The sequence below is a fragment of the Lonchura striata genome, chromosome 5 (genome assembly GCF_046129695.1).
Source record: "Lonchura striata isolate bLonStr1 chromosome 5, bLonStr1.mat, whole genome shotgun sequence".
Taxonomy (NCBI): Eukaryota; Metazoa; Chordata; class Aves; order Passeriformes; family Estrildidae; genus Lonchura; species Lonchura striata.
This window is the reverse complement of record NC_134607.1, coordinates 24802783-24927029: the sequence shown is the minus strand read 5'-3', so window position 1 is coordinate 24927029 and position 124247 is coordinate 24802783. Positions and strand designations below refer to the sequence as shown.

At 41.0% G+C, this 124247-nt stretch overlaps 4 protein-coding genes across 6 annotated transcripts; 2 read left to right on the top strand and 2 right to left on the bottom strand.

Moving 5' to 3' along the window:
• Positions 1 to 15181: 15181 nt before the first annotated feature.
• RBX1 (ring-box 1) lies at positions 15182 to 26052 on the bottom strand. The gene is made up of 5 exons (XM_021552738.3): positions 25919 to 26052; positions 23574 to 23652; positions 17943 to 18013; positions 16659 to 16744; positions 15182 to 15361 (listed from the first exon to the last, which is right to left on the bottom strand). Exons 1-5 carry the CDS (start codon positions 25994 to 25996, stop codon positions 15349 to 15351), a joined length of 327 nt encoding a protein of 108 aa, XP_021408413.1. The 5' UTR covers positions 25997 to 26052; the 3' UTR covers positions 15182 to 15348.
• Positions 26053 to 44272: 18220 nt separating this feature from the next.
• Positions 44273 to 61147, bottom strand: XPNPEP3 (X-prolyl aminopeptidase 3). The gene is made up of 10 exons (XM_021552891.2): positions 61054 to 61147; positions 59444 to 59560; positions 56637 to 57044; positions 54833 to 55035; positions 53941 to 54003; positions 52476 to 52589; positions 50089 to 50174; positions 49416 to 49599; positions 47836 to 47956; positions 44273 to 47017 (listed from the first exon to the last, which is right to left on the bottom strand). Exons 1-10 carry the CDS (start codon positions 61112 to 61114, stop codon positions 46851 to 46853), a joined length of 1524 nt encoding a protein of 507 aa, XP_021408566.2. The 5' UTR covers positions 61115 to 61147; the 3' UTR covers positions 44273 to 46850.
• A 324-nt stretch (positions 61148 to 61471) lies between these two features.
• Positions 61472 to 86325, top strand: ST13 (ST13 Hsp70 interacting protein). The gene is made up of 12 exons (XM_021552894.3): positions 61472 to 61642; positions 66216 to 66273; positions 67475 to 67544; positions 67649 to 67719; positions 68211 to 68277; positions 68847 to 68931; positions 71372 to 71482; positions 72763 to 72865; positions 76119 to 76235; positions 76910 to 76973; positions 78095 to 78189; positions 82007 to 86325. Exons 1-12 carry the CDS (start codon positions 61533 to 61535, stop codon positions 82133 to 82135), a joined length of 1080 nt encoding a protein of 359 aa, XP_021408569.1. The 5' UTR covers positions 61472 to 61532; the 3' UTR covers positions 82136 to 86325.
• Positions 86326 to 91980: 5655 nt separating this feature from the next.
• SLC25A17 (solute carrier family 25 member 17) lies at positions 91981 to 108286 on the top strand. Of its 3 annotated transcripts, none has more exons than XM_021552797.2 (9): positions 91981 to 92117; positions 95884 to 95944; positions 96933 to 96999; positions 99409 to 99560; positions 100575 to 100691; positions 101375 to 101520; positions 103369 to 103464; positions 107126 to 107208; positions 107671 to 108286. In XM_021552797.2, the coding sequence occupies exons 1-9, from the start codon at positions 92064 to 92066 to the stop codon at positions 107816 to 107818; spliced, it is 924 nt and encodes a 307-aa protein (XP_021408472.2). In that variant the 5' UTR covers positions 91981 to 92063; the 3' UTR covers positions 107819 to 108286. The 3 variants fall into 3 exon arrangements, with proteins under 3 accessions (XP_021408472.2, XP_021408474.2, XP_021408475.2); XM_021552799.2 differs by lacking the exon at positions 91981 to 92117 and adding an exon at positions 92200 to 92446; XM_021552800.2 differs by lacking the exon at positions 91981 to 92117 and adding an exon at positions 94251 to 94293.
• The last annotated feature ends 15961 nt before the right edge of the window (positions 108287 to 124247 follow it).

The following is a 124247-nucleotide window of genomic DNA, read 5'->3' as shown; positions in this document are numbered from 1 at the left end:
ATCCCACCTGTCTCTCTGAAGGGACATCCTCCCTTTGAAGGACAACTTCCAACATCCCTTTTGGGATTCTCCTGCTTCTCCTGGTGTGCTGGAGATTGGTGCTGCTCCTGAAGGCTGAGGCTCCCCTGCACCCTTTTGGAAGCCCCGTCGCTATGGCAACTGTGTGCAGCTTTATGATCTGTTTGTTGTCCACCTCTTTCAATCAGAAAAGCTTTTGGAGCTTTTATATTTTCAGTGATTTTCATTCAAATTCACTAGCGGGTGGTTTTGAATTCAAGAGAGAAATTATACATTGTGACGAAAAACTTCCAGGAACTTATGTGGTCCACTGTTGTATTCTTTTATTTTTCTTTTTTTTTAATTATTAAAAAAATACTTTTTCTTTATTTTGTATTCATTTTGTGTCATTGTCATGACTGCTCTGAGAACATCAGAGAGAAAAAGAGAATTTTTTACTTCAGCCCCTGATTTGGGGGCAAACCAAATTGATTGCCATGATCCAGCTGGGGTGGCTGTGGCACCAAGAGGAGTAGCAGAGCTGCCCATGTGCTCCCCTGCCCCAATTCTCAGGGGACCAGCAGGAGCCAGGCAGGATGGACAAGAACCCTTAGGGCCTAAAGGCAATTTTGCCCTGGAGCAGACCTGTGTGTAGCCCAGGGAGATTTCCTTCTTGGTGCTCCCAACTCAACCAGGGGATGAATGAAACAGATGAGCATTGATGGTGAAGCCTCAGAGTATGCACATGGTAAATGTACCCACCTTTTCTCGCCTGCTTATTCATCACCAAAGGACATTTCAAACTCTAGTGGTCACTCTTCCCAGCTTATAAGCTAAAGCTTTTACCTACCAGGTCATAGCACTTCTGATTTGATGATTATTTTAATGAAGCATCAGTACTTGCATTTGTATCCTTCTTGGCCCATTCCCTCTCCAGGGCTTCTGTCTCTGTGTGTCATAGAGAGTTTTCATTCCTTACCTTCTGCATATTCTTCCACCTGCTCTGACCCCTCTGCCATAGCAGTCCTAGGAGGTGAAGATCTGTTCAGCTTTGACAAATGTTAGCACTTCTGCCTTTGCTAGTAATATTTTAGGGAGTTATTTTCTTTCAAAGGAATTTAAATACCTCTTCTTACTTTTGCTGCATTTCAAAGTTTCGCTTCTTGTGCTGACATGGGAAGAGCTCTTTGGTTGGGAACTCATGGTTTGCTCTGAAGGTTTGAGATTATCAATGAGGAAACCTTATTTTTCAAAATGTAGTTTAAAAAGAGCTGCCAGGTGACTAATAATAAAAATGCATAGACATGAAACCAAGGTATTATTGGGGAGAAAAACTGAATGCTTTCAAATACAGAAAATAAGGACTATGGTTTTAGTTGTGTTTTCATGTAGTTTGGTTGCTAGTGTTCATGCATTCTGGATAGTCAAAATAAACCACTTTCCCTTCAGATATCCTGATGTTTTTACTTATAGAGCATGACAGTATGCTCTTAGATTTGTTTTTTTTAAATTTATTAATGTGCATAAATGGCACAGGATAGCTCAACAGCAGGTTTTAATAAAACTTCTGATTTTATGTACAGAACCAAAACATTGGGAATCTGTTTGTTTGAGTTCCTTTAGAAAGGACCTTTCTTTTTCATCTAGCCCTTGGTGTGGCAATGGGTAGAGGCTTGAGACAAGGAATGGAAGGCTGGGTTTGCACCCAGGATCTCACGGCAGAGCTCAGAACCTTGGTTTGATATCAATCTTATATTTTGCTATAAAGAAAAGGAACCTGGAAAAGTCCTATTTTACTGTATTTTCATCTTAGGGAATTGAAAGAACAGCAATTGAATTCAGGAAAAAACAATCAAATATCACATTATTGATGGGTTTTAATTTCTTTTTCTAAATAACCTGTCTCCAACTATAAAACCAACCATGTTCTGATCACCTAACTTTGCTGATGGACCCAGTTTCAAACAGTTTCCAGCTCAGTCACAAACCACCATTTTACTGGACTGAGTCACAATCTTACCCTGTAGCAGGCCCTCAAATGTCTGTTTTCTGGAGCTACAAGTAGGTCTCAGAGTGGTGTGAGCAGGATACCCAGAAGTGGATGGTGATGCCTCTGGGTGAGACAGGCTCTGCAGCTGATACTAATCCCAGTTTTCATAGCAGAGTGGGACAAGGAAGAGCCCTGGGGATCCAGAAGGCGCTGTGCAAAGAAGAGGAGGACACATCTCTCAGCCACACTGTTTGGCAGCACCTATGCTAAACAGGGAAGTTGTCTTCAGAATACTGCCAATGGGAGACCTTACAATGAGCATGTTCAGCCCCTTACTACCACAAGAGGTGTGTTGTTTTGGGGTCCTTTTTGTAATCAGGACAAAGCAGGGATGAGGTGGGATTCTGAGTTCCTCAGGAACACTCCATGGACATCTTAAACCCCAGGACTGGACAGCAGCCATCAATGTGGGCAGCATATGAACAGATTGCAGAACTCACTGGGATTATCAGCTCCCTCTCAAGCTCACCCCTAGCCTGTGATTGTGTTTTCTGTGCTTCTCTGAATGAGGCTGACCCTACAGCCCTTTTTACTTCAGCTGGGATTCATTGCTGCCAGGGTTGCTGAATCCCTCTGCCTCTCATGTGGTATAACCAACAGCAGCAGATTCTACTCTCAGGGAAACCCAGAGATGGCTGAGAGACCCTAAAGCTTCCTAGCTAGAGGTTCCCACTCCTGTTTTGCTGGTGCTGTTTAGTAAGTCCATGGTGATGTCCCACCATGCCAGACAGGCTCCAGCCATTGTGCTGGAACTGAAGGGAGAGAAGAGTGTTGAGTGAGAAGAGTGCCTATGTGGCTACTGCTGCTGCTGCTGCTGCTGCTGCTGCTGCTGCTGCTGCTGTTGCTGCTGTTGCTGCTGCTGGATAAAACATTGCAAGGAGATGGGAAGGGCCATGGAGAAGGTGGTGGGAGGGCTCTGGAGGCAGCACCTGCCTGAGGTTGCAGCAGCTTCAGGGTGATTCATCCTGGACTGAATGCTGAAACGCTGAGCCCTGAAACTGTTTAATCATGTTTAGCATTTCCCGCTATATAACACACAACTTTGCAAAGGGCTGTCTGCTCAGTGTTCGGCTGCAGCAAAGGCCTGAGTCACCTCCAGGTTGGTTCCAGCAGCCATGTGTCAGTCCTGGGGAAGGGAATGGGCAAATCAGATCTTGCAAGAACAGGCAAATTACTTTCACTTTCTCAAGAGAAAAACCCCAAACAAACAAACAAAAAAAGAAGATAGTAAGAGGAAGTGAATACTTGAAATCAGCAGGATCCAATGTGAGCTCCTCTATTACAGAAAAGCCAGAACAATCTGCTGGTGTGGAATGGGGGTTGAAAAGTGTTTGAATGATGGCTGAAAAATCTTTCTGTTCAAGAAGATGCACACACTGATGGCAAAGCAAGTGATCAGAATTTTGCTAACTGCTTGCTGCAGTTTTCTCTGACAAAACTCCTCACTCAGAGCTGAGAAAATAAGTGTCCCCTCAGCAAAGTTCCATGAGCTAGGAGCCTGACACATCCAGGCTCCAACATGCTCTGAGAAGAACATAATCCTGTAGAGAAGATCTAATGAAAACATTCATCATCATGTGTTTTAAGATGTTTGGTTGCATAAAATATTGGTGGATTAATTTTCCAAGATAGGCATTCTGTTCATGAGCACCTGGAGAGCTTTATCAGAGCTTTTTGCTTCCTTCTCCTCCACCTCAGTCACTGAACTGGAAAAATTCACCCCCAGAAACAAACAGGTAGAGATCACAGTGATCACAGCACTCCTGATGGGAGGCATGAGGCAGGTGCTCTTAAAGATTGTGAGGTCCTCCTGTCCTGTGACCAGCCCTGCAAAAGAGGCTGCAGCAGGAGTCCCCAGGGACAATATGGCACATTTGTGGGGCTCACTACTCTGTGCCGGCAGCCAGATGCACTCTGCAGTCTTCTTGCCTTCAGATCACCTCTAAAGGTGATCCAAAATACCTTCTGCTGGCAATTCAGTGGTGGGGAATCTCTCATCCTCAGTATGATGCCAAATGTCCCCTATCTTTTGTATAATGTCATTGGGCTGTGAGACTCCCACACCTCTGTGAGTAAGAAAGACCCCTGCCAAATCTTCTACCCAACAACCACATTTATAGGCCAGGGAAAGACCACCCCAGCCATAATCCAAGAAGAAGCCCTTGTAGAAATAACCCTTCTCATTAAGTCCTGGTTGAGATGCATGGTGCAGTGCATCTTTTGTTTGATCTACAGCTCCAGCATGTCCACAGACTTCAGCCAACATCTTGTAGGTGATGTTTTCAAAATTCCTCTCAGTATGATGAAAGACTGAAAGTTTAATTTATAAGAAGAAATTATCTCAGCTCCTGAAGCTGAAATTTCAATTTCATCACCTTGCCCAGGAGCTGGGACATTGGCACAGATGGATAGTGTCTATCTGTTAATCCAGACACAGAGAGAAGAAGAAAAGAAAAAGCTTGTCATCAGAGGACTAAAGAGAGAAATAATTTTGGGGACCTGCTCATATCCAAGACTCAAAAAAGCACTAATGCATTGAGATCTTAAAGTGTATTTTCACAGAGGTTAAGTGCATGTCCCCAGCATGGAATGAGCAGAATAAAAATTGGCATTAGATTCTGTGTCACTGAAACCTTGATTCAGAGTCACTGCAAGTGAAAACCCCAGAGAACATGAAATGCTGTTAGAGTTGTACAACAAGGCTTTGATTTTTTTTTCTCTACCCCTCTGGTGCATGATGTTCCTGCAATTAATTTAGTCTATGTTTCTAACAATGTGTGTGCAGAAGGAGGAGGAGTAAATTGATTTTTGGTTTTCCTTATATCAAAGCAGTATGGCTTACTAAAGGAAGAGCTTACATTTCAGTCCCAGCATGTATCCCTGTTACATTCTGGATAATCCTTGAAAGATACCCCAAAGAGTAGATTTTGGGGAGGAAAAAAGATGTTCACAGAGGCATGCAGGAGGACCTGCGCTGCTCACAGAAGACAGGTGAGGACAGGGACCATGCACAGGGATGTTGGATGCTGGCATCAGCAGCACACGACTGCCTGGAGGCCACCCAACAGGATGGGAAATGGCTTGGACAAACAAGGAGGAGAATGGGAACTCACTGACAAATTACTTGTGATCTTGCCATGACTCACTGCAGAAACTTCCCTACCTCAGCTCGTCTTCTTTACACATCTTTACTGGTGACTGATTTGTGGCAGTCTGGTTTTTTTCAAACTTAGAAAGCCACTCAAACACACAAGCACTGAGTAATTACCATACATGTCTAGCGCCTAAATAAATAAAAGTGCTTACCCTGCACTTTTCTGATCCAAAGTGTTGTAGACTCTGAGTAATCACTTCTAAACCTGTGTTACAGATGTTTGTGTTGCTTTCCTGGGCCTGCCAACAAGAAATCTGAGGTGGAGGATGAGCCTGATGCCCTGGAAAAGCTGCAGAGTCAGACTGAGCGAGCACGGGTGTGGCAGAGCTTTTCAGCTCCTCTTGCTGCACACAGCCTTTTCACAAAGGCAGAGCCGGGACTCGTCGGTATTTCTCTCCCTGCTGTCCTTCTGAACACCATTCTGCATGCAAATGTGCCCATGGACTAAATATCTTGAAGCTCATACTTTCCAGGAGATGCACGTTACCGTGTTTCTTCAAGCCTCTGTATGGCTTATACTGCAGCTGGTCCCAAAATATGAGTGAGAGGGAAAACGGTGGAAATTGAAGGAAAAAAGGAAGCCAGGGCAGCTCTGATAGCTTTTCTGTCTCCTCCTAAAATTGCCATGGACATACACAGAAGCGGGGAAGCACGTGCATCCACGTCTGTCACTCACAACAGTTTGGAATGGGGGTAAGAGGACCTATCACCCCAAACCCAAGCCATTCTTGAATGAGCTGTTGGAGATCTTTGGTGCTGCCTCCCATAGCCACCTCCTGGCTCAGTAGAGCTGGTGGCACTGGTCTTCCCAGCAGTGCCTGCAAGTGTATGGGAAGCAGGCAGAGGCAAGGCTGGGAAATGGGGAGATGAAGAGCAGGATGGATGGACCAAGTGTCCAGAACAGAGAGAGAAAAATGAAATCCCATAGAGGGAACTCTTCCTTCTTTTGGAAGGCACTTTGAAGGGCAGTTTTAAAAGATTCCTCCAGTGGACTAAAGAAGAAGACACGCTCGAGGTACAAGCACATACTGCTTTCAGGTATGTTCATGGGGCATTTAGGGACAGCTTGATGTACTTAAGATGCAAAAGATAGTCCAAGAGAGACTGAAAATTTGGAGCAAAACTGAAGGATATTATGCTGTTACGACCAGATAAACAGTCTGTTCCTCTTTCAAAGTTAAGCAGATTTTACTATAGTTATTTCTATGCTATATCCTCCTGTTTTGTACTTCAGATGAGTAATGTTCCCAGAGAATGAAACTCCTCTGTATCCACATAGCTGGGGGAAGCTGCTGAGGTCCAGCTGGGGAATGAAACCTGTCCTTGGGAAGAAGATATCCACAAACAGTGAAAATACTTGTCAAAATTGTACAGAGAGCCTTTTAATTAAAAGAAAAGTAAAGAAAAGCAAAACAAACCCCAACCTAATTATGTTAGTCTCATGATGAGGGATTCAGCCTACTCTTACTTTACCTGTAGCTTTCTTTTTTCAATGGCTGGGAATGGATATACATATTCAATGCTCACCCTGGTTCCAGAACTTTATTCAGTCCAAAATGTAAAATAGCTTTGTTTAAATGTTCTGTCATTCCTAAGTCTCCAGCCTTGAAGCTTTCATTCATTAGTGTAGTGCCAGTGTTCAGACCCTGTCTTTCATCTGGAGATAGGAGTGTCAATGTTTCATCCTTAGGGTGTCAGAGGTTTCCAGTCAGATGTTGGACAAAACTCCACTTTTCAAGCAGACTCTCACAAGCTGTTGGAGATTTCTGAACCTATTTTGTCCAAGAAAAAATATCTTAGATCCATAATAAGGAGTTTATTCCAGATCTTTTTCTATTTAGTATGCAATATTTTAGTTATGGCTCTACTCATGCCAACATCATGGGCTGCTATTTTGTTGTTCCTATGAATGAAGTAAATAGCTCTGTGTTCCAGCTCACAATAACACAGCTATATTTCTAGTTGGCCTTGGCCAAGACAAGCTATTAAAATTAGTTTTGTTTTGTCACGTTTCATGTTCTGAATCATCTTCAGGAAGTGTGGATCTGGTGGAGAGACACTGCACAGGCAGGAAAAACACTAAGATGATCCTAAGATGCCAGAACCCAGTGGGACAAAAGCAATAATGTTCCTTGTCTCCTAATGCTGTGCAAAGGTGTGTGTAGAAAAAGGATAATTTATTAATGTGTCCAAAATACAGCCTCCTTTTTTTGCCAGTTGTAACTCATGGTGAAATGCCTGTGCTGACTATCCTCTGTCTTCTGCTGCAGGGAGGTGGGCAGTGGAAAATGCAGCACCGGGCTTTGTCAATTACTTCCCTTTTAGTGGAGTAATTTTGTTCTGATAGGGTGAAAAGAAGGTTATTTTATATGAGTTGAACTGTGCAGCCTGATACAAGCACTAGGAAGCTTTGACTGTGTTATAAATAACTTGTGATACTAACACAGCTTTGTGCAGGTGCCTCTCTGAAGCTCCTACCTTGGCAGCCACTGTCAGCAGCTTCCCCTAACATGGAGGCAGCCCATGGTGACGGTCACTGGTGGGGCTGGTGGGCTGGAGAGACCATCCTCGTGTTCACTGTGTGACACTGCTGCCTTCTGCTTTGCTGTGGACGAGGAAGGCTCAAGCCCTTTCTGCTCCTCACGCTTGCCACCCCGTGTTCTCCTTGGCACAGGCTCACTGCTTTATTTGTCTAGGGTTGCATCTCTGCCTGGATCCCATAGGACCTTGGTAAGGATTCAACATCACTCATCGCCTAGGAACACCTTTTTTTTGAAAGGGACCAGAAAATTTCAGGGCAGTCAGAAGAGAAGTCTTCTCCTCAGCAAAACAAGCATCTGAGCAGCTGCCAATTATCTGCTGTAACGGCTCATGATGTCAGGTAGTGTTTGAAAGCCAGAGATTTATAATCCAGAGTCACATAAACTCTATGGCAAATCAAATCTGTGATGGAAAAAAGATACTGTAATAAAAAGATTCAGCACAGGAAGTCCTATGAACTGTTAATTTTACTTAGGATAATTACAGTATTTACATCTAGGTAGCGCTGACAGTTCAAGGCTTTGATATACTCTAATGTGATTTATGGGCAGCAGAAGAGAGTTGGGTTGAGCTCATCGTCCCCACCTCAGGCACATCTGCTCTATGTGCAAAGCTCTGATGAGCACGTGCTGCCACAATAGATAGGACTGACCACAGGTGCCTCCTGTCAGAAGCATGACATTTTCATGGGCTGCTGCTCAGAGATGACCTGGGATTATTAAACACTAATGAAGATTCTACACTTACAGACAGCTCAAAGAGCTTGGCAACACACTCAAGGGAGTGAGCCCAAACTGGAATTCTGATTCCAGAAGGGAAGTGGGAAAGGAGAAAGTAAATGAGGCTGCCTCATCTTCCAGGAGCTCCTTTTAGTGCTTCAGTAGATGGCTGATCAACAGTGGCCTCAAATCCAGGCCCACTGTCATCACCTGGAGCTCCATTCTGCCAATGCAGTCTACAACACAGGTGAGGAAATAGCCACAAAACAAGTAATGGCTGAGGTTCTAACACTGATTTGTGGCACAAATGCTGCAGCTGCTTGTGATTTTGAGGATTTGTTGTTTTCCTCTCCCATGGATGCCATCCTGCCCCTTGGAGGTCTCCAGCTGTATGCATGTCAGTGAGGTGGTGGAGAGAGTCACAACCCAGGACGGAAATATTACATGAGCACATTGGTTGCAGAAACACTAAAAACCATTTTTGAGAGAGATGTCATATGTAATTTGAGAGCGGAAGGAGCATCTCTGGGTGCCATTCTCAGGTTTTAAAGGTGGGTGGTGCCAATAAGATACTGTGGTTTGGGTTTATCATCAGCTGACTATTGTCTGAAATGAAACATGGGTGACATCAGGGGGCATGGGAACAAGGTCTGGGAAATAGGTAAAAATCCCCTGAAGCAAACCCAGCATGAGCCTTTCTGCTTTCTGAATTTAACTGCCCTAGAAATTGTGTCCAGTAGACTCATTGGGATTCATGTTTACCTGAAATATCTCAAGAAGATTCCACATGGATAAAATTATATCTATCCTAAAATGGCTCAAAAAAGGAGGGGTATCTCATTTTGCCTCCTACCTGGGAGCAACACTTCTTTGCCATCTTACCACCCCACTGGAAAGGCACACAGTGGCACCAAGAGACACCCAAAATACCCACTATGAGGATAACTTTGTGTTGCTTCTCACAAAAGTCCCTTTAGGGAGTCTTGGAAAGTTTCTGTAGAAACCAGGGGCTCAGGACAATCCTCGCAGAGCTGTTGTCCTTTGTAGACTTTCATCTCTCAAAATGGCACAGATCAGTGATGTAAGAGTATTTAAATGTTTGGTCTCCACTTAGTTAAGCAGGGAGATGGATGGTGACTCTGCATGGAGCAGCGGGACATGAGAGCCTTGGCACCTGGAGCCATCTCTCATCCCCAGAACCAAATGTGAGTAAAAGGGTTTTGTGACAAGCATAATGACTTGTACACTGAAACCATGCAAAACTGAACTCATCTTTTACAAAAAAGGCTGCAGCTCCGTGATGGATTTTGGCAAGCACATGCTTCCAAAAATCCACAATACTGACATTTGGTGAAGGGTGGGAGGGGGAGGAGCACACAAAACATCCAAGCCCAGGTCTTTCATTAAAAAATCATCATGTTTCATGTCTAAAATATCAAAATTATTAATTTCAATGCATCCAATACAACTGTGATGAAGAGACTGCTCCAACAGCATACTACTTCTCTCTGTAAGTAGACAGGAGATGAATGCCCTTTCTGAACTGCATTGAAAATGGTGTCTTCTAGGACATGGGAAAGGAAGGAGGATGAAAAGGATATTAGGCAGACTGCATCTCAAGAGAAGAAAACTCCCTTTAATCCCCTTCCCAGCAAATAAATATCCATTTGAGATCCAGCACAGGAAGATGAAGAGGATATGAGAGTAAGAACCACACAATCAGAAGAAAAGGACACATTCTCAAGAACACCAAGAGAGCACTGGCCCTCTGCATTCCCATCCTGAGTTTTGATACCAACCATGCTGGTACACCTGATTCCTTTCCAAAGGAAACTGCTCTGCTGTGTTCCTGGTTTATATGTTGGAGCAGTGAGGTCAGGACCTACCTTTCATGCAAGGACCAAGGAATCAGGTGATGGAGCCATATTCACAGTCATATATAAAGAAAAGGCAGCAAACAGACAAATTCCAGGGTGCTCCAGTGGAGTGGGTAAATTCTTCAAGGCAACAGGCAGTAGTGCAACTGCACACTCAGATTTGGCCTCTCCAAAATCAGTTGGTGCTCATTTCCAATGGATTTTTAAATCAAACCTTAAATGCCTTTTTTTTTTTTTTTTTTTTCTTTTAGAACCAAGACCATTGCTGGGGATGCAAAGACCTGGTGAGCTACCCCTTCTGTGTCCAATGGAGAGAGGCTGGAAAGCTGCTAAAAAGGGGAAAGAACAGGCCAATGCCCTGTTGTTGTGAAGGAGTCAAGTAGCAGAGACACAAAACAGAACTTGCAGCACCTTGAGTTCTGGGACTGAACACGATGTCAGCTCAGGTGAGCCCAAAATCACTCCAATAACCCCCTTCCTCAGGCTGCAGAGGAAGGCCACCACTGGTACCTTGGATTTCCATGGGAACCATATCAGAGAGAGGGGAAATAAAAGAGGAGAGCAGAGAACAGACCAGAACGAGCAGCAGGGAATGAGGAGAGGGTGGTGGTGGGGTGAGGGGCATGTGGAAACCATCCATGCACCAAGGTGTCCTGCAGCGAGCAATAATAGGCTTACTGCAAAGCCTGCTGTACTGGGGAGGAAAACTGAGCAATGTATGGAGCCTGTGGTGGGGGAATGGTGTGTTTCCTCACAGCAGATTAACCCGGCAGCAATACTGGCAGAGGGAGCTTGTGAGGAAAAGCAAAAGCAGGCAAGAAAACTCGCTCTTCCCATACATTTTGTGGGGAGATGGTGGTGAGCAAAGCAGGGAGACAAAGGATGCTTCTCTACACCCATCCTCCTCTTCCCCTCCAGTCCCCAGAGGAACCTAGATTAGGAAAATACTTTCCACAGTGTCACCTCCTCCTCTTTTTCTCCAGCCATGGCTTGGGGATCTTCAGGCAGTGATGGCTGTCACCCAGGCTAGTGTGAGAAACCTGGGGTGCCAGTGCCTCCTCTTACAGTATCAAGGAGCTCATCCCCTTGTTGGATAGCAAAGACGCTGCCATAGGGCAGAAAGATGGGAGCTCATGGTGGTCCAGGAAAGGGCTGGCAGTGTGCTGGCCATGCAATGCTTCACAGGCAAGTGCCTTTCTCCTGTTTCATGACAGCACCACATTCTTGCTGCCCAAATACAATGTGGGATCACCTCCACATTGACAAAGGGATGAGCTTGTGTTCTCCATCAAGGGTAGGCCCCATCTTCCAGAACACCTCCCTGCCTACCTGACAATGGGAGTAACATAGAGATTTAGTCTCGGTCTCTGCCTCTGCCCATCTCTGAGTTATCTTCCTCCCCCCATTCCTGGCTGCTCCTTTTTAGCTCAAGGAATGAAATTCAAGGTGGAATTAGACAGAGAAGTGGTGGTACTGCCATTCTCTGCCCTGATGCCTTTGGAGGAGGCATTTTTTCAGAAACAGTGCAATCTTCCCAAGTGGGTGCTCCCCTCCTGGAAGCTCAGCTCTCTGCCTGCACAGGCTTTGCTGCAGTTCACACACCAATAGTGCTGCTTAGCTCATCTTGGGGATACCATTAGCTTCTTTATTGGAGATGGTGGGAGAGGGCTGACAGCTGCAGGCCCCTTTCTTACCTGCACACAGACAACTCCACACTCAAAGGTGTTTCTCATGTGTGGCTGGGGCTTCACCATCACACCTGACCACAGAAAAGTGGGAGTAGTTCCTGGGGCTCCCCTGCAAGGGGTATTTGCACAAGACCACACAAAGCAATTGCACAGCTTCCTCATCCCAGCCCAAACAGCTGCATCTCCACAGATATTCCCTCCCTATCTGACTGCGGCAGGAGGATATAATGACGAAGTTGACTTCATAGAGTGTCACTACAAACCTGGCAAACTGGTTGAGGTTTCAGCCATTTTTCTCAGACATCAGACATTTTTCAACCAGCAGATTCCTGACAGCCTGGCATTTTTTTAATGTACGGTCTGTAGTGATTTTGACAGGAAAATTCCCATCCATACCCTCCTACTTTCACACAGCCCAATGTGCTGTGTCATCCTGGTGTCACATTGTCCTGATTCTGGCATTTTAAAGCAAGACCACTGAGGGATTTAGCATATGAGGCACAACTGATGCCACGCAGGACCTGGAGCTCGTTGTCTCCTTTGCAAAAGGCAGAGAAGGAAGTCACTGTCCGGTCATTTTAGCTGCTCTCTGCCATGGCCTGCTCAGCAATGCAGCCCACTTCAGCTGACAGACTTGTAGAAAGAATCAGAAAACTCAAAATTACCTTCTGCTCCACAGCAGGTCTACCAGTGATTTGTTTTTCTCTAAGCGAGGCAGCTGCAGGATACACTGTTCTCTGCAGTTTTAACTGTCATTCTCTCCTGATTTTATTTTCAAATCCACAGTTCAAATGCATTCTCCATTTATAGGAAGGGCAAATGGCACTGATATGGTCTTTTCTCCCCTGTGCACCTATCTTCCCCACAGGATACTTAGAAATGTGCCCTATTCCTTCTTCCTCCCCAAGAAGCTTTCTGTATTTTGCAAAAAGGAGAAGCTGTACTCAAAAATGATTGTTGCTTCAGGAAAAAAGGCAATGGGAATAAATGCGCTTTCTCCTACATCTAGCAGAGGTGGAGAGGCTGAACAGCAAAAGCTAGGACAGAGTGAGACCAGCCCGAGCAAGCAAACATTCCCTGGGGAAATGGGGCACTTTGTGCCCTTGGATAAAAGAGATCTCTTGTACCTTCACCTGGTGCTGCCTGTGCCACACAGCTTCTCTCTGAGCTCAGTCGCTGAAGCTTTTCCTTGTCTCTCCAAACACAAGCCTTAATGCACTACAGAAAACAGAGCTGCTGGCAGCCCTGTGCTGCAGCAGCCATGGCCCGTCACCTTTGCAGCAGGGAAAGTGGCAGCAGGGCCACTGCAACAAGCAGCAGCTGAAAAAGGATTTTCTTTCCTGGGCATGTAAGCAATTGGTGCTTTACACTCTGTATTTTTCCACTTGGGAAAACCAGGTTTGGGACAGACAATACAAAAGGAATCTGAAATCAAATTTAACAGAGTTTTACGCACTGCAGCAGAGCAGAGTTTCAAAGGGTGTTTAGGGGAGAGGGCCTGTAGCCAGCCATTTGGAGGGTATATTAAAAAAAAAAAGGCAATAAAAAATACCAAACCCCCTTGTGTTTCTGCAGGCACAGCCTCAAGCAAATGCACACAAAGCCACAGAGGAGAGGAAAACGTTTCTGTCCCCAGCTAAAACAAATATGCTCAGGGCAATATGCAGAGATGAAAGAGGGATGAATCAGAATGATATAGCTGGGCCCAAAACAAAGTTCTCAAGGATATAAATTGGTGAGCATCTGGGTACCAGGTCCTGAAAAACCAAACACTGCAAACAAAATGGACAATCAAAAACAGGGACATCTGACATTTCACTCATCTCAACGGGACATTAAATAGGAGTTCAAATTTCAGGGAATGGCATTTAATCTGGACACCCTGTTGCCTAGGTAAATACTTTGACCACTGTTGAGATTATCTTCCCCCTCCTCTTCTGTTCTCTTCCTGCCCTCCTTCCTCTTTCTCACTAAAACTACCTGACAAATCCAGGATAAGCTTTCTACCAAAAAACACGGTAAATAAACTGTCTAGCTATAAACTCTTCTAGTCCTACTTGTTCCTGTTTTCTTCTTAAGGTTGGAATACGGTGAGCCATATAATTTCAGAGCAATGACACCAACAGATAAAATAATCCTGACATTTGCTTGCTGCAGATTGCAGAAAGCCCCAGCAATTAAAGAAAACGTGCAAGTTTTGGTTCTGTCGATGGCCATCTTTATCCCCTATCGCTACAGTACACTAATGTCTAACATCAGCTATCACATTTCCTATCCTCGGTAACTAGCAAAAAAATGGCATCCAAAGATGGCATCATGAATAGCCAAGGACAGAAATCTACCATGTCTACCACTGCTGACATAAAGAGAAAGCCTTTTGTAGCGGGAAGAATTTCTTGGATACTGTTTCAGTTCCCAGCATCTGCTACAGCTGTTGACATAGAGGGCAAAATTTGATGCAGTGAGCAGGATACCAGACCATTTGGCAGAGGAGACACCAAACAGAGCATTATGTAGTTTTCAAAGGAATGATTTTTGGCCAGTTGGATTTGAACTGGGAAAAATACCACTAGAGAGCAAATAAAGAATTGGTTTGCTTATACACTGCTAATTTTTAGCTTTCCAGCCAATCTAGCACATGAATTTCCTGAGTTTACTTTCACTCAACACATGAAAGTGCTTTATGAACACTGACAAAAAGAGACATCCCGTTTCTGTTCCCCAAAGCTAAACAGCTGGAACGGGGAAGTAAGTGAAAATTTCCTCTGCAGGGGAGGTGGCACAGTCAAACTCAAGAGCAGAAGTCAGAGAATAGTTTCTAATGATGACACAACCCCTAATTGTATAGATCATAATTTCAACTCTGCTGTAATAAAGCATGTCCTCACAAAAATCGATTTGCATAAACTTCTCATAGCCAGGCCACGTCCTGCACCCACTGCACTACACAATGAAGCTTCACACCAACCTCAGTGAGCCAAAGGTGTGGCTCTCATTTGTGTGGGAGTAGAACCAAACTCGCAGTCAAAAGCCTGGCACAGCAAAAAAGAAACACTCCCCAGCTCAAGAGTTAAGCTTAGTTTAAGTCCCTGGTCTGCAGATAATTCTCCTCCCTCATGCTCTGACTGCCTGCTCCTGAACACAAGACAAAAAACTTTGACAGGAAGCTCCAGCAAGACTTTATTCAATGGTATACAATAGGAAGAAATTAGCATGAAAGAAGAATTGTATACATTACTGACTTTCCATGTCACTAAAACAAACCCATAGTGACAAGAACAACTGAGTTCGATGACATAACAAGAAGCGTGTGACCATCTCTCTAGTGTCCATACCTGCAAGTAGACAATATGTTAATGCTCTTTTAAAAATTACAATTCATAGGAGTGCTGGTCTGGGTGGATTTATTTTCATTCTACCACAGCATAATTAACATGTAAATGGGTGAAATACTGTTAAGGAAATCTTAGGAAGTTCTCCACATTTCACTTTCCCCAAAAGTCTACCCAGACAACAGTTAGAAGAGAGCCTGAGCAATCCACAACACCATGTGCAAGAGATCTCAGTACCAGTTATCTTTTTCCCTGAATCCCGCTTCAAATATAGCAGGCATGAAGCAAGGCCAAAACTTGTCACAGCCCCAGACTGAGCACACATCAGAAAATATTAATTCATGTCTCTGTTTCTCATCATGCTGCCCGTGCAACATGAAGTGATTAGCCAGGCAACATGGACTCAGTTTTCATTGTGTGTTCAGGAAAACATCTTAATATCAAAGCTATGGTACTTCAGTTGTCACATCAATGATGATTTGCACAACTGACTGTATACCAGAGCTCAAACACAATCCTCAACAGTTACAATACCTGTTTTGCTTTGTTTTAGTCTGGACTGTGACTAGAATTATATATTTTTTTTAAAGTAGGTGGGGAGAGGGACAATCTACATTTAAGAAAAGATTACTAGATCAGTGGTGCAGAATGAAGCAAGTGATAGGCAAACTTCCTAACCATTCTCAATGGATAATTACCTCTAAAAATGTGACTATCCCTCAAAAACCCATTCTTGGATCTCCTACTACTATTCTTGACAAGAGACCTTTAAAAAACATTAAATAAAACAAACAATACAGCAATTATAAATAAATGGGACAAAGCTGCAGGAAAGGCTACATGGACACTTGATTTCCAGATGCTAGGAAATCAGCTGTATTAATCTCTGAGGCTATCAGAGTTATAAAACAAATCATCAAGATAACAGAGGGACCCAAGAAGATCTCTGGCACCTTAGCAGAAACACTTTTTACCACAAGCAGCTTAATTCAGGTCATCCTCTAAACCCAAATTGCTCATGCAGCAGCACAGTTCACCTGAGACTCCACTTCTAGCCAATTCCATTTCTCTCCTGCTCTCCATTCTTTAGAGAGAATGTCAGTAGAAATCACTACTTTTTAACAGTTCCTACATACCCCACAGCTGTTTGGACTTCCCTCAGAGCTCACTTAGAACCAGGTGACCAAGGAAAGAACCTCTGAACAGCAACTATGCCCTCAGACACACCAGTCTGACACTGATCATTTATATTTACAGGACAAGTGGAATTTTCATCTTGAAATCTTTGCAGGATACGTACTTTTGGAACTCCCATTCCCTGTTGTCCAGTGGACATACTTGGCGTGTTTTGAGCCAGCGAGAGATGCAGTGGAAGTGGAAAGCATGCTGGAAGACAAAGTTCAGATCACATAATTTCAGAATGTATGAATGCAAATCAATGTAAAAACTGCCACTGAAAGCATCACAGTAAGAAAAGAGTAGCAAGAGCTTGCAGGCAAAGGTGGGGACAACTGATCATTTAATTAGCTGATAAACACCAAGGAATTGATCCACATTTTCAAAGAGGAGGAAACATTAGTGAAATGCAGCAGAGATGCTGTTCCACAGTGCATACAGTGCCAACTGACTGATTTCTGATGAAGGAGGGAGTGCAGAGTTTAACAGCTGCTAAAATTGGCAGAGCAGACGCTGATAAAAAGCATAATCAGAAAGAAAAGAGCGGATTTCAGAGTAGCAGGGATGATATCAATGTATACATGCTGAAGGAAGCTTTCTGTCAGTTTGCAGGAGATACCAGAGCCTGAATAAAAAGGAATTTGAAAATTAGGAAAAAAAAATCTCATTTATGTATTTAATAAGGGCATCTGTTCTCTTACCCCATAGAGCTACTGAAAATCAAGATTCCACTTGTAGTGACTCTCACACACGACAACATAATTTTGACATTAGAATATCCTGACATAGTTTAAAAATTTGCCCTTGTCTTCTACAGACAGAATGGCAACATTTATGGTCCTGTTCCAGCATTACACGTTGTAACTCAATCCCACAGCAGAGTAAAGATGGGATCCAATATGGAATAATTTATTTATTTTCAACTCAGGCCCAGGCTAGCTAAGAGGCATTCAAGTTTGGAGTTAACATGCTAGTGGGACCAATTGATTTGATCTTCCCCAAAAACTCGAAGCAAATCACCTGGTTACCCCAGACTGTCTCTGAATTAATCTGCACATAGACACATCAAGCAGGCTGGCATCAAAGTAATCCTAATAGCAGGGGAAAGGAAAAGGTGTAACTCCTAGGCAAACCATGACCAAGAAAATCATGCTCAGAATGAGAGATTTATTATTCCTTAAAAAAAAAACAAGGCTTATCTTCCCCTCTTTGCTTCTTTGTCTTATTAGATCTCTCCATCTTTCACTTTCTTCTCTCTCTCCTTTCTACATTCTAGTAAACATAAGGACATAAAAATCCTTATTTGGTGGATTATGTGAAACATGCTACAGAACTCATTCTGTCCCACATCTTCAAAAAGGAGGATAGCATCACCCCACACAAACTCCACAATAGAAGTTTTCCTTACATTGCAGACGCCCCATGCAACTGTGCATTCTTCAGAGGTAGCCGATGCTTGGTTGGCTTGACATTCTATGCCTGTGAAAATAAAGATTGAACAAATATACACAGCAGTTGAAAATGTACATGCACATGTACTAACTGGTAGATTCCTTCATAATAGCAAATGTAGACAGGAGGAGCTTTTTGTGGTATTTAACACACCAGAAAGCATCAAGAGCTACAGTTTAATGCGTACTGTTTTTCCAAAAGTATCATATCAAAACATACTTAATCCTTATTTCCTCCTTCCTCTACTTTTTTAGTATTCCAAAGTTCCAGAGGGCAAGAGTACATAGCTCATCTGCTGGCAACATGTGTCTGTTCCCCAAATTTCAAGGAAAAAGCTTTTCATTTTTTCCTCTTTCGTTCACAGAGATGTCTTTTGATTATGAGTTGACAGTATGTTTACTTAAACTTCTTACCCAGGTTTCTCTCAAAACAAATTCTTATATGTTCCTGTCAGACATTATGTACTTTATTTGCAAATGTAATGCTGGAGTTTGCCCATCTTTATTTAAAAGTCTTGTGATAGGTAAGTACATCCCAAAAATCCACAATAGCAAATACAGTTTGGACAGGAAATACAGGTTTGGACTTTTTATACCTTGGAGCTGAGTACCCAAGAGGATCCCTAACCCTAACTTTTTATGAGTTTGGGTTATGTTTTGGGCTTTTGTGTCAAATGGTGTAGATAAAGGAGATGAAAAAGAGTGAGGAAAGAAGAAGAACAACACTGAGAAAATAAATCCTACAAGCCAGTTCTATGTTCTAAGGCTGGACAATTCACTTCTGCTCCAGTTCAAGAAGAAACTTCAGAAGAAAAAGATTTTTCCAACTCGTCCACCATCAGCAGCACAAACCTATAAGATTAACATTTTACTTCTTGCTAAAGGATGCCTTCTGCAGGAGTCAAGACCAAGTGATTTAAAAAGATCTGCTGATAGATGATAAGCTTAGAACTCAATACATGCCCTTGCTGCTTTCTTGTTTTGCTTTTTTTTTTTCCTGGCAAAGAAGACATTTGATTGAGTTCCACTTCTCCGTTCACTCTTCATGTGCTTGAATATGCTTAGAGGAAAAGGAATTTGATTCACCAATTAAAGATTCAAAAACTTTCAAATCCCACAGGTTTGGCTGAAAAATGTGATCTCTATTTGTTCTGTCCCATTCTTTCCTTTCTCCATTTTTCATGCTTTTCAGGTGTGGAGGTGCACAAAATAAAAGCAAGGCCCATTTTTTTCTGAGATGCAAAAGATGCCAATTAACGTTGGTCACAAAGAATTACTCAAAACAAGACTGACGTCTAAAGAAAATCAGTAGCAACAGCTGTTCTGCAAGATTTTAGTGAACCTGTATTTATCATATGGTTTACATCAAAGATATGATACACCACAGCAGGAAGTCCAAAGCTCAATCCCTTGCCTCCCTATAGAAGAAAACAAAACCCAGTACTTCAGTCTTAATTCCCAAATCTCTCAATACATACAGCAATAAAACTAAATCTTATTAATAATATGGAAGATGCTCAATACCCTTGAAGAACTTCAATTACTTTGGATACTTGTATAAAATTCTACACCTGAGATCTTTGCAACCATTTTACTGTTACTGCAGTATGGACTCATGGTCATGGGACATAGTATGTTAACTTTTAAATATCTGGCCAGTGTCTGTACAGTAACAGATAATGGTGAGAAGATGAGTAGTAGGAAAAGATGAGGAAACTCATCTGAAGGGAAAATAGTCAAAGAGTAAGCAAAGTTTAACTCAGAAAGACTCTGCTGAAAGCAAGGAAAATACTCCAGCACACAATATGTTTATCTCGTTTCTTCTCTTTTCCTGCTGGAAACAAAATATTGGGCATGTTAGACATGAAGTCCATCTAGCCCATTTTTTATGCCATTTTGGCTTTCATTTTTTTTCCTAACAGACCCTAACATTAGAGCTACATTAACAGAATTTTTAATTTTCAGGATTTAAAGAACTCTATATTTTGCCTGGGAGTGAGAGGGAAGAAAGATGATTTAGGTAAGGAAAAGAAGTACCACTGACATTTATTTCAGTGTTACTCAAAACTTGCACTTTCAAACTAAACGTTCACTGACAGTCTAAAGCATGAGAGTCTCAAAAGTTTAAGAGGACAGATGAACTTTTGTGGAAGTGACTGAGGAGGAGTTCCCTGGTAGTGATGGAAAGCCCTTCCAACAAGACACTCAGGTTTAGCTCCCTTATCAAATGCACTGGAGACTACTGCTAGCAAAGTAGTAGGCCTTTTTTGACTGCCAAAAAAGGGCCTCCCAAAAGCTGAAGCACTTTTTGGTCTCCTACTTGCTTTATTTCAGAAAAGGACAATATATCAACAAATAAAAAATAAATAATACATAAAACAGATGGACAATCTCCATCCTAGAATGAAAGCTGATGATCCTGGCTCTTGAAAGAAAGAGAAGCTATTTACCATCTCCTGACCCAAAAGAAGTTATAAGAGTGAGATAGTAACACGTACTGAAGGAATACTGAATGATGCTTCTGTTGCCTTGCTTTTGACAGAGGATCTGTAGGTGAGGACAGAAAGAGTCAGCTAAAACCTGAAATACCTGTAAAAAATTGTGAAAGATGCAATGGAAGCGTTTCAACTCAGGGAGTTGTGGAAATACATCTTATATAATGGCAGTTTCTGAATCTTGACATTGGAAGAACCAGCCCACTTCCTATACATTTTCTACTGCAGAAATCACCTGTATAGTTACACATCAAAGAAGTAAATCCAAACCCATTCCATCTCATAAACATCCTGAGATTCTTCTCCGGATTCTATGCAACATATTTATCTTTCTGAAGCTGGATTCAGGCAAGAGGACAGTATTTTGATGGCACATTTTACACAGTTCAAAGCTATATTGGTCATCTTACTACAATACGACATTACACATTTAAGATAATCCAATATACTAAACACACAGTTAACACTCCCCAACTTACCATGTTGCAGTGACAGCACCAGAGAGCAAGCCTTTGAAGAAAGACTCAAGTAAAATCTAAACAGAACCTGTGTCATTCCAGAGCAGAATGAAACCAAGACTGAAAATCTACTCATTCCTTCTGTACACTGAATACAAACCAAACTGAGGGCAGCAGGGATCCTCTGAATCATGTTATAACCGAGTCATAAGGCACATGCATGGGGAGAACTGCATGACACCTTAGCATTGATGCCTGACTTTACACCATTAACAAACTTTCATTACCATTATTGACATTAGTTATTACTCTTCTAGTGTTTTCCCATTTTAGGTTTCTTTTCATCACTAGGAATGGGAGACATTTATATCCTGCATTTTATCAAATCAAATCTTGTGCTGTTCTTCCCTGCACATTCTATTAATTTTTTCTTAATTTGCCATCACTTCACATCTTATGTCTGAAAATCTAATTAAAGGTTTTTTTAACAACATTAATGATCTGTAACAAGGAAGTAAGCAAATCCAGAGCCAACACGGATCTCGGAATACCAATTTAGATATGCCTTCTACTCTGTATGCTGTCAATTTTAATCTGTCATTTGCAGTCCAGGCTCCTCATAACATTGCTCATACCAATTAATAACATGTTATGCTTGAGCAACTCAAAAAGGAAAAAAAACTTACCTATGCCTTTTTCCTTTACTGTTTTTCCTAATCTACCTATTTACTCTCAACTCCCTCACACATATTGGTAGGGCTTTTAAAAATATTTTTAAAGAACTGATAAACAAAATTTATTACTGAAAAATAGCATTTGTCCATTCTCCTTCCAACCCCTCTATACTTCTCCTTCATCCCATATGTCCTATTTGCTATTTATAAAACAAAAGAAAATATATGAGACTGTATTTGGTCTGTCATGGAAAGTACAATTAATTTTGAGGCAGATTGACAGAATGAAACACACCAGCATCTCCTATCTTAAAATACATCCCTCTTGTCATGAATAATTATCTTGAATTACAGGATTTTATATATTTATTCTATACATTTGTAAATTCTATAAATGCAACTTATGTTCTAATAAGTCTTTGAAATTCCATTTTCCTGTCAGCAAAATTATTTCCTCTCCAATACATTATAAACCTGAGAGACTAAGTAATAGTCCAATGTCCACCTTCTTTTGAAACTTCTTTCTAAGATGGTACAGGTAAGAGACACTTAAAAAGGAAATATTTACATTAAAGAACCTCAACTTATTTCATAATCCCTGTTCGTTTTAGTGATATCATTCCCTGTCAAATAACAAAGAACAAACTGAGGCATGGATAGGCAATAGCTGGCTCAAAATACAAACATATCTATTCCCAAGAAGAGAAGTGAACCTGCTTAACCCATGTTCAGACCCATGCTCAGTGTGTTAGAGTGTGTTTTCACTTTATTAAAAAAACACAAAAACAAAACAAAACAAAAAAAAAAACCAAAACAAAAAAAACCCACAAAAAACCCAAAAAAACCCCAAAAGACAAAGCTTCTGAAAGTAATTTTGTAATTATTATTTAAATATTAAGTAAAATCAGGTACATCCTTCAGTAGCTGGTCCTATAAACTTGAAATCTCATTTTGCTGAAGTGTTTTATTTCCATACAGTCTTATTGAGAGGAAGTCGCCTATAGTATTGGTTCCAAGGGCAACCATATGAAACCAAAGTGCAACAAAACTATTCCAATGGGAGCAGGACAGGCCATGCCCAGTCTTTGGACCTGGGCTTGTTTTGGGAGGTTCAACCAGCCTCACATTTCTCCCTGGGGTATGCTAACAGATCTTCTGTCCCTTATGATTGAAACAAGATGGACAGTTATGGTGCCAACAGTACTTTGTCATTTTTGAGGGAAAAAAAATGGGTTTGTACTCATTATCAATACTCTAAGGGCCTGAAAACAGTGACTTCATGCATACACACCTATTTCATGATAGAAATGAACCATCGAGATTATACAGAAAAAAAAAATTCAAATTAAACCAATACTAATAATGTATTGGGGTTTTTTTTAGCACTTTATTACTCTCCTTTGTAAATGAGCGGATAATTTTCTAGGTGGCTACAAAATTCCCCTTACTATAACATGTGCTAAGTTAGTTAGATAAGGTATGTTTCATAGAACGAGGAGTCAAATTAATTTGCTGGTCCATGCTTTTCCTTGCCCAGGATAGACAGAGAGTGTTACAAGACTTCATCTTAATGAGTATCATCAAGAAGCTGACACTCATAGCAACCTCCCCAGCTCATAAGATCTTTCTTTGTAAGCAATGCCTGTCAACCCTGAATAATTTCAGTTCCTCTTTATTATTACTCCTTTTTTCCTTTGCTGTGTTCAAAATACATTCAACAGCATCATGTCTGTTGATATGGCATCAAGTGATCCTACCCTTTATGAGAAAAGGGTGAGGAAGAAACAGTATGGTGACAGAGGTCACAAAAATAGATTATGAGACTTCAGCATTACATAAAATAGAGATTAGCAGAAGAATTAGTTACTAACTGAAAACTGTGCTGAGTTATATCCTCAGCTGGGGTAATTTCAGCTATTCAGCACATACAAGTCCAAATGTGACCCTCCCCATGTACTTACACAGATCCATAATGTGGTTTCTGCAAATGGCACAGTTATCAACCACAATGTCCCATGCCCACAGAGCTACGGCGTTCCACTGGAGAGAGGGGGGAAAAAGAAAAACAGTTGTGATTCAATTTACGCTGGACAGCAATCCTTGCTATTCTTCAAGATACCAGGTACTTTTTGAAATAGAAAAGCTAGGATATTAAGGAAAAAACAAATCTTAGAAGTCCAGAACAATTCCTCATCAAGAGTTTAGGTTACTAGGAAGCAGTGGTACATTCCTCTCACAAACCTCCCAGATACGTCTCCTTCCCACCTGAAAAAGAAGGTAACTCCCACAGTCCCCCTTCCACTTTTTTTTTTCTGTGAAACAAATGCAAACATCTGGATTTCTATTCAAGATCCAATGGAATCCAAGGAAGTAGTTCATGTCAAACCCTAGATTCTGAAAGAAAGGACAGCCCCTTGGAGAAAGACCAATTCAGATGTAATTTTTGTTAAGAGGAATTCCTATTATTTGTGGCAGTTCTTCTAGTAATCATCCTTCTGAGCAGTTGGGGTCAAGAACTAAATCTCTAATGCTACTCTCCACTGACTCCTGAATAATGTTCCCTACAAAAGGTTAATAAGCAACAACCTATCGGCAAGGCTGGATATAAAAATTTCAAAGTACTATCAAATCAATCTTTCGAAGACTTACTTTATACATACAAAAAAGTAATAGCACTGTCACATGCTACTTCAGGGGGTTTGAGAATTTTAGGACAAGCTATGCAGAAAAACCTTTTTATGCCTCCAGACAAAACTCATAATCAGGTCTTCTGTAAACTCATTAAATAAATGGGCCTGCCTTCAATATCCAAAACAATCCAAAATATTGTACTGGTATCAGGATAATCTTCATTTACGACTTACGTAGTATAGATTTTTGTCCCCCTTACATTTTTTCAGTATATATTTGCACTGACTGTACTATCTTCTCTACTGTGTTCCATTTCCATCTCAATGTTTTCATTGCTTTCCCTCAGTTTGGGACATTAAAGAAGGAACACTGAGTTCCAAGTATTGATAGGCAGTTTCACACTTGGGTAAGCTCTTCAACTTTTCATTAGTACAGATATAAAAAGTAGTCACAATACTACTAGATCTTTTAGGACATGCACCAGTAGTGATCACATGTTTCTTCCCAGTCTTCTAACTTCAAGACTAGCTGGCCTTCTGGCTGAAGTATTCAGTCCTCATGGACTTCATCCATACTTCAAGCAGCTAAGATAAAAGTTCTCAGCACCCTTATCTCTTCCATACACTCCAATACTTAATCTCTTGTCCCATTATGGTCTACTCTGATGGCCCACACACCTGTACTGAGCCACACATGCAACAAAGGTCTTGATACCTTGCTGGGGAGCAGGAATGACACTGACATATAAATGCTGCTACTTCCTACCACTCTGATTATATTTGTCCCTATTTCCAAAGGACAAGCAATTATGTCACCCAAACACTTCCTTCTGCACATATCCAGGGGTTTCCATCATCACTGATGGCAGCTGCATTTTAAACAAATATATCTACAAGCAGGAATCACTGGAAATGTTTACTGATATTCAGTCTAGGAGACACTTTTCCTCAAATTGTACCTTAGTACAAGCCCACACAATCTAATCCTGCTTCTCTACACCCACGTGAATAGCCTCAGACCATCACCATGACCCAGCTGACAAACTGGTGGCACTGGATAGGAGAGCAATATTATGACTGCTCTGAGCGAGGAAGCAAAGCCAGGGTGGCATGAGAACATTTGCTCACTAATACGTTGTTATGGCTCGATTTATGTAAGAAGGAGGAAAAAGTCAGCCACAGACATTTGCAGAAAGCTTTTTACGCAGCATATGGGGCAGCCCGGGCGGCTGGGCCACGCCACAGCGGCCGGGGGTGATGGGGAGCTGGAAGCACTCCAGCGCTGCTCGCCCGCCCGAGCTCTGGGTAAGGAGTAGCCGAGGCCTGTCCTGTCGGGGCGGCAGCGTCAGAGGAGGCGAGCGGCAGAGCCCCGGACAGGGCCGCCCCCGGCCCGTCGGCGCCCCTGCTCCCGCCCCCACCAGCGGCGCCCGCTGATTGGCCAGCTCCCGCTGCACGTGCGGCGGCCCGCCTCAGCCATTGGCTAGGACGCACGCCAGGACTCCCCGCAGGCCTCGCGCCGCCCCTCCCACCGCTCCGGTGCGGAACCAGGCGCCCGGCTCCGTAAAGGGAGCGGGAATTCGCTCCCTTCTCCGTCCCGCTCTCTGGCATCAAGCCGGCCCCAGCCCCACCCCCGTTCCTCCGGGAGCAGCCAGAGGAGCGCGCCGGCGGGGCCTCACTTTCTTCACTTCGAAGCGCTTCTTGCCGGCGCCGCTGTTGGTTCCGCTGGGAGTGTCCACATCCATTGCGGCCGCCATTTTGGGAGCGTGAATCGGCCCGTCCCGCTCTGCGCGCGTGCGCGGCGCGGCGGGGCGTGGCGGGGCCGGGGGGCCGGAGGAGCGGGGGCGCTGGGAGGGGTCACCGCATGGCCACGCCCCCCACCGCCCCTCACCGCGCCGGCAGGTGCGGGGGCCGAGGGCGCGATCACGTGGGCGCGATCACGTGAGCGCGCTCCTGAGGGCGGTGGGAAGGGCGGGGCCGCGCCAAAGTTACCTCATCCCTCTGCCCGCAGCCCTCGGGCTCTCGGTGCAGCGTCCCCCTACAGTCTCTTGGGATTTGCCCCCCCGCCCTCTTCACATGAGGGGCTTCAGCCCTCAGTAGACTTCTAACTTGTTTTCGCCCATCGTAATCGAGGCAGGACGAAGTGGGGTCGGCGGTGTTGCCGCTGTAGCCCTTTATTCTCCCGCAAGTCCAGTTTTTTAAAAAGGAACATGGAATTGCTGAAGACAGGACGCGCACCTTACAGCGTGCGATTTGAGTTTACAATAGTTACAATCAATATGGATTTAAAGGTGCTGCCAGAGTTGCCCAGGCCTTGCCTGTTCTTTTGCAAGGATGGAGAGGAGATGACAGGCACGGTGGCCGATTCTTGGAGCTTCCTCTGTCTGTACCTTCCCGACAAGGTCAGTGGTAGTATTCTCCATGATATGGAAACTGAGGGCAATACACTCCCCAGCAGGACAACTATAGATCTTGAAATTTCACCCAGCTTTGCAGGTCCCTGTAGACGCGATCTCTCTGCAGAGCCACCCCTTCTAAATCTATTTGTACACTGCTGGTCCATGGATGTTGGAAAGAGGAGTTTGTAGAAGCACTAAAAGGCCATTCTCTTGCATAGATACAGGCAAGCAATATCTGTACTCTACTTCTCATAAATACTTGGGCCCAACAGCACCGTTCTGGTTTGCCTCCATTCTACCCGTCTTGCTGTGTGCATACAGCTTTTTCCTGAAACCCAGTCCTTGCTGGGGTGGAGTGTCTGACAGTCTCCAAATAGACTTAAACTTAAAGTAGGGACCTACAGTAAGAACGAGATGATGCTGGCATTGGATGTGTTTGAATTATTTTAATGTTTGGATTTGGATTAATATTTAAAAGACATGTACCACTTGTGCCTTGACTTATGCACATACCTAAATATTTGCAGCATCAGGCTGAGCCTGAAAGTTGCATAGGCAATAAAGGTAAGTTTGAAGAAGAAAAATGCCCTCCCTCATGTAAACACCCTTTAATGCCTCTCATTACCTACATGGTAAGCTTCCATTTCACTGAACTGCCCCTTTCCCCAGATACTGCTTGGTTATGGGGCATCTCTATCACTATAAATTGCAGCTGCACAAATTCAGATTTCTGTCCTGTTGCTCCATATTCAGGATTATTGCAAAGGAGTATTTTGAAAAGGGGAGTTGGGTTCTTCAGAAAGTATACTTTTCACCTTCTAGAAAATAGCTATTTTCAAATCAGAATTTGCAAGATTTCTTATTAATAGAAGCACCAATACTAACCTTAATTTCTAAATGTGTATGGCAACGTCTCCAGCAAGACATTTCTCAAGAAACCAGGACATTGATCAAACACGTAGACTAGGGCATATACATACCAGAGAGATGTTAACATTCATTTTCACTTGAAGTGACTAATGTAGTATAAAACTGTAGTCTCACCACTTCAGCTGATATCACCAGGGGGAGGTGGTTGCCAATGGGGTAAAGCCATACAGCCAGCAGTCACGTGCTCTGGATTTATCTTTCCTTATCTGGCAGAAAAAACAACGTAACAACACAGATCTCGAGTTAAGTCTTGCTAAAAAGGTAGGAGTGTTAGGAAAACAAGAAAGACAGCAAACATGGTGCAGGACAGAACACATATTGCATCTCCATGTTTAGTTAGTTCATAATTACTGATCTGTGTATGCAGATGCATTTTACCAATAAGTGCATTGAGAGATCTCCAGTACATTTTTCAAAGTGAAATTAGTGACAGTATAGTCCTGCACTTCATAAAAATGGCTAAGCTACCTTCTTTGCTTGAAATAATCTGTTTTCATTTTAGTGTTGTCTCTAATGTCTTCCCTTCTAGTAAAAGTGTATCTCCTCAGACCTGTTTTCCCCTCTTAAGGCTATATATTATAGAGGGTTGTCAGGAGCTGCTGCAGGAAGAAAGGCTGCAGCTTTGAAAGGCATCAGTTTCAAAAGAAGTATAACACTGTGGTCCAAATTACCAGGGATGCTTTGAAGAATGGATCATTTCTCAAACCTCTGGGACATGCAGGAGGAAAAAGAGAAGGCTGCCAAATTGAAAAGGCAGCGAGACAGACTAGGTGACATGTGACAACTGCTGTGAATATGGTTAGTCCCAATTAAAATGACACAAACTCTCTCCCAGTTGTCAAAGACTGTTCCTAAAGGCAATGTACCACCAACCTTTCAAAACCAATGTCTTGTATTTTGGTCACTGCCCTTCTCCTTTATATTCATTCTTTTGGTGGTTTGTTGTTTATTTTTCTACAGTCACAAACATTATCCTATGTGGGATTTATCCCTCAAATGCTTCCCTCCTCCATACATGCACTCTGAATGCGTGTTCCTGACTGGACTGCTGTGGAACTGCTCCTGGAGCGGTGGCTGCTTGCAGCCCTGGCTCTGCACCTGCACAAGGTGGTGCAGAAGGCTTGGTGGTGGCCATACTGACACAACTTGACCCTCCGGGGCAAGAGGGATCCACATGGCAGCGGGAGGATCCCCCAGAACTGAGCTAGAAGGAAAATGCAGACAGAAAAGGTGGATCTGCTTAGTCCTCACTGCCTGAGCTGTTTGCATTCTGTTTTCCAGCCGCAGAAAAGATGAGCAGTTATCATGACTGGTCCTCCAGTGTGACAGGATCTTTCTGGGGCACTTGGGTTAGTTAGGAAAAGAGCTGGTCTGAAAGAGAATTGCAGAACTTTCAAACACTCTTCAGAGTGAGTGTCTTGAGAGTTAAGTATGGGCCTTCCAAGACTGCCAGGAGCAAAGAGGGAGATGGCCCTTTTCTAAGTGCTTACAAACCTCAAGTTTTCTCTTGCCATTCTCTGCTTCACCATCTCAGTGCTACCTGCTTAAGGTATGGTTTCAATGGTGTCCTAAGCAGCATCAAGCAGAAATAAATCAGGTGCACTTTATTACTTTTTAAAGAACTGTAGGGCTGACTGGTTGGCTGCCTTCCAGTTGCTGATGCTAGTAAAATTATTTGAGTTGTCCAAGTTGGGATTTCTAGCACCCTTTGCTTTTGGATGCACAAGCCCACAGACAGCATTCATAAATTACTGTTGGGGCAATATTGCATCTATGGTTATTCTGTGTTGCCACAATCTCAAAGTTCAAGAAGTAGGCAAACAACCTCCCAGCAAAGCTTTGTATAAGGCTCTGTAGCATCTCCAGTTGATTCAGTGTGCTTGGCATAGGGAAATTGAATTCAGAGGACAGAGCCAGAGGGGTACGTTAAGGAATATATCCCATAGATTTTTGGACCACACTGTGTTTGCTTTCTGTGGAAACCCAAACACCCTACCTCTGTGTATGTTTTCCAGATGATGGTCACATTAAAGCCCATATAGTACCCCTGTCTTTATAAGCCATTATTAAAACCTCACGAGAGAATGGGAGCCTCCGAACTGGCTAAAAGGAACAGGTAAGGTTCTGAGAGAGGTGCAGGTTGTAGCATTTAATGGGATGGTGACTGATTGTTGCTCTTCCTTTCTCTTGGCATTTTACCTTGAACTGCTTGATAACTAAAATAACATGCAACCATTGTGGCAGCCTGCAGGAAAGTGGGTGCTTGCAAAACCCACGATACGATACATACTGACTCTGCCCAAACTCCTGCAGAGCCTTTCCCCACACATGAACAAACAAGCAATTGGGTCTGTGCCTGCGGGCTCAGCAAATGACACAGTGGGTCCCACACCACACCTAACAATCAGCTGCAGCTGATACAGAGGAACACGGTCAGGACAGAGGGATCCCAGTATGTTACCGTGAGGATGCTAGGCTGATTCCATTCCGCTTCAAGAAAGGGCTTGAAGTTATCCCTTCTATGCATGAGCACCCCTGTGCTCCCTATCTTAATCCTTGCTCCCAGCTAAGGAGCTCTGTCTCGGAAGGAATCCAACATCAACCCCACCTCCCTGCCACCCCTTTGCAGTTCTGGACGTCAAACTGCATACGCTGATCGCATCTGGCTGTGCTGCCACCTCCCGAGAGAAAGCAGCATCCCGGCTTCTGCTCAGAGGAAAGGAAACGTTCCACAGCCAGACAGGCTTCCAGTCTGCACGGAGGGCCCCGGGGAAGCCAGAACTCTCCACGCCGCCTGAAGCCTGGGGAAGCAACATGTGTGTCCAAGGTCAGCCGGAGCCTGGGCACCTCTGTTTCTCATAAGGCTGAAGAAGCAGGAGGGTGAGACTGCCTGCAGCAGCTGAGAAAAAAACCCCATCTGTGTACACAGGGAAGAGTGAGAGCTTGGAAGAGAGAAAGAACCTTTAACCTGAGCTGGGATCCCAATGAGATGTCAGAGACAGAGTAGGATTGTAATTGAGAGATAGGACAAACCTTTCAGAGGGTAACTAACAGGAAAGCAGTAGCAAGGGAGTGACCTGACTATCCCAGAGCTGCATGAGGTGACAAGAGGCTATGGGATAGTCCAAGTGCAGGAGACTGCACTATCTGAGTATCAGGTCACAATCTGGATCTCTTTCATTTATCAGATAAGAGTTTTCAAAGTGCCTTTTATCCTTTTAAGGAACATACAAAAAATATATATAATGTTATGATAACTCAATACAAGTTATATTCATTTACTATTACATGTAAGCAACACTGGAAGATCTGCCAGGCTAATTAGCAGTAGCCAGGAAAAAGCACAAGAGTAACCAAAGTAGTAACACAAGCTTGCTTGCATATAAATCAATAAACTCCTACTGATTTGGGAAATCCATGAAACTTCAAAAACACGAGGGGAGACAGTTCCAGACTGCTGTGTGGGAGACACTAAAACACTATTTATGGATATTCTTATCTACAGCTTTTCCCTGACTGTCTTGAATGTGGGGAGAGAGTCATACAAAGGGAACAAACACTAAATCAGGGAAAAAAAAAATTAAAAAGAGAGAGGTCTGGAAGCTACCTCCACTGAGTCAAAGATTTTGATCATTTTTGAAAAGAAGGTGACAACCATTGAGCTGTAGCTTTGGATTTGTCTTCCTATATTAATTCTTTGTTCTTTTCCCAAGAAATATAGTATCCCAAAATTCCTCCAAAGATCTCTTAGTGGAATCAAGTTCCTATCTACAGGCTCTGCTCAGTAAGACACAATTCATTAGCCTTTGCCATCCTTCTTTGTCACAATAGGAAAGATGCTGCTGTCAGTAAAAGCATCTTGTTTCAGTCCCTGGTAGTTGTAGCAAAGGCACCATTTGACAATTAAAAACTGTGAAGATCCAAGTTTTTCTGTCATTTGTTTGATGGGTTTTGTTATTACTGTTGGTTTTGTTTGGTTTAGGCAGGGGAGATGTTGAAGTGAGTTCAGATGTGATTTCAGGGCAAAAAAAATTACTAATTTTGTATAATTTCTTCTTAGAAAAACACAAAGGAATGGGGAAAAAAATAGGTGACCCACAGACATGGCAATTTCTAGTACAAAAACTATACGGATATTACAAAAGAAGCCAAGAGTGAAGGAGCCATCAGTCCTCTGCCTACCATACCAGAAGAAACAAAAAGTTGTAGTAGCTAACTCAGATAGTTCTCAGAAGACAGGATTTAAAGTATCCTGGCATTTCATCACTTTCTGTTATGAATGCCTAGATAAAGACAATATACTGACATTAGCCTTGTTCTGGATTTCACTAGAAAGTTCACTACAGCATCTAGGTCAGCAAATCCCACAAGAGATGGTTTCTCTGCTAGTTCTATACTGAACATACCTTGAATGTATCATGCTGTGTTAAACACTGTTTCCTTTAATTTCCAAACTCAGCACAACTGGATCTCCAGAACATCAGTTTAAAGAAAGGCCATTTGAGGCAGCAAGCTTTCACTGATCAGAACACAGGAGCTCCCCAGTTCTGACAGCCACAGGAAATGCAGAAAATAGGAGCAAGCAGAGAAGCAAGTGTAAGTGCAGAGCCTACTTCTTTGGTAATATTTACTATTGGTAGTTTTTGCTTTCAGTAATTTACCACTGCAAAGTGGTAAACAGTCCCTTCTCTCCCCTCCAGTTATGGTAGGGGTTTTGTGGTTTTTTCTTTCGTCTTCTGCTTACCACATTCAGAAATTTTATTTCTCAATCTTGTTTAAGGGTTCACTGACCTGTGTTAGAGAAAGAGGAAAAAGCCATATCCAGCACTAGGAACACACTCCCACTCACCTGTAGTCCACAAGACTTAAAAAAAAAAATAAAAGAACAAGATGCAACAGCTTTGGGGAGATATCAGCAAGATACATAGAAAGTTCTGAGTTTTCTCCACCTAGTACCATGGAGTGAATTAACTTATGTGAATATATAGAAATACTCATGAGTATATCATGGCAGAGCCTTATGTTCAAGTTCACTCACATCCCATAACCTTATGCGAGTCTGCAACCATTCAAGATAATCAACTGCACAAGTTTGAATGGGAATATTGTGAGTAATTTTGAGGAACCAGGAAAGCTGGAAAGAGGCCAGAAATCTAACAGTACCCCACACACCCAAACCATCAGCAGTCACTACCAGACCCTTTTGAATCCCTGGAGGAGAAAAAACAAAGGTCCATTCATTCTCTTACCTCCCTTTGTTCATACAAGAACCTACCTTTGCATTTACTTCTCTCCTGCTGGGGTTTGGACTGGCAAAGAGAGCTCCAAAATGCCTATCAAACAGCAACCTTCTGTTAGAAACAGGTGTGAAATTGAAGAAGAACCCTTAAAACTCTTCTTTCAAACAGCAAAACTGTCCAATAATTAAAACATTTTGGAGAATATAAGGAAAACTGTTCATTAACTTTCCTCAGTTCTAGGATGGGGCAAATGGAGCAGATGATAATTTATCTGGATAAGAGTGGGTGAGAGAGGTTGAGGGATCAATAGCTGCCAGAAGTTCAAGAGTGCAACTTGGATTCCCATGTTATTGGATTAATAAATCAGGTAGTTGCTTATATGAAACCAGTTGTCCCTCAATTTACTGTAGTATTTCCTTTTATTTACTGCTTTCACCCCTGCTTTCTCTCACAGCCCATTTTATTGTATGATTCTATGATGGTTGGTGTTTTTAAACTCAGTCATTAAACCCCAGGTTACAGGTTTGTTGAAAGGTAGAAATTATCGGGTAATCTTTCCTTTCTACAAATACCCATTTTATTCCATCTGATTTGCATTACCAATCAATATGGAGTGAAGTTCATTTTGCATCTCCCATTTCTTTGCTCTTAGAGCAAAATCCTTGAAATCTCCCTGTAGAGTTAAGGGCTGTGAAGATCAAGGGGCTTCTCTGCAGTTCTGCAAAGATGTTCAGTGATGTTTTAGGGGAGTGGAATAATCTATACTATGAAAAAACAAAGATGAACTGAAGGTTGAAACCCTTGGGTATCCGAATCTCTAGCAAACATGAACTAGAGGGGATTTCCTCTTTTAAAACTGTGAGCTATGGAGGAAGCTTCTTCCTGCCAGAATCTGTGAGTGGTGGCATTTCTGACTTGTTCACTACAGTTACAGCTCAAGAGAAAAGAGTAAAAAACAATAGGGAACACATTTACAAACATAGCTTTTGGCTGAACCCTGTATGTTTGGAAGCTTTTTACACCTTTCCTGACAGGGATGATCAGCTTTCACTGCATTAACTGTATCTCCCTTGGGTTCTCTGTTCAAGTTAGAAAGAAAGTTCTTGAAGAACTTGGAGGGCACATTTGGGACTCACCTACAATGCAACAGTGGTTTGTTTGCAGTGGCTTAATTTAAATTGGATTTCACATCAATTCGTTGAACAGCTGAGGAACCCCATGTGGACACACTTACTTGCCTTAAGAGTTGTCTAAAATCAGTTCCCAATCGATTTAAGCTCCACTGATCAGATTTAAATATATACTTAAAAGGTCAACACAATCTTTTGCATTGATTTAATGAAATTATATTGAAAGCAATGCTTGAGTAAACTGGTGCAGCTCTGTGTAAAAGCTGTCTGAATTAGTGTAATATGGATTGTCAAAAAATGGAGAAACGTTTCTCCCCCTTGAAGCTTGCAAATTCAATCTCTTGATTGAATGCTAGCAAAATGGAGGCTAATGGATCTCTCCTCTGATGGAGCCTCATATTGATTTTATCATTAGATATACAAAACAAGTGCCTAATTCAGTAATAGGCACGTTTTATGCCTACCTTTAATGGTGTTGATCTAAACCCTTCATATATATACACTTTAGTTCAAAATCACATATATTCCTTCTTCAATATGAAATTTCAAAATGTAGATATGTTTTGGAAATCATGATCATTAAAAGTGTCTAGGGGTGAATCTAGGTAGATAAAATCTTTGAAAAAATTAGAGAAATAACAGTATGAAAGAATCACTTACGTCAGAAATCTCTTTCACTGTTTAACAGGTGCAGATATCCATCATAAATTAAGCCTCATTTGTGCTGAGTGGTTAAATTGCTGAGGAATTACTTTATTGGTTATGTGAAATATTTACTGTATATAGCTGGAGAGATTTCCAGGAATTCTGATGAAACACATTAAGGCACAAGAGAGAACATCCTTTCCTCATAAGACTTATGAAATCATAAGCTTCGCTTCTCTCAGTATCTTATAAAACTATCTGAATTGTCTATAGAAATGTAACAAGAATTGTTGGAACTCAAAATGTCCCTCAGACATTTTTGGAGGTTCCAGGCTCTGGTCAGAGGCATTTGAGACCCTGGCAGGCAGCTGGAAACAGCTGTGATTTTGAGTTTGAGCCATGGAATGATTTACCAACTTTGAAGGTGGAACAAGAAGTCACAAAAGTTTAGATATTATAGTAGAAGTAGTTACAAAGTAGAGGGAAGAATTTTTTAGTATTGTACAAGGGGGTTTTAACACCTGTACAGGGGGGCTTTTACTTTGTACATGGTGGTCAGAGGTTTTAAGACGGAGGAATGTAGGCCAGTCCTGTTTCTCCTCTTTCTTCTTCCTTACCTCCATGTTCTTGATGATGTTGGCACTTATGGATTGGTTTAGAATAGAAAAGCACCTTGTAATATAGGTAGTAGGTATTGAGGGAAAACTGTAAACATTTATCACATAATGTACCATATAAAGGATAGCAGCAGCCCTGGGCGGGGAGAGAGAAGAAGAAGACAGCAGACAGAGAGGATGTCAGGGTGTGTGTGTGCCTTTGCCTGAGCTGCTGAACAAACTGCAGCAGCCCGAGAAGACAATCTTTTAGATAACTTGCAATAAACTGCCTTGAGACCGAACAGCAAGAGGCTGCTGAGTTTTCTTTGGAAGCACGGGTTGGAGGAGAGACTTTACTACCACACAGAACCCCTGAACCAGGCTGGGGTTCCAACAAAGAATAACTATTAAGAAGGTCTTTTCAGAAAGAAAATGTTTTCTCTCTGTTCAGGAGAGCTGCTGTTATAGACATTAATATCCAAAATAAACCACACTTTTATTTAAATTACATTTTTCCTCACCCTATGTGGAAATTGCTTTTTTCTTACAGAAAGGTGAGAAAACACATGTTGCTTTAAACATTTTCTGATGCCCAAAAGAGAAGAGTAATACTGTGATCACTTCAAGCACATAAACTTAGAAATCAATAGCTAACATTTGGCTGGGAATTATTTGCATGTGTTCTTTTAATAAGGAGCACTGTTTACTAAAATAAGTTATTTAAACAATTCAACTGTGGATTTCTATATCTGTGGAACAACCAAAATAATGATACAAAGGTAGAAGAGACTTCAATTTGTCATCTAAAAATTCTGAGTTTCCACTTGTAATATGAGATTGGGGTTTGCTATCTAGGATAATTGACCTTCATGACAAATACAAGCAACTTAAGGTCTTAGGAATGTTACAATAGGCAAGAATAAAAAGGGACACCAATAGCAGGTTTACACAAACAAGAAAAGTTTCAAACAAGTGTAGGCCACATTCCTTGCAGCTGAGGAACCACATAAAAAACCCAACCAAAATTAGACAGCAGTAAGAGCCAGTATGAGCTGTACTATATTAAAAACTAATAGTGAGAGCCATGAAAGCTCAAAAGTTTACATGAGCAGCCTATAAAATACTAATGTAACTTACATCAGGGAACTCTGTAGAAACCATCTCTCTGCGAGTTCAAAAGTATATGAAAAAAACATCAAATTATTTCCAGGACAAGAAATAATACATACATACAAATTTGCAAAGTTAAATTTTTTTTCTCTCTTCATGTTTCACAGGCATATGCCACCAAGGTATGCATGTAATTTTCAAAGATACATTTCTCTGTGATGAAGTGAGTCCTCTGTCCCACCTGATAAAAACTGCCTCTGAATTTAAATTCAGGGAACCTGAACATGAGTAGTACAAATGTCATTCCATCCTCTAAACACTGTGGCTATGCAGTGGACTGCTCACACATCTGAAGGACCTCTATAGAATGTCTGTGAACAATATTATTTTTTAACAGATGATTGTGGCAGTATTTTGAATGCTTTATTCATATTACATGGAAAAGAGTAGGTGTGCAAGGCAGAGTACATATCTGTGTGCTGGCTTTGAATTTACATTGGGGACATTTCAACTTCTGAATGGTCAGGGAAAGAGTATATAAAAAAGGCAACATTTATTATTATTATTTCTTTTTTATTATTATTTTTTAATTTGCTATGAGGCACAGAAAACAGATGGAAAGCTGTCAAATCTTCCTTTTTTTCTCAAGAAGATACAAACTGCCCATATAACAAAGGGATGAAGTGTTTCTCTATTACCACTGCATACTTTAGGCTAAACCCCTTTCAATAGTTTATTTTAACTAAAATTGCAGAATAAATGAAGAAAGAATCTTTTAATTGTAACATTCAGCATTTAATTAGAAAGAGAATTGTGGGTTCTGCCATTAGCATTAGTACATTCATAGAGATGTGCAAGAAAGACCTTGCATTCTCACAGAATGGACATTTCCTTCTGCCCCACATGCAAAAGCTCATAGGGAGCCTGTTGTCCATTACACCCTGCTAGCACAGTCACAGCCACTCTCACATGGAGAGTGATCCTTCTAGTAAAGGGACAGCCAGATCAGCTGGAAAATTTTTTTTTCCATTATTTGAATGCATCAGTAATTCTTAATATTTCAAATACTCATTGGTGTATGACAGAGAGCATCAGTCACTTCCATCAAGATTGGAATTCATGGGAGCAAAAGTCCTTTACTAACAACTAAAACATTGCTGGGATAACACTGGAAACACTTGTTCCTATTTCCACAGGCTCAGCAATACTTCAGCTGGCCTTTTTATGAAGATCAGCTGAGGGTATGATACATACTAGCAGCCTGTACAGAAATCACACTTCCACTGGAACATGCCAGTTCAAGACTAGTTTCATCTCAGCTCTTCACTTGGGAGATTTTACACCTGGGAGCAGTGAAAAGGATGCTTTTAAATTGTTATATATTAAACAGCTACAAAATTAATTGCAGTTCATATTGTTAAATTTTGCTAATCAGTTATCTTCTGCCTAAAATGTTACTCTTTTAAAAAATGTGTTTATTGCATAAAAAAAACCCCTAGAAATAAATAATCAACTTGTTCCTTGCCCAGATTTTTATAAGAAAAAAATGTTTTTAATTTTCTGGTTCATGTAACTATTTCAAAGTTGGTGGAAGAGGCTACAAGTACAAATTTCAAGAATGCTTTTATTTTGCGGTAAAAGAATACTTTATTGAAAAAACAACACACTTAATAAAGAAGCTAAGGAAAATTGTTTTTCCTTGACACTGATGACCTCTAAAACTTCCTGGAATGGATTAAATATTATCATCAGTCCAGCCACCTCCAGATAAAATGAAATAATGATTTGTGTGCAAGCAGGTTACAAGAGACTGAATGGTAAAGCCTGAAAAAAGAGCAAAATAATGACATGACTGGCTTGAGAAGATAGAGAAAATAATGAATTCCAAACAAGCAATAGAGATTATCCATCACTGAGTGCTCAGTTTGCAATTGCTCTGTGATTTAGGCACTTCTCTTGAATTAATTACTGAAGAAATGAATGTAACAGTGTATCTGCTTTTTCCTGTTTGAATTGAAAAGGGAAGTGTGCAGAAAAGCACATGGTGTGTGTCCATAGGCTCACAACCCTTCTCCTGCAGGTGCGGAATAATGTTTCACAGAGACATCCTCCTGGTTAGTGTTTGGGGTTGGGACAAGATGCCCACATCAGACCTTCCCCCAAAAATTTTCCAGGGCAAATCCAGGTTATGGGTCCTGTAAAAGGACATCCCTCCTTTTAACTACACTCAGTGGCATTCATATCTTCCAGAAAATAATCTAGAGCAAGCTTTCCAATGGAAATGTTCTGAAAATACCACATGACAGGATGAAAACATCTCTGCCACATTATATTTCTTATCTGTTTAATCTACTGTAGCCAGATCAATGCAAGTATACCAAGTGGCATGGGGAAAAGTTGGAGGTACACAAGATTTATATTGTGCCTGTTAGATTTCAAATGTAAAGCAAGAGCAAAAAACATTGAGGATTTTAAGGAAAGGCCTTTGCCATTGAGGTGGGTAAAGTGATCAAAAGTGACAGAACACACACAGGGACAGGCCTTTCCTGAAACACCAGATCCTGAATGCACAATGTCACCCAAAAGTTAACATCAATTCACAGGATTACTTGATTCTCTCCTTTCTACTTTTCAGTTTTGGAGTTTTCTTTCTTATTATTGGCATGAGTAGTGTGTGATCAAAGCCAGATGATTCAGGGAATAAAGGAAATACTTAGATAATGTCTGGACAATGCTTGTAACTTGTACAGTTGCTTATTTTAAAGGAACAAACATGATGGCAAAAAGAGGGGCAGGCAGGGCAGGTCTCAGTGTAGTATGGATCCAGGTCCAGAGGAGTCACTTTGCAGCCCCTTTTGTATCATTACAGTTAATTTTTTAAACATACCAAGATTATGTTAAGTACATAAGGGAAAAAACCCAAGAACTCTGAGATGGCACTATTTACCACAAGACTTGTTTTTCTTTTTTGTGTTTGTACACATCCAAGATCTTTTCTACCAGAGGACAGTCATGCAACACGTATGTCTCTTCACTGCTCATTTTCTTTCTTTCTTTCCTCTCTGGTTCTTTGTCCTTCTTGCTAAACTGTGAATGGCCCTGTTGTGCAACTCTGTGGACTCAGAAATGTGAATGAATTTCACAGCTGTAGACATTTTCACAGAAGTACAGTCACAGTTCCACTGTCAAGGCTACACTGAACCCAGAGTAGGTTCATTAAACATATAAAGCTACTCCTTATCCTCCCTGTAATGATTGTTTGGGCATTATAAGGGGTGGGAGAAAAAAAGTGCATAAATTTTTGATGATGGGGTGGTTAACAGCTGGAGCAGATAACTGAAAGAAGCCATTCTCCACTTTATCCTTTTCCCTCCACAAGCCTTCCAATCAAGGCTTGATGCCTTACTGAGGGATCTGCTGCTGTCACACACAAACTACCAGGCTCAGCACTAAATTGAGGAGGTGAAATGCAATGGCTGTAATAGAAAGGTGCTTAAAGTACTTGATGAGAGATCTCCTTCCTACTCTTTCATTCAGGGTATTAACAGAATATAGGCAGTATTGTGGAGGATTTCAACTCAGTCCTCTATCAGCCTATGAATAATTTAAAAATTGAATCCTTCAGAAATGTGGCATTTGGTGCAATTCTTGTCTCAAATAGCTTAGAGAAACAGTTTATCAGTCTTCTAATTTATTATTAAAGTTTAGTAAAATTTCAGAGTTGCACACTAGAGGAAAATAGCTTTTATGCCTAATTGCTGAGATAAATTTACAGTTATCAGTTTATTAGGAATTTAAGTTTGTGCTACAATCCTGATTTCCATTAATTGCTATACCTGTTCAATTTTATATCCCTAAAAACCTATGTTAGAATGGCACATTTGGGTTCAAAAGTCACACAGTTTACAGTTTGAAGCTGCAAGAGTAATAACCACATCTTTCCGATAGCACATTCTCACCTTTTTTTACAAAGGCACTCCTCAGGTGAGAATCACAGAATGCTGTCTCCCAAAAAAGCCTCATATTGCAGGGAAATTATATTATAATAGTAGAAAAAAAAAAAAACCAAAAATGGAAGGAAAGGTAAGGCTATACAGCAGTGACTTATAGTAAAATACATTAGAGAGATAATGCATTTATTCAAACCCGATAAATTATAAATCTTGGAACTTCTAGGGTAAAATTAAATGTAACAAGAAATCCAAACAAAGCACAGAGAAATGAAGAGTCAAATATCTAAACAAACTTAATTATGGTTTGAGAAAACATCTTTTAAATCTAACTAGCTAGCAGCCACAACATTTGTTTGCCTGATATGTGATGTTTGTGTATAGATATTAATACACTTGTGCATTTGAAGATGAATGATACCTTTCTACTTCATGGTGTGGAACTGGAAGTTCCTGAGAAGCCTCTCTCTGTTCTGCAGGGAAGACAAAAAAAATACAACAAGCCCTTAAAAATTTCTTAATCATCTCCAAGTCCACAAATGTAGAACTATCTCAGTACAAACTGCACAGTTTTGCTTGGTTACAGTCACCACAGTAACACCCATGTAGCTGTTAAACAGCTCATCTTCTGGGAAAAGAAGAGGATAAAGCATAAATTAGAAAGCAATATACATACCAGATACTGCAATGCATCACAGGAGCATCAGTGGCACCATATGGACTCTGCCAATTGGTCAGTGCAACAAGCACGCCAGAGGCTACAGCTTCTGGCTCCAGACTGGTACCTCTGCAAATCCAGAGGGGGAAGAGTTAGAGGACATTTGGAGATTAAAGCCTCTGTGACAGGAGCAGGTGCATGGGTATGTGAGGACATTCCTGCGCTGTCAGTAGGGACAAGCCTCTCTGTCCTGCTGAGAGGGAGACACAAGCAACTGGGCTGATGGACCAAGGGCACAGCTTGTGAGAAGCCAGCCAGACCTGGCTGTATCAAACCTTATCTATCCGAGAAACCATGTTAAAATTGTTAAGCAGGTCCTGAGGACACATTAGGACAGCACAGAAATGCCACCACAAACTTCACAGAGGCCACCCAATAGAAATGGTCATTGTGCCAAGAGGTGGTAAGGAAGGGTGTTCATAGGAACACCAGAGTTTAGTACCAGGAACACCAGATTTTGTCAGCTGGAACAAGGCTTGTAGAGAAAGCTCAAACCCAACCCCCTGCTGTGCCATTAGCAGCTGTGCTTTCTCTGAATGACTCTAATAATTTGCTGGGTGCTCATGGTGGAGATGTAATACTATTAATTACAGAGGCACTGGTTGTAGCTCTCACAGGCAAAACATATGTTGTATGTTACACTCTGTGCACATTAGACTGAAAAAGCAAAGTATATTATCCCCAAACTTAAAGCACTACCTGAGTAAAATATTCACATGATAAGAGTTTACCAGACTTCTACTAACTATTTCCTGGTACAAGAGTCAGACCATGTAATCTGAACTTGGATCAGTGGCCAATCCTATTTTGCATTAATATCCCAAAAAAAAAAAAAAAAAAATTGCAGTGAGCTATTTCCCTGGAAAGAACTGCATTTCTGAAAGTTTTCACTGGAATGCCAATAACTCCTAGTTGAACCACAGGCTGAGTTCTTAGCCTGTACTGACATGATATTTCTGCTTAAATTATGAAAAACTGAAATTCCTTTAGAAAGCCACAGGTTCTTTATGGTCTTAGGAGATAAAACCAGAGTTTTAATATAAATCTGTAGAACTGTATAAAATATAGTGCTTTAACCACTGTTGATTCTGCTGCCCCACAGCATGTCTGAGACCAGCATCTGCAAAAAGCTCCTAAAAAAAGACTGCACATTGCTCCTGCAGTGCTACCTGTTTCCCCAGCATCCCTGTGGAAGGAAGATATTGAAGCCTACAGCAGACATTCTCACTTCTGGCTCTAGAACCAGCTTGCTTGTTAACTTTTTATTTGTTCAAAAATTTCATTGTCAGACCCAGACAGGTTTTTTTTTTTTTTTTTTTCCTTTGCCATAGTTAATGGATAACTCTGTCATGGTTGTTAAAAAGGCATACATGATATGAGTCAGCAAGTGAAGGTAACACACACATGGAGGAGCTGGAAATTCTTCCTTGTTCCTTTCTACCTGTCTTCTGAAAAGCCTGGTTTTGGTTAGCCAAATATTGGGTGGTGCTTCAGAGAAACAACCAGGTAGGCTGAAGCATAAGCTGTCCCAGGAAAACAGGGGTTCATTGCTCACTTGCTGCTAGGGAAGGAGGCTCAGAGCTGCCAGGCAGTCAAGGCAGCAAGACAAACTGGGAAGGAGAAAGGAGCTGAAACTGAGAGTCATTGAGCCCACAGTGTCTCACTGTCCATTTCAATTATAAATACTGCTTTAAAATTAATTTATTATTGTATTTATTAAATGCAGTGAATTTTATAGACCCAGTCCTAGAGCCAGTACTGTGACAGTGTCCAAAGGATGATTTTTAATTAAGTGGAGGCTGTACACACATGTAGGGAGCATATTTAACAGATGTGCTGTAATGATGTCAGAATTATAAACTTAAATGCACTTTAGATCTGCATATGAATAAAGAGATGCCTGTACAGGCTTCTGGACAACTCAGTTTGAAAGAAATTTAAAACCATCAATTTATGTGAGTGCAGAGTTTTGCTATCTAATTACATAAAGTATTAAATATCACAATTAAAACATTTTTGTCATTTAACTCCTATAGTTTTTTTTCTAAGCTTAACCCTAACTCTTTTCACCTTATGGTAATTCTCCTCAGAGTAATCACTCAATTTCCACAGCAATAATTTGGATAGCATATAAGAGCATGTAACCTCAGCCTTGCTCCCTCCATCATTATGGAAGATTTTGCCTAGAAACATACTTTTTTTCGTTCCCATTATTTGAAATATGGCACATAATCAATAACGTGGAACTGCATAAAACTTTTTAATATGATAATTATATTGATTTTTAAAGAAATAATTAAACTAACTGTTAAGACCAAGTTCATCAATACAATCTGACTCTTTTGTTCCTCCCTACTGAGTAGGACAAATCAATCAGGGTTATGAAACAGTATAACTAGTTTTCTGGAGCTATTGCACCATTCTGACAACATACTGAATAGCCAGTTTATGCCCTGTTGCTCTCTTCTTGCTCTCCCATTCCCTGGCAACACATCCTTGCAGCTCTAAATCACAACCTTCTCCTGATTTTTCTCTTATTGTATTGTACAGTCCCAAAACTCTCCATCTCCATTCTCTTTACTGTGCTACCTCAGTTTGCTACTTCCTACACCACATCCCTTTGAAAAATAATGAATGCAATTTTAGGAAAGACATACTGTATTTTTCCACATAGAGGTAGAATGCCAAATTGTGCTAAATGTCAAATTTCATTCCACTTCAATGACAGAAGCAAATCTGCAAATTGGTACTTCTGCTCAGACTGTATTTAACACCAGGACTTCACTAGTTCTCTGCAAGGCAAAGCAGTCCCTGGCAGAAGGTGAAGTGGGAAAGCCAAAAGCCTCTCAGGGTTCCTCTGGAAGCAAAGCAGCTTCTCCATAGGGATGGGCTGGCTCTCATTTTCTCTGGTACTCTGATGTCCTTAAGACCTGTGCCACGTGAAATCAAATCTCTCCCCACATGAACTTGTGTATACCTCAATTTCTCTTTCACTCCCTGTGATCCCACTAACGCCCTTATCAAGCAGCTGTCGACTTGTACCACCACTGAGAGCTGCTCCTGCACCCAAGTGGCTGGAGTGAGGACTCTCTTCTGTGGCAGAAGCAGTCAGTCTGGCAGGATGGGATCAGCGCCAGGGGAGATACACCACAGGTATGTGCCATGCTGGCAGCCAGAGAACTAAGCTCTTTAGGGTTTCTTGATTAAGGTTGTATAAAAGGTTCAAGGATTTGATTGTTTGCAAGGGACACTGCAGCGTGAGTGTAGGTCACAGATTATTCATCTCTCCAACAAATGAGAAAAAGCTTTCAAAAATTGAGGTTCATAGGATGGAGGTTTAATACCTTCTGCAAAATGCACCTTTTACATGGAACAAGAGATTCAAACCAGCAGCAGATTATGCTGAAAAAATGGCTGAACACAGCGGATGAATTACAGAATATGCATGGCCTAAATCAGACACAGTCAGCAGTCATAGCAGATCCATTGCTTTCCATTTAGCAGAGTCACAAACACTTCTTTACTAACAGAAAAATTCATTTGCAGTATTCCTAAGATCTATTGGTGTTTACAAGTTGCAGGATTTTCCTGAGAGAAGTACAAATTAGCATGTGCCTACATTGAGCAATGTTATTTCAAATCCAAGACAGGTCACACACAATTTATAAATCTCCCTGAAAAATAATGCTGTTTTTGGAGGTGTATGTATCTATTCAACAGCATACAACTTGGTGGCCTGAGAAATTACTTTCTACAAAATGTTTTATTTTAAAAATAATATGTATATGCATTTTAAAGGCTTATTTACATCAAGTACCATTATTAACTGTGTTAGATGTGTGGGCAGATCAGCTCACACATGTATCTCTCAAATTAATGTTATTTTAAGCTGCTTACATAGTTCCAAAATCCCCAAGATTTGGCCCGGTTGATATGGCTCTAACAGGTGTAATTGGAACAAATGTATTAGAAATCAGAACAACGTCAGAAGTGCTCATCAGGTCTGTGTTCATACTTAGGAAGCCTCCCTTCTAACATTTTACGCTGTAGCTATCACTGCAACAAAGGAGTATTTAACAAGCACTGCCATCAGATATTAGAGGATTCCCTTAAATAGGTGAAACTTGATACACTAAACCTTACAAAAGCATTTTTTTGGTCATGTTTAGAAAATAAAATTATGGCATGACTTGCCTGCTTTTCAGGTGCCAACATTCAAACCCCAGTGCAATGAGAGATGCAAGACACTGCCCACTTAGCCTTCACTAAGTGAAACACAGCAAAAAACAAAAAGAGGGGAAAGAAAAAGGAAAAAAAGAGCAGATTTTGCTAGAGACTACACAGCTACAGAGGTAGAGGTCAAACTCCAGAACCCTGACCACCTTCCTCACTTACTTCTGGCTACATTCACTGTGGGGAATTAGGCCAAACTGGGGACGAGGCAGTGACATTGATAAGAAAGTAAAATGGATTAGGAAGCAGTGACATAGTGGAAATAGACAATCCAGGAAGAGAAGAGAAAGAAAATTTAGAGTAACAGATGAAGAACACTGAAAGCTATCATAAGAAAGGAAGTAAGGTGATGCAACAGCAAGTGTAAATAACAGGAGATGCTCTGATGAGAGGCATTTTTCACACATGTTAAATAGCTGATAGTCTAAGTATTTTGAATAAATAGACAGATGCTGTGCTTGCCTCTAGCAGGTGTATTTACTATGGCATACAATGGCCTGGGTGGTAGGTTGATGTTCAAGGTAGAAAACTCTTCTCTTTACTCTTCATCTAGCCCCAGTAACATTTGCAGCTGCTTCAAAAATATTATCAGAGCACTTTGGGAAAACCCCAAAAGTCAGCTCTTATCATGCTCTCAGAGTTCAGAAAAGAATAATTACTTTTAAATTAATTCCATATAAAAGCCATGTAAATACTTGACACTCGCCATAGGGCAGACTCTTCAAAACCACACTACTGAAGGTGCCAGCACTTACAGCACATAGCAAGCATAAGCCAGAAAAGTGCTGTGACTGTCCCAGAACTGGACACCTCACATCTGGGTGACAACCAACAGCTCACCAGTTGAGGAGTCCAGCATAATCAACAGCCTAGGGTAGAAAGGGACTCAGAGCAGTAAAAAAGGAATGGACCTTTGGGACAAAACGAAGGGAATGTGGAAGACAGCAAGAATAGGTAGGTCTAACTTTCTGAGCCCTATTTGTACTTTTTGAAAATACCAAACACTCCAATAAGCTGAAAGACAAGGTGTTTTTCCCTGCTGCAGGCCTATTTTGCATATGCCTGAACAAGGCCTAAACACATCCTTATATTTAAAATACTAAGAATAAAATACTAAAAGAATCTCCATTGGCTTCAGATACAACCACCTCTCCACCAAACCACCTCCCTGATTACCAGACTCTCTCCTTACATGGTTCTATAAAATTTAAGCTGACACTTTCTTATCCAAAACCAGCATTTATAAAAGCCTCATTTTAAAATAAATCTTGCTGTTGTGAAACTCCTGCCAAGGGAGAAAAAAGGGGGCCTTGGTCTCAGCTGTTGTACCTATGCATCTGGTGGCACTGACAAAATTCAACCCCCCTGCAAGGGCCCCAGAACACATGGATCCACAGAGCAGAGGGATGAATCCACTCCCACATCATACAATAGTTCAACATCAGCACAAATCAGAAGAAAAATGCACACAGAAAAGGTTACTTTGTTTTTTCATTCCTCAGTACCCAAGCCTCTTGCATTCCACTGCCCAGTCCCAGTCTTGGAAACAGCCATCAACTGTCCATGCCTTCCATCACTTGACAACTACAGCCAGCCAAGGGATCTGCATCCCTGCAGGGCTATGTCTCCCAAGGAGAATGAAAGAGGCAGAGAAGGGGCATCATGAGCTGCGGCCACAGATCTGCTCAATGTGGTAGATGTCCTTGGGACAGTCAGCAGACAAGACAAGAGGTGCATCCTCTGTTATCACAACATCATCCTCAATGCGCACACCAATGCCACGAAACCTCTCTGGAGCACGCACATCATCCTCAGGGATATAAATGCCTGAAAGAAGAAAGGGAATTAAAACACACAACACTCACCAGAATACCACCTTTCCCTTACTGCGCCACCAGGAGAGCAGGATTGCACTTTGAGCAACATAACATGTTTGATCCTGAGAATTTTTAATATGGCAAGTTGCTCTCTTTCCTCTCACTCATGGCTGCTGGTGGGCAAAGAAGGGAAAGTGTCCCTCTGTGCCTCCAGATATCAGCACATTAATAAAAACTTCCATAGCTACACCTGGCCTTTTCACACTTCTTCCTCTTGATTTACATTCACAATGATGAATTTAACAATGTTCTGAATAGAGAGAGAAGAGGCAAGCATTAAATATAAGTTTCCAGCTGACAGCTCCAAATCTAGTGACAAGGAGAAAGAAAGATTCCTCACAGTATGCCTAATTTGCAAAGCTAAGTTGTGAATCCCTGTAGTTGTAGTTGCAGACTGCAATGCTTGAGACACTCCCAGTGACTGGTAGAAGTTTAGTAGCAGGAACACAGAATGCAGCATAAGTGAAACAACCCTGATTTTTGCACTGCAGTTCACCTATGCTGCACAGCCTGAGCTCTACACTACTCTGCTTCCTGAGTTTACTCCCACTACATGTTACCTTGGCTATGTTTGGGAAGGAAATAGGTTTTTCTAATACTGTAATGACTTTGGGAGGGGAATAACTTAAGGCTTTCCAATACTGCTACAGTTTCCAGCTTCACCAGGAAGGATGTGAATGCTTTGGTCTGCAGGACCAGCTAACTATTGAAATGCAATACTGTTACCCTCAGTGTTACATGTTTTTGTCCACTATTGACTGCTTTTACCTGGTTCAATGGTTATCACCATGCCTGGCTGGAACGGGAGTGATCGGGATATATCTGGGGTATCATGAACATCCATGCCCAAGTAATGGCCCACATGATGAGGGCAGTATTTTCGAACAGCCTAAGAGAAGACAGAACAAGTGTCACAGAGGCAATTAAAGGCAGTTAAGCACAACCCAACTTGTTCCAATACAAAAGATAGGGAAAAGAGACAGAATAGTTATGTATTCAACTAGCAGTCTTACTGCCATGCCTAGGTCACCAGGGCTTGCCTTCCATTTACTAGAACTGGATGGCCTTTAACCCCCACCAGTACCAGGTGCCTATTATGAGTACATTGCAGATTGCCTTTCCCCTGCACTGAAAAGAACAGTCCAAAGCCATCACCATCTCAGCATGGTGTCAATTTTCAAATCGCTGAGTTTTGCTGCCCAACCCTTCCCATCCCTTAAACATCCAAACCCTGCACGACTCCCATCAGCAGACCTTCACAACTGACTGCAGTGGGTACAGCTGCTCTGGGCTGTGAAAGTGGTCTCCTGCGCACAACAGAGCAAATGCTGTGCCGATTTCATTCGGTGGATATACCATTATTTTAATGCACCTCTACAAGGCAAGGACACCTCCCCACACACCATCCTAATCTCCCTCCCTCTAAAGCGGGAATCAGCGAGAACTCCTCCCTGCTCCAGGGGACTGAGCTGCAGGCGCTGTCCCGTCCGGCTGTGCTTCCACCTGCCGGAAGAATCCGGCACGACACCCTCCGTCCGCCGGCGGCAGCCAGGGCTGCCATGGCACCGGCACCGCGCGCTACTAAACCCGGCAGGAACCTGTCCGACTGCCAAAAGCCGTAGTGCCGTCACCTGGTTCCGCCATCTTTGCAGCACTGGCATCAGCAATCATGCAGCTCTGCAGTGAGAGCGACCGGATAAACTTCAACTGAAAACCAATCCTATTTTATCTGCAGGTTCAGCTCTAAGGCAGACCAGTTTCCCAGTCTTGTTCACCAGGTAGCTCTGTGAGTCCCAGTACTGACACAAAATGGTGCAGAAGGGGCAGCAGGTGGAATGACTGAGAATAGGCTACACCTTTTGGTGGCACTGCAGATTTATGTGATGTTAAACAGACCACAAAAGTATAAATAACTGCCTGCAGTCAAGCGTGGACCAGAATCTTGTGTTAGTGCCCAGAGTTCCCTTCAAACTCTAAAGCTGTTTCTGCACTGATAAGTAGTGCAGAGCAATGGCAATGTATCTGCAGAGTGAAACGGCAAGAGCCAAGGAACAAATATTCATACTATGTGCATATAAGACTGGGGATTACTTCATACCAAATTGTGCAGCAAATGGTTCAATCACATCTTGGAGTTTAGCCCTGTCTCAGAGAAATTAATTCCCGTGCTGAGACCAGCCCACAATATGAATGAAAGGACCATGTAGCAGCAATTAGAAGAGACATCCTGAAAACACATTCCTGACCCAAATTAAAGCTCTAAAATTACCCAAGGATAAAACAATCAGGATTAACAGGAGTAAACTAGAATAAACATGGGTAAATTAGAGTAAAAAAAATTGAAGTACCTTGAAGAAATGGCTGTCAGTGATGCTACTCTCCAGGACACCCAAGTCTTTCAGTTTCTGTCCAATAAGGCTCAGCATGAGGCTGTAGATATTTTCCAGACTCATGCCAGGGGAGCAGAGGCTCAAGCAGGACTTCTGGATATCCAGGACAGCTTGATACAGTTCTGCTTGGGGTTTGGTGAACCTGAAGGCCATTGAGTAAAGGAATATCTCTCAACTAAATCTCTGTCTCCAAAAGAAAAGAGGTTCTGTCCCCAGAACCTATTCTGCGTACAGATTCAGTCAAGAATGGAGCAGGGGAAAACCAGAAAGCAAAGCAACTGTCTCTTTCTATGAAAGGCCACACCAGAAAATTCACAACTGGCAGAGCTACATACACATCAACTGAAACTCCTGTTTTCTTACACACAACTGGAGTCAGCCACAGCTGAATGTACAAAACCCCTCTCTGCACATTAAGCATGCTGTAATATCTGAAAATAGCATAATCACATATATTCATGCAGTAATTAATGAGGCAGTGGGGAATACAGCTGAATGATTACTTTATATTATTTGATTACTCTGAAACAGCACGGAATGGGACATGGTAAAACGATGACTAAACACACACTCAATCCATCAATTATTTAAGAAGTTATCAAAATTCTTCAAAAAATTTACTGCAGCATACCTTCCATTGACAGGCCAGGTACGTGTGATATCACTCACATAGCAGGAAAATTCACATCCACCATCTAGCAAGACCAGTTCACCATCCTGGAGAATAACAGGTAAGAATGCTCTGTGGATCAGTCCAGCTATTAATTGATTTTTCTATTTGACAGCAGGAAAGGAGGTTATGCCTCTATTTTCACAATGCAGTGGCAGAAAAGTGAATTCCTTTTGCAGAGTAATACCCCAGGTACTACTGTTTATAAAAAGGCTATTCCAGCTGGATTGTTGCTCTGTAAGGTAGTCTCTTACTGTTATGCTTATATACTGTCTGAACTTTTAAGATTAAGATTTTGGAGGGAAAAAAAGGCATTTGCATTTAACTATTCTGCTCTCTGAGACAAGTCCTATTCACACCTGGATTGCTTACTCCAGCAAATTATGCCTATGACTCCTTTAACTAGAAGTTGTCAGCTATAGCGACTGAAACAGAGGGGGCTTGCAGCAAAAGCATAGGATTTCTGAGCCCCCCACATGATCAGTAACAGCTACAAATTTACCCTTGTCATAGGATATGAGGACCCAGCAAAATCACTTTGTATCACAAAATCTGACATGTACATCATTGCTGTAAATGCACTGGTGAATAGCTTGTACAACCTTCCCTTTCTCTTCTAGAACTTTCTTGACTGTTGCAACATATCTTTCTGGATCTATCTGGTGATGAAGAAAACTTTTTTGGAGATGTGAATCTCCAATTCACTTCAGCAAAGCTGTTCCATATCAATGACTACACATCTCCCAAAAAATCACATAGAAGAAAGACAAAAGGCTAGGAACAAAACCACTGCCTTGCTTTCTCTTCTTAAAGGGATTAACAACAAATAGAGCAGTAAGATGTTAAAAAAGCTTGGAGTAAATTCTCTGCAGATTTACACTACATGTACATTCACAGATCCATGACTGTGCCAGCAGACATGATGTGGAATGACAAGGCGTAATTGCAGCACGTTAAGGGAAAGATTAAAGCAACAAAATGTCATGGCTAGTGCTACTTCCAGTGCTAGCTGCTATCATTATGTACAGTTAAGTGACACAGACATACAGTGGACAAACCAGCAGTGAGCAGACCTCACTATCCCACCGAACAGACAGGCCATTAACTATCCATTTAAATTGTAATTTTAAACTTTTTCAGAATAACTGGTTGAATTCTTTAAGGCAAATCTGAAATTACAGCACCTGCCATCTTACAAGCAATTAAACAAGCTAAGTAACAATTTATTAAGGGAATTCAGCCTGTGGTTTGATTGTCCAGTAAATGCCTTATGCTGTGCTTGTCCTCTTTCTTTAAAGCAGAGCCCTCAAGTAAACAACTGAATGAAACATTCAGACACCTCCTAAATTAGACACTTTGTTAGCCTATTTGGAAACAAGATCTGTAGGAAGCAGCACACAAAGGAAGAGTCAAGTTTAAGGGTTTAATCTTCTACTTAATAGTTTTGGAAAAAAAATAAGTGACAGTCATTTAACTGAACAACTCTAACAGAAGCAACTGGAGTTACAGCAGCACGCCTGACCTTGGATGACGGAACAACAAAGGAAGCTTCTTCCTGCCAAAAGCAGCCTGTCATATCTTTTGTACATTTGTCTCTGCACATCATTTCAAGGTCTGTGAGAGCCCCAGCTTCAAGAAAAGACAATGCTAGTGGGAAAGTTTCATTCTGCATTAAGACAGAGGAAAAATATGCTCCTCTGAAAAGTAAATAGTGAGCAGAGCAGTGAGAGAATACTGCTCCTGAAAATACTTATCTGAATCTAAAGACCTATTGTCAGGAAAGTTGGAGAGGGTTCAATTCAATGAGAATCTTCAAAATAAGACAAAACACGCCACTCTTCCACCTCTTGACATTTAATACTGATCCATTCCCTACTTGTTCCCCTTCCCTGCTTTGCTGGACTACATGGAACCAAAATGCTTTTCAGCTTCAGCAGAGCAGGAATGCACTTTGCCCTTATATTGCAAAGCAAGGCCAAGGAATACAAGTGACAGCAGAAGATCCCCCTTGGGCCTTTGCCCTGCCTTCGACAATGGCTCCCCTATTTTGTGAGGCCCCCAGCACTGCAAGCTGCTGTGAGAGCAGACATGTGCACTGAATTATCTGCAACCCTGTTTGCAAGTCCTTGCACTGTTCAGAAAATACTGCAGTAAGAACTGAGAAAAAAGAAAGACAAGTTGAATCTGCCATTGACAGTAAAGTGAACCAAGGCAGGATTCTTTTCCCTTGCTGACTTGAAAAATATATATTTAAGTGCTTTGATCTGTTCAGTAAAAACAAGCAGCTAGGGAACATATATCTGTATCACAGCACTGCATTTTAAGTTACTGGACAGCACAACGGTTACCTTGATGAGCTGATTATTCTTCACATAGTGCAAAGTGTTTGATCTGTTGCCACCAGCAACAACAGGGGGGTATGCCAAGATGTCAGCACCACGAGCCCGGCACTCGAATTCAAACTGGAGTAACAATACAGAGAAGAGGAAACCATTAGTGCTGATTCAGGTGATTAACTGCCCTAGAACCACAACAATTCTTGTCCTACAACTGTTTTCTTAATTCGTACAATACAAAGTGAAACTGGAAAGTGAGTTGACTAAATGAAAGCAGTCTTAAATATTTTTCAAGGACTCTGGAGAAAAAGAAATACAGTTTTTCAAGAATTTTTCAAGCCTTTACCGGATCTCCAGGAAGCTCTTTCTGGTACACACTGCTCAATACAGTCTCAAACATTCACTACATTGGCATATATTCAATGAGGATATATGAAGATTTGTTCTTATATAAAGTAATGCTCTTATTTGCCATACAACTTTGCGAAATTTGAAAGATCCTATATGTCAGCATGACAACAGTCATGGTTTGCTTCTGTCTTTTAAAATTGCAAAGTACTAGCATATTTACAGCAGTATCTATTTTTCGTGACTGTTTAAACTAAGAAGGTTTGAAAGTATGCACTATTGATGTTTGAGAGGATAGATGAAAAAAGCACCATAAGTCTCAAGACCTTTACCTTTCTTGAACGATGAAGCTGATGAAAGCATGGAAATGAATACATTTATATCTATAAAGACCCTCAACAAGTTAATAGCATGTCTTTTCTATGGCTATCAAAATCACATGGGACAGAATACTCCAGGATGCCTACATGGAGCAAAGGTTTTACTATGCTGGTCTGGACTGAAAAACTGACCTGTAAAATACACTTAATGAAAGTATTTTTTTCAACTCAGTACTGCCAGTGCCATGTCAGCATAGGCCCATCCATGTAGTAACAGAGGGTCAAATCCTGCTGATGTTTCTTGAACAGGCATCTCACTGCAATTCCTTGCAAAATTCCTTACCAATAAGTGCAGGCCAATTAGTCCTTGTTTTCTAACTGAGAAGCATCTAAACAGCTTCAAGATGGCTGTGGTAATCTGATGTAGTAAGAGGCCAGAGGCAAGAGAAGCAGGCTTTACAGACAGGTGTTATAACCACTTAAATTTTGTACAACAGACCTGTATTATAGAATAAAGTGAAAACTTTACCTCCAATTGTTCAGCAGGTTTTGCATTTCAATACAGTACAAAAAGACATCAACAGAGAGAAACTTAGACAAATGCTACACTCTTGAAATAAGGGTACGGGAAGTACAGCTGAAGAATTCCTCACACTGACTCTTTTGCATGTCCAAGGAACCACAAGGGTTGGGTGAATAAATGTGCTGCAGTGGGAGACATGTGATAAAGAGACCTGACATTTCTGGTTTCCTGGAAGGCTAACCGACATCCAGCCCTTCCATTTCACTTCCAGCTACAAAGTACTCACTTTTGCATACAGAAAGGCTTCATCCACGGGGGATTTACTGGCAAACATTGTCTCTGTGAAAGCCTATGAAAAAGAAAGGACCTTTAGTTAGCAAAGGAGCCTGAACTGGTGTTTTTTTCACCTCTTGTCTCTTGAGGAAGGCCCAAAATCAGCTGGACCAGAACCAGAGGGTTTCACCACTTTGGTGAAAGTGCTGTCAAGACTAGAACCAATTAAGATGTATCCCCTATGAAACTGTATTTAGGGGATGACTGACTCCAGTTTTTGGGGAAAAAAAAAAAATTAGATGATTGAGGCTGATCCCATGGTTTGGCATTTTAGAAGTTGTCTCACCTGTGGATTCCCTCAGGTCTAATAGGATTGCCTTATGCAGCTTTTCCTTCAGAGGACAACCTGTACCTCTCTTTTCTACTTTGCTATCTATTTTAATAATATTTACGAAAATGTAACTGCATTTGAGGTATCTGTCAGATTTGTTTACAAGTGGCCAATGAGTTCAAAAGGTATCTGAGGGTAAAGGGGGAATGCAAACACACACATAGGAAACATCTTCATACAAATCCCATTTCCTCAAAATAAAAATAATAGATGGGAAATAAAATTATTTTGGAAAGCAGAGAGGAAGCTGGGAAGACAGTGAAAAGACTGGCCTTTGCTTTTAAACAAAGTCTAACACCTGCTGGCTTTTCTTCACTAGAGTTATGCTAATTGAGAGAACCTGGAAGTCCAAGCAGTCTTCCAGTTTCCCCTTGTCCTGTGGAGGAAGCCAAGGCCAGCCAGTGGTTGAGACAGAGCAGTTCAATAACAGGTTAGTCCAAAGCTCTCCTTCCAACTCATGTCACCTTACCAAGGGAATGCACTGTTTCATTAGGAGAGCACACAACCCCATTACCTCTGCTGTCACCCGGCCAGCTATCTTCATCCTCTCAATCTCTGCAGGGGATTTGATCAGCCGAAGGTTTTGCACAAGATGTCGAATGGCCTGGATGTGGTTTTTGCTCCGAGCTTTTACCTCAGCCAGGGGTTGCATGTAGTCAGAGTGCAGCTCTGCATGCACTGGTTTTCTCAAGTCATACCAAACCATGTTGGACTCACCTGGAATACAAAACAAAAGTTGACACAGACTAAAATAAATGCAGAAATGTCCTCCCCATACTAAACTAACTTACTCCTCCTAAACTAGATCTGTTGCTGTATTTGAGAAAAATAATTTTCTCTGAATTTACATTGACAGATTATATACACACTTTCACTGTCACAGAATACCAACAATCTATTCTAAATTTGGAAGATTACCAATTCACAGCATATAGATTGGACAAATCCCCAGTTTTGGGCTAATAATGGGGTTTACAACCATCACTGAATAGATTTCCCATTGGAAAGCACTTCACCTTTTTGCTTGGAATCAAGATCATTATCAACACCTCAGAACACTTGGGGAAACAACTGCTTATTTCAGCCATTCAAAGAAAATGAGCTTACTGAGAACAGACACACTCACAGTGGAAATTTACTCAGAACATCAGTTAACACCAACGTTCTCCTCATGGAACATCTTTCATGCAAATGAGTAGAAAAGCCATGATGAGTCACTGCTGATGTCCACCAAGGCCCTCCTTCTCTGGTGAAAGTAACTATTAGCAGGTGATTACAGACAGAGTCAAAGAAACTGGGCATTCATTGAAGAGTATTGCTCTTAGCTGACTTACAACTTTTCATGGACCTCTCCCCCACAGAATAAAAAACTTCTGACTCCATTTAATTTTGATATTCTAAACTTCCATGAGTGATCTACAACCTAAGAGGTTCCAATCCATGTCATGTGATAATTTAATTCAGTGTTCCCTTTGTTTTTAAATTAAGAAAACTAGCAGTTAATCATAGTCATCCTCTGTGCTTTCCCCAACTATACACATCTCATACATTGTCTTGTTTTCTCTTTTTCAAGCTGAGTAGGTTTGTTCAGCCTGTATCTCACACAGATTTCATGCTTTCTTTGATCATCCTTTGCCCTGTGACTTACCCATTTTCAAGACATCATTTTTTGAAACAAAATAACTCATTCCAATGTGGTATTTAATACTCCAGAATTCTCTCCCTCTGGTTGTGTGACCCCTCCAAAGTAACATTTGCCCTTATTATATTGTCATGAGCCTTCTTCAGCTTTATTTTATAATGCATTTAAGTTCCCCATGGATTATAACTTTTGAGGTTACATAGTGATGGGAGATACAAAAGAATATTTCTAAAGGACAGCAATGTTCGTATTTTACAGGCAGGTCATCATCTAGCTAATGTGAGTGGACTAACAAGGTCCCTGTGTGAATTGCTTTCCAAGTCTACTATGAATAAAAAGTGTTCAAGTTTCCTGTATGTCATTTAGTTTTAACTCTGTCAGCAAAAAGATATGACTAAAACAGAAGCATGGTCTTGCTTATCCTGTTCCTTAATATATGCAGACTAGCATTCACATGGATATACAAGAAAGTCAGAAATTTTCAAAACTACATACCCATTGGTGGCCCTCAAAGAGCTAACACAAACTTCCAACTGCCTTTGCCACAGCTACTCTCCTTGCCCCTCCCCAAGTTCATTTTAGTTTCAAAGTGATGTCATAGACCACCTCCCAAACCTGAACCATTCAGACTCTGCAAACCACATCCTCATCTCATTTCCTCTCTAGTTTTTGTTACCTTTCAGCTTGGCCACCAAGTGCCTGAACTCCTCAATGGTGTAAGCTTCATCTACTCCTGTGAGAGCAATTGCCCCATCTGGGCCTGATCTGGGCCCATCCCACAGCTCTCGATTTGGATCCCTCCGGGGCACAAAAAGTATGGATTTGTGAGATGGCAGCGCTTTGCCAGGAATGCTCTGCAGCACCAGGATGCTGTCAGGCTCCTGAAACCCACAGAGGTATAGGAAATTAGTGTCCTGGTGAAAAGTATAGGGGATGTCATTGCTCATGTAGTACATGGGGTTGGACAGCAGAATCACTGTGTGGTCCAAACCATCCACGCTTTGGGCTTCCTTCTGGATCAACACCATCAGTTTGTGTCGGCGAAGAGCATATTCCACTTGTGACAATCCTGGGGTTACCTCTCCTGTGAATACAAAACAAATCAGATGGAGAAATTCAAGGTTCTAAGGGTATTTTACTAGTCACATGCCTGATTTCCTGCCTACTCCCTGATGCCTTACATGTGCATGCCTTCTTAGAAACCCCTCCCAAGCCTTCCCCTTGCTCCTCTTCAGCTTCCCATCCCTACAGCACATCCTCATTTAGGCTGCTTCTCCATCATGCAAAGAGACATTGGTTCTAACCAATTGGATGCTGTGTTATTTCTGTGCAAAGGTAGAAATGACAAAACCTGATAGATTTAGACAAACATTCAAATGTTTGCAGAGAACGTGAAAAAAAAAAAAAGAAGAAGGGGCAAGGCAAACTGAACTTTGACCACTAAAAACTGATGGGTTTTACAGCATGGACATTGAACAGAAGATTGCCTCCTGAGGTTGAGCATTAATTTCCTTAGACACAGCTAGAATGTTTGTTCAAATACACACTAAGTCAACTCATAAAATGACTATTTCTAAACCACAAGGGACAGATTGAGTGTCAGAGATTCTAGGAGATCAGGCAGAAACACAGAGGTTACAGAGTCTAACCAGTCACAAGATTCCAGGCAGAAACAAACCATGGACAGCAGGCTGCCATCAGACTCCTGGTTAAGGGAAGGGATCTTCTCCAGGGCATATGTAGCTTTTGTCAGTATTTAACAATTCCAATTTCCGAAGTTAAATACTGTATTTCTAATAATACCAACTAAGCAAATGATCTCTCAGATCAAGGTACTCTTTCAACTGCTCCAGTTGCAAAAGACATGAAGTACAGCAATCAAGATACTCACCAAAACGGGACTGAACTTCAAAGGACAACCAGCAACCGCTGAAGTATGTATTTTTTAAATTGTGAGACTCCCTAATTATGATCTAAATTAATATAAGAGCCTTAACCAGTACTTTGGCTAATACCCTACCTTAAGATAGGTTGAATTTTGATACTGTTTGTTAACTTTCCACTTTCATAATATTTTCTTCCTCTTTCATGTATTATACAGTGGCAATTCTAGAACAAAAATTGACATTTGACTTGTACTGTAAGTAGATTCTTGCATGAGGGCAGTGGGAGGGGAAAGTTCTATTTGAATTATTTTTCCACCTTTTTGATTATATCCTCAATATCTATTAGATGTAATAGTCTTTAAAAAGAACCATAGAAACCCAAAAACCCCACCACATTTATTTTACTCTGTGAATGTAGAAATTACAAAGAACAGAGAAACTGTTTTAATGCAATCTGGCCTCACAATTCCACAAAGTCATACTGCAAATTTCCTATGCTCCACTGCATTCCAGTCAGCAACTGTGAGGCCTGGAAATTTTCTTTGTATTAAAGGCATTTGCTTTTTAAAACAGTAATTGTGATAAAACAGTGCCATAATATTTTAAGGAAACCATCTCTAATTTATTAAATGGAAAAATACTTTTGATAGTCAGAATTAACTTCCAGTGGTTCAGCTACACTTTAAGGAGTCAGCCTCGTTTATTGTGAGCTGTCAATGAGTGCCCTAAGCAACCTGATCTAATGCTGAAGTTAGCCAGCTTTGAGCACAGGGGGAACCTGTGCACTGAGGTTCCTTCTGACCTGAATTATTCTACAATTCAATACAGGTGTGTGTGTGTGTATATATACATATATACATATATATGCACACATACACACACGTAGTCATCTGTTCTCTCTTTATACCCATGTATGGAAGAACACAGAATGTTTTTCTAGACATATTCCTGAATATAATTTTGCTGCAATTTTTTTGTTTTTTAGATTTAATTGTGATGATCTTATGTCTACATGCTCATTTTCATGAATCTCAAAAAAAATGCACAACCTCAGTTTCTATCACTGCTGTCTAACTTCCAGTCACAAGCTTCTTTTTCTCCTTCTTCTCATATTGAATACTCCTCTTAACATGGCACATTCTTTAGACAAGTGGCATTCATCTATCAGTATCCCTCGCCATTCATCTTTGCTGAACTGCACTTTTGTTTTGTGACTCACAAGAAATGGGATATGAACCATTCTGACCATTCAGCTTGCACAAAAGACTCCCTCTTAATAAAAACCGTATTTATTTGCAGGACATCCAGTCCAAAAAATATCACTGCCACAAAAGGTCTGCAGCACCCAAGTAAACAACCTTGAGGACATCATGAGAAAAAAGAAAGAAGCTATGAAAACATCACATGTGAAGCCTATTTTTGGAATCAGTATCATCTCAGACAAGGAAATTATCTATTAAATATAATTACTGACTAATGAAGGTAGTCATAAACACCTGAAACCACAGACAACTCTATGATGCAGCAAATCAATACACTCAGAAAAATGGAGACAAGAAAATATCAATGACTGGTTCACAGAGGGCCCAAACCTCACCTGGTTTGAGCAGATGTGGGTGTGTGAAGGGGCTGGGCTGGCCCAAATAACGGTTTGGAATCTTCTTCTGCTGAGCAGGTTGGATGGAAAATCTTCGGAGAGCACATGACTTGCAAACTAGAGGAAAAGAAATGCACCATGTCACGGTAAAAAAAAAAACTTTCCAGCTAGGAAACTGGAGAACTGTGGTCTAGTCATCAGACTCTTAGCAGCATTCCTTCACTTACATGACATAAATATCCCTCCTTAACTTCTCCATTTGCTATGCATCACAATAGTTTATGAAACAATGTGCACACAACTCAACTGACAATCAAATATTCATAGAACCGATAGAAACAAATATGTACAAAACCTGACAATCCAGCTACAAAACCCAGGAAGCTCTGTTGGTTTGCACATCCCAATTCATAAAAATGGTGTTCATGATGCACTCAGCACTCTCCCTCCCTTGATTCCCTCAAACATCACAGGACTCCAAGCATGACACTTGTATATTGTCTCTTCTTGACTATGTCTTCAAAAAATTTCTCTCATCTGGAACAATTATACAGTTTTCAAGGCTTTTCCTGTTCTGTTTTTTACTAATAACGCTGGAAAGAAACCATCAAATAAGGCAGGTTTACACAGGAATGTGATTTTCTTTTCCTGTCTGGAGGATACCTCAGAGTCCCTGTTTGAGTATTGACCTTCCCTGGCAGCAGCATTGGCCAAACGGAACCGTTATGAATCCCACTTCCAAACCCACACACAGACAAAGAAGGTAAGTTTTAAAAACAACTACAAGTATGCATTTGTGAGCTGGGAATGGGCACGATAAAATCTAAAATTAAAAATTGTCAGAAACTTTAGAATTCTGTCACAGCCTTTTGCAGCTGAAGAAGTGTTTGTGCCTGAATACAACTCATCCAGACCTGTAGGAAGGAGACGGCAGTCAGAAGGTAAACATCTATTTGACGTTTTGGAAAGTGGTTGCTCTTTATGTTACTTACCATGTGCCTACTAGAAAAACAATTTGTGCTGCCATTCTTAGAACAAATACTTCTAACTCTTCACCAGCATAAGCAAGGATAACACAAGAAAACATCTGCCTTTCAGGTAGCTGAGAGGCCGAGGCTTACAGCAAAACATACAGACCATGGATTTGCTGCGGGAGTCAGTGTGATTAGCCTCTAACTGAAGATCATTTATGCATGACAACCAATAGTAATAACATGAAGCGTTCACTATGTGATGCTTGACTGGAGACCCGGGCGGTGAAATGTAACTGCAGTTTTTTTGTGCAGTCTAGTTTAAAATGGGTATTTCTACTGTTGTTCTCCACGTACACAGCAGACAAACAGGACAGCTCGCAAGGAGACGGACACAGCGGGCATTAAATAAAGCAACACCTTGAAGTCAGCGAGCAGCTTTCTATCGTTGTTTTATTGCTCAAATTACTGCCTGTTCCTCCCTAGGATTGAGCTCTGACCGGGACTGCCACTGCGCCGCTGGGGAGAGCCGCTTTCCTCGACCCGAGAAGCGAAAGCGGGGCTGTAATCTGCGATACCGCGTGCCGCTACCGGAGCCGCGGGCGGCGTTAAGAGCGTGGTGGAGGAGAGGTGTCTGACCTGCGGCGCCGCGCCAGCCCCGGGCCGCCAGGACAAGCCCCTGCAGCGGGAGACGCGACATGGCGGGGCCTCCCTGCGCCACGGCGCCGCGCGCTGACACCATCCCCGCGCGCGGCCCGCCGCCAATGAGCGCCCCGCGCCGCCTGCCCCGCCCGCCAGCGCGGGCTGGCGCCAACAGCGCGGGGCCGCGCGCGGCTGCCGCTCCCACAACGCCTCCCCCACTACGCCGCGGAGGCCCGCGGCAATGACTGGCGTGGGCGGGGGCGGGGCCTCGGAATGGGATCGGCAGGGCGGGCTGGAAGGTTCCGCGGCGCCGCGTGACGTTTGCGGGCGGGAGGGAATTTGGCACGGGCGGAGTCAGTGGTGGTGGGCGGCACCAGACCAGTTGTGGGCGGGGGCTCCGGCGGGCGGGGCGGGCTGGAAGGTTCCGCGGCGGGTGGGCGGGGGAACGAGCGCGCCTGGGCCGCCGCCGTGCCGCCATGGACTCGCGCAAGCTGAGTGAGCTGCGGGCCTTCGTCCGGCTGTGCAAGCAGAACCCTGGCCTGCTGCACAGCCCGGAGCTCGCCTTCCTCCGCGAGTGGGTGGAGAGGTCGGTCCCGGGCCGCGGGGGGAGGCGGCGGCGAGGGGCGAGGGGCGAGGGGTGTTGTGGCGCGGGAGCGGTGAGGGGAGGGGGTGTGCCTGCTGAGCGCGTGCCGGCGCGCGCGCGCGCCGCGTGCCCGGGCCGGGGGGCGCGCCGCCTCGCCCCCGCGGGTCCGGCCCGCGCTGCGGCCTTCCCGCCCTCTCCCCCGCTTCCCGCTGGGAATGCTCCTGGCGCCTTAAAAACGTCTGCTCGTTTTTTGTTTTGTTTCGTTAACTCTGGCTGTGCCCGCTGCAAAAAGCCTGCCCCCCGGCCATCTCAATGGCTCAGCTTTCCAGCCTGGAAAGCCCCAGAGTAATACTTACCGAGCTAATTCTCGCATTACGCAGCAGAGTTGGCTAGCCTGTCTTAAAAAGGAACCGAGTTTGTGGGGAGGTGAGTGACGTTGACTTACATCCTGGTACCCAAAAGCATAAAATACCTGGCAGCTACAATTCCTGTCCGAAACGTGGTTTGCGCTTTGAAGTTTAATGTCTCAAAGGTATTCTCCGCTCCCTGTGAGCCATTTGGGTACCTGCTGTTCACGCTGCACATGCTCTGTGTGAGCGGGGCCTGCCGTAACAGGTGCTTCCCAAATAAAAATTCTCTTTGGGTTCCACCCTGAGAGCTCTGAAGCACGAGGCTGGAAGGGTTGGGATTCTTTGCTGCTGACTGAGAACCCCACAGAACCCCTGGGTTCAGCTATGGTGCCTCTGCTTGGCTTTTATGGCTGCTGTGCTAAAGAACTCTTGAGAAGTGAGGGACATACTTTCAGGTGCACGTGTTAAGCAAAGAGAATTTAAAAGATTTTTATCTAGTGACAAACTGGGATTTGTTTTAGAAAATTTTTGTTAAATACCAGGATTTTGTATGTATAGATAAATATAAACCTACATATATAGAGAGAAGTAAACACTGACATTTCACAATATGTCCTATAATGAAAACGGCTACAATGAAATGTTTATTCGTGGTCTTTTTTCAGTGATATTTAAATTTTTTATGCATCTGAATAATTCTGTGGTTGTAAAACCACTGGTATTTAGTTGAACTTGCCTTTATAGTACTGACAGTAGATATGCTTCTGCCTAGGAAGGAGATTGTTATCTGTCTCATCCTACTGCAGGTCTTTATTCCTTTTGGTATTGCATAAAATACTTTGGTGCCTTACCCTAGGCTTCTTCCAGTACTTCTGTTGCATAAATCTGAAGGTGTGGACAGGCTACTGTAAGAGGGAGGGGAAGAACTCTCACTTCTTCTTGCCTAAGAAAGTGTTAGGGAATGGAAAGAGGACTATCTGACTTTCTCTATGTTAATGGGAAGGGCTTTAAATTCCAGATTAATTTTTAAAATTTGTATTTGGTGCTTGTCTTATAAATACAGTAATTACATTTAGAGCCATGGAATGTTTTTTACATGTAAAATCTTCACTGAATGTTTTTATCTCAAAAGTTTAAAAATTCAGAGGTCCAGAGTAGAACCTCTTCCAGCACTCTCAAATTTTCTGGTTTTCTTAACATATTTAAGTTAAATATTTGCCTAAGAGATACACTTGGATGGTGGTTGTGGTACCCAAATTACACTTACTATGCAAAATTGTCTGGAATTCTGGTGGGGTTGCCTCTGCCTTTACATAGGAGTGTTGTGTGCAGTAGAACTGTTAAGTGCATTATAGGGCCTGATCATTATTTTGAAACTGCTTCAAACTGCATGGCCTGCCTTCAGGTGGGAATAAACTCAAGAATTCTTATATCTCTGTCTGGCTTACCTGACTTAATCTGAAAGACATAGGTTTGTTTGCCTAGGTAGTGTTATAAGTGATTAGAATAATGACTAAATTATACTAAAATCCATAATTATTTTTTTAACTAAAATTCTGCTAATTGCTTTGATTTATTTTTTCCTTAAACCTAGTGATTCTAATTTAAATTTTGCTAACTACTCATGAAACCAGAATGGGGATGCTTTATTTCTTATTAGCTTTTAATTTTGCATCAGTAACCTTAAGTCTTACCTGTTTTCATTCACTTGTTGTTTTCTAACCCTTATTCTGCCTAGCTGCTGTATTTAATTTCTATATCGATGCTCTTTGTAGAGAAAGCATTGGGTAGTGTGTGAGTGTGCTTGGAAAGTGTTTTGACATTCCTTTTATCAAGCCCATTTTTTCATAATTGCATAAAAATACAAATGTTTTACTTGAATTATTGTGAAATGAGTCATGAAAGGAAACATGTTGCAAAACTCTGCAATTGAACAAAGAAACAATAGCAGTCCTTAAAAATAAACTACAGAATCCCTAATTGATGAATAAGGCTTTTTGCCTTTTTTGTTGTTTTGTTCAAATAGGTTTTTACCCTTTTGAATTAATGGTAATCCGATTTCTCTCTAAAGATAATTTTGCTGTCAGTAATAAAAGTGGTTGCAGAAATCACATTTGCAGTTCTTTCAACTAGTCATAAATGTGACACTTCTCATGGTCCTGATGAGTGGAAATAGGCAGTCACTGTTGCAATGGAGTCCTGACTACTCCCAGTTGTTACTGGCATCACACACTAAACTCTTTGTGTGTCTTGTGTGTGTTTGTGCTTTTTCTACAGCTCAGTACCTGCCTTTCCCTACAAAAGTGTCTTGTGTTTCCATATACTGCTGAGGTTTAATACATTGCAAACATTGCATATATTTCTGCTGTGTATTCCAACATTGTTATCAAATACTGGGCTAAGAGATTTTAGAGTAACTTTCTTTTGAATTATTCTGGGATTATAACTGTAGTTTAAATAGATATTACTATACCAGAATAGCAAGAATATTTTCATTTGCTGTGAGTGAAACTGTTTAGCCTTGGTAGTTCATGAAATAGCATGTTATACAACATGCATGTATGTTAGTAAACATTTCTCAAACTGAACTAAACTTTCATAGTTTTTGGAGGGATATGAAGAGAACAGAGGAGACTGACTCAGTTGTTTCAGTCATGAAGTGATTTAAGGTTTCAGACTCCAAATCAGCTAATACCATGGATATTAGCTATTAGCTCTGTTAAAATGCTTTGTAATTTGTAGTTTCCTTTATGCAGAAGAAAAGTTCCAAGGCTTCCCTAGATGGTTGCTGTAGTCCTCTCCTTGGTTTTTAGAGACTTAATAGAGTTATGTGTTCTATTGTCAGCTTACGAGGGCAAAAATTTAGGAGGAACAGTTAGTCCATGTTCCATGTTTTCTGCCTGGCTGGACAATGATTTCTGAGACTGCAGTTGTTTAGTCCTGGCAGTATAAATTTGATTAAGTAATGTCAGCATCCCAGGGACACAGAGATTGTTGCAATAGCTTCAGAACATGCTGGTGTTTGTCACTTGTTGGGGTTTTGTTGGTTGGATGATTCGTTGTTTTTGGGTTTTTTTAGCAATTTTTCCTTGTAAATGAGAAGCACTTTAGTGCTGTTTGCTTGCCTTTCACTGCAGGGCCTTGTGCCAGGACCTGTCAATCCTGTCAATTCCTTCTCCAACTCCTTCTACCTTTTTTCCCCCAGTTCATACCTATCCCTGTCCTATTCTGCCTCATTCAGGTTTGTTTTCAGCCAGTTTGAGGCCTGACTCTGAGGTGCTGCTGACAGGAGGGAGGAAAGAGGGGAGAATTAACTGCTGTAGCTTGATTTAAGAAGTTATAATGGAATACAGTTTTTTGTGGCACTAATTCCTGAGAGCAGATAGTCCTACATACTTCCAATTCCTTCTGCCCAGCCCTGTTTACTCACCTCCTTCTCCTCTCCCTTGTATCCCATCTAACCAGTTGTGTGAGACTCCAAGGAGTTGGTTGTTGAGTTCATGGAAACATTTTTCTTGAAAACCATTGGTAGGTGGAAATGTGGGGCAGGGGATGCCTCAAAATGGTATTCCTTGTGGCATGCTGTCATAGATATGATTAAGTGTTCTATCTAACAGCTGGAGAATTCAGCATCTGCTTATTCCTGGCTGCTAATCAAAGTCGATAGCATGTGGAAGTTTATTTTATATTGACAGAATGCTGTCTGCACCAAGTTTGCTCCTTAACTGTGGTGAAGGAGAGGCAGAAATACTGCAGTATGTAAGAGAAATTATATTTTTTTCTAGGCAGCAGGGTTTTTTTTTAATTGCATAGGTATTTTAGGCTGTTGTCTCTAATTGTTTGACCTCTGTTAAAAATTAATTATGGATATTATAGATATTATTAAAGTTATAATATCTAGTTTTGATTCAAACATAAGTTACATTTAAAGGAGAAAATCCATTTGAGCCAAGAAGCAGCTTCTGCTTGTGGGAAAGGCTGGGTGGGTGAAGGGTGATGCGAGTGAGTACGAGTCTCAAAGGAGTTGTACAGCAGTGTGTATTGCACTACACTGAGAAAAGTGTGGGGGATATGTACTCTATTGGCTGCTTGGACAGTGAAATGGATCATCATGTTTTGTGTTACAACAAAAGCTGAGATTACCAGGATTTGAATCAATAAAATACATGCCACTATTTTGATAATCTTACAGTTTTGTTTTGTCTTTTCTCTGTTTTGCTGAAAAGTATGGGAGGCACAATACCGCCTGCTCCAGCCAATGTCTCCACGGAGGAGACAAGTAAGGTGAGATATGAAGAATTTGTCACTGAAAATTGATGCTGGCAAAATTACTGAGAAGCAGAAGGGGAAAATTGCTGTCAGTTTTCACTCAGATGGGGGAATGAATGTGAGAGTTCAGTCTGAACCCTGCCCATTGTGTGGTTTAGATGACTTGTTACAGATGGCTTCCTAGTTCATTTCAAGTGTTATCATGCTCCATTTCCCTAATCCTGAATGCCTGATGTTCTCTGCAATGCAAATGCCATACAGAGTCTTGATTTCTTTTTTTATGTTTGTTTTGTCTGTTTAGAAACCATTTCTCTAGTCATTAGTGGGTTTTAGTATAATCTTTTAATGAGAAAAAGTGTTAACGAGCATGATAACTAATGAAGTGATCAGTGGAACTATGAAAATTTTAAGGCAGTATTGTGGAACATGGCTTTTGATGATTTATTTTAAAGGAGAAAATAAATTTGCCTTGTAGATGTTTATATCAGGATTTTTTCAAGTTTGAGATACTTTGGAAAAAATATATTTTTAAAATTTTTTTTTAACAAGACACCAGATGCTGGAATTCCTGGCCAGTTAGAGCAATATAAAGGGATTGTGTGTATGTACTGAGTATAGTTGTGACAAGGCAAGTATAAAGACAAGCGGCTTGTATCTGATAATAGGTTGTGCTAAGTTATGGGATTCAGGTGAAATTTAGTTAGAAGTCGATAAAACATTTTAAATTTCTGGAAAAATTTTCTATGTAGAAGTGGCAACCATCTCAGACCCTGGCAAATGAAAACAATATTTAAATCATTGTCATCAGTTTAGCAGTTCCCTGATAAAGGACATTAGCTTAATGGTATTAAATGGAGAGAATTTTTGATCCAGAGAACATGTGAGGGAAGGCAGGAAGATTGGAAGAGTTGGTTAGTAATCACAGCAATACTGGATCTGAATTGGATATTATTTGGATTATTTGGTTTTGGTTATTGAATTACAAAACTTGAAGGACCAGCTTTACCAATAATAGAAGTTCATGAGTCTAGACTGGGGCTCTGAAATAATTTCATACATTATAGGCTTAATCTGAGAGGAGGGGAAAAGTGATTAGTATCTTAAATAGTTCAGCTGTACTGCAATTTGATTTTTCTTAGACATTTTTATTTTATGGGATTGGAAATAGAGCATTGGTCAGAAATAATGTGTGCTTACAAATATGTGTGTCTCTCAGGCCAAGGCAGAGGAACACCCAGAGGAGCCGGTTAAATCATCTGAACCAGAAAGTGAAGAGAGCGACTTAGGTGAGGAAAATAGTGACTTGATTGCATTTTGCCAATCTGAAAATTATTCTGAAAATCATGTCTTTGTAGATGGAGCTTAGTTGTGCTTTTGGTTTTTCCCTCAGAAATTGATAATGAGGGAGTGATTGAACCGGACAATGATGACCCTCAAGAAATGGGAGATGAAAATGTGGAGGTAAGCAAGTTTTCAGTGTGGCAGTAGGAAAGATAGGAGGTTTGAGTGTAATCAAGGATAGCAGCTGAGGGAGGATGAATACTCTATTATCTGTGTAACCAGCTGTTGTTATGCCTCTTTTTCTTCTAAACAGAAAACGTACTGGCTTAAAAATCATTATTTTCTTTTTCAAGGTTAGAGTCAATCAAAAAGTTCTATGGATGATCGGGCCAGAAAATGCTGAAGAAATTTATCAAAACACCCATGCAAACTAGATATGTAGTTATTCACCTTAGCTTTAAAGTGTTTTATAGCTAAAAATACAAGCTGAAAGCAAAGGTTTTGTGGGTTTTTTGAACTATGATTTCAACGCAAATTAAAATTGAGATTCCAGAATTGGACAATTGAAGCACTTTCTTCTTTGGCGAGGTCTTAGTGTGATAATTCTGGGCTGTATTCTACAGCTTTTGAGGTTTTGTGTGTGGTTTTTTTTTTTTTTTTTTTTTTGTTAGGTAACTGAAGAGATGGCGGATCAAGCTAATGAAAAGAAGATTGAAGCAATAAATGCTCTCAGTGAAGGTGATAAATTGCATTTTAGTACTTATTCAAGGACATTTGTTTTGGTTCTCCTCTTGCAAAAAAGAAGGTGAATATCTTGGACCATTTTGAATCCTTTTGAGGAGGAGGAAACATACTTCTTGTTGACTACCCAAAACTATCTAGAACTTGAAAGCTTCTTCAAGTACTGTTTTTCCAATGTAGCCATAGTTTAGGGAAAAGTGGGAGGGGCAATGAGGTACTACAGCATTTTAATTACAAATTAATTATAGTAATTCCCTCCATATTATGATTAGTGTCTCTAGTGGTTTGACTTAATGCAGTGAAAAGGTGTATAGTAAAGATGTGAGATTCTATTTGATTGCATTCAAAGTTAAATATACAAATTTAACTGTGAAAATATCTTCTCAAGCATTAATTACTAAGTTTGTACTTCAGTAACATAGCAAGATGGAGAAGGTGATTTTTCTTTGTTGATAATCTTCTATCTAAGAAGTGTCTAGGCACGTAACTCTGTGTAAGGCAGGTCTGTGAATTCAGATGTAATTTCATTACATAATCATTGAAACTGCACTGATTCTTATATTTAGGGGACCTTCAGAAGGCTGTTGACTTGTTCACAGATGCTATCAAGCTGAACCCTTGTTTGGCCATCTTGTATGCCAAGAGGGCAAGGTGAGTCATAACCTAGTGATTTATGTTTCTGTCTTTTCTGTTATTTTCCTTAAGGAGCCTAAATATAAGGCAACTTGAGGATCTGTGTAAACTTCAACCACAGGAGGGAAAGGGAAGTGTTAATTTCTCTTCCATTTGTCTCACTAGAATTGCTGGAGCAGCCATATAAAGAATCTTGGTAAAAGAGTAAATAACAGGATGGTGTTCCAAAATGCATTGTGGTAATATTAAGGACACTTTCCAGGAGACACCCTGACAGTCATGCTCACACTCCCTAAGTTGGGACTGAAGCACCCTTGCAGCTATACCCCTAACACTCAGTCAGATGAGGTTTCCTTACAGTCTTGACCCTGGATTTCCCACAGCAGACTCTCAGACGTCTGGATCCTTAAAATAATTTAATAATGGTGCAATAACAAATCAGCATCTCAAGCTGATGCCTCTGAGGAGGGATTCTAAACAAAGAAAGTGCTGAGCTTTTATACCTTCACAGTCTGTGCATATGAAAGTCTGAGGTCATGGGCTTCTGCTTTGTCTGAGTGTCCAGTCACCTGGCTGGGCCACAGGTCCCTGTGCAAAGGTTGACACCAGTTCTTGCCTGGGGCTCTCAACACCTGGCGTCCAGTCTTCAGCTGACACTGCAGCTACACATGGAGTATTCCTGCACTGAAAGTATTCCTCAACAATAGTGCTTTTGGTATGTTGAGGTAGAATAATGCTGGGTTACAAACAATTGTAAAATCTGAAGTGTATTATGGGATTAAGATGATGAGTGAAGTGATACTCTGTTTAGATTCAAACTTAGTTAAGAATCCTGTGAATTCTCTCCCTGTTGTACCTGCTAAATGAATTTGTTAGTAGACCAGGTTCTGTTCAACAGTTGTATGTTTGAGCAGGACATGTCTGTATCTTTGCCCATTCTCTACCCACTGTACTGCTCCTTACATCTACCAGACTGCAGATGATGCATTGGGAACTTTCTAAATTCATACCACACAAACATCTTTATCTTTCTGATTCTTCAGGAAGGCTTGTATGGGTTGCAGAAGCAATTTTTTTTTCTGTTCTTACACAAAGGACCACCAATCATGGATGATACGATAATTTAGTGGATCTTTCCCATAGCAATTTTATTCAAAGAGAACATAAACTTTCATAAGATTAATTAGTGTCCTTTATATGTGATACAAAATACTGTTCCATTGTAATACATCTTGACTGGTACTTGCCTTGCTGTTTTTTTCCTTTCTATATCAAAGTTTTTGCATGTAACACCACTTGTGTACCTTAATACACTTTGCTGTTGCCATCATAGCAGTATGTTCAAAATCTCTTCGTGTCCTATTTTCTCAGGACTGGGTGTAGCAATGAAAAATAAGAATGTTAGGTGAAGTTTTAAAGTTTCCTTAATTTGATGTGTTGTAGAAAGAAATTAATAATATATTACAATAGCATAAAGCTTGCCATGCTGATCAAGTGCTAGGAGTAATCCAGCACTGGGTTCTGGGGGGGTATGTATCTTTGAGAGACTAGGGGCTTTGTGGAGACAGCAGCATTGCAATGACTCTCATTGATGAGGAGTAGCTTTGGGACACTTCCCTGACACCCTGTCCACCTTTTTGTTCCTAGAAGACAATTTGTGACTTCGTGTTTGCTTTATAAGAAGCCTTAATAATAAAGTTACTTACAGGAATTGTTGACAAACTTTTCAAATACATGTAAAAGGAAGATGTAGAATTAGATGTAGAAGTTCTGGCCTAGAATATATTGAATACTTTTGTCAATTCAGGACTGTTTTTCAGTGTTTCTTTAATAGATTTTTAGTTTTAATTACTTGAACCTCCTAAAGTACCACTCTAGTAGTTAGTCTGATATGCTTGTGTGATGTAAAATTTTCAGTTTTTACATTTAACTGACAAGGGATTTGGGCTTCTTGCTGAGTTTGTGTTTGTTTCACTGCTTTTGATTTTGATGACTCATGTCCTACCTCCTTTTCCTCATGACTCTAGCTGTTGATCCTTGTAGTCTGTGTAACTCCTCATGCTTTCTTTCTGTCACTGTGTTAAAGACTGTGCAATGTGGTATGCAGAATATTGTTGTTTTGTTCAAATTGCTAGTTGCCACAGACCCCAAGCACCATGGGACTGAACTGCCCTTTGCATTTATGTATCTTCTTGTCTGCACTGAAGTTACTCTTGCTGGCAAGGCTTGAGTCTGAACAATGAATCTTTTCAGTTCTTGCTCATGAGTCACCTACAGTGCTGGGAGGGTGAGACTAAATTTTAGCGACTTTGTTATCTATGCTACTATGAAATCTTTGAACTCAGCTCTTCAACTGCATTATCTCACTAGCTTGCCTTTTAGTCATCCGAAATAATTTCCAGCTTAAGTTAGTAACTTGGTATTTCAATATGTATGATAAATGTTCTTGTTCCCACAGTGTTTTTGTGAAACTACAGAAGCCAAATGCTGCCATTAGAGATTGTGACAGAGCCATCAAGATTAATCCTGACTCGGCACAGACCTATAAATGGAGGGGGAAAGCACATAGGTAATGAACTGCACCTGTACTTGATATTGTCTTTACTTGGGGAGAATAGTTTTGTTCACACATTCTCTCCTTCTCTGTGCCTCTGAACTGTTTGTCTTGTACCGGAGAGCAGTAGCTGTGAGCCAAGAAACCATTGTGCTTAGAGAATAGAAAGGATGATGGTGATTTATTGATGGCAATTTATGAGTAGTTCTCCTGTTACTGTTTCCCCTCCACTCACCCTCTCTCTCCATCTCTGTCTCTGTCTCTCTCTCTCTCATCTTCTAATGGCTTACTGCTTTTTTGAATAACATTTTCTAATTATTTGGTAAAGATAGTGAGATCTATGACTGCTTGTTTTATTTCTTTGGAGGTCTTTTGTTTTCACTTAGTTTGTTGGGATTTTTTTACTGACCTATAATTCTTGAACATTTCTCTGCTGTCCTTTTCCCTTAGACCCAGGGCTCTTCTACAGAGTAAGTTGAAATGCCTGGTTATTAGGGAATCATTTATTGCAATCGAGAAAGTTATTAAGCAAACAATGTAATTATTTAAAATGCTGTTAGGCAAGCCACTAACTATAGTTCAACTTTTCTTAAAATAGCAATAAATCAAGATAAAAGGTGACAATTCTTATGGCTTATATAAACATAGAAAAAGTAAATGCTAATATGACTTAAAAAAAAACACCTTAGTGTTTATAGAATAGTTTGTTAGTGTCTGCAGTTTTAATTTACAGTGTGAAGCTTGAGAGTGGGAAGACTGGAGAATAGTTTGAATTAATACCTGTCTGTGAGCAGAAGTGCTTTCACCATTTAGTAATACCACCATTTGCTTTAATTTTTAATTGTCAAGATTCCATATAAATTAATAGTAAAGAAATGTGCACAGAGGCTTACATGACCACTTTAATTAAAATCTCGTGCATCCAGTCCTGAGGTTTGAGTGCTGAGTAAGAGGGTCCACTTAAGCCTGAGGTGGTAGTAGTGCATCGTGTACATAAAAAAGCTACAGTACCCTTCTCCCTGTTGTATCATTCTTTATAGCAGACAGTGACATAATCTCACAGACAGTATTTTACTCATTTTTCTTCAAGAAAAAGTTACTGTAAGGATATGAAGCAAGCAAGCATCCTCTAACAGTATTGTAGTGTGCAGCTTAGAGGAATCACCATAATTCTTAAACTTCTGTAAGTCCTTGTAGCTCAAGGTAAAATTTCTGAGTGATGCATGGTTAAATGTTTTGAAGAGTTGCAAGTGTTCAGTTTTCTCTTCTGACTGTTGATGTCTTCTGACTTCCAGACTTCTTGGTCACTGGGAGGAGGCTGCTCATGATCTTGCATTAGCTTGTAAATTGGATTATGATGAAGATGCAAGTGCCATGCTGAAGGAGGTGCAGCCAAGAGTAAGTGGGGAGGAATGTTGGAGGTCTTTCCTGGATTTGTCTGAGTGACACAGCTGTTTCCATATTCTTCAACAGGCATTATCTGGAAGAAATGTATTCATATGTCTTCCAACACTTCAGATTGAGTTTATAAATACTTCTTTACTGTCTTTAGAAACAAATGTTTATGGCTGTGTATAGAGAAATTGAATGTATGGGACTGGGCATGTAACAGAAATATGAAACACATTAATTTTTAAAATTTTAACAGAGGAATCTGAAGCAGTTGAAGTTTGCCAGGTATTTTAGCATCTAGACTAAAAACCTTCTGAAAAACCAGAGATAGATGGTAACTGATTTTTTTCCCAAGATATTTCTGAGCTGATCAAACCTTTGACCTTAAGCACATTTTCCAAAGGAAGAATTTTGCTGTGGTTTGTACTTTCATTAGTCAGCCCCATGAGGGCAGCCTCAGCTCTGCACAACTGATTTTCAGCTGTTCTCCCCTGGCTGACCCCAGCAATCTTCTAAGGAGAAACTTCTGTAAGAGTACTGATAGCAGGCTTTCGTTTTCCATGTTTTTGTGTGTTCCTTTGAAGTGATTGAGACACCACAGATGGCAGCTTTTTCATTGTGTTGGATTTATATAGGAAGTTTAGGGGAAGGTGGAGATTGCAAGTCTGGCCTCTTGTAAGGAGAGACCTGAGGCTGCCCCTGTGTCAGAGGGAGCCAATGCCAGCTGGTGCCAAACCTGAGAGAGTCAGTGATGCCAGTGGTGCTTCTGTGATATTTAAGAAAGGGTTAAAAAATACAGTGTAACAGCTGTGAGAAGGAATGCAGTAAAGAAGAAAAATATGAGAGAAGCACCCCCTCAGAGACACCAAGATCAGTGAAGAAGGAAGTGGGAGGTGTGCTAGGCATGGGAGTAGAGATTCCCCTGCAACCAATGGAGAAGGTCACGGTTACGCAGTTTGTCCTTCTTGAGCCCATGGAGATCCACAGTGGGGCAGATCTACCCTGCAGCCCGTGGAGGATCGCATGACAGAGGAAGTGAACCTGCCCTGAAGAAAGCTGCAGCTCATGGAGAGTCCCCTGGAGCAGGTTCCTGGCAGAAACTTCAGCCTGTGTAGAGAAGCCTGCACAGAAGCTGTTTTTGTGGCAGGAGCTGCAGCTCATGGGGGACCCATGGGGGATCAGTGTGTTGTTTAAGCACTGTACCTTATGGGGAGAACCACACTGGAGCAGTTTGTGAAGAACTGTATCCTGTGGGGCAGATATGCTGGGGCAGGAAAAAGGTGTGAAAAGGGAGGAGTGGCAGAAATACAGTGTTATAAACTGATGATGGCCTCCATCCCACTGTGCTCTTCAGGGCTGAAGTGGGGCAAATGAAACAGTAAAGCTGAGCTTCGGGAAGAAGGTGGCTTTAATTTTGTCTTTGTTTCTCATCACCCTGCTCCATTTTTAACGGGTAATAAATTTAATGAATCCTCCCTAGGTTGAGTCTGTTTTGCCCATGATGGTAGTGGGCGAGTGATGTCTTTATCTCAAGCCAAGAGCTTCTCCATCTTATTTTCTCTTCCCATCCTGTTGAGGAGGGGGCAGTGAGAGAGTGGCTTAGTGAGCATCTGGCAGCCAGTCAAGCTTAAACCCCTAGATGCATAAACATTCCTGTGTCTAAGGAAAAGCTAAAAGCTTTTTCTGCCATGTCTTTGCTGTCTCCAGTAAAATGACAATGGTAACCATTTTACAACCTACTAGTCTTCTGTTTTGGAGACTATTGATCTGTGGTTAATGTAATTAGGTCTTAGGTCTCAACTGGTTTTCATAACAAGTAATACTTAATGCTTGGCTGGGGGGGAACCTTTCCCAGTTAATCTGCCTGAGCACAGAAACAGCAGAGTGAGTCCATGTGATACATTGATGTGTAGTTGCTAACTGCATGGGAATTTGTGTATGTAGCTCTAGGAAAAACATAGGATCTTTTCATGGGTGATTTTTAAAATCTTTAGTAACTGAAAATTATGCATTCATCTAATTTACTCACTTCAAGCTTTCCTAGGATTTTTTACATTGTAGCACTTTCAGCTAAAAGTCTAAGTCAAATTCTAAAAACATTTAGTTCATTTTGAGAAATATTTAGAAATAACAAAAATCTAAAATTTGGAATCTATTTATGTTTTATTAAAAAGAAAACAACACTTACCCCTCTCTTAATGAGCAAAGGCTCATTAAGATGTCAATGATGATCAAATATCAATGATGTCTGGATCTGATAGCAGGTACTGCATTTACTCCCTATCAATCCTGCTGCTTCCAGTGTGCTTTCTCTGGCAGATGTACTTCAGGAATAATGTAGTATGGAATTAGTATCTCCTAACTAAAATAAGTTGTATCAAGTTTCTGCTACTTAAAAAGCAATTTTTTCCTTTAAAGAATAAGTGTATTTGTCTAAAAGAATACAAGAGTATCTATTGTCTAAGTAGGATCTTTGTTCTTGCACCTGGGTTTTGCTATGTGTTTTTTAGTTACAGGAATGTTACAGAGTAACCATCATACACTATTTCTGAACTCATGAGACATTTTTACAATTATTTATAAGGATATCTTCTGTTTCGAGGAAACCAGTGCTGCCCTTAATTCCGTTGTTTTAAGGAACCCTGAGTGAGGAACCTCGGGAAGTTCATTGCAAATTCTTCCCTCACTGGGACTGTAGACTTAATAATTTGAGGGAAAAGTTAGGGCTGGTGGGGAGGAAGTTTGCTTCTTTTTACTTTCTTGGTTTGATTGAGGAATTATTTGGTCTGCTTGTGTTGGTCTGTACGTGCTGTAGAGGTATCTGAAACAGCGATAACACTATCTAGAATGTATGTGTGTGCGTGCAGTGGGAATTTTGTTTCCTATTGTGCCCTTTTCCAGGGCAGTTGCTCATTTTAGCCCCATAGAAATCAACATTTCAGCATAAAATAATAAAGGGATATGGAATAATAACATGTTCAAATTCTAGTGATGATTCAAGTCCTAAAACTACTGCAGAAACATATATTAGACTGCATATTCTGGTGAATTCAGTCAGGATTGAGTTGACATGAATGACTGCCATGGGAAAGAAGTAGCAAATGGCTCCTGAAACAAAGAGGCTTTTAGGATGCAAAATCAGATCTTAGTTTTAAGAACTGGTAGAATTAATTGGTTATGCTTACATGTATTTTGTACTGAAATACATTGTGTGAGATGCTAGAAATGTATAGGAACTCCTGGTCTTCGATTGTGACAGGCTCAGAAAATTGCAGAACATCGACGAAAGTATGAGCGGAAGCGTGAAGAAAAGGAAATCAAGGAAAGAATGGAAAGAGTGAAGAAGGCACGGGAGGAGCATGAGAAGGCACAAAGGGTGAATATTCAGGTTTTAGTATTTCTTAATAACTTGTTGAGTGTTAATTTTGGTTAAAATTAATTACAGAGGGGGAAAAAAATACTGTAAAGGTAAATTTTAAATTTTAGAGAGTTAGTTTCTTTCTTGGTTACTTAACCAATAATGAAATCTGGAGAAGAGGGCATTTGAGTTCATCTGGTTTTATTGCTTGTGACAAAAACAGTCTCTGGAATCTCTACTAATGCTGTATTTCAAGATATCAGTTATTGTATGACTGTTCCAGAATAGTTTTCACTTAAAGTCATTATGTATCCCAAAGTGGGATGGGAGGTTTTGAATTAAGAATAATACTTCTCTTCCTCAATTCCTGGCGCAGTTTGCTTGCCTTTTTTTTTTTAGTGCTTTAATGATGTATTTTAATATGTGTGGGGTGGGAGTTCTAAAATCATACACTTCTTATTCAGTAGAACCATACCCTGCATAACTAACCTGCAAACATGTGCAAAATTGAGAACAGACACAGCAATTTCTTGTCAGTGGTTCTGAAGACAGTAGAGTGCTTTGTTTCTTGTGATAGCATATCTGCCTGAAACAGTCTCAGCTGTTTTTTTTTTCTCCTAAACCCAGCTGAGCAGTAGAAAACAGGCTGCAGTTCCATTGTTTTGTGTGGAATGATATGCTTTCATCTGCAGGAGGAAGAAGCAAGACGACAGGCAGGAGGAGCTCAGTTTGGTGGCTTCCCAGGTGGCTTCCCAGGTATTTTATTTTTAAGCACAAATACTTGAGGTAGAGTCAGCTGTTGTTTCCATATGGAGTATTTTAGCTGCAATTTTTATAGCATTTGTTCTCAAGACAGAGAGAGAAAATCGTACATGAAGTTTAGAACTTGTATACAAATAACTTTTGGAGCACTGGTGGTAAGAGGGATGGGATTCTTTCTCTTTAAGAGGATTTGTGCTGTGCAGCAAATAGAGAGAAGACAGAAATCAATGGTTGAAGGATAACAGAATGAAAGGATTTAGGTCTGGGAAGATAAAAGAAGCAGACTTTGCTCGATAATGTGTTTAAAAATGAGTATAAAAATGTTTTCTAAATTACTCAGGGTGCCTTGAATCTATTTAAGAACAACATTTTTAAAGTTGAAAATTTGGATTGAACATGAGGGAAATCTGTTGTTAATAGAATAGTTTTTTAAAGGAGGTAGTGCAGATTGCCTTATAGAAAAGTTATCCTTGACAGCTTCACAAAAGTCAGGCTTTTCATGTTATACAATGAACTGGGGAGAAAAAAAAGTGCTGATGCTCTTGAACATTAAGATGTAGTTGAGAGTTGAGATAGGCTCTGTGTGTGCTCCAACTGGATCAGCAGCTGGATAGAGAACATATGTGTCATCCTCAGCACAGCTGGGGAAGCTGCAGAATAAGGATTCCATAAGAGAACCTCAAGCATTTTGTATCAGGGATGGTTTTTTTGGGCAATTTTGTTGGCGTTTTTCGCCATTGGTGGCACAATTTTTCAAAAACTAAAGTTCTGCCAAATGCGGAACATGCCTGGGACATAATACTGTGCTGCTTCTGCCCTAAATTGTTCACCCCAGGCATTCAAACTTCTGAGCTTGAGACCTACCTAATTTTAGTTAACCAGGAAAAGAACTGTTCTTATTACAAGGCTCCTATTCAATTGGGTTAAAAACTTGGATGAAATGAGATGTAGGTCTTAACAGAAAGGGAAGGTGAAGACACTGCTTTCTATTGAGTGGGCCAGCTGTAGCCATATGAAAGATATGGCTTTAGAGATGTGGCAAGGACAGTAAGTCTTGATCTCAGTGAGTATAATTACAGTATGAGTTGAACATTTTTCTTGTGTTGGATTTTCAGGTGGCTTTCCTGGGGCTGGAGGCATGCCAGGAATGGCAGGTATGCCAGGTCTCAATGAGATTCTCAGTGATCCAGAAGTCCTTGCGGCCATGCAGGTGAGTATTTGTTAAAGTCAAAGCTACACGTTCTGAATGAGAGAAGAACAGCACCTATGAGCCTCAGGGGAGGAAGGAAGATGCTTATTTCTGTTGTAAAATTTTTACTGATGTGTGTGACACCAGACTGTCTGGATTAAATGTTAGCTGTTTTGCAAACTAATGGAAGCTTAATTAAAGATGACACACAAACCCTGCCCGCCGTCTATGATACGCAAAACTGTGTGCTATACGCAGTTGTCATCTCTTGAGAAGGTCTCTCAAATGGTCCTTTTCCACACATTATAACTCACTTCCTCATTTTTTGAATTCACACACTTTGTAGAGGGATAATTATGCACAAACAAAAAAAATTGTAATATTTTTCTTACACAATGTATTATAATATTGTGATGAGAATTGCCTTTCTCTTAGGAGATTAAATGTTTGAGGTTTTGCCAGACACAAAGTATTATTAGAATAGCTCTTCATCTGGCATTTTTTGAAATCATATTCAGAAAGCTTACTTCCCTGCTGGGCTTGATTAATTGCTCAGTGTCATAACTACTTCTGCTCAGAAGTATTTCAACAGATTAAAGGGAACATGTCTGACAACACCATTTTTAAGGGCAGGTGGGCTAGAAAAGGTCAAAGCTATGTAGTTACATTTGCATTCTAATATGATCAAGTACAGAACTGTCTTCTTTCTTTTTCCTGGATTGCCATGATTAGACTTACATATTGTCCTCAGCTCATTGAAGTAAAGGCATCACGAAGGAAGCTTATTCAGTATGCCCTGGAATCACAAAAAAATCATCACTTTCCATGCAAAAGTTCATGGGTTTGTTCCCTTAATGGCTACTGATGTTGGAAAACACCCCTTTGCTTAGGCTGCCACAGTCAGCACTGTTGGCTTGCATGCAAACGATGCAGAAAGGGCCCTTGACTTGTAGCTATCTTCCTTACTTGGCTACTTCCTGCTGTAACACTGGAGTTTGTGATGAGAGGTTGCTGAAAACAATGTTGAGGTGCAGCTAAATACTAAGTGCTTTTCACATACCTCTAAGAAAACTCCATTGCATGTTGATTACATATGCCCCAGCATAGGGTAGGACTCTAGCAAGAATGTGTGTTGACAAGCGTCTTCTGATAATGCAGGCAGGCTTTAGCTATCTAGATATGCTTTATTTGAGCTTGATCTATGTATACACTGCTACCTTTTCCTAAAATGTCCAACTCTGCTTTCTGGTCTTTTCTGAATTGGCCATGTAAGACAGTAGTTTCTACTTCTTGGCATCTGCCTAGTGCAGCTATGGAATATGTTGATGGATAATGTAAGCTGGCAGCTATTATGAGGTTAAAAAAAAAGTCTGAACATACTGAATCACACAAGTCACTCCAAAATAGCTTTGTAACTGCTAGTCTGTAGAGGCTTTTCATTGTGAGGAGTTAATGCCAAAATGGGAGTATTTTAAGAGTAAAGGCCACTACCTCAGTCTTCAATAATTTTGGAGACTATTCTCCATGAATTAACACTGAAATGTGCCCGAGTCTTGTAAGATCTCAGTAAACCTGACAACTGTGGGTGCCTGAATACAAGCCAGATTAAACTGATTTTACTGTTAACTTCATCTTGTCATCCATAGATGCAACCAAAGAACTAGATATGGTTGTTTGTGGACATGTTTAGGGGAGTTATTGCTTGTCATTGGCATAAATCTTACCTGGTCTAGGTGACCCTGCCTGGGCAGGGGTGTTGGCCTAGATGATCTCCAGAGGTCCCTTCCAACCCTAACAATTTTAGTGTGTGTTATTTTACTGTTTTGTCTGTCTGGAGGGTTGTCTAGTACTTAATATTTTGCATATACAAGTGCTTTCTCTAGACATTTGCATTTTGGAGTCAAGTCAAAGTTCTTTTATAAGGAATTATGTGTGAGATAACCCTATGGATTCCTTATTTGACATGTAGCCACATGTTTGACACAGACTTCATGTTAAGTTGGGAAAAAAATAACGCCCTTTCTTGGAAGTATTCTTTTTCCTTCTGCAACTAAAGCAGAAGCATTAGAAAACTGAATGTCTCCCTAGTACTATTAATAGAATGGCTACCATTCCACCTTATGCACTAAACATTTCCCTACAGAAATGCTGATATCCTCAGTCTTACACTTTATTTTGATAATATTCCTCATCACTGTCAAACCTTGGATGTTATTAACACTCTCTAAGGTTGAGAGCTTCCAGGGAGTCATGGAAGTAAAGAATAATTTACTTGCTGTGAATTTATAGGAAAGTGAAACACATAGCATAAAACTGGATATTTAACATTAATTTAGGAGTGCTTTGACATAAACTAGTGACTAAGATTACTCTCCTTTTTGTTCCAGATTGATATATAAGTGAAACCACAGACTTAACAACATGACAGTCTTTATAGTCATATGCCCTATTTTGAAATCAATTCTAGAAGTCTGAAATTGTGAAAGTCTGCCTTTTTTTCTTTGCATGGGAATCCTGTAAAGTGGAGAGAATGTATTTAATCTCTCTTTTCTGAACTTCAGCATTCTATTTTCCATATAGTTTGGAGATTATCTTTTGTGAGGGAGACAACACATTTGTAAATCCTCCCATAAGACTGGGTTCTTCATTCCCAATGTGTATAAAAAATATGACTGAGGTGTGTGGGTGCTTTCAGTAGAGTCCACACCTACCAAATGCAATTTAGGATCAGACTTGTTCAATTGCTTTGGACTGAGTTTGATGCTAGAATAGATATGGGATGGTGTTATTGTAGCAGAGACAGCTCTGACCACACTGGTTGTGTTGTGATGGTTTCCAAAGAACAAGCCTGCTGTAGCAATGGCTTAGAAGTCTAGGAAGCAGTGTGTCTTTTGGTGAAAATACTTAAATGTCCTAGAAAGAACAGCAAATGAAATTACAGCTAACATCTGTGATTTGTATTGAACATAATAAACTGCTTACACTTTTGTTGAATTAAAGGAAATTGGAATTTTTTTTTGTAGATACTGCTTATAATGGAAACAGTTTTCCAGACTAAGATGTAAAATTGTTACATACAGAGTCATTATGTTCAAAACATACACAGGTAAAACAAGTAAAACCAGTTCGAGTTTGGTGGAGGCCAGAGGTATACTAGAAGTAGGGGAAAAAGGTATTAATGCTTCTCATACTAAATAGAGAAGATGGAATTATTTTTTTTTGGGCACTGAATATTGAATATGTGGATGTATTTATCAACTGCAACGTAATAGTGTGATAAGAGAGATCAAGGTTCTTTTCCAAATATGAATTCTCAGCGGAGGTGAGGAATTACTGAGATGTATTTTAAAAGCCAAACATTGCCACATTGTCTGCTTGCAACCCAACAGTTTCAAGCTTCTGCTTCTAGAGTAAAAAAATGAGAAAAGGATGAGAATCAACTGTTGCTCAGAGTAGAGTTATCCTACCATGCATGCTAGACACATCAAACTCCTACCTCCTTCAAAATGCATTTGAAAGATGGCTGAACAGAAGTAATACAGTAGGTGTGGCTGTGTTTTATAGCTCCTGTTCTGGGAAAACAGAAGTCTTATCTGATCCCCTTTCTCATACACTGAACTATTAGTGTAACAAGTTCAATAATGACTCTGGTGTTTAGTGACACAGCTTTAACAGCATGCACTGTATTATTGGGTTGTCTTTAGGGAATTCTTGCCAGAAGTCTAACATAGTCTTGTCATATAAAAGCTGAGCAAGACTAGATTCATGTGGAACTACATAATCACTTTTGTAGAGTTGTTTTACAAATGCCCTTATTTTTTTTCTTTTTGTCCTACAGGATCCAGAAGTTATGGTTGCATTCCAAGATGTTGCCCAGAACCCAGCAAATATGTCCAAGTACCAGAGCAATCCCAAGGTCATGAATCTTATCAGTAAATTGTCTGCCAAATTTGGCAGTAAACCATAAAATCCCTGGTTTTTAAAAATCATATCTGAATGGCAAGGATTGGATTTGGCTAACCAGTGTTGCAATAAAATAAACCATTTTACCTCTGATCTTCTTAAGAAGAGAAATGGGGTGTTCTAAGGAGAACTGCTCTCTAGCCCCAGGTATTGACTTTATTCAATTATTAGTTTGTAGAACTCAAATTATATTCAGATGACCTAATTTTCAAGCATCTCTTCTTGTCCAACAGTTGCAACCTTTAATTGTAAGTATTACAGACAGTTTTCTCTGAATGAACATACTTATAAGAAATTGTAGTATTCCAGGAATATAAGATAAAAACATGCTATTTTTTTTTTATTGCTGTCGCTGAGAAAAGGGGAAAGAACTTTAACAACTGAAGTCTGTCTTAAGCCCCTTAGGACAGAAAAATAGCAAAGGTAGGACAAGTCTGAAGAATTAACTGGATAAAGGAATTATCTGCAAATACAACTTTTTTTTTAATGGGTGATAAACTTTTTACAGGTATTATCAGTATAATCAGGCTAGCTAGTTACACACTGGAACTTCTGGCAGTACTGCAAATACTATACAATTTTGATCACCACAACTGTGCAGCAAAGGTACAATTCTACCCTTTGTGCAATCTAGCATGAAGTACATATTGCTGAGGCCACATATGTTTTGTTACTTGTTCAGTTCTTGTCCAGCACCTTTATGTAACATTTTATTTATCAGTCTGGTTATGGGAAAGCAGCTTCCTGTCTGTGCTTGTGCTCTTGTCCTTTCCCCGTTGGCAAGCCCTCTGCTGGTTGCACTCACCCTTCCTTGTGGCCATGCTTACCAGGTTGCATCTATTTAGAAACTTTAGGGAAGGAATCTTGTTCCCATCACTACCTCTGTCCCTCTGAATGCAGGCCATCCAGAACATGTACATGCAGAGTTACAGATCGGTGAAGGGGAGAATACCCAACAAAATTGCACCTCTGGGTTCTGAATCCGTTTGGGTTCTTACATGCTCACTGATTAAAATTTCACGGTCAAAGTCCTGCTGTCTCTGTAGTGGTGATGACTCTTTCTTCACCACATTCTGTAGTCTTCCGTCTTTTCTTGTAGCCTCTTGTTTAAAAAAAAAAAAAAAATCTGTTGTTGTGGTTTCATACCTCCATGGTTTTGAGGCTTGTGATATGGAGGAAAAGGTGAAGTAATTGGCACAGACAGGGCATTTTTCTAGCACATGCATTTGTCAGCATGGGTATCTTTGAAGTAGTGTCTGTCCTGATGATTTTCAGTGGATTTGGCTACCAATAAAGACAGTTGTTGCTTCTGTTTGTCTTGGCTAAAACATCTTTATGTGGAAAAAAATGACCATAGTTACCTGTTCACTGCTTGAATTTCAAGGTTTGTGTTACTCTTTTGTAATTCTGTATCTTGAGCCATAACTGATGTTACCATTTTTAAACAAATCTGGTTGATGTAGGAACTCAACAGCAGTTGCAAAAAAGTAAATTTCCAAATGCTTTTTCTCCTACTAGTGACCCTGCGCAATGAAATGTGAATCTTTTTGCTTAAGAAATACAGTTCTGAATACTTCTCTTATCCTTTAAAAATAAAGTATGGTTTTGAAAAACACAGCTTTTTGGGTTTGTGTAACTTTCTGATAAAAACTGTTCTGCTTAAATTAAATGTGGAAGTGCTTTATTCAAACTGTATATATAACTTGTGTTTTAAATGGGAACAGAATGCCTAAGGGCTCATCTTCATGACCGAATGAACTCAAATTACAATTGTGTGTTGCTGTGTGCATGGTTTTTGGTCATAGTCTTGATCTCCTATTCCCAAGAAGAGATATTTGAAGTAGGTCACCTCTCAATATAGGCTAAATCTTGACTTCTGCATTCAGGCTAGTGCATATGTGTTGTGCACAAATTAGAGTATCTTGAATATAGATTTATTCCCTACAGTTTCCTGTTATTCCAACTTGGCTGTTTGTGTCTGTCTTCCCATTAGTAGTCAAAAGTAGAAAGTTACTCCTACCGAATAGAAATGGTCATATCTGTGTCCTGCCTGCTTGCTTACACATCAGTTTCCCTTACTGAGAGTTGATTGATTCTATAAAAGTATTCTCTCATTTTGATGTTGGCTTTAGCAGTTTAGCTGAATTCTTGTTCTTTGGTAATACACATCCTATGACTCCCTCGGTGTGTGAGCTTATTTGGTTTTAGTGTTACTCAGTAAGTAAATGGATGAGCTGTCTGGACCTCATCTCACTTCCCCGATTTGGTGTGTGGACATCTAAGCAGCTAAACTGATTTGAACAGAAGTAAAAATGCAGAAAGCTAAGACAGGAAGTTTCAAATGTGGGATGTAAATAGCTAAATTAGGAAGTTGTCATTTTCATTGGTCTCTCCTGTATTTACTGGCAGGTCCTTCAGGTTATTTGTTCTGTTGGAGCATTGAGTAGGGGTGGTTGTTTTAAGTGCAGTGGCAATAATGAGCTCTGCTGGCAGTTTGCCTCTGAAAGCTGCAAGAGCATATTGATATCAGCTGGGACAGAGTGCTGCCAGTCCTACCCCTGGCTCAGGTGTGCCTTCCTGCTTGTGCACAAGACCTGTACTGTGTTGTTTGGCTGATCCCATGCCCAGATTCAATGACCCAGGCTGCCCAGGAGTACAGTGATGCACCTGCAGTTGACTGGTAGCAGAGGATCATAGCCTTGTTTCTGTGTGAGTCCCAATGACTTGACTGTCCTCTCTGGTTCAGTTGCTGCCCCAAGGGAAAGCAAGTGTCAGCTCAATTGTCACATCCAGGCTATTCTAGTTCACAGGGAGTCCATTTGCATAGTAACATGTAAAATGCGAAGCTTGGTGTCTTTACCATAATTTTTTGTTGGTTGGTAATTCATTGTTGGTACTTGTTGAGGTGGCTTGGTTTGTCTTTCTGGGAAGGCAGTGACTAGATGAGCAGGGGCCAGACTCAAAGTTGGATCAAGGCAGATGGGACAAAGCTAGGTAGAGCAATGATAAGCCGGAGGAAAATGGGTCAATGAGTATTAAAAAGCCACGTAAAGGTAAAATCATGTTACAGAAACAGCTTTTTGCAAGTACTATATGTTTTTCTTGTGTGTGACTTTCAGGGCTTTTGCACAAAGCTCATACAAGCCACACTTTTGCATATGCCTGTACATCCCTCTTCTGTGATATGGAAGATGAAATAAGATAGTTACGGGAGCTTGTGGCACTGCTGTCCAAGCATAATCCTTCACCTATATGGATGGGAGATTCCAGACATAGCCAGGGGGAGCTGGAGCCAAGTTAGCCTTGGCATGTACCTTCCCGTGGATCATGGCGTGCTGCTGACTGCAAGTGTTTGGAGCCTCTTTGAAATCCCTCAGGGCAGGTAGGCTGAGGGTTGCTAGTGGCCGAGGCTGGAGGGTTATGTCCTGTTTGCTCCAGGGCAGTCTGACCTGGCTGTTACTGGTACTGACAAGGATTGGTAACATGGAGCTGGAGGGTGGCTCACTAGGAAAACAGCATCTGATGCCTAGAGAATGGCATATTCTGTGAAACATTCAGAGCTCTGCGGAGGTGGGCCTCACCCTTGCTTCGCACATGATGGAGTGAGGGCAGCATTGTAAGAAAGTAATTCTGGATTTCCAAAGAGCTGAAGTGGAGTAAAAAATGGTGGTATCCAATCAAATGCAGACACCTCCATGTTATGTACCACAAGACAAATCATAGGAGGTCAGTAGTGATCCAAGAAAATGCAAATACAGAGGAAGCAGGAACAGTTTTAATGTGGCAAATAAATGAAGCAGATCAGGTGGTTGCTGGTAGATCTGTACTGTGGAGCAGGAAAAATTCAAGTGACTGGGCTACAAGTCACTGATCACCTTGTGAATCAAAACTTGGGTACGTCCTACTCACTTGATGTGACCCCCACAAACAGGAACTTCATGTAAAACAAACCTTTCCTTGTCCCTACTGACTGGAGGTCCTGAGGTCCCATAGCATGTAAATACTTAGGACTCGTCTGTAAATCTGAATCTTGATGACTAACCAAATCCAGATATTCATTTGTAATTTTGCTAACAGATTGTTACTACTGTATATGTCTGCTGTACAAACACACTTTTGAAAGTTGTATCCCAGATGTATGATCTCAGACAAGCTTGAGATCTTATCCATAAATAAATAAATGTATTTGCAGAATGTGTTGTGTCTCTTTTTGTTAAGTGGGTTACATCTTTGGCACTTTAGTTGTTGCAGAAGAGTTTTTTTTTAATTATAAACATTTATTTCAGAGGCTACAAGGAATGTAAGTTGCTACTGTATGTGAAGAAACATGAATGATTACAGGCAGTTTATCTTCGAATTTTGTTTTGATGTACAGCAGCTGCAGCAGTCCAGATGGTACACATAATTTTTATGGAACAGAAGTATTCAGAAAAACAAGGTACTTATTACTAAATGTAAAGTAAGTAACAAGGAGGTGAGGTCTAAAGCAGGTAATAGTGAATTGAATTCAATTATTGAATCATCTAGTTTTCTAACACACACTGGTGGATAAGAGTTGTAGAAATTAGTTGAATTTGCATTTCACGTTTCAGAAGGAAAAATGTCATAGCTGATACCATGTAACAACCAGCACAGTGTTCAATAAAACTAGCTTTTAAATGGGCTGAAGGTACAAGGTTTTTAGGAAATCATCAAAAATAGATGGAAAAATATCAAAGTACTGTATTGAGAGTTAAGTGTCTGAGCTGCTGCCAGCTGCACTACCTCTCATTAGAGAAAATTTTGATGTTTAGGCACTACTGTCTAGCTCTTATTTGGAAGAAATTCGTGTTTACTTATTACTAAATTACTTAGTCTGTGTAAAACTAAAGGTAGCTGAGGGACATTTGGTCTAGTTAGGCTGAGCAAGTACCACGATAGGAGATTAAATATAATAATGGCAAATGCAAGTAACTTAAAAGAATTCCAACTTTTTTTTATATTCCTGGACCTAGATGAAGTGCATAGGGAACATTCTGCATCATTGCAGAGGCTCAGTCAAAATTAGTTTATGCAAAGTTCACATACACATGTGTTTTTGAATACATCTGTGATTACAATGCTTGCCTCTGGAAGAGGCTGGTTTTACCTTGGCCTTAATACTTAAGCCTGATTTTGACAAGTTGGTGTGATCAAATTGCTCTATTTAATTAAATCAAATTGTCAACACACGCAATCTCATTTCTTAATTTCTAGTTGCTTTTATCTTTGATGTACTGGGAGTATGATCCAGTTTATCCACCTTCTCTGAGAGATAAAGTTTTGCAACAGATTCAGAAAGTAATTTTGAAAGTAGTAATTAAATTCTGTCATTCTGTCTTGACATGTTTGGACTAATGAATTTAATTTCTGGGAAAAAAAAATAAAGGAGATATGTATTTCTATTTTTTTTTAAACTAATGTTAGAATGAGGAGAGTACTAGGGTAGAAATAGTTTAAGTTCAGAGCTCATTCTTTACTTGGAAAAGTAGGACACAGTTCAGAGGGAGTAAGTTTGACCTCTGGAGTCACCAACAGTATCTTTATTCCTTGTCATGAATCAGAAAAAAAGTTTAGGTGAGCCAAAGAAAATCCATCAAGAGTAAAGTTTCTCAAGATTTATTACCTCCTAGTACAGGCACCTACAAAATTTCATAAGCAAGAAATAACAAAGATGTAGTTCATGTACAGAGAATATGTTTGTACTTGTTGTTGCTTAATTTATTTCACTTCTTCCAGGCCTTCCAGTAGAATTGACAGATGTGAGAGAAGGTAGGTGGTTTGGGCCGTCTGTCCTTCCTTAAACCCCACTTGTGCATGTTATGTGTTTGCCTGGAAACTCGCATTTGCAGCATTTATGTGAAGACCTTAATGCCATGTCTTCAGGAAACCTTTTATGTAGATAGGTTTATGCAGGGTTTTTGGTACCTGCCTTTTGTTTTCCCTTGGTTAAATACAAGGCACACTACAGATTAAGTTTAACTTGATCTACACTGTGCCCTCATATTTCCTGGACAGCTTCACTAGGTCTGTATGTTCCAACAAGAAAGTAAGTTGCTTTTAGAATATTGCAGTGGTTGTGTTACCTGTTAATACTCTGCTTTGCAATATGTACAGGGCATACTGTTGTATTAATAATACTGCTAAATACAGTAGAAATAGGATAGAGTTATTTGGGTGCACATTTATGATGGAATTCTAGTCTGCAGTACAAACTGACTCTTTGGTGAAAGCTTCCCTTCACACATGAGGGACAAATCCACAAAGAACAGAAGTAATGAGAGTCTGTGTCCTGTTTGAGGCATTTCTCCCAAAAGCTCGTGGGCCTGATTGTGCAGTCACTTTTTGCACAATTGTTCCCTGGATTTCTAAAGCTGCTCCTGCCTGCTTTAGTAACAGGAGATAGCCAGTGACCTGTCTACACCTTAATTCTAAATTAAGACCTGTCTTTTGCATGTAGGAGTGTGTCACAGGTGAGTTATTAAGAGTGCATCAATGTGGGTGTAAGTGAAAACGTTTTATTAATGATTAAATTATGATCAAAGATTATTAATTGACACCTAAATGTAAAGTGAATGATGATAGAATTGTTATTAAGCAATAATTGAACAGTAAATAGTGATTTAACAATGTTTTAAATTATTGTTTGAACAATAATTTACACTCTGGTCAAACACTCTACTACTTACTGTACATCTAATAATTAAGCTATAGCTAGATTTATAGAAGCTGCAGCAAGTATGCAATATACTTTAAGGCTTAATGTAAAATGTCACTTTCCTCATTATAGATCTCAGATGTTTGGTAAGGGGCTCTTTCAACCTTGAGCATGAACCTTAAGAGCCATCCCTGTCTGAGGGGGACATCCTTGCTGAGCAGCCTGCTGCTGTACAGGAGAGCCCAATGGGCTCATGGGGACTACAGGCATTTCTTTAGAGGTTCAAATTACTGACTCGTAGTCAGTAATTTTAGTAGTAGTCAGACCCTTTTGGTGTATGTGCAGGTGTGCAGCTGTAGCAGTTTCTGTTCTGTCTAGTCCCAGCTCAGGCTGGTGCTGATCTCCTGATAAGAGAGGCCTAAACTCTTTGTTCCTGGGTAAGATACGGCTTAGGATGATTCTCATGGTTTGCACTGCAGGGATGATTTCAGTCAGGTCTCCTTTTTGGTGATGCCTGAACCAAAGTACTGTCACTCAGTCAGAAGGGCTGCATCCAGCACAGGGATCTTACATGATGAAAAAAAAAAAAAAAAAAAAAAATAGGGACTATCAGTGGTATCAGCATTGTATAAAAGAATTGTGGTCTCTTAGGTTGCTGGTATCAGCATCTAAAGTCTGAGTACAGGAATGTGCTGGAGCACTGCACTGGAAAATTATTTTTCTCCAATTGAAACACTTGCATTAGGTAGGGTAGCCTGTATTCTTTATGCCTGCTCTCCCTCAGGGGAAAGAATGGGATTTTCCTCACAGAAGGGTAGAGAAGGGGTCTGTTAACAGCCACCTGATGAAGGACCATCTTCTCAAAAGGGAATGGCTTGTGCAATTGTGTGATAGAAACTCTTGGGAAGAGTGTAATGTTACAGCTGCCCTGTCATTGTTTAAGTGATGGATGATATGGTGATTCGTACCACAGATGTAAGCACTAGGAGCTCTTGCAGTTCAAACAAGAGGCTTCTGGGGAGCTGAGGCTGAAGGACTAGGAGTTACAATTATGAAGAAAAAATTGTGAAGTTATTCTTTCTTTCAAAAAGAGAGAACAAGATATGATGGAGTAACAGTAGAAACTAAAGAGCCCAGGAATAACATGATACAAAGCTAAAATTAATTCCTATCTTTAATTATAGACTTTTTCCGAAGTATAGGTGAAACTAACAAAAGGGATTTTAACACAGAAAAAGACTTGAAGCAATCTGGAAACCAGTATAAGACATGAGAATGGCAAAAAACCCAGCAGTAATGAACAGACATAGGGATCATCTCCCAAGTGCTGTTATTAATTGGGGCATGTTCAAACTCATTTAATTTCTTCAGCTCCTTCATACTTGTGGAACCTCTCCTACACAAAATTTTAAAAGGAGGCTGTAGGATTACTGATATTTTCCCAAACAGTGAGTCTGATAGCCTTGTCTCTGTGTGCCCTAACTGCAGTGAGCCATGGATGCCCTGTGCTTTAGCCAGCTACTTGTGTCCAGCACTGTCTTGCTAGAACTTCTCTCTCCACCCTCAGCTACAACAAGGTGTGGCAAGCCAGGAGATGTTCTGTTTGTAGCTGTGTGCTGCAGCTGCAGGTTCTCAGCATGATAGCAAAAGATGAGCAAGGGGTTGCAGACTGGAAAAAGGAGTAAACAAAGTAGAATAATAGAACTGTTTAGTTTGGAAAAGACCTCTTAGTTTGAGTCCAACCACAAACCCGGCACTGCCACATCCACCACTAAACCATGTCCCCAAGTGCAATATCTACGTGCCTTGTAAATACCTCTGGGGATAGTGACTCAACCACTCCTCTGGACAGCCTGTTCTAATGCTGGATAGCCCCTTCATTAAATAATTTTTTCCTAATATCTAGTATAAACCTCCCCTGGTGCAACTTGAGTCTGTTCTTTCCTGTAGTTTAATATTTGGGAGAAGAGGCCAACCCCCACCTTGCTTCAACCTCCTTTAACATGTAAAGTGCAGTAAGATCCTCCCAAAGGTCCTTTTCTCCAGGCTAAAGATCCCCGGTGCTTGAAAATGCATCAGACTCAATTGGTCCACATGGAATAAGAAACTCTTGTCTTGTAAAGGTGTTACTTTGAAGATACCAGACTTTGGGTAGGTAGAAGGGACTATAGTTAGCAAAAAAGCAGAATCAGAATGTGAAATTTTGTCTTGCTTCCTGGTTATAATTAAATGCTTACGTTAAATGTTTGGGAAAGAAATCACAGAATCACAAAATTCATCATGTTGAAGAGGGACTGCAGTGGTCATTTGGTCCAGCCTCCCTGTTTGAACATCCCAGAGCACATGATGGTTCTTCTGGGTCCTTTTCAACTCAGACTGTTCTGTGATTATCAAGTGGAATTGCTTTTTTAAGAAGGAGGAAATAATGGCACTATTGCTATTAAATATGGCACAGGATTTTGTCCAGAGAGTTCTTGAACATCTCCAGTGAGAGAGATTCCACAACCTCTCTGGGCAATCTGTTCCAGTGTGTGGTCACGTCAAAGAAATTGTTCTTCATATGCAGGTGGAACTTCACGTGCATCAGTTTCTGCCCGTTGTCCTATTGCTCTTGCCTTATTTTTTGGCACCACCGAGAAGAGCCTGGATCCATCCTCTCACCACCCTCCCTGCAGATGCTGATAGCCACTGATGAGGTCCCCTCTCGGTGGCCTCTTCTGGAAGAGAAGCGAAGCTGCTGGTGGAGAGAAAAGGCGCTCTCGTAGTTACAGAGGAAGGAACAAGAACGCATTTCCCGGGTGCCCCGGCGCTGTATTCCGCCGGCGAGCCCCAGGACCGACGCCCGTCTCCTGCGCCGGCGGGGCGGGCGCGGGGCGGGCGCGGGGCGGGGCGGGGCGGGCGCGGGGCGGGCGCCATGGCGGGCGCGGGGCGGGCGCGGGGCGGGGCGGGCGCGGGGCGGGCGCCATGGCGGGCGCGGGGCGGGCGCGGGGCGGGGCGGGGCGGGCGCCATGGCGGGCGCGGGGCGGGCGCGGGGCGGGGCGGGGCGGGCGCCATGGCGGGCGCGGGGCGGGCGCGGGGCGGGCGCGGGGCGGGGCCTCGGGCGCACGTGACGGGGCGGGCGCGGGGCGGGGCCGCGGGCGCACGTGACGGGGCGGGCGCCATGGCGGGCGCGGGGGCGTGGCGCGGCAGCCCAGAGCTGGCCGGGGCCGCGGGGCCGCCGGGCCGGGCGGAGCAGCCGCCGCCGAGAGCCGCCGCCATGTCGTCCGTCGCCTCCTACGAGAGCCTGGTGCACGCCGTGTCCGGCGCCGTGGTGAGCGAGCGGACCGGCGCCGGGCGGGGGGCCCGGCAGGCGGAGCGGCCGCGCTGGCCTGGCGGGGGGCGCGGGTCCCTTTGTTCGGCCGGGATGGGCCGGGGAGCCGGCGCGGGGCTTGGCCGGGCTGGAGGCCTGAGCGGGGCTGAGCAGCCGGAGCCGCCTCTGAGCCAGCGGGAGCTGCGGGGAGCTGCCCCTCAGGAAGGCGGGTTGGCGCATCCGGAGCTGGGCATCCTTCAGCGGTGAAAATCTGAGCTCGGGCAGAGGGGCAGCGCCTCAGCTGTGTAATCCGAGAGCCGTACCCGGCGTCGTCCTCCTGCCACGGCCTCGTAAGTGCTTAGAGCTGCGGAGGGTGAGGCGGCGCATAGGTGCTAATCAAAGTGTAAGGCGAGCTTAGTGCACCCGGAGGAGGTTTGTGTCGGTTGCTGAATTTAATTTTTCGTGTGGTGCTTGTAAATTGAAAAGTCGCATTTAATTTATGTAGATTTCCTAGTGTGCCCAGCCCTTGAATTTTTCTTTTCAGAGTGCTAGCTCTAAATAGTAAATCAGCCTTCTGCTTCCAACAGATTAAGAATTTTAGTGCATGTATCATGTTGGATTGGGCATATTGATGGATAGAAAGAACTCCTCGTGTCTCTTTTAGGATGAAAGTTGCTAAATGTTATTGAACGATAAACACTGGAACAGGCTGCCCGGGGGAGGGGGGGGTCATGGAGTCTCCCTCTCTAGGGACATTCAAAACCCACCTGGAGGCATTCCTATGTCACCTGCTCTGGGTGACACTGCTTTGGTGGGGGGGGTTATACCTTCTAATCCTGACAATTCAGTGATTCAGTTATAAAGGCTGATTCTAAAACGTAAAACAAGATTTTAAGGGAAGTTTTGGTTTTATTCTAAATAAACACAAGGTTCTTGTTTGCTCTTCAAATTGTTTTAAGTCTGTTTACTTAAACATCAAAGGCAGTGGGGATTTTGTTTCCACTTTCAAAAAGTGGAGCTTTCTCAAATGATCTCATTATTGAAATACTACCCATTTTCCTTTTGCTGGCTTCTACAGAAGTCAGTGATACTTTCTAGACCTTGCTGTTAGCTTCTTCCTTCAAATACAGATTGCTGTAGTAAGGTTGTGCCCCTGAACAAAGTTTGTGGTGTGAACCAAATTTATCAATCCAGCCATAACCTCAGAACTGTGTTGAGCTAATACATCAGAAGCAAATGTCAGACCATGACATAACTTTTGTTTGTATTCTAGTATACTGAAAGTTCATATACCTTCTAGGCAACCTAGTCAAATTTGAATTGTAGGAAAGTTTTGTGAGCAGTAAAAAAAAAACCCCAGCACAAAACAGTGCTTGATTTCCTGTGAACTTTAATTGAATTACATGAGTATTCTTTAACTCTTTAGCATGTTGCTACAACATAATCTTCCTATTGCAAAAGCTATAGGGATGAGAATTTTGTGGGAATATTATAGAACAGTCAGGCTGCTTCATTGGCTGAATGGTGGCTGACAAATCACAGTTAAATTTTTTAATATGTTTCACGTTTTTTGTTACTACTATTTTTTGTAAAGCCAAGCTTCAGGCTGTGGTCCTGCACACATCTTCTTGGCAGCAGTCATCTCAGGCCATTTGTTCTGGCCACCTCTTGGCTACTGCCCAGTTGTTTATTGGGTGCTGTGACTGGTCAGTGAACTGATGTGACTGAAGAAGTAGCCCAGTGGAAAAAGCTGTTTTTCAGCCAGATTAGTTTCTGTGTCTGCATCACTGTGTAGGTGCCCGGAAAGTTATGCTGCCAGATTGAAGGAAGCAATGGTGCACAGTTGACCAAGAGCCTGGGATTACACAAACCAGTCTGTACCTGTCCCTGTGATTATTCAGGGGTAATGTGACTTGGCAAACTACCAAGATCTTCTGCTGACAGGGCGGTGGTGGGAAGGCTGACAGTGAAGCCTCACCCTTCCAGCAGTGCAGGGTAATACATGGCAGCATCTGTTCTGCACTCACTAGTGTAATTTTACCTGGTGGTCTCAATGCAGTTTAGCAAGAAATCTACGTCCCTCTTGAGGGCTTTTGTTGTTGTGGGAAGGACTGGTCCTGCTTACTCCTCTTTTCCTTTCTTCTAGCCATGAAATCCTGTCTCTTCCGTATGATGCTTCTGGCAGCCTCCTCATCATGTAGTTGAGTTGTTCCTTTTATAAACCTAAGAGAAATGTAACTTGGCTTTCTATTTCCCTCAATTTAGCAAAAGAAGGGGAGAGAGTACAAATTGGTTTTTATGTGCAATAATCTGTTAGGTCAGTTTAGTTATCTCATGACAGTCTCTTAAACTATAGTTCCATATAAGTTTTAAGTCAGTTTGGCAGTCAAGCACTGGAATAGAGAGAGAGGTGCTGAGAGAGGTGGTCAGTGCCCTATGCCTGTCAGTGTTTAAGAGGTATTTGGGAAATGCACTTAACATGCTTTTGCTTTAGGTCAGCCCTGAAGTGGGGTGGGGGCAGCAGGACTAGGTGATCATTGCAAATCCTTTCCAACTGAAATAGACTGTTCTGTGTCTTGTGGCCACACATCCATTGTCTCCTGTGTGACACTACCCGACTGTTTCCTCATTTCCATTTTGTAATTTTGAGTGCAAGTGTGTGTATGTGTTGCTGCTGCATGATGCATTGCATTGGGGCTAAGCTCCAGGATAAATCTCACTTTGGGAGGATAGAAGCAGGGGAAAGTTGGAAGTTGTAGTGTCTGTGCAGTCTTGTTCTGTGTGTAGGTGTAACTGTGTTTTGAGGCTGTATTCAAAATTGCAGTAATGCCGCTCTCATTAGGAAGAGCATTGTGGCTCTTTCTGATACTTTTTTGTGCTGGCACTAACCTTCTAACTGAGATAGACTTTTTAGAACTATTCAGTCAGATGGGTTCATTCATTCACTTGCTGTCCAGCTGGGTACATGGTAGGTGAGAATAATACAACACAGGACAAGTACATGGGAGAGCAGAATGAACTGTTTTGGCAGGAGCCCAAACTTAAATGGGTTAAAATAACCAGGTAATTGTGGCCAAGTCTTACATATGCTACCTAGTATTACAAAAACTGGAGAAATGTAAGTCTGGTTAAGACTTCAACCCAGAATTGTTTTAGTGTGGAAACACCACCAGAAAATTAGTCCTCTGTTGCTTGTTGTAGAGCTAGGTCCAAACAGCCTGCTGAGGAGCTGGAGTATTTCCAGATGTGTATTTCCATTTCCAGTATGCCATTAAATGTATGGCAAAAGACAGCTGTAGGAAAGCTCAAGTCACACTGTGCACTGTAGTTTAAACACAGCATTGAGCGACTTGCTATATTCCAGACCTTCCCACCATTTAAACAGTTTGCATGGCCACTAATAGAAGAGGTGCCACAGCTTTAGCAGCCACCTGATGCATGGAAAACCGGTTTCTACCAAGCCAGGGCCTTTTTGAGGCTAATGGCAGGTAGAGAAAGTTAAGTGTTTATTTTCTGATGCCACTAGATCAACTTTCAGGCTTCAAAAACTTTCTCTTTTGGCGAAAAGCTTTTAATGGTTTTAATTTTGGTCTTGATCTAATGCAAGAGAAAAATAACCCTCATTTATAAGTATTGGACAAAAAATGTGTTATGTGTAGAGTTTATCACCTTTTTAAACTTACTCAGCAGCCTGATTGGTGCGTGAGAAGTGAAGGGTTACGAAGAGTCTAGCAGGCTCTGTATAAGCATCTGATACACTATACAGCCAGTTTATTTTGTTTTTCAGGGCAGTATGACTGCAATGACTGTATTTTTTCCTTTGGATACAGCTAGGCTTAGACTTCAGGGTAAGTGTCAAAATCTAGTTTCTTCATACATGGGCATTTCTGTTCATCTTGGCCTGGGCACTTGTAAGGGTGGTTGTGGGGAGGATGTTCTACATGAGCAGGAATCTTACTTGTGTCACAGTAACACTGTTTTTCCAGCTGGAGGTAATTCTTCCTTTTGAAAGTTGGGCAACCTTTTAATTAGCTGTGTACTGTCTGACTTTTAAATGAGTATTTAAGACCAAAGACAAAAACAAAGATGCAAGATTGCATAGGATTATATTTGTGTGTTGTTGTTTTTGGCTGCTGAGAACACTTCAAAATGCAGGGGTAATATAATGATAAACAAGTCTAGAATTATTCTAGAGGATGGTTTAAAGGGAAAAATCAGGGTTATAATTGGGATTAGGAATATTCAATATTTACAGAAATGCATCTGGGACATAAACTGTTTTGTTCTAAAACTCTATTTTCTAATCAAAAGTCACAGACTCAACAAGCATTTTAGAACTATGACTAAAGTTCTGTTAAGAACTGGAGAGAGATTATCAGCCAGGTTGTCAGAAGTATGTGGTTGAGAAATGAATAGCTTTCAGTGCTGGAAGAGACTGTTTTGCTAAGGCTTAGCTATTTGCAGATGAGCTGTAGGAGATTGCTCTGCTACCAGTGCTACTCTGCTGTCCAAGGCATAATTTCGAGAGCAGTTAGGCAGGCCCAATTTTAGCTCTCTACTTAAGGGGAACCTACTTTCAGTTCATGTCACAACTATTAGCAACTGGTAATTATAGATACTCTGGAGCACAACAGAACCTGTCACTCTGAGGAAGAATAAAAAAGTAAGTTGTCTTACCTAGCACATGAAAATAAGGAGAAATAGGGTATTTCTATCCTTTATGAGGAAGAAGAAACATATGCTTGTAGGATATATTCAGAATTGCAAGGATAAGGACTTGAAAAAGAGTGCTAAAAATTTGAATCATCTTAAAAGTTTCATTGTTTTGCTTTCCAGTTGATGAGAAGCGGAAATCAAAGACAACACCGGCTGTCCTTTTGGAAATAATCAAAGAGGAAGGCCTGTGAGTAGATACTGATTTTCTGTTTGTCTTCTCGTAGATAAACTCTAAAACTATTTTGAATATGCTTTTAAAGTGGAATATTTAGCCTGTATCTGTGTGGACAGATTTTTATTCCAGATTGAAATGTCTCCACACAAATGTGGTATGACTTGCATAATCTTATGTGTTCGTCTTTAGCAAACTAGGATTAACTTTTTTGAGCACCTTATGCAATTGATCTGTTCAGTGATGTAACTATGCCTTCATTAGTGAGGTAGCTGTGTCTCCTCAGAAATGCAAATGTACTTTCATATATACCTGATAAACCAGTTTTATCTACCTGGATTCTTGGGTGTGTCAATTTCTCAATAACCAGGATGAAACTCCTGGACAACTGAGCCACTTTCAAGAGAACTGAGACATGTTTCCCAGTGGGAAGGTCTTTATCTTCTCCTAAGCATGTAGAACTAAACACCAATGCACTTTATGCTGGTGGGATTCAACATCTATCTAAAACCAGTTAACTTTCAGCTGTGCTGTGCTTTATTATTTGTCATAGTCCGAGCTGAGCTGGCTGGGGAAAACAATTTTATGCCTGTCCTTGTTAGAAGTATTTTCCTAACTGAATCCCTGGAACTCCTAAGTAGACGAGTGCTTCCCGGATATTAAAGCTGACAAAAGTTTAACTTGGCCTGTAATGCTGTGTCACCTTTGAACTTGAGCAGATGTATGCATGAAGAGTTCTCTGCCAGCTGATCTTTCTTGTTCACATTCCCCCATTACCTCTGTAACATGAAGGTGGCAAGTAAACTTCAATTAAAAAATAAAAGAAAGACAAAAGTAATCAAGAAAAATGAAGTAGTTAACGGAGGTGGAAAGACCGAAAAAGTGGTCATCCCACTTTGCCTGTGAAAGAGAAAAATCCAGAAGAGGAAGGAACATCCTTAAGAGAGGAACATTGCTTCTTCCAAAGGTATTGGGAAGGCCTGGCAAAGCAATGGTACTAAGTTAGAGATGTGTGTGAAGTAACAAAGTCCAAACAACAACAGATCTGAAATATGAGAAATCATAAACATTTTGTTCACATTAGCTTGTAGAGTCTTGTCTCATTACCATACTTTTGTGAGGCTGTTTCTCTCGTCTAGATAAAGCAAATACGTTAAGCTAAAGGACTTCATGCAGAACTTTATCAGACAGCTTTCTTCCCTGAACTTCCAAACTTTTCTAGGTGATCTGAAAGGTGTTGACTAGTGTACGCAAAATTTTTCTCAAGACTGCAGTGAATCATGGATGCTACTACTGACAGCTTAAGTCATTAAAATAAACTCATGGGTTTTGTTTTAGTTTCATGTTTTGCACTACAAGATATTTCATTTGAAAGTCATCAGAAGTTGTTCTTAATAAATCAACCAAGCCCAAACTAACACTCAGTTAGAGGACATAATCCGTAGAGGATGTTTCTCTCTTTCTTTTCCAGCATTGAAGAGATAGGTAATATAAGAAGTGTTTTAATTTGGTTTATGAATAACTTCATATTCAGTTAATTTGTAACTGTATGGTTAGCTAAGCCTGCAACTTCAGAAGCAGTTGTAACAATAAAGTGTATTCCCAGCTACATGGGAGGGAGAAGCACTTGACGGATTTGAGATGAAAAAGTTGCATTTACATTTTAAGAAAAGTCAGATGTGGTGTTTACCAGCCTTGCGTCTTTTACAGTCTTACTGGAGATCCTTAAATTCTGTGTACTCCCAGTATTTTAGTGAATTCTAAAGAGCCTCCATAATTACTGGGGTTGGGGTGATTTTTTTATGCTTTTAAGATGATACCAGTTTTCTACATGTTCTGTGCAACTCCAGTGAAGGTGGGTATAAGTATCTTTTTTTGAATGTGTTGTAGAACGTGTTGGGACTGTAGGACAGTTGAAGTGTCCCTGTTTTACAGGATGATCAAGCCTATCAGAGAAGGGAGCTAGGCAGTTGTTACGAAATCATTGCTAAATCAAGACAGGTTTAGATGGTATTCAGTTTTTAATCTGTGATTAATCTAGTTAAATTTCACTAGGTAATGTCTTTTTCTTACTTACCTGACTAATTTGCTGTAGATTTTACAGTAAGGCATTTATTAGAAATTCTTCCCACCTGTCTGTCTTCTGTCTCCAGGTTGCATCCTTTCAAAACTCTCCTAGGTGGAGTATATGAATTTCAGTAACTAGTCTTCAATTTTTAAATTTTGTGTGAGAATCCACATACTTTTTTTCCTTACTCAGGAGTTAAGTATGGTTTGTTACCATTGCTGGTAAAGACATATCTAGGTAGTACTTCCTGTAGCATACAGCATTGTATCTCTGGGATCCTCCACCAACACATAAAATCAGCCAGATCACATAAACACTTCACTGATTTCTTACTGTGACCTTTTACTCTCCATTAGGTTGGCACCATATCGAGGATGGTTCCCTGTTATCTCCAGCCTTTGCTGCTCCAATTTTGTTTATTTTTATACATTTAATAGTCTTAAAGCCCTCTGGGTCAAAGGTCAGCATTCAACCACTGGAAAAGACTTGGTTCTTGGGGTTGTTGCAGGTAATACTTAAAAGTCTCCATTTTGTCAATAATGTATTTTTGATATCTTCTATCTAATGATTTACTTTATTAAGTCCTTTGGAAGGCCACACTGAGTGCTCATGCCTCTCACTGAATGCAGGCTTACTTCTTTCTGATTGCATCCTCATCCCCACCTCCTAAGGAGATGCAGAGAACATTCCTGTTGTGAATTCTGGCAGAAAGCACAGTGCTCTTGTGGCTTAGTATGATATTTGTGTCTGGTGTGGTGCTTACCAGATATCTAAGCATCATCACTAAGATGCTGAAGACAAGTGGCAGGGAGAGGTGATAGTTGGGGTTTTTTTCAGAGGAAAAGGTACATGCCAATTTTGAAATCATTTCAATTAGGTAAGAAATTTTAGTGTAAGGATTTGGGTGTCAATTTGCAGACTTGGTTTAGGGTTGTCACCTGAAAGTGACAGAAAGTTCCTAGATAGATGCAGGTCCAGTGGGACCATATGTTCTTTTTTATTCTATCTTCTTATGCAGTGCCTTCTTTGAAGGAATGATAATATAAGTGACTTTTCTAGCATGCTCAGTGTGAAAAGTTACTACTGTAGGCTTTGTGTTTCCTGGAGATATTCTTCAGGTACTATGGCTCATGCAAATGCACAGAATCAAGCTGATTAAAAACAAATCTGTACAAAAGTCCTCTGGGTTTGGTGGTTTTTTGGGGGTTGGGGAGGAGTTGGTAGTTTCTTACACTTTCAGTGTAGGTATAATGACTATCTGAATAGCTGGTGCAAGTAAGGAAGGAAATTCTTAAGCTGGCTATATGTCTGGTAAAATTCCATGTAAGTATATTTTGGAACAAAGGCTACAGGAATTAGGGTACAGATTACTATTTACTTTTCCCATATGCTGTGTTAGTTTTATTCCTTCTTCCTACCAGAAATTTCAGTAGCATGTGAATCAGGGGGAGAAAAGGGGAAAAGAAAACATTTGAGATCATCTGTTTCTTGCTGATTTTCTGTGTGCTGTATTTTGCATTAGGAGTAGTGAATGTACTCTTGACCACGCCTCTCTGGGTAGTGAACACACGCCTGAAGCTCCAGGGAGCAAAATTCAGAAATGAAGACATTGTACCAACCAATTACAGAGGCATAATAGGTAAGCACCTGTTGTTGTCTTCAGCCGAAGAGAAGTTCATGAAATGAAATGTATCAAGGACTTCAAAGACTTTTGTTCATGTAACTGATTTCATCCTATCTCTATGCTACTCTGTCACTTTGCAGTCATTGAGTTTTACAGGAAACTGGACTTGGCTATTTGTGATGGTAATTAAGAATTTTCAGTGCACCCATGTAACTAAAATATCTTTTGCAAGGGCAGATATGTTATCATTCAGATAATGGAGCAGTAGTGAGCCCCATGAAGTAGTAGCTAGGAGTCTGAGTTTGGACAGTCTGAAAATTAAACTTCACTTACCTTAATCTCTTAATCACTCACATGTTCAGGCTGTCCTCCTTTTAAAACCAACCAACCAAATAAACATTACTGTTATTTTGAAGAAGGTTTGGAAGACCCTAATGTGGATGCCACACTTGTAAAACAAAAAAAAAAAGGAGACTGCCTGTGCAGATGGTAAGTTTTGTTAATGGTGATGCAAACAAGAACCTCCTTTGTCACTTACTTCTGGATTAAAATAGAAGATAAAAATGTTTGCATAAAGGACTGCAATAGATTTTTATACACTTTGAGTATTAGGCTTTAAGAGCAACTTCTCATATATTTTATATTCAGAGTTGTGTACTCAAAATGTCAATGATCTTTTTCCTCACCTTTTTTCTCAGATGCCTTTCATCAAATAGTACGAGATGAAGGAGTCTTAGCTCTGTGGAATGGTACTTTCCCCTCCTTGCTGCTGGTCTTCAATCCTGCTATACAGTTTATGTTTTATGAAGGCTTTAAACGAAAGCTTTTGAAAAAGCAGCTGCAAGTGAGTATGTTTTGAGGCCAGATGATGAATATGTTCTGTTACAAGACAGGTTTTTTGATATGCATCATTTAAACAAATTCAGAATGTGGGTTTGGTTTTGGTTCTTGTGTTTTCAAGTGTGGTTTTTTTTTTAATAGTGTGTCTAAAAAGGGTTCAGTATCATGAAATGAGAGGAATCTTTCATGTCCCTAGGGAATAAATTCCTGTGAAACATTCTTCTACCTGTTAAAATAGAACTGAACCTCTTGTCCACATTTGCTTGCATATGTTCACAAGCCTTGATTTAAAGTAGAGATTTCAATTCTAATATATCTTTTGTAAGTGTTTACATACTGTTTTGAAGTCTGCTTTTAACCCTTTTTGCAGTAAATAATATCCTTTTTTTCTTGAAGGCCTCAATTTTTCAATATAATTTTTCCAAGGATGGGCACTAGAATTAAACATAGCATTGTAACAATACCTTCCTGATTTTCTAAATAGAAGTGCAATCACTTTTCTGTCCCTGCTTTATACTGCTCTTCTTTTTCCTTACTCTTTTTCGTTGTCTATATAAGGTATAGAATCTCAGCTGAACTCATGTTCCTTTTATGTTCCAGCTAACTGGAAAGTATTTGTATTACATTTTCAGATAACATCATAACATAATATATCTTTAAGATATGGTGCTTTGTTGTTAATTTGTGATTTTAGAATGTTAGGTCATACCGTTATGTTAGCAAACCATTTTGTTTTTCCCCAAGACATAGTGAAATTATTTTTACATGAGATTTTGCATCATCAATGAAGCTTGGGTTTTTTACTGTCTTTAGTTAATACTGCAGCTGTAGCCCCCCATTTGTACCTGATGGATCTACTCAGTTACATTATGCACATTTTTTGAATCATGACCTTAGCTTCCATCTGCATTGTTATTTTCTTGTTGGCTAATAACATACTTATTTATGTGTTTCTTTTAAATTACTTAGTTCCACCTCAAATTAGGGCGTTTCTTTGTCCATGATCAATGAAGAGGAGAAATATTTTTTTTTTTTAGCTAGGGATGGTAATTTTTATTTTGAATAACATTTTTTTTCCTATTTGGTTGTTTCCTGGTTGTCTTAAATATATCATGTTGACCTTTTTAAAGATGTACATGTGTGAGTGTATTTTTGATTGCAATCAATATATTTTAGAATATAATTTGAGCGTGTTTTAATATGGACATCTGTTTATGTTCAGTGCTTAATTCACACTGTTAGACTGAGATGCACTGTAATCAGCATAGGCTGTAACAATGTATTTGGTGCATCCTGAAGAAGTGTGGGCTTCAGCAGGGGTTCTTAACTAAAAGGGGATGAGATTTTTAGCCTATGGCATCAAGACTAAACTTCTGCCTGGGAGTGTAGTGATTATGTCTCAGGAATACAGAGTGATGTTTAAGTAATCTTTTGCTGTCACCTTTTCACAAGCACCATATGACTTTTTTTGGTTTCACTGTTGCAAAAACTGAGATGCTTATTGATTGATGATATGTTTAGATGATGCTTCCTTATCTTTTGTCTGCTCTTGGTGCTTTGAAGTGCTCTGATTGTGTGGCTTTATATCAACTGTGTTGTAGTAATCTAGTTATATTGAGGAATGCAAAAACTGGTGGAATTTACAAATAACCTTAAGATGTGGGAGAGTAAATTAGTTGAACCATAACCAGCTCTTGAAAATGAGAAGACCCTGAGATTTCGTGAAATCTTTATGCCAAAGATCCTTAGATAATCTGGTAGCAGGTACCAGTAGAGAATCCCCAAATAGAAATGGATAATTGGCTGTTTTGGTACTACGTGGAAATAAATTTTTTCTTTATCTATTGAACAGCTCACATCTTTGGATGCTTTTGTTATTGGTGCAGTAGCCAAAGCAGTTGCCACCACCCTCACTTATCCTCTGCAGACAGTTCAGTCAATTCTGCGGGTAAGTAATAATTTCATTTCATGGTAACTCTGCCTCTGACTTGGTCTGTATCATGCAAGCCTTGTTCACATGGCTTCTTTATATATGTGTTAATGGACCTATTGTTTTGGGAGGCATTTTTCCCAATGCAGCTCACTGATTAGAATGACTTTCCTCTTTGGTTTTGACTGAGCTTGGTATACTGGTGCACATTTGTTTCAAGTAGCTGGTAGGATTGCCAGTGTATTGTGTTGGTACAGTATCCCACAGAAGCTGATGCATTGAACTGCTTTTAGGCACTACAAAAATGTATATTTATTTCTTGGAATATAAATGGAAAATGTGTCAAGTGGGAAGTTAAAATTAAATCTTCTAAAACCAGTCTGTTTCCAGATAGCCTATGGTAATTAAAAAAAAAAAAATCAGTTCATAGATTTTATTGTTTAGATGATGGTCTGACCTTGTCAGTATCCCGAATAAGATTCATCAGGGGAAGCTGAGCTCCTTCATAAATTATACCTTTAACAACTTGTCTGGCCATGTAGACTAATTGTAGTGGTAATGGAAACACTTGCATTTATTCTTCTTTGCGATTTGTACAGAGGCTGGATAATGCTGCTGCCTTCAGAGTGTACCAATGTTGTTGTAATATTGACACAAGACAAAATTGGGGAGTAGGAGGGAAGGAGACCTGGCCATGCCTAAGCATATTGTACTTTAATTTGTGTGTTTTAGGTTCTATAACAGTTACATATTAATGTGTTTCCACATGAAATATATTTTCTGAAGTAAGGAGGAGCCTTAACTTGCCTGTACAGTAAAGCCATTGTGTATGTTCTAAAACTTGGACAAATTTGGAGAATAAGTTGAATTATTGAAAACAAGCCTTCTGTGCTAAGAATATCACTTTTCAGACCTCTCTAAGATGGGAATTTTTGTGTTAATTGTTAATCTGAAAAAAGTAATTTTCAAGCAAGTTTTGTAATAATTTGTAACTCTCTAATTAGAGTGCAGTAAATGTATCTTGATTTTTTGTAATCTGTAGAAAGATAGGATGCTATATTTCAAAGCAAGAGGACTTGAATATACTTACTGTGTAACTTTGTCAGCAGTCATCTTTTCTGAAGTTTTTGTAATTTTTGATCAGCTGAACTAGTGCTTTCTTTCAATGCCTTATCCTGTTTTAACAGCCTGGACACATCTCAGTAGTAGCTAAACTAATCACACAGACTTCTTTTACTGGAGTGGCAGATACAGGAAAACATTTAAACAAAAATAGCTCTGCTTGAATAAATTGCAACATCAGTCTGTTTTTAATTTGTGATGCTCCTGTTTTCTCCTGGTGTGAAGGAGAACTGGAAGTAAAGTTCAAGTGCTCTGTTTTAGCCTGAGCATTGCACAGCAGTGCAGGTTTCAGAGGGCTGCAGCCACAGAACAGCTTCAGCCCTTGTTCCTTTCCATGGTTCTTAGAGAAGTGGTTACAATCTTGAGACTTCGTGTTTTTTCTGTCTCTATTTAGCTTTTTGAACAAAATTTTTCTGACTCTTAATGCCAATGTAAAAAGAAAAAAAAAAGAAATCCAGTGCCAGTCCATCCTCTCCCTGTGATGATGGGGAGCACAAGGTCCCTGTCTCTAGTTCTGCAGTCACTTAGGGATGACTTCTGTCTCTTTGCTTTCTGAAAGAATAGCCAGGAGCCCTGAACACATCTGTTGAGGACAGTAAAAATGTCTTTGACATCTGTGCTGTCCATTTCAGACTTGCTCTATTTTGTGATGTGTTTTCTAATCTAAAGCTGGCATTGTTCTAGTTGATGAAGTTTTTGTCACTCACACTAAGTGATGTTAAAAAAAAAAAGCTTATGAGTAAAGGCTTAATATTTTCAGAACTAATATTCTGCATGAAAAAACCATATAGTTGCAGGTGCTTTTTAAAACAATTTTAGCAGATTTGCACACAAACTAATATAAGCTCAATATGAATATAAACTTACACATCATAACTAATTTCTGTCATCAAAGTAGTACAGGACTTTTTTTTTTCTTTTTAACTTTAAACCTTTAGAAACTTACTCTTTTTAGAAAGTTATTAGGGCTCTTTGTAATAAAGTCTCTACACCTTTGCTTTCAACTCTTTGTCACAGTTCTCTTCTAACTGCCATATAGTGAACAGTTATCCTGTGTAATTGATAATGGTAGCAGCTTCCAGCTTTGCCATTTGGTATGTCCTTCTCCCAGTCATTAAAACTATGTGACACTGGTGTTACTCATGTAGTGAAACTCTTCTTTAGCCTATGTGTCAGTAAAGAGCAGATAAATTAAATTTGCCTCTGGAGGTACAGCAATACCATTAATGTTCTCAGTGATCCCAGATGATAAAGTTCTCTTTAAAACTGAAGTATTTTTTTCTCTTTCTTAGAAAATGCTAATCCCTTTGGGAAGTCTTCTGCAGTAAACACTGGAGTGTTAGCATCCTAGTGAAAAATTAATGATTTTCTTCTCTCTTAATAACCCTTTGTTTGTAGTACAAAAATTGTCCCATGGTGGAGAAAAGAGGAGAATGAGGCACGTAATGGTGGTGTCGTGTGGAAGCCTATGAGTAATTTGGGCAATGACTGACACTGTAACTTGGAACCTACTTAGCAACTTTTGGGGGGCGTGTCTGAGTTGGTGACAATAGTTCTTAACATTGATTTGTCAATATCAGATGGGTAGTTGCTGATGAGAAGATTGTGAATTTTGAGTGTATATTTACGTAATAACAGGAGATTCTGCTAACATTCTGCTAGCATGCTGCTGGTGCTGCCAAACTTTACCTACTGTCAATGGTAATTTCTTACATGTAAGAAATAGCAGTTGCCTGAAAATGTTCTGGGGAAAAACTCATCCAACGTGCAGTTGCTCAAGTTCACCTTTCTTAGCACAGAATCTTAATACAGCCTTCAAAAGCTAATAGGCTATGCTGTTACAAATACAAGTGTGCCGGCTCTTGTATATTAATAATGCATTGTTACAGGTTGCTGACAGTACTATCAACCTGTATCAAATAAAATATCAATGAATGCTAGAAAAGGAGTTGCTGAAATTGCGAGTTTAACTCTACAGCAGCAGCTATCATGCCTACTGAAAACCAGCTTGGGGATAAGCAAGTGCAGTGAGTAAAAGAGAAATATAATTTGGGCCAGGTAGGTAGATGAAACAAGTTTGAGTTCATCCGCAGCTGTTCACACTTAAGTGCTCCAAGACCATTGCTGGGCAGATAAATTTTGTGTTCAGCTATGTAATCTCAGTGTATTAGTGATTTGCAGATGTGTGAGGGTCTGAATCTTTGTGAAGTGAAAGCTGATAAAGCCAGAAAGAACTTGCTTTGAGTGTCATATCCCTACTAAGACTCTGCAAATTATGCTATTGAGATCTTGAAAACTGCTTCCTCCAGAGCAACTGAAAGAGAGGAAATATTTGCTAGAATCCATCTTAAAACCAAACCAAATTAGAATAGTATGTACAGTTTTAATGTTTGCAGTGTGAGCTTTGGCCTCTGTTCTCTACTGATAGTCATAAAATGTGGAAAATGTTCAAAGATGTTTAGGATAGGCTCTCCAGATTTCATGCATGTATGGTGTTCTCTGCTAAGCACAGTGGGGAAATAATACAGTGCAACAAAATACTCTTCCTTTTTTTCAGTTCGGACGCCACAGGTTGAACCCAGAGAACAGAACACTGGGCAGTCTTAGAAATGTTCTTTACCTTCTTCAACAGAGAGTGAGGTGAGCTTTTGCATTTTACTTATCCTACAACGATAGAGAAGACTTGAATATTATTAATATTTTGAAAACGTTGCTGGGTCTGGATTTTGTTTCCTTATGCCTCCCTTAAACTTGATATTTGAGTCAAAATGTTTTTTGTAATACATTGTAGAGCCCACAATCCTAAATGTCTGTACAGTAAGTGACATCAAGGATACATAAGGATACATATGGATACTAATTAATTCCGCCTCTGAACTTGAAGCAGGCTTCTTGCACAAAATACCTTAAATTTCTGCAGAATTTTTTCTTTAAAATACTACTAAACATAGCTTGCTCAAGGTCAAGACTGGGTTTAAGATTCCTACAGTTGGTCATTAACTTGTGATATTGATTCTTCTTTGTAGTGTACTGAATTACTTTCAGAAAGCTATTCATGCTTGTTTTCTTGTTTGGTTTTTTTTTTTTTTTTCTCCTCCTTAGGCGTTTTGGATTAGTGGGACTCTACAAAGGCCTTGAAGCAAAGCTCCTGCAGACAGTCCTTACTGCTGCTCTTATGTTTCTAGTGTATGAGAAACTGACTGCAGCAACCTTCACAGTCATGGGATTAAAGCACTCGCGCAGACATTGAAAAAGAACCTATGCCAAAGATTCTGGGGTCTAGAAAACACATTCCATATCTGACACCTGGCTGGGTAAACAAAGGGTCTTCACTTTCTCTGCTTCTCTTTTTAGCCACCTTTATCTCCAGTATTTGGAGAAATATGGAATATGCTCTATAGGACCTGATGTCAAAAATTCAGGGATAGCCCATTCCCTATTGTTCTGTGTACTCACAGTGTTAAGAAAAAAAACAGAGACCTTATTTAAGCACTTGACGTGAATTTAAACTATTATGTGATTTGGTTATTTGGTTGATATTCTTGGCAAGAATGATTATCTCTCACTATGCTTTCTTCTTTGCCCTCAAATTGTCCTCAGCTATTCTTGTATCTTTATCTTCTGTCAGCAGCTGGTGGGGCTGGTTTTGTGTTTTTTTCCTTGAACTGTGTTTGTCACTTCATATTCAGTTCATTAAAATAATTCATAAAGAATAACATTTTTGGCATGGTTTTCTTTCACCTGCAAGTATGTTTGTGGAACAGGATCTGATGTTGCCCCAAATATCTGGTGGTGAGGTCTCTGAACTGCTGGAATGGATATTACAAATGAGTGTGCAGTCTGTCTTCTTGAATCCAGCTATTCTGAATGTTGAAAATTTTGAATGTAGATACTGGCTAGATAGAAGGAGGATAACCGCTTTCTTTTTCAAGTTGAGTCCCACAAGCTGCCTCAAGAAAATAGGCTTGCTACAGAAATACATAAAGTTTTGTGACCCTATTCTTTTTGAGAATATGTGAATTCATACCATGTTCTTATGCAGGCAGGGGGCACTGCTTCAGAAGTGCTATGCCTGTTCAAAAATGTGCTTTGTTTATTTCCCCACTGATACTCCCAGACCATAAAGCCTAAAATGTCTATGTTCTAACACATGTACGTTCCTTTTCCATAGTTTTGGTCAGTATTCCTAGACCCTAAAATCCAAATTAAATTGTGCTCTGTCCATTGTTAAGTTGGCAGTAGGATTGTTCTGAAGACCAGTTTTCTATTTGAAGTATTAAAATATTTAATGGCAGTTTTAACACCAAGAATGTCTAGAAGGAGGAGAAGACTTGAGTGCTGCAAAATGGCACCTGTTTTTGGAGTCTGAATTGAGTCATTTTTAAGAATTAAATTGTAAAATAATTCTGCAGGTAATGTCTTTTGAACAAGAATAAGCGCCTTCTTTTAGGAGTATTGAGAGTATCTATTCAAGAAGAATGCCATTAATTCAATGCATTATTCAATGCCATTAATGCTGGTTGACTTTCAGTCCGAGTAGGCTTTACATAAACAAATAAGAATAAAAAAGTGCAATGAGCTGTAATTATACTTCGTTAAAAGATGAAAGTGAAAGACTGGAAACCTCACTGCAGGAAAAGAATGAATCACAATTCTGAAAATTTCTGCGAAAATACTTTTTTTTACTGAAATTAGGTGTCTTGTGGAAAGGTAGTCTGCTGTCTTTTGGGTGTTTTTAATCAGAAGTTTGGAATCAATAGTATAGCTCTCGTTAAGCTACCTCACCTCAAAATTCCTGCTGTCAGAATCATTGTGGGGAAGCAGAGCGGTTCTTGTCCCAGTCTGGCTGAAATCTGCAGGGCTGCCAGGAGCTGGAGTTGAGCGCCTCGAACCTGTCTGCTCTGTGGCATAAAGGAGCAATTCCTGCAGTATTTTTCTGGTTGCTCTACCTATAAGAAGAAAGTAAATGCTTCCTAGCATGTACTAGCCAAAAAATACTTGTCTACCTGCCAGTGTGGATTCAAAGAGATAAAGTATTTCCTTTTTGCAAAAAAAGCTGAATACAGAAGCCCTGTGTAAAAATGTGCTAGTCTTGGCTGTGTCTGCATTACCATTAAGCCTGGAACAGACATTCTGCCCTAATCTCTCTACTTGGCTCTGCTGACCAATTATAATGAAGTTTCATAAAGGAGTGAAAGCAAAAGTTGCTGAAGCTGGGAGCAGTCTTCTTTTAATGGTTGACCTGTGGCATTTAAAACTTTTTTTGCTTTTGTATTCTCTGGTATTTATTTAGGCATTAAACTGAACTGAAAAAGAACTTAACCTTGCATAACTGAGCTAAAATGCAGATAGTTGAGGAATTTTTAAGTCATTTATTCAATTTGCAGGTAAATGTTCATGTTGCAACTGGTACCTCTACCTAAGTTTTCTCAGATGTAGTTTGAACAGATTATGACATTTCTGTTAGACTTTATTAAACTATTTCAGCGTTGGTGAGTATTTTTGACATTAAAAAAATCTATAATTTATCAAAGCAAATTATGAAAGACTATTTTTAATCTTGGTACTGGAGTTGTAATTCATCCTTGGTGGATAAATACTGTTCAGAAATGAAAACTAAATAAAATAATTTTACTCTATTTTAAAATACATTTACATAAATTGCCATTTCCTGCTGCCTCTCTCACGCAAATAACATCTTATTTAGGGAGTGGTGTAAAAGACATAATCGATCTAATCTGGCTCTGTAGATTTGTCATTTCACTAGAAAAAATAGTTGGCAAACTAATGACGTAGTTTTCATCAAACAGCACAAAACCTACAAGTGTTCTTTAAACACAGGTGACTCCCAATGGACATGGTTATGGCAGTTGAAGCTGGAGATGGAACATGGAGGGCAGAGTATGAGGTGGTGTGGCAGAAGCAGCTCTAGGCACAAGCACCTGCAGTGACAGCCTTGGCTGCCAGTGCTCTGCACTTCTGCTTTGCAGTCAGTAGTAACGGTGTGTTCCATCCAAAAATTGTGTAAATTCATTTCTAGAGACTTAAGAGATAATATTTTTATCTTTAGATGCAAAACACGTATTTTCCCTATATTTTTAATACTATTTTTGAGAGAAAGGAAAGATGATTACAAAAGAGAGCAGCAGAGAGGATCGTCTGTCTTAGCTGAGCTCCATCATGGGTAATTCTGTCCTTGGCTCAATTTAGGAGATTTAAATTTAATCCTCTGCTCTTCTTTCTCTTTCCCACCCCACACTTTAACTGAAGGTAGGAAGCTCCTGTGGCATCTCAGAGATTGCAAAGCAAGTGGCATCATGAATTTTTCTTCAATTTGTATTCCAGACCATGTTTCTTGCAAGTATAGGTTGCCTGTATGGTAGGGCAGTATTTAACATATTTTGGCTTATTCACTAATGTTATTTGTGTGTGTGTGTATATATTCTGGATATATATAAAATAGAAATGTTATTCACGAAGCCTCAGGAGGATGACAACTGATAGGGTATAACGTGTTTTTTTTGTCTTATGTAATGTTGAATTGCTGAGTATTTGCTGCCAAAGCTGGCTGTACTTTGCTGGAAGAGTCTCTCCATCAAACGATTTTCTGGCTGCACTGAAGAAAGCTATTAAAATCTGAAAACTGGTGCATACCCATTGTGGGAGGAAATCCAGGATTTACCTCCAATTTGACCAAGAGGAATAGAGCTCCCTACACTGCTGCACTATAAAGCTTCTTGTCCAGATTAATCCTTCTTTACATGTCTTATTGCTCACCTGCTGAGGAAGGAAAAGGGGGTGTGCTGACCCTGCTCTTTGCTGGACTTTTGTAGTAAAGGCAGGTAAACACCATCCATTCAGAGGAAAAAACAGATGAGCTTTCAAACTGCGATATTCCTTGCAGAGGTGTCTGTTGAAAAAGGTGTTCATTGCCATCAGTGGAATTATTATTTTTACACCACATGTCAAAAACATTTCTTAGCTAGTGAGAATGGGGCAGGAGAGCACAGGGGCTGTGGGGAGAGAGGGAGATACATAGGAAGCTCATAGTGTTTACACCCATTGTTGGGGTTTGTGTCTTTTTTTTTCTTATTTTATTTTTAATCAATATGGTTTAAAGCAAAGAAGAATGAGGATGATGTGATGAGGAATATGACTATTAAACCAGTTGTTTTAATGTAATTGTTTTTTTACCTAATCTAAAAAGCTGAATTACCTGTCTGCAAAGCATACTTTGTGGGCATTATAAACCTCTCTCTGCCTCTTCACAGGAGAAACAGGTTTTAGGGCATAGTATGATGGTCTATGTGGGCTGAAGAACCTTCTTCAAATCAAGTTTTCCTCGTACAGAGAGGGGCCAGGTCATCTCTTGCAAAAAAAAAAGCTGTGCATGACTGCATCATCTGTACAGGGCTGTTAATGCTGACCTAGTGTAAAACTTTATGAGTGTGTAACATCATATATAGCTTACATAATATTCATGGCTTAAAAGTGTTGATAGCACTAGATAAAAGAGGATAGCTTTAGGATTCAATGAGCAACAGCAAAAGAGCTTTTTTAAACTGGCACTGCACTTTCTGCCAGAGAGTTATTTTAACTTCTTTATCTGTGTTTTGTGTTTAAAAGAAATGGCCTCCAGAACTTTCTGGAAGAGATCACCTTTCTATTTGGCTGATAACATTTTTCTCTGCTGTTTGTGGCAATGTAGTGCGTTTGTCAGAGCAGCCTGGAGCACAGCACAGCCACTTCAAGGTAGGGGGAAGAAGCTTATGCAAAGATGAATTTATTGCTGTTCTAGTCAGGGAAATTATCCTCCAGTTACTGCAGCTGGAGGAAAGGGAAGTGCAGGAATTTGATGGTGGTCCAGATCAGAAAGCCCAGCAAGACAACAGTCTTGTAACTTGTGGATATGGAAATGTGAAGTGATAACAAGGCCAGAATCTATCTGAGAGATTCTCCAGCACATTACCACATCTTGGTGTAGCACTTGCACAGTGGAGCCCAGCTCATAGGGGTGCTATCGAAGCAGCAATCAACCAAATAGTTTGCACCCCCATCTCAGCTTACCAGTGGTGAGAGACTTCATTTTAACAATTCCTGACTGAAATATTGGATGTATATTCCTTTGGAGCTGGAATGGTCTGGATAGTCAGGGGGTTTTCTTGTAGAATACCCCTTTACTCAGCGCTTTTCATTTGCTGTGTTGCCTTTCTATGACTTTTCAAACCAGCTGAAGAAAATAATAGGTGTGTCTAGGTTGCTGGTATTTGCATTTGGATTTGCTACCAAAATTTCATAAGTTGTTTGGAAAGTCTCCCAAACATGGCAATATGCCAGATTGTAAGACGGTTCAAAGAACTCTAAAGGCACAGAGAGTTACTGGTCACACTGGGAACAGCACCTCAGAGAAGCAGATATTAACTACAGGGAAAGCCTCTTAACAATGTTGTATTTGTAGCTTTATCTCTAATGCCAAACGCCAGATTGATTCACACGTGCTGGGCTCAGGGATCTGTATGCAGAAGGGGCCTGGGATCAGGCCAGGTTTATCCATAGGAAAACACATTTTTCTGACTTCAGCCAGTGCTCAGTGCACATGGGGGGGTTGCAATTGTTCATGCCTGTTATCCAGCTGTCGTCACAGTGCACGTCGGTCTTATTCTTAGTAGCAGCTAATCCCTTCTGTACTCTGACATCCACATATGGAGGACGAGGGTGGGGTTTTTTCCTCAATAGGAATGATTTTGAATTAGAGACAAATGCTGGCCAGGCTTTAGCGGACTTCACTGCGGATTCCTTGCTGAAAATTGCCAGTTTACAATTCCTGGCCTGGCCTTTCTGACATTCATCTGTGATGGGCAGATTTCAGCTTGTCTGGGTGGATTCAAGCTGTGATAGAATCTCCTCTAATTGTTTCCCTGTCTCAGCTGAGTGATGGCACATCAAGGCCCAGAACTGCTGTTTTGAATAAAAAAATATTTCCTTTGTCCTATTGTTTTGGGAAATTCATTGTTCTTTTAATGTCCTTGAGGAGTCATGGTGACTTGTTGATCTTGAAGGTTTTATGAAGTACTGTCTTTCATGAATGCTGATGTGAGAAAACTAATTTGATGGATTTTTCTCATTATCTTTCCTCAAGCAGATGTCCATGCAGTCCCAAGCCTCAGAGTCACTTGCTGCATACAAAATAAATGTCTTAATATCTTTTGAATTTTTTCTCCTAGGCTTGCTTTGTGGCCATGAATCAAGAATACTTTGACACCACTGTTTTCTAGTTTTGAAATTCCCAGGATTTCACATCTACGACAAAAGTAGATGTTGCTATGTGTGATTGTTGGCATCTTTCTAGCACTTGGCTCAAAGTATATGTCAAGAATAAAGCAAAGTGTTCTGAGAGCCCTGAAATATTGTGTTTAGTGGATATACTTAGTGTTTGGAGGATAAAATAGGAAAAATTTCTATTCTCCTCACAAGCAGGGAAGAGGACAAAAAAAGGAGAAAGAATTAGTAAAGTTTATTTCTTCATTGCTTTTCTCTAGAACAAATACATTTAAGTTTTTTCTAAAGCTGAAGAAGAAACATTCATGGAAGCCTTGTAGCTCCTGTGTACAACATGCTAACTGCTTCTGTAGTGTGTCACAAGCTTTCATATTTTTAAAACCTATGAACATATGCATATTCATATACATTAAAACTGTATTAATTTTTCAAGCTCAACATCCTTCTACATGATAAGTCTGTTTTATTCCTGCCGAGTTAGAGGGGTCTCCACCTGAGAAGCCACAGGGCTGTGCCCGTTATTTTTACTTTTGGTATTTCTGGTTTCCGTGGGGTTTGGTGTGTGTCTGAGGAAGAAGACGAGCAGACACCAGGAGGTGGCAGCCAAGCCCCGCTGCCCTGCCTCGCTCTCCCTGCTGCTAGGAACCCAAGCAGAGGGACTTTTCTATGAGCCAAAATAAATCAAATTACAATTGGAAAATTTGAAACTTTTTCCTGGAGAGAGGGCACACCAGAAGCTGGGAAGGAGAAGAGGGTCAATGCCATTCTGTGTAGCAAAATTGTATTTCCTTGCTAGGTAAGAAGGACATGGCCTTCCAAGCTGGTTGCTTGCACTTGGCCTAGACATCCAATGCTGCTGCTACACATTGATGAGGTTACATTTTTTTCCTTGGAGTCGTTATAGCATTACAGTGAATTAAAACCTTAGGTGAATCTCAGGCCTTTGTTTCAATACAGGCAAAATTTTTGTTTGTTGCCATGTCAGAACATTTATGAGTTGAATGTGCTGCCTATTGCTTTGAATGCTGCTGGGGGAAAAAAAAATCTGGTTTGAAAAAATATATGTTGAATCAAAATGAGAGACTGTTTGGTGAGAAGAAAAAGAAACAGCCAAGTAGTGGGTTTCAGTACAAGACATTTCAGAGGGGAGAGTGCAACCCATGGAGTTACATGAAATGGAAAAATTAAGTTGCAAGAAGGAAGAATTTGTAATGTGATTGTTGCAAAAGATTGTCTGAACTCAGGCCACCCCAGGGATGTGGTGGGATATTTCCATATTGCTACTACCAACACTAAAACCTGGCATTGTCAAAATTATTTAATATATTTGACGTGATTCTGTGAGACGAAGTGAATTACTTAGGCTGATAGAAGTAGATGTTGCTATGTGTGATTGTTGGCATCTTCCTAGCACTTGGCTCAAAGATACCACCAAATAATTTCATGGTGCCGCCAGCATCCATTATTCCAGTCTCTGCTTTCGGATTTGTACAACTGAGTCCCTGCCAATGACCATCCTTCCTCTGCCCAGCTGCAACTTCCCCCCAGCTCTCCTCCTGCCTGTATGTAATCCTCCTTTTCTCTTGAGGAGTTACTTTCCCATTGCATTAGAAGATCAAAGGTAAATGAGAGAATGTAGCCGGATCTCTGTGGAAAACACACTTTTTCAGTTGTAAAAGCCTGTATGGTTTGTAGAGTGGCTGTAGTTGCTGACTTCCTCTGTTTGAGGTGACAAAGACTTCAAAGCATTGTGTTAAGGAAAGACTCTTTGCAACAAGAACTGTTCCAGGCAGCCACCTCTGCAGTTGTTTTCAGAGAGGAATTAAGGTCAGTTTCCACAGGGCAGTGATTGAATATTCTATACATTGGAAGAAATGGGGAGGAAAAGTCAAAGTGAACAACACAATGACCTTGAACTGTTTTTTTCTGTCCTGACAGACTGTAATGCTCTGTCATTTTCTCTTAATGGAAAGAAGTGTGTGGTTCTGGAAGGCAAAGGAAAGGAAAAATGATGTAGCCGAGGAAGGACGCGCTTGTCAAAAGGCTCCTTTGCAGCACTGCTCTACAAACATAATTAGTGTTAAAACAGCATTAATCAATTTTGACTGTCCTTTCTCAGCTGCTGGAGCAGCTAATGTGATGTATGACAGGACACCTGAGCCTGAAGCTCGTCTTTCTAATCCCACACAAAATGACATCCAAATGCCCTTGGCAGTGGATGGCAGGAGCTGTGGCCCATGGTGTGAGGATGATGGGTTCCAGTAAGGGGCTGGTGGCTGTGTGTGAGCCACCAATGGTTTAGTGGGTGCAGGCATTGTCCAACGTCCACCCGTCTCTACAGACTGTAGCATACAGAGGGCATACAGAGCACTTTGGTCCATATGAACAGACCATGAGCAGCTCCTTGAGAAGGTCTGGGGCCCAGCAAACTCAACAGCGTGGGCTCTGTGATCTTCCAGCTGTCTTAGTTTGTCAGACCATGTTGTAAACCTTTCTTGGGTGTCTTCATGCTGAGTAAAAAAGGGAACATGTGCTTGATTTTACAGCAAATTGTGGTCTTCCTGTTTGTTTCATTTGTAAAATAGGGATAACATCGGGCCCCCTTCTTGTGAGGAGAGACCTGTATGAAAGTAATTTCCTTGTTCACTGCTTTGGGGTTAATGCAAATGCAATGTGAATGTGACCTGTTTTTAAGCTGGAAAAGTAAGCTGGCTCAATGCTGACTTTTGGAGTGATCACTGCTGACACAGCACCACCATTTCACAGAGATGTGGCCAAATCAAGTTCAGGGCAGGTCATAAGGCAAACAAGGTCTGAGTTTATAGATCAGGTTTGCTTTCAGCACTCTGTCTGCCCTGGTAGTCCCTACTGATAATACAATTACCTGAAAGGAGGTTGTGTACAGGTGGGCATTGGTCTCTTCTCCCAGGTAACAATTGACAAGAGGGAATGACATCAAGTTGCACCAGGGCATGTTTAGATTTGATATTGGAAAAACTTCTTCACTAAAGAGTGGTCAAGTATTGGAACAGATTTCCCAGGGAACTGTTGAAATCACTAACCCTGGAAGATTTAAAAAAAAAAGTGTAGATGTGGTGCTTAGGGACATTGCTTACTGGGGGCATTGGCAGTGTTGGGTTAATGTTTGGACTCAATGATCTTAGAGGCCTTCTTCAACCTAAACAATTCCATTATTCCATTCTCCAATCTAGACACAGGTGCAGAAAGTCCCCTTGTTCACTAAGCACACAGTGAGAGATATGAACCCAGCACATCTCCTATTTCTTCTCACCACAGGTGGAGGTGCTTAGAAAAGCCTCGGGTTAACACCAGGAGAGGCTTTGAATAACCCAGGATAGAAGTTTAACATTTTCCTTCTCTTGGACACACTGCAACTTGTGGCTGGGAAAGTGTGCTGAGACCTCTCAGCTGGAGGGAGATGTTTGTGGAGACCTCCTGAAGCTCAACAACTCTGTCTAGATACGTAGTAAGTACAGGAATTCCCCCTCTGACTTCTGCCTTGATTAGCCAGGATGAGCTGTTTGATGCAATCAGCTGTTTCTGGACAGAAAGCTGCACTGTGCCAGCACTGCTATCACTGATAATGATTTATTCCTGCCCTGTCTTGCAAGGAGTCTGGTAAGAGAAGCCAAAAAGTATGGGAATATGAAACCTGCCTTCCTCCTGGTCTCCTCCTGATCGTCCTTTGTGTGGTGCTGCATCTTACAGTGAGTTTGTATTTTCTGTCTATCATTCTGTCTGTCATCACTACTATGGAATGTGGGTTAGGAAATGTAAGAAATGCAAGTATAGTTTAAACTCACAATTGTTTCAGTAGAGGAATCGTGGAAAGGTGAGTTTGGCACACTAGTCACACAGAAGACATAGCTCTTTTACAGAGAAAAGATTTGGCAGGAATAAAGACAGTCTCTATCAAGCCATTATTTTATACTTTGCTCTAGTGTTGATAATTTAAAAACATGTAAACGGAAAAGGAAGGAAGGGCTTCCTTTCCTCTTTCCACTTTCACTGTACAAATGCCTTCCTGTCATGGTAATAGGTGGGAACCTTAAGCTTTAAATACTTCACTAGGGAAAGCAGTTGTGAAGTCCTGGTTTACTTTCCCATGTATCACTTTGCTAGGACTGATACAAGGCAGAAAAAGGCAGAAAACATAGATAGTGGGAAAACAGGTTCATTCTGAATGGTTGGAGTTACGTGTGCAAAATAGGGGTACAATTTTTCTCTCTGCTTCTCAGTCATAGGGTGTGAGTTTGGGATGAAGGAGAATCAACTGGATGAACTGTCTCTTCAGGAGAGAATTAGTAGTTTTACAGAAAATGAGTAATCTTTCCCTTTGTCCTTTTTCATAGTAGATTCATAAAAACCCCCCAAAAAAACATGGGAGCTAAAATATTTGGACATTTTTCCTGTGGTTGTCCTTATCTGGACTGTCACAGCACTCAAGGGAGCTGCATCATTTAGATGGATCTTTTATAAGTCAAGTGAGATGAATCAAAGGACGACTTTGGCCCAAGCATGCTCAGCGGAGTGTTCCCTACTGCTTTTCCCAAGGTGAGAGCATAAGGTCCAGGTAGCAAAGGGAAGACTCCCCCGTGTGCAGCCAGGGAACAAGTTCAGGCTTCTGAGCGCTCGCATGAGCAGCTGATGGACAGTTTTCATTTGCCACTTTGCTGTGCTCACTACCAATGTTTTGGGTTCCATACTGAATGCGTTTCCCTTACTCCCAACCTGGCGTGGGTGACCTGGGCAGTCTGTGCTACAACAGGAGCAGGTTGCTTGCAGATGGGAATTGAGTGGCTCCCTGTCCCAAAAGGAAGGGAGCCATCACCTCTCCTGCCCCCTTCCACTGCTGTCAGGCAAGCCTAAGGTGGGCCACAGCCAGAAACATCTGAAACTCTTAGCATGAGTCACTTGTTGAATTCTAAAACTTCATATGTGCATCAGAAAACAAAAGAAAAATAAATCTGTGGTTTCTTCTGTAATACTCAAAAGAGCTTGGGGTTCTTGTCTGGAGTGAGAGCTAGTCTTGTGAAATTTGGGCTGTTTGGTGAATAGTACTGGATGGCTCCAATTTGTGATGCTGATTGTGAAAAGCTGTGGGATCAGGCCTGATTTTTCAAAGCAATTACCTCTTGTTCTGATTTAATTCTCAGGCAGGTCTTTGACTTGAAATTAGACAGCAGCTACACATTTCATATCAAATAGCATATTTAGGTAACTGATACAAAAAATCCTCATATTAAGGTGTGTGTATAAATCACTGATACAAAATCCATGCTGGATAGTTTAAGCAGTTTTGAAATATAGGATTTCTGTGGCGAGTCACACACACGCAATTTCCACCTCCCTTCACAATCTAGACTACTTCACCAAGGCAGAATGGGAGAAGCTGTCACTACATCCCTGAGAGCCAAAGCACGTCCAGACAGAGCAGTTTCTGGTGTTCCCAGCTGGGATGGGCAAGGATCCAGTTCTTCCTTATGTGAAGGTTCCTGTCTCATGGTGGTTTCAAAACATTCTTTCAGGGCCTCTCAGTATCCCCTCTGGGATTCCCCAGTGATAGAAGAGGAAAGAAATCCAGCCAGGTTTTGTTTCCACAGGAAGGTATTCAGGAGCAGTTATCAAAATTAATTTCCTGAGTGTGTAATTGCAGGAACAGGCAAGCTCACGTGTGCTGTTCAGGTTAAATAATATTATTCTTTAATTCTTGTCAGCTCTCTCAAAGGCAGATGTGTCCATGAAGGGCTGAAAACTCCACAGCAGAGAGAGCCAGAGGCTCTTCTGCTGATGATACATCTTCCTGTTTTCAGGGCCTTTCTTAGCATAGCTCATACTTTCTTTACCCAAGTGTAAAAAAAAACCAAAAAAAACAAAGAAACAAACAACCAAACAGCCCCCAAAATGAAAGAAAAACCCCCCAAAACCAAAACAAACTAGACTAACCTAAATCTTCCTGAAAACATTCAAACATGAAGAAAAATAAAAGTAGAACTAAAGCAGCCTTTCTGAAGACTGATTTCTAATGCCACCATCAAAAAATAAGCAGTGACACCCCCTCCCACACAGGTAGGGATGAGTGCCAGGCTTAGCTGGGAACCTGCCAGAAGGGAAGGCCTGGGTAGAAGTGGCACACTATGTGGCCTTGAAGGTGAGCAGGCAGCTAATCTGTGGCCAAACCTGCTGCCATTTTTGTTCCCCTGCTTGTACTGCACCCTGTCTGCTGCTGCCAGGCCCTCTTCACCCATCCTCACCATCATTCACCGCCTCCAGCATTTCACGCCCACATGGCTTTGCTTCCTCCTGCCTCCATCCCAACCCACCTTCCTACTAATTCTGCTTTGTGCTGAAATTCTGATCTCTTGGGCAATTGGCAGCTTCACCCCCTCAGTGTGCCAGCAGCCCTGTAGCCAGCGAGAGGGATGTGCTTAAAGAAAAGTCCAGCTCTGTTTGAGCAGGTGTCAGACAACCTTTGTGAAAAAGAGCTGTTGGTGAGGAAGGCACCAGCCAAGATTTAGTGACAGGAAAGAAGGAAACTAAGTCATGTTTTTGTACAACGTATCACTTTTCATTGTGAGTACAAACCTGAGGGCAGGTGGGTGAGAGCCTACAGAGCCCTTCAGAGGAGGTGCTATGAGGACCTGTGAGAGGGATTTCTTCTCTCCTGCTCTTCTCATTCATCTCCCCTCTGTTTTTCCACTCCCTCACTTTCTCTCACTCAGATAATTTTCTACTCATTCAGCTATCCTTGCCAGGAGCTCAGGCTGCAGTGCCAGCTGTGACTGCCTCTTTGTTGGGACCCTTTCCTGCTTTAGGGGTCCCTACAGGAAGTGAGTACTGCACTTTGATTTCTCTCTGAGTTCCCAAAATCTCTGGGATGCTCAAATCATAGAATGTTTTAGGTTGGAAGGGAATTTAAAAAATTTTCTAGTTCAACCTCATTGCAATGAGCAGAGACACCTTCAACTGCACCAGTCTGCTCAGTCCCATCCAGCTTTACCTTGAAAGCTTCCAGGGATGGGGCATCTACCACCTCTCTGGGCAACCTGTTCCAGTGTTTCACCACTCTCATTGTAAGAAACTTCTTCCTTATAGCTGATTGAAGTTGATCCTCCTCCAGTTTATCCCTTGTTCTATCACAACAGGCCCTGATAAAAAGTTTGTCCTTGCCTTACTTCGAGGCTTACTTGACATCCTGAAAGGCTGTGATAAGGTTTCCCCAGAGCCTTCTTTTCTTCAGGACTGGGGTGGTTGCAATGCTCCAGGAGCCAAGCTGCTGCTCCTTTGCCTCCCCTCTGCTCCCTCAGCTCCTCTGGGAGCAGCTACAAGCCAGTGTGCTGGAGGGGATCTGCTGGCCAAAACCAGTTTATTTTTTCTGCTGTACTGGGGCAGCTGCCATGGGATGACAAAACCTCCTTGGAGTAGCTAGACAATAGCAGAGAGAGTTTTTCAGGGCTCTTTATTTTATTTATTGGTAATTTTAGCCATTACTTCACTGATGAAGTTGAATACATTTGTTTAAATAATCTTTTTAACAATAAAAATTAAGCTTATTTCACACAGAATTTTCCTTTTGTTCTTTGCTTAAATACTCCTGCCCTTTGGCTGTTATTAATTACATCCACAGATTTCTAAACAACTTAATCTGTGGAAATTAGAGCTTATGGGGAGGGCCAAGAATCTAGTACATCTGAGAGCAATATTCCTGTCCCTTTCAAACATGGTTGATTTGTATTGAATACAGGAGCATGTAAACAAAATGCCAGCTGTACAGCAAAGGATAAAAATTGCAGGGCAGTGAAGCCAATTAAATCAATTGCTGTGGGCTTTGCCTTTCCCCTGTCTCCTGGAAAGGGCTGGGTTTGAAGGCTGGCAAACAGAGGTGTGGACAGAAGGACACAATAATCATCATCTGTATTTTAAAGGCACATTGTCACCACTGCATCAGATACTGTCACCAACCTTTAGAAAGGGGCTAAGTTGCTGTTTCGGTTCTCAAGCCACTCTGCTTGGTATATTTGCTCCCAGCCCATCAGAGAGTCCTTCTCATCCAATTTTAAACAATCTAATGATCTGACTAGCCCCCAAAATAGGTACAAGCTCATAATTTTATTAAGAAAATCTATTTATAACTGAAGGGAAAGATGGTTGTCTACCTGTCTAAAAAGACTGCTTTCTTAAAACAAAGATGTAAGCCTCCCCTTGGACAGCGTGTGAAGTCCCTACAAGAGTGTTACTATTTAAGGTTACTTTTGGCTTCTTCAAATGTTCTTTGGGATGCAGAAATCAGCTCTTTGTCCTGCAGAGCTGCCAGCACTGCAACAAGGGAGTCACCATCTACATATTCTCTGGGCTACAAAGATAGAACAGTAACATTTAATCATAGAATAATTGATGTTGGAAAAGACCTTTAGATTATTAAGTCCAATTTTTTTAACACAGCACTGCCAAGTCCACCACTAAACCATGTCCTTAAGTGCCATTTCTACACATCTTTTCAATACATCCAGGGATGGTAACATCACCACTTCTCTGGACTGCCTGTCCAATGTCTAGACAGCCATTTTGGTGAAGAAATTTTTATGAGTATCCAATCAAAACCTCCTCTGCCACAACTTGAAGCTGTTTCCATTTGTCCTATCTTGTGTCTGGGAGAAGAGGGTGGCTCTCACCTTGCTGAACCTCCTGTCAGATACTTTACAGAGTGCTAAGGTCTCCCCTGAGCTTCCTTCATGCTAAACAAATCCAGCTCCTTCAGCTGATCCCCATAAGATTTGTGTTCCAGACCCTTACCACTGCCCTTCTCTGGACATGTTCCAGCACCTCAATGCCTTTGTTGTAGTGAGGGGCTCAAAACTGATCACAGGATTTAAGGTGTGGCTGCACCAGTGCCAAATATGGGGGGGATGATCACACACTGGTCCTGCTGGCCACACTATTTCTGGTACAAAATGTCACAGTCAATGTGTTTATGATGCTTTTTTTTTTTTTTTTTTTTTTTTTTGAGCAAAGCTGCCTGCTGGGATTTTCAGCCTTCTGTCACTGGAAGAGGTCAATGAGATGTTGGTTCCACCAGGCACGTAACTGGCTCAGATGTGCTGCAAGGGGTCCATGTGGTTTCTCAGTGGCTTTTCTTTATTTGCATCAGGTGAGGGGAAACTCTCAGTGAGTTCAAGAGCACACCCAGGGCTTTTGGACATCAGCTCTTCCAGCTCACTTGCTTCCTTTTTTCTGCTCCCTGATTGTATCTCAGACTGAGCTGAACAGGACGTTGGTTTTGCATTGTGTGAAAGGAAGAGGTCACCCTTGAAAGGAAAAGGTTTCCCTTGAAATCTCTTACTGTCCTCAAGGGCAAACCATGTGGGTGGTTTCAGAGTGCTGGTGGCTCACAACATCCAACTGACAGCAAACGTAGGTCACTGATAGCCGAGGTTCTCCAAAGCCACCCACATTTGGGCGTGGACAAACTCTTCCTCAAGCTTTCATCTCTTCCCATAAGGATTTGGCTGGTGAAGGCCAGCTGGCTTCCACACCAAGTCCAGTTCCATTTATCATGCCATGTGGGACTGCCAACAGCAGCTGGTTGACATAACAACTTCATTCCCCAGCACTGGAAATATTGTTTCCTGTTGCCCATCTTTCATTCCTGTAATCCCAAGTGGAGGCTTTTGCTCTGTTTTTGTTTTATTTTCCTCTTGAAGAAGACATAAACACATTTCTTAGTTTCCTGTTTGGAGCAAAGTGGCTGAGTTAGGACTAAAACCAGCCTTGTGTTCCTGCTCAGGGTAAAAATGGGGACTGTGTGACTTGGAGTAGCTGCTGAGGGTCACCTCAATTCCCTCTGCTCCTAAACTCACCTTTCAGCGAGCTTCAGACTGGGCTGTCAATAGTCACTGGCCATCCTTGCTCTTGGGCTCCCTGACAGTTTTCCCTAGATGTCTTAAGCCTGAAATACTCTGTGTAGCTTCAGCCACTGCTGGCAGCTGGCCAGTCCTGTGAGCACCACTTCCAGCCAGCCCTCCAGAGCCCCTTTCTCCCTCTGAGCCCTTGTGCACCTCAGTTTTTCCAGTGAAGTCTCCTTGTTTCCCCAACAGACCCTTGCCTGAGTGCTTTGTGTCACCTGGCCAGAAGTCAGGTAAAGTCAGGGTAGGGGCAATGCAAGGATGGGAATAAATTGGTCCCTCACCCTGGCTTAATCTTCATTGCAGCATTTAATGCACTGACAGAGAGCAGATCTGATGAAAAAGCTTTCCTGTTTGTTTCTTTTAAAGCTTTGCTTAATTTCACATTTTTCTAAATGCTACCTACTCAGATTGGCTCTCTGTGGGAGCAGACAGCATGTTGCTATGGGTGGCACCATGGGGGTGGCTTCTCTCACT

Bases quoted from the DNA above. Each gene is read 5' to 3' on its own strand.
- ST13 (XM_021552894.3), top strand. From the start codon at position 61,533: ATGGACTCGCGCAAGCTGAGTGAGCTGCGGGCCTTCGTCCGGCTGTGC. The intron at 66,274-67,474 runs GTGAGATATGAA...TGTGTCTCTCAG, and splicing joins CCACGGAGGAGACAAGTAAG to GCCAAGGCAGAGGAACACCC. The intron at 67,720-68,210 runs GTAAGCAAGTTT...TTTTTTTGTTAG, and splicing joins TGGGAGATGAAAATGTGGAG to GTAACTGAAGAGATGGCGGA.
- XPNPEP3 (XM_021552891.2), bottom strand. From the start codon at position 61,114: ATGTCGCGTCTCCCGCTGCAGGGGCTTGTCCTGGCGGCCCGGGGCTGG. The intron at 59,561-61,053 runs GTCAGACACCTC...CTTTTCCTCTAG, and splicing joins GGGCTGGCGCGGCGCCGCAG to TTTGCAAGTCATGTGCTCTC. The intron at 49,600-50,088 runs GTATGCTGCAGT...AATGGCCTTCAG, and splicing joins ACCTGGCCTGTCAATGGAAG to GTTCACCAAACCCCAAGCAG.
- SLC25A17 (XM_021552797.2), top strand. From the start codon at position 92,064: ATGTCGTCCGTCGCCTCCTACGAGAGCCTGGTGCACGCCGTGTCCGGC. The intron at 101,521-103,368 runs GTGAGTATGTTT...TCTATTGAACAG, and splicing joins TTTTGAAAAAGCAGCTGCAA to CTCACATCTTTGGATGCTTT. The intron at 107,209-107,670 runs GTGAGCTTTTGC...TCTCCTCCTTAG, and splicing joins CTTCTTCAACAGAGAGTGAG to GCGTTTTGGATTAGTGGGAC.
- RBX1 (XM_021552738.3), bottom strand. From the start codon at position 25,996: ATGGCGGCCGCAATGGATGTGGACACTCCCAGCGGAACCAACAGCGGC. The intron at 23,653-25,918 runs GTGAGGCCCCGC...CCCTCTCTCCAG, and splicing joins AGCGCTTCGAAGTGAAGAAA to TGGAACGCCGTAGCTCTGTG. The intron at 18,014-23,573 runs GTAAGTACATGG...TTATTTTCACAG, and splicing joins AAACCACATTATGGATCTGT to GCATAGAATGTCAAGCCAAC.